At 43.0% G+C, this 144,179-nt stretch overlaps 3 protein-coding genes and 1 long non-coding RNA gene across 7 annotated transcripts; 2 read left to right on the top strand and 2 right to left on the bottom strand.

Annotated features, from left to right (window-relative positions):
- The first annotated feature begins 3,384 nt into the window (after positions 1 to 3,384).
- On the top strand, positions 3,385 to 11,574 carry LOC124005994 (aryl-hydrocarbon-interacting protein-like 1). Its single transcript, XM_046315646.1, has 6 exons — positions 3,385 to 3,503; positions 4,173 to 4,352; positions 7,261 to 7,449; positions 10,186 to 10,362; positions 10,629 to 10,770; positions 10,968 to 11,574. Exons 1-6 carry the CDS (start codon positions 3,396 to 3,398, stop codon positions 11,165 to 11,167), a joined length of 996 nt encoding a protein of 331 aa, XP_046171602.1. The 5' UTR covers positions 3,385 to 3,395; the 3' UTR covers positions 11,168 to 11,574.
- Positions 11,575 to 26,962: 15,388 nt separating this feature from the next.
- On the top strand, positions 26,963 to 41,251 carry LOC124006246. The gene is made up of 3 exons (XR_006833747.1): positions 26,963 to 27,102; positions 38,416 to 38,542; positions 38,870 to 41,251. It is a non-coding gene; the product is annotated as an uncharacterized LOC124006246 (long non-coding RNA).
- Positions 41,252 to 44,015: 2,764 nt separating this feature from the next.
- Positions 44,016 to 92,656, bottom strand: LOC124005559 (Golgi SNAP receptor complex member 1-like). Of its 4 annotated transcripts, none has more exons than XR_006833650.1 (11): positions 92,526 to 92,571; positions 92,035 to 92,082; positions 91,750 to 91,861; positions 91,367 to 91,457; positions 91,151 to 91,258; positions 90,869 to 90,960; positions 83,542 to 83,616; positions 58,435 to 58,464; positions 49,285 to 49,367; positions 44,383 to 44,794; positions 44,016 to 44,263 (listed from the first exon to the last, which is right to left on the bottom strand). XR_006833650.1 is itself a non-coding variant. In XM_046314940.1 (9 exons), exons 1-9 carry the CDS (start codon positions 92,554 to 92,556, stop codon positions 44,670 to 44,672), a joined length of 747 nt encoding a protein of 248 aa, XP_046170896.1. In that variant the 5' UTR covers positions 92,557 to 92,656; the 3' UTR covers positions 44,016 to 44,669. The 4 variants fall into 4 exon arrangements, 1 of the variants encoding a protein (XP_046170896.1); XR_006833651.1 differs by lacking the exon at positions 92,526 to 92,571 and adding an exon at positions 92,468 to 92,486; XR_006833649.1 differs by lacking the exon at positions 92,035 to 92,082 and having other exon boundaries at positions 92,526 to 92,656.
- Positions 92,657 to 93,219: 563 nt separating this feature from the next.
- On the bottom strand, positions 93,220 to 121,971 carry LOC124005178 (carboxypeptidase D-like). Its single transcript, XM_046314177.1, has 21 exons — positions 121,176 to 121,971; positions 119,791 to 120,038; positions 105,036 to 105,178; positions 104,573 to 104,742; positions 103,850 to 104,185; positions 103,608 to 103,720; positions 102,942 to 103,133; positions 100,797 to 100,964; positions 100,601 to 100,710; positions 100,172 to 100,274; positions 99,950 to 100,092; positions 99,591 to 99,760; positions 99,170 to 99,472; positions 98,424 to 98,619; positions 98,023 to 98,158; positions 97,755 to 97,901; positions 97,577 to 97,675; positions 97,380 to 97,444; positions 96,975 to 97,106; positions 96,264 to 96,552; positions 93,220 to 95,810 (listed from the first exon to the last, which is right to left on the bottom strand). The coding sequence occupies exons 1-21, from the start codon at positions 121,832 to 121,834 to the stop codon at positions 95,578 to 95,580; spliced, it is 4,155 nt and encodes a 1,384-aa protein (XP_046170133.1). The 5' UTR covers positions 121,835 to 121,971; the 3' UTR covers positions 93,220 to 95,577.
- Between the last annotated feature and the right edge of the window lie 22,208 nt (positions 121,972 to 144,179).

The following is a 144,179-nucleotide window of genomic DNA, read 5'->3' as shown; positions in this document are numbered from 1 at the left end:
AAGAAACTATCATAGTTTCTGACTTTCATGTCTTAAAGTAATGATGAACTGTCATTTCTCTTTGCTTATACCACTGCTACCGTGTCACAATACAACTGATTGGCTCAAACGCATTAAGAAGGAAAGAAAATCCACAAATGAACTTTTAACAAGGCACACCTATTCATTGAAATGCATTCCAGGTGACTACCTCATGAAGCTGGTTGAGAGAATGCCGAATATTGTGCAAAGCTGTCATCAAGGCAAAGGGTGGCTACTTTGAAGATTCTCAAATATAAAATATATTTTGATTTGGTTAACACTTTTTTGGTAACTACATCATTCCATATGTGTTATTTCATAGTTTTGATGTCTTCACTATTATTCTTCAGTGTAGGAAAGAGTACAAATAAAGAAAAACCCTTGAATGAGTAGCTGTGTCCAAACTTTTGACTGGTAATGTAGGTCCTGGATGGCAGGAATTTGGCCCCAATGATATGCTCGGCTGTACGCACTACCCTCTGTTGCACCTTATTGTTGGATGCCGAGCTGTTGCCATACCAGGTGGTGATGCAACTGGATAGGATGCTCTCGATGGTACAGCTGTAGAACTTTTTGAGGATCTGGGGACCCATGCCAAATCTTTTCAGTCCCCTGAGGGCAAAAAGGTGTTTTCGTGCCTTCTTGATGACTGTCTTGGTGTGTTTGGACCATGATAGTTTGTTGGTGATGTGGACACCAAGGAACTTGAAACTCTCGACCCGCTGCACTACAGCACCCCCCCCAACTGCTCGGGTGGCAGGACCAGCACATTCTGCCCAAAGGTAGATTAAAATATTACAATTGAGAGTGCGTTAATAAGTACAAATTCACAGCGCCGACTCGTCCAAGTAGGAGAGGAAAGGCTGCCAGATTTGATCAAATGTTGATAATTTATTGTTCAGAATATATCTAATTCTTTCTAAGTGTACAGTGTTTGCCAATTCACTGAGCCATAATTTGGTAGAGGGCGCTTCCCTCCTTTTCCAAAACAACAAGATTAGTTTTTTTGCTGAAATGAGACCGTACAAGATTAGTTGTTTTTGGGGGTTGGTTAATCCGTTTAGGGACTCAGATACTCCCAGGATTATCAGAAGCGGATCTGGATCTATTGAAGTCTCCAAAACTTCAGAGAGGATCCCAAAAATTCCACACCAATAACCATGCAAGCTAGAGCATAGGGCAAAGCAGTGGAGTAGTGTACCCTGCGCAGCCTGACATTTATCACATGTAGGGGATGTATCAGGAAATATCCTATGCAGTTTAGTTTTGGAATAGTGTAATCTGTGTAATACCTTGAATTGTATGAGACAATGTCTGGAATTAATGGAGCATGTGTGGATATACTCCAAGCTCTCTTCCCAGTCTGCCACCGAGATGTCAGTCCCTAGTTCTTCCTCCCATTTTGGCTTGATGGCATCTGTAGAAGGTGTGCTGGTTAGGGAGGGTTTGGCCGGTAGGGATGTCCTTGTCTCATTGCGCACCAGCGACTCCTGTGGCGGGCCGGGTGCAGTGCACGCTAACCAGGGTTGCCAGGTGCACAGTGTTTCCTCAGACACATTGGTGCGGCTGGCTCCCGGGTTGGATGCGCACTGTGTTAAGAAGCAGTGCGGCTTGGTTGGGTTGTGTATCGGAGGACGCATGACTTTCAACCTTCGTCTCTCCTGAGCCTGTACGGGAGTTGTAGCGATGAGACAAGATAGTAGCTACTAACAATTGGATACCACAAAATCGGGGAGAAAAATGGGGCAAAATAAAATAGGTGTTCCTTTTGTCCAGGTGGGAAAGGGCAGTATGATTGAGCCTGCATCATCTGTGGATCTGTTGGGGCGGTATGCGAATTGGAGTGGGTTGAGGGTTTCCAGGATGATGGTGTTGATGTGATCCATGACCAGTCTTTCAAAGCACATCATGGCTACCAACGTGAATGCTAAGGGGCAGTAGTAATTTAGGTGGGTTACCTTCACTTTCTTGGGAACAAGGAGTATGGTGGTCTGCTTGAAACATGTAGATATTACAGACCCGGTCAGGGAGAGGTTGAAAATGTCAGTGAAGACACTTGCCAGTTGGTCCGCGCATGCTCTTAGTACACGTCCTGGTAATCCGTCTGGCCCCGTGGCCTTGTGAATGTTGTCCTGTTTAAAGGTCTTGCTCACATCGGCGACGGAGAGTCTGATCACACACGTCTGGAACAGCTGGTTCTCTCATGCATGCTTCAGTGTTGCTTGCCCTGAAGCGAGTATAAAAGGCATTTAGCTAGTCTGGTAGGCTCACGTCACTGGGCAGCTCGTGGCTGGGTATCCCTTTCTAGCCCGTAATATTTTGCAAGCCCTTCCACACCCGCCGAGCGTCAGGGACAGTGTAGTAGGACTCAATCTAAGTCCTGTATTGCCGCTTTGCTTGTTTGATGGTTCATCTGAGGGCATAGCTCGATTCTTATAAGCATCCTGAGTAGTGTCCCACTCCTTGAAAGCGGCAGCTCTAGCCTTCAGCTCATTGTGGTTGTTGCCTTTAATCCATAGCTTCTGGTTGGGATATGTACGTGTGGTCACTGTGGGGACGATGTCCCGCTACATATTCCAGTCTGTCTTATCAAAACAGTCCTGTAGCGTAGCATCTGTGTCACTTGACCACTTCCTTATTGAGTGAGTCACTGGTACTTCCTGCTTTCATTTTTGCTTGTAAGCAAGAATCCGAAGGAAAGAATTATGGTCAGATTTGCCAAATGGAGGGTGAGTGAGAGCTTTGTATGCGTCTCTGTGTATGGAGTGAAGGTGGTCCAGAGTTTAAGTTTGCCTGCATCAAAGTCCCCTGACCACTAGGAGCACCGCTTCTGGATGAGATTTTTTTATGTGCTTATGGCGTTATACAGCTTGTTGAGTGCGGTCTTAGTGCCAGCATCGGTTTGTGGTGGTATATAGAGGGCAATGAAAAATATAGATGGAAACTCTCTTGGTATACGGTGTGGTATACAGCTTATCATGAGGTACTTTAACTCAGGCGAGTAATACCTCGTTATTGACAAAATTATTAAGTGCTTAGTCAATTTTACCCCTATCTCAAAGATTTGTAGCTGTGGGCTTGAAGTAGTGTTTTTCTATCCCGTTCTGGATGTTTCTAATCCAGCAGATGATAGATAGTCATCACGAGAAAGGCTGAGAAGAGCTGATTGAGGGATGGATGAATGGGGAGAGGGGAGGAGGGATTCTTAATCTCATTATCCCTTTCCTAATCATCAAGGAGTAATGTGTGTTCATACCTCTCTATGCCTCACACCTGCTATAAACTACCCTAGCAGAAACACATACAGACAGACACACATTATATACACACACCTATTTATTTATTCCACACAGACAGACAGCCATATAGAAAAAATGTCTTCAGATATGGATGGGACCATGCTCCTGGGGGTGGAAGGCATTAAGAAAACCATCCTGTATGGAGGGACAGCTGAGATGCCCCGGTTCATTACTGGGACCAAGGTAGGCCTCACTCTCCATCTCAATGTATTCCTCTGCTTCAACCTCTCAATCTCTATCCAAATTCATCGATTTCAATCTCTCTACTTAATTTATAATCCTCCATCTTTCTCTCTTTCTATTTCTCTTGATGTGAATCTATCTATTTAAACATAACTCCATCTATTGACTTTTCTATCCTCCATCTATCTCAAATAGTGGAGGTTTTATCTAGGCCACAGACAGTTACTCATCCAGTGCTTTGTCTCCAGTTCCAGACAAATTTGATTACTGTAAAGATGGTTGCAATAGATTCTAGAACATTGTGTAGATTCAGAAAATAAGATGTTTGTCTCACTCACATTAGGCAAATAAAATGGTCTTAGTTATGGAGTCATATGACACTATTCATTCCATTAGTAATGACATGGTACAATATCTTATAATGTCGCATCCTGGCTGTCAACAGGGACCACATACCCACACCAGTATGATCAGTGTGTAAAGGGGTGGCATTTGGTGGAATTGGAGAATCTGGAGGAAAATGACTCTAAATCCAAATGTCTTCCTCCTTTCTCTCCTACACCTCTTCCATACTGTACATCCTCCTCCATTATCCATTTCCCCTTTCACCCCCTCCACTTCATCCCTTCTCCTCCATCCTCTCTTCATCACCCCCCCCCCCCTCCACAGGTGACCTTCCATTTCCGTACCCAGCTGTGTGATGATGATCGTACGGTGATAGACGACAGTAAGGTGACAGGCGTGCCAATGGAGGTGGTGATCGGGAACATGTTCAAGCTGGAGATCTGGGAGACCCTGCTCACCTCCATGAGGATCGGAGAGGTGGCCGAGTTCTGGTGCGATGTCACCGTGAGTAAGACTCATTCTCCCACAATGCAGTTCCACAGTAGCATACTACCTATTCAAACATTAGAGTCTAGATTCTAAATACAACTCCAACACCTCTCCAGAAGTCAACTCTCAATTAAAAAAGGTTTGTCCTAAGTAAACTTTAAGGTAAATCAAACAATTCCTAATTATTTTAACTAGGGAGACAATTAACAAAAGCTAAGGTATCAATCACATCAGATTAAAGTATCTCATGATAGTCGACCTGCATCTTACAAGGAACTAAAAGAGACACCATTACAGTATTGTCAAAAACACAAAAGCTCCTTCTATTCAGGGCATACTGAGTAAACACTTAAATATCTCAATAACTCTCTCAGTAGCATGAGACACAATAAAAAGACACTGGAATATCATACACCTAATATCATACACCTAATACAGGTGCTTTGTTGTTCTGTGTGTGCATTGCCAGTGTTGTGTGTCATAATGATGATAGTTAGAAACAACTTAATCTCAACCCACGATTGAAAGGATGTTTCTGTCAGTTCCCCTTTTTGGTATATGTCCCTTCTCAGGCATCTGTAATAAGCTTTGAAAAGCACACATTTTCTGAAAATATAGGCCCTACTTTCAGTTGTCTGTGTTATCTGTGTTCTTCAACGTATTGTGTCTGCAATTGTAGGCTTTCCAGGGGTTTGGTTATATATTTATATTTGGTAACACCTTATGTGGATAGTCTACAGAATATCAGTAACATTTCAACTAAATATATACTAACCTTAACCCTTACTTACCCTAACCCTAGCTCTAACCCTAAACTTAACCTAATCCTAACCTTAGCTCTTATCTTAACCCTTACTTACCCTAACCCTAGCTCTAATCCTAACCTTAGCCCTTATCTTTACCCTAAACTGAACCCTTACTTACCCTAACCCTAGCTCTAACCTTAACATTAACTGTAATCTTAGGAAGCAGTTGCTTATCAACAGGTAGTTTGTTGATAGTATGACCATTTCTAGAGCATCTACAGATGGGAAATACAGATTATGCAAATAAAGTGTGACCTTACACTGAGTGTACAAAACATTAAGAATACCCTTCTGACCCTACGTCTAAGGCATCCCACAGGGATGCTAGCCCATGTTGACTCCAATGCTTCCCACAGTTGTGTCAAGTAGGCTGGATGTCCTTTGGGTGGTGTACCATTGTTGATACACACAGGAAACTGTTGAGCGTGAAAAGCCAAGCAGCGTTGCAGGGCACCTGGCACCTACTAAGATACCCTGTTCAAAAGCACTTACATATTTGTATTGTCCATTCACCCTCTGAATGGCACACATACACAATCCATGTCTCAATTGTGTCGAGGCTTAAAAATCCTTCTTCAACCTGCCTCCTCCCCTTCATATACACTGATTGCAGGGGATTTAACAAGTGACATCAGCAAGGGATCATATCTTTCACCTGGATTCATCTAGTCAGTCTATGTCATGGAAGGAGCAGGTGTTCATAATGTTTTGTACACTCAATGTGTATTTGTTCAACATAAAACACCTGTTATTGAAGGTAACCTAAGGTTTCTATCTACAACACCTGTTAGTGAGGGTAACCTAAGGTTGCTATCTCCAACACCAGCTAGTGAGGGTAACCTAAGGTTGCTATCTCCAACAACAGCCATTGAGGGTAACCTAAGGTTGCAATCTAAAACACCAGCTAGTGAGGGTGTTGTGTGTGTGTTCCATTTTCATCTTTGGGGGACTTCTTTTCCCTCAGTTATTTGTGTCTGCTAGAGTCTGGCTGTGTTTGTATAACATATATTGTGTGCTTAATTCCGTGTGTGTGTGCGCGCATTTGAGTGCGTATGTGCATTTGTATGTGTATGTTGGTGGAGGAGACAAACAGGTGGAGAGCTTAGAGAGTGTAATTAATCCCCAGCAGCTTCACCTTTCCCTAATCGCCTGTGATTACTGCTGACCATAAAGAAAACCTGGGACGGGCATTAAACCAGCTGGGGCACAGCCATTCATTCATTATCTAGTAACTACAACCTGGGTGCAGTAGGCTACATTTATACAGTAGGCTACATTGAGTGACCCTACTAGCAAAGAGTTTTTTCAAGTAAACCAAGATAACCACAACCTGTCATTTCAAATGTGAACAAATGAGTCATAGTGGGCAGAACAAGGAAGGAGGTGGGCAGAGCCAAGCACGAGCTAGCGAGATCCTATTGAAGCGGTCTGGCGAACATTTGCATATTTCCGTTATGGAACGCCTACTCTGTGAAGTGGGCATGTGCAATAACTCAATTTGCCTTTCCACTCCTTCTAAACAACATTATTTTATTTTGTTTACTTTGGCAAAGGGTAAAGTCTACAAAACTTAGTCCACTCTGTTCGTAACGTATTTTAGTTTTGGGAACAGAATACTGTGTTAAGATCAAATGTTTAATCGCTGAGAAAATTTGCAGAATGTCGGCTAAAATCCATCTAGTTCCATCTTCTCCCACTGCCGGCCACTGGGCTTAGTGAATGGAAACGCCAAGTGGATGCTTCACATTTATACATCCGGTGATATATCTGTCTCTAGTGTGGAAGGTAAAATTAATTGTTTACTCATCCCAACCAGTGGAGGGCAATGTTGTTACATTGGATACATAGTTCATTTGAGGAGAATAGGGTTTCAAAAATATTTGTGTATTCACAAATACAATATTTATCCAGGGTCCTTTCTGGTTTGATTGACCGACTAAGTATGAAAGACAAAGAGCAATGTCATACTCCACCCATTCTAATCGGATCAATTACGTGAAAAAAGGGAAACGCCTATATCAGGAAAATACTAATTCAATGACATGTCTTATATCATATAGCTCTGGTTAACATTTCTTGCCCTGTCTCTCTGTGTCTGTCTCTCTTTCTTTCCCCAGCACACTGGCCTCTACCCCCTGGTGGCCAAGAGCTTGCGGCGCATCGCGGAGGGCAAGGACCCTGTGGACTGGCACATCCATTCGTGTGGCATGGCCAACATGTTTGCCTACCACACCCTGGGCTATGATGACCTGGACCAGCTACAGAAGGAGCCTCAGCCTCTCTACTTTGTACTGGAACTGGTCAAGGTTAGAGGGACTGAAGACACACACAGAGACACATACACACAGATATTGCACACACACACACACACACACAAATACAGACATATTGCGCACACAAGACACACACTGATCTTGCTCATATTCTCTGTTTGTATGTGTGTGTGCGTGTCTGTGTTTTTGATTTATTATGCATGTGGGTACCAAAAGTCCTCACCGGTCTCCAAAAGGAAAAAGCTGTTTTAGGCTTAGGGGTTAGGTTCAAAACAAATAAAACATTTTTGGTCACATACACGTGATTAGCAGATGTTATTGCGGGTGTAGCGAAATGCTTGTGCTTCTAGCTCTGACAGTGCAGTAATATCTAACAAATTGCACAACATATACCCAATACACACAAATCTAAGTAGGAATGAATTAAGACTATATACATATGGACGAGTGATGTCAGAGCGGAACTAAGATACAGTAGAATAGTATAGAAAACAGTATATACCTATGAAATGAGTAATGCAAGATATGTAAACATTATTAAGTGAATGACATATCGTAGAATAGTATAGAAAACAGTATATACCTATGAAATGAGTAATGCAAGATATGTAAACATTATTAAGTGAATGACATATCGTAGAATAGTATAGAAAACAGTATATACCTATGAGTAATGCCAGATATGTAAACATTAAGTGACTAAGATACCGTAGAATAGTATAGAATACTGTATATAGATATGAGATTAATAATGCCAGACATGTAAACATTATTAAAGTGACTAGTGTTCCATTCCTTAAAGTGGCCAGTAGAGGCTGCTGCCTATGCCTATAGGCAGCAGCCTTTAATGTGCTCGTGATGGCTGTTTAACAGTCTGATGGCCTTGAGATAGAAGCTATTTTTCAGTCTCTCGGTCCCAGCTTTGATGCATGTGTACTGGCCTCGCCTTCTGGATGATAGTGGGGTGAACAGGCAGTGGCTCGGGTGGATGATGTTCTTGATAATCTTTTTGGCCTTCCTGTGACATCAGGTGCTGTAGGTGTCCTGGAGGGCAGGTAGTTTGCCCCCGGTAATGCGTTGGGCAGACCCTCTGGAGAGCCTTGCGGTTGCGGGTGGTGCAGTTGCCGTACCAGGTGGCGATACAGCCCGACAGGATGCTTTCAATTGTGCATCTGTAAAAGTTTGTGAGGGTTTTAGGTGACAAGCCAATCTTCTTTAGCCTCCTGAGGTTGAAAAGGTTCTGTTGCACCTTCTTCACCACATTGTCTGTGTGGGTGGTCCATTTCAGTTTGTCAGTGATATGTACGCCAAGGAACTTGAAGTATTCCACCTTCTCCACGGTCCTATCGATGTAGATAGGGGGGTGCACCCTCTGCTGTTTCCTGAAGTCCACAATAATTTCCTTAGTTTTGTTGATGTTGAGTGAGAGGTTGTTTTCCAGGCACCACACTCATAGATTCCTCACCTCCTCCCTATAGTATGTCTCGTCATCATTGGTAATCAAGCCTACTACTGTTGTGTCATCTGCAAACTTGATGATTGTGTTGGAGGTGTGCTTGGCCATGTAGTCATGGGTGAACAGGGAGTACAGGAGAGGGCTGAGCACGCACCCTTGTGGGGCCCCAGAGTTGAGGATCAGCAGAGTGGAGGTGATGTTTCCTACCTTCACCACCTGGGGGCAGCCAGTCAGGAAGTCCAGGACCCGGTTGCACAGGGGAGGTTCAGAACCAGGGCCTCGAGATTAATGATGAGCTTGGAGGGTACTATGGTGTTGAATGCTGAGCTATAGTCAATAAACAGCATTCTTACATAGGTATTCCTCTCGTTCAGATGGGATAGGGCAGTGTGCAGAGTTATTGCAATTGCATGGTCTGTGGATCAATTGGGGCTGTAACCAAATTGATTTGAAGAGTCTAGGGTGGCAGGTAAGGTAGAGGTAATATGATCCGATAGTCATTAAGTTCAGTTACCTTTGCCTTCTTGGGTACGGGAACAATGGTAGACATCTTGAAGCATTAGGGGACAGCAGCCTGCCTATAGGCAGCGATTGAATATGCCCGTAAACACACCAGCCAGCTGGTCTGCGCATGCTCTAAGGATGCGGCTAGGGATGCCATCTGGGCCGGCATCCTTGCGGGGGTTAACACGTTTAAATGTTTTACTCACGTTGGCCACGGTGAAGGAGAGCCCACAGTCCTTGGTAGCGAGCCAAATCGGTGGCACTGTGTTATCATCACATTGTGCGAAGAATGTGTTTAGCCTGTCCGGTAACAAGACGTCGGTCTTGGCGACGTGGCTGGTTTTCCTTTTGTAGTCCGTGATTGTCTGTAGTCCTTGTCACATACGTCTCGTGTATGAGCCGTTGAATTGCGACTCCATTTTATCTCTATACTGACGTTTAGCTTGTTTGATTGCCTTGCGGAGTGAATAACTACACTGTTTATATTCTGTCATATTACCAGTCGCCTTGCCATGTTTAAATGTAGTGGTTCGCGCTTTCAGTTTCGCGCGAATGCTACCATCTAGTCACGGTTTCTGGTTAGGGTAGGTTTTAATAGTCACAGTGGGTAGCACATCTCCTATACACTTCCTTATAAACTCAGTCACCGTATTTGTGTATGCATCTAGATTATGGGTTTATGGGTCAGGGAAAATATTTTGATTAGGAATCAATTGTTTGGTCCCTACAATGATAGTAACACAAATGTGTGTGTGTGTGTGTGTATGTGTGTGTCCGTGCCTGTCTGCCTGTGTGTTTGTGTATCCCAGGTGCAGCAGCCCAGCGAGTATGACAGGGAGTCGTGGGCTCTGAATGATGAGGAGAGACTGAAGGCTGTGCCCTTGCTCCACGGCCAGGGGAACAAGCTCTACAAACTGGGGCGCTACCAGGAAGCCACCAACAAATACAAAGAGGCCATAGTCTGCATCAAGAACATACAGCACAAGGTACTGTAACAACGGATCAGGAATAGCGGTGTGGAATAATGACTTTGGCTTTCGTTTTCAGAGTTCTTGAAATGTGTTTTGTGACAGAGTATAACCATATTTTAATCATGACTTCCATATACAAAGTACACCCTCGATGCTTTGTGTGTTTGAGAATTGTATGTATGTGTGTTTGTACGTGTATGTCAGCGTGTGTGCGGGTGCGTGCGTGCATACATGAATGTATTCATCCATGGTGTGTAACAGTGTGTATCCCCCTCCCCCAGGAGAAAGCATGGGAAGCCCCCTGGCTGAAGCTAGAGAAGATGGGGAACATGCTGACTCTCAACTACTGCCAGTGTCTGCTCCGTATGGAGGAGTATTATGAGGTCATAGAGCACACCAGTGACATCATCAATCAGCACCCAGGTACCTCAGGCACACACAATATATTATGAAACCTTACAAGAAAAGCACTTCAGACAACAACAAATACTCAATGGGCGAAGTGTGTAGAAATGTAAATTAGGGTCTAGCCCAAAGCGAAAAGATGTTTAAAAACATTATCTCTGTATCTGCCTTTGTGTGCTCCTCTATCTGTTTGCATATGCACGTGTTCATCCTAGGTGAAATGAAGGCGTTCTACGTGCGAGGGAAGGCCCACATTGAGGTGTGGAACGAAGCTGAGGCGCGGGCTGACTTTGAGAGGGTTCTAGATCTGGACCCTGGCATGAAGAAGGCTGTTAAGAAGGACCTGGGTGTCCTCAACATGAGGATGGAGGAGAAGAATGAGGAGGATAAAGTCAAGTACAAGGGCATGTTCTGACATGGCCCAGGAGATATGCAGATATGGAGGGGGAGGATCAATGTCAAAGTTAAAGTGGACAGCACAGATGGTGCTTGTGGAGGAAGAGAGGAGAGATGGGCAAAGCAGGAGTGTGTGTGAGAGAGAGAGAGAGAGAGAGAGAGAGAGAGAGAGAGAGAGAGAGAGAGAGAGAGAGAGAGAGAGAGAGAGAGAGAGAGAGAGAGGGTGAGAGAGAGGGTGAGAGAGAGAGAGTATCCTAGATCATTGTTACTTATTTATCTATGTTTTTCCTGGAACATTATTTGGTGGTCAATCCATTTGGGTAGAACATGTATCCATTATGTCTGACTTGAATGGTTGAAGCCCAACAAGTACTGCATCTAGTCATAAAATGCAAATAAATATTGGTGTAGATTATGTACTCATCAGATATTGAACGAATATGTTATTTTGTTCCGTCCTTTAATCCATGGCACACTACATGACCAAAAGTATGTGGACAACTGCTCCTCGAACATCTCATTCCAAAATCATGGGCATTAATATGGAGTTGGTCCCCCCTTTGCTGCTATAACAGCCTCCATTCTTCTGGGAAGGCTTTGCACTAGATGCTGGAACATTGCTGCGGGGACTTGTGAGGTTGGGCACTGATGTCGGGGATTAGGCCTGGCTCACAGTCGGCGTTCCTATTCATCCCAAAGGTGTCGATGGGGCTGAGTTCAGGGCTCTGTGCAGGCCAGTCAAGTTATTTCACACCGATCTTGACAAACCATTTCTGTATGGACCACACGTTGTGCATGGGGGCATTGTCATTCTGAATACTGAAACAGGAAAGGGCCTTGCCCAAACTGTTGCCACAAAGTTGGAAGCACAGAACCGTCTAGAATGTCATTGTATGCTGTAGTGTTAAGATTTCCCTTCACTGGAACTAAGGGGCCTAGCCCGAACCATGAAAAACAGCTCCAGACCATTATTCTTCTTCCACCAGACTTTACATTTGGGCAGATAGTGTTCTGCTGGCATCCGCCAAACCCAGATTCGTCCGTCGGACTGCCAGATGGTGAAGCGTGATTCATCACTCCAGAGAAAGCGTTTCCACTGCTCCAGAGTCCAATGGCAGCGAGCTTTACACCACTCCAGCCGACGCTTGGCATTGCTCATGGTGATCTTAGGCTTGTGTGCGACTGCCTGGCCATGTAAACCCATTTCATGAAGCTCCCAAAGAACAGTTATTGTGCTGACATTGCTTCCAGAGGCAGTTTGGAACTTGGTAGTGAGTGTTGCAACTGAGGACAGACAATTTATACGCGCCACGCTCTTCAGCACTTGGCGGTCCCATTCTGTGAGCTTGTGTGGCCTACCACTTAGCGACTGAGCCATTGTTTCTCTTAGACGTTTCCACTTCACATTAACAGCATTTATAGTTGACTGGGGAAGCTCTAGCAGGGCAGAAACTTGACGAACTGACTTGTTGGAAAGGTGGCATCCTATGACGGTGCCACGTTGAAAGTCCGAGCTCTTCGTTAAAGCCATTCTACTGCCAATGTTTGTCTATGGAAAATGCATGGCGGTGTGCTCGATTTTATACACCTGTCAGCAATGGGTGTGGCTGAAATAGTTGAAGCCACTAATGAAGGGGTGTCCACATACTTCTGTTCATATAGTGTATCTATATTGTTTTAAAGGGATTTTCACACACTGACAAAAATGTATACCGTCAATAAGCTTAGCCAATTCTCTGTATCTTGTTGCCACCATTACATTCCACTAGATGGCATTATTTCTATAGCATACACCTCAGGGCTAAATACTGTACTATAAAAGTTGATATATCAACAACTACTCCAAAAACAAAGAGGAAGTTTGAACTGTGTTGGGTGGGGGGGGGTCTATGATAATTAATTCACCAGTATGGCACAATGGCAGTACAATCTCCAACAGAGGACACTAAAACAGAGGCTTCTAGCTTTTGTTCCAGCCCAGCACTAACACACCTGATTACACTAATCATGGTCGAGACTAAAGGCTCTGATTAGTTGATTATTGGAAACAGGAAGTGTTAGTGCTGGGCTGGGACAAAAGCCTGACTCCGTGCTCTCCAGGAGCATAATTGGGGAACCCTACTCTAGATTTGGAGAACCCTGCTCTAAGTTATTGTGTTGACCTGATATGCCTTCTGATGGCCTGCATGGTAACACGAAGGATCACTTTGCTGTGAAAGGAATGATAGGTAATTGCAGTGTCTGGGTGATAGATAGGGGTCACATACAGGTTAGTGATGGAGACACTCCCACAATAGCATGATAGACAGCACACCCACCCACCCACAGCTGGCTCCAGTAAGTTACGTAATATAATTGGGTAAATGTCTGAGAGCCACATGTATGACAAACCGTCTGAGGTGTGAGAGCCTGACGAACCGTCTGAGGTGTGAGAGCCTGACGAGCCGGCTGAGGTGTGAGAGCCTGACGAGCCGGCTGAGGTGTGAGAGCCTGACGAGCCGGCTGAGGTGTGAGAGCCTGACGAGCCGGCTGAGGTGTGAGAGCCTAACGAGCCGTCTGAGGTGTGAGAGCCTGACGAACCGGCTGAGGTGTGAGAGCCTGACGAGCCGGCTGAGGTGTGAGAGCCTGACGAGCCGGCTGAGGTGTGAGAGCCTGACGAGCCGGCTGAGGTGTGAGAGCCTGACGAGCCGGCTGAGGTGTGAGCCTGACGAGCCGGCTGAGGTGTGAGAGCCTGACGAGCCGGCTGAGGTGTGAGAGCCTGACGAGCCTTCTGAGGTGTGAGAGCCTGACAAGCCGTCTGAGGTGTGAGAGCCTGACGAGCCGTCTGAGGTGTGAGAGCCTGACGAGCCGTCTGAGGTGTGAGAGCCTGACGAGCCGGCTGAGGCCTCCCCGGTAGCTCTAGTACTGACACCAGGACCCAACATACCTTCCAACACAAAAACAAACAAAAAACACTCCCTGATGCTTCCCTTAGGTGAGGTGTTATTCTGTAACAATGTACACTGAGAGTCGGGAAGCAAGTACAGGGAGAGAGTGCTTAATAAATAAACGGTACATAAAACAAGAAACACAAACAACGCACTGACATGAAACAGAGTCAGTAGCACCTGAGGAAAGAACCAAGGGGTTTGACAAATATAGTGAAGGTAATCAAAGGAGGTCATGGAGTCCAGGTGAGTGTCATGAGGTGCTGGTGTGTGTGACGATGGTGACAGGTGTACACAAGAATCAGCAGTCTGGTGACCTAGAGGCCGGAGAGGGCGCACAAGTGACATAATGATGCAGCTTCATGATTTCACCTGGTCAAAAAAATGTCTATTGGACGTCTGACACGTTACGTCTCTATGGCAGGGGGAGATTGAAGTCATATTTTGCAACATTGTTGCAGAGGTCTGAGTGAAAAACAGAAAGGTTCATACAAACCTATGCTGTTGCAAACTAAATGCTAGATAGAAGCAAGAGGAAATAATGTGTTTAATAAAATCATAGTCCCGGTCTGTATAAAATAGAACGTCGCTGCCCTGCCTACATGAGTGGAAAATAACCTGTGGTTACCTAGGTTACAGAAAAAACTTTACCTTTTTCAAATGCAATTTTCTTTTTGTCTGCTTGTTTTAGTAAATTACAAACTACATTTAAGAAAAGTACTACATGTCTAAAGATTACATTTCAACAATGACTGCTCCCGAGCGTTCTCACTACCCTCGTGTCCCTTTTCATGACAGAGGTAGCAGCCATGTGAGTGAGTGAGTGAGTGAGTGAGTGAGTGAGTGAGTGAGTGAGTGAGTGAGTGAGTGAGTGCTACGGACCAGCAACCAACCAGAACATTCATCTAGCCAAGGCCAAAAACACACACAGACGGACTATACAGCTTCAAGTAGTGAGTGGAGTTACAAACAGACTATACAGCTACAAGTAGTGAGTGGAGTTACAAACAGACTATACAGCTTCAAGTAGTGAGTGGAGTTACAAACAGACTATACTAAACAAGTAGTGAGTGGAGTTACAGACTATACTAAACAAGTAGTGAGTGGAGTTACAAACAGACTATACTAAACAAGTAGTGAGTGGAGTTACAAACAGACTATACAGATACAAGTAGTGAGTGCAGTTACAAACAGACTATACAGCTTCAAGTAGTGAGTGGAGTTACAAACAGACTATACAGCTACAAGTAGTGAGTGGAGTTACAAACAGACTATACAGCTTCATGTAGTGAGTGGAGTTACAAACAGACTATACAGCTTCAAGTAGTGAGTGGAGTTACAAACAGACTATACAGCTTCCAGTAGTGAGTGGAGTTACAAACAGACTATACAGATACAAGTAGTGAGTGGAGTTACAAACAGACTATACTAAACAAGTAGTGAGTGGAGTTACAAACAGACTATACAGCTTCAAGTAGTGAGTGGAGTTACAAACAGACTATACTAAACAAGTAGTGAGTGGAGTTACAAACAGACTATACAGATACAAGTAGTGAGTGCAGTTACAAACAGACTATACAGCTTCAAGTAGTGAGTGGAGTTACAAACAGACTATACAGCTACAAGTAGTGAGTGGAGTTACAAACAGACTATACAGCTTCATGTAGTGAGTGGAGTTACAAACAGACTATACAGCTTCAAGTAGTGAGTGGAGTTACAAACAGACTATACAGCTTCAAGTAGTGAGTGGAGTTACAAACAGACTATACAGATACAAGTAGTGAGTGGAGTTACAAACAGACTATACTAAACAAGTAGTGAGTGGAGTTACAAACAGACTATACAGCTTCAAGTAGTGAGTGGAGTTACAAACAGACTATACAGCTTCAAGTAGTGAGTGGAGTTACAAACAGACTATACAGCTTCAAGTAGTGAGTGGAGTTACAAACAGACTATACTAAACAAGTAGTGAGTGGAGTTACAAACAGACTATACTAAACAAGTAGTGAGTGGAGTTACAAACAGACTATACAGCTTCAAGTAGTGAGTGGAGTTACAAACAGACTATACTAAACAAGTAGTGAGAGGAGTGACAAACAGACTATACAGCTTCAAGTAGTGAGTGGAGTTACAGACCATACTAAACAAGTAGTGAGTGGAGTTACAAACAGACTATACTAAACAAGTAGTGAGTGGAGTTACAAACAGACTATACAGATACAAGTAGTGAGTGGAGTTACAAACAGACTATACTAAACAAGTAGTGAGAGGAGTTACAAACAGACTATACAGCTTCAAGTAGTTTACAAACAGACTACTAAACAAGTAGTGAGTGGAGTTACAAACAGACTATACTAAACAAGTAGTGAGTGGAGTTACAAAAAGACTATACAGCTTCAAGTAGTGAGTGGAGTTAAAAAAACAGACTATACTAAACAAGTAGTGAGTGGAGTTACAAACAGACTATACTAAACAAGTAGTGAGTGGAGTTACAAACAGACTATACTAAACAAGTAGTGAGTGGAGTTACAAACAGACTATACTAAACAAGTAGTGAGTGGAGTTACAAACAGACTATACTAAACAAGTAGTGAGTGGAGTTACAAACAGACTATACAGCTTCAAGTAGTGAGTGGAGTTACAAACAGACTATACAGCTACAAGTAGTGAGTGGAGTTACAAACAGACTATACAGATACAAGTAGTGAGTGGAGTTACAAACAGACTATACTAAACAAGTAGTGAGTGGAGTTACAAACAGACTATACAGCTTCAAGTAGTGAGTGGAGTTACAAACAGACTATACAGCTTCAAGTAGTGAGTGGAGTTACAAACAGACTATACTAAACAAGTAGTGAGTGGAGTTACAAACAGACTATACAGCTTCAAGTAGTGAGTGGAGTTACAAACAGACTATACAGCTTCAAGTAGTGAGTGGAGTTACAAACAGACTATACTAAACAAGTAGTGAGTGGAGTTACAAACAGACTATACAGCTTCAAGTAGTGAGTGGAGTTACAAACAGACTATACAGCTTCAAGTAGTGAGTGGAGTTACAAACAGACTATACTAAACAAGTAGTGAGTGGAGTTACAAACAGACTATACTAAACAAGTAGTGAGTGGAGTTACAAACAGACTATACAGCTTCAAGTAGTGAGTGGAGTTACAAACAGACTATACTAAACAAGTAGTGAGTGGAGTTACAAACAGACTATACTAAACAAGTAGTGAGTGGAGTTACAAACAGACTATACAGCTTCAAGTAGTGAGTGGAGTTACAAACAGACTATACAGCTACAAGTAGTGAGTGGAGTTACAAACAGACTATACAGCTTCAAGTAGTGAGTGGAGTTACAAACAGACTATACTAAACAAGTAGTGAGTGGAGTTACAGACTATACTAAACAAGTAGTGAGTGGAGTTACAAACAGACTATACTAAACAAGTAGTGAGTGGAGTTACAAACAGACTATACAGATACAAGTAGTGAGTGCAGTTACAAACAGACTATACAGCTTCAAGTAGTGAGTGGAGTTACAAACAGACTATACAGCTTCAAGTAGTGAGTGGAGTTACAAACAGACTATACAGCTTCATGTAGTGAGTGGAGTTACAAACAGACTATACAGCTTCAAGTAGTGAGTGGAGTTACAAACAGACTATACTAAACAAGTAGTGAGTGGAGTTACAAACAGACTATACAGCTACAAGTAGTGAGTGGAGTTACAAACAGACTATACTAAACAAGTAGTGAGTGGAGTTACAAACAGACTATACTAAACAAGTAGTGAGTGGAGTTACAAACAGACTATACAGCTTCAAGTAGTGAGTGGAGTTACAAACAGACTATACAGCTACAAGTAGTGAGTGGAGTTACAAACAGACTATACAGCTTCAAGTAGTGAGTGGAGTTACAAACAGACTATACAGCTTCAAGTAGTGAGTGGAGTTACAAACAGACTATACAGATACAAGTAGTGAGTGCAGTTACAAACAGACTATACTAAACAAGTAGTGAGTGGAGTAACAAACAGACTATACAGCTTCAAGTAGTGAGTGGAGTTACAAACAGACTATACAGCTTCAAGTAGTGAGTGGAGTTACAAACAGACTATACTAAACAAGTAGTGAGTGGAGTTACAAACAGACTATACAGCTACAAGTAGTGAGTGGAGTTACAAACAGACTATACAGCTTCAAGTAGTGAGTGGAGTTACAAACAGACTATACAGATACAAGTAGTGAGTGGAGTTACAAACAGACTATACTAAACAAGTAGTGAGTGGAGTTAGAGACTATACTAAACAAGTAGTGAGTGGAGTTACAAACAGACTATACTAAACAAGTAGTGAGTGGAGTTACAAACAGACTATACAGATACAAGTAGTGAGTGGAGTTACAAACAGACTATACAGCTACAAGTAGTGAGTGGAGTTACAAACAGACTATACTAAACAAGTAGTGAGTGGAGTTACAAACAGACTATACAGCTTCAAGTAGTGAGTGGAGTTACAAACAGACTATACAGCTTCAAGTAGTGAGTGGAGTTACAAACAGACTATACAGCTACAAGTAGTGAGTGGAGTTACAAACAGACTATACTAAACAAGTAGTGAGTGGAGTTACAAACAGACTATACAGCTTCAAGTAGTGAGTGGAGTTACAAACAGACTATACAGCTTCAAGTAGTGAGTGGAGTTACAAACAGACTATACAGATACAAGTAGTGAGTGGAGTTACAAACAGACTATACAGCTTCAAGTAGTGAGTGGAGTTACAAACAGACTATACAGCTTCAAGTAGTGAGTGGAGTTACAAACAGACTATACTAAACAAGTAGTGAGTGGAGTTACAGACTATACTAAACAAGTAGTGAGTGGAGTTACAAACAGACTATACTAAACAAGTAGTGAGTGGAGTTACAAACAGACTATACAGATACAAGTAGTGAGTGGAGTTACAAACAGACTATACAGCTACAAGTAGTGAGTGGAGTTACAAACAGACTATACAGATACAAGTAGTGAGTGGAGTTACAAACAGACTATACTAAACAAGTAGTGAGTGGAGTTACAAACAGACTATACAGCTTCAAGTAGTGAGTGGAGTTACAAACAGACTATACAGCTTCAAGTAGTGAGTGGAGTTACAAACAGACTATACAGCTACAAGTAGTGAGTGGAGTTACAAACAGACTATACTAAACAAGTAGTGAGTGGAGTTACAAACAGACTATACAGCTTCAAGTAGTGAGTGGAGTTACAAACAGACTATACAGATACAAGTAGTGAGTGGAGTTACAAACAGACTATACAGCTTCAAGTAGTGAGTGGAGTTACAAACAGACTATACAGCTTCAAGTAGTGAGTGGAGTTACAAACAGACTATACTAAACAAGTAGTGAGTGGAGTTACAAACAGACTATACAGCTTCAAGTAGTGAGTGGAGTTACAAACAGACTATACAGCTTCAAGTAGTGAGTGGAGTTACAAACAGACTATACAGCTTCATGTAGTGAGTGGAGTTACAAACAGACTATACAGCTTCAAGTAGTGAGTGGAGTTACAAACAGACTATACTAAACAAGTAGTGAGTGGAGTTACAAACAGACTATACAGCTTCAAGTAGTGAGTGGAGTTACAAACAGACTATACAGCTTCAAGTAGTGTGTGGAGTTACAAACAGACTATACTAAACAAGTGAAATGTCTTACCAGTGATGAAGTGTTTTCCACACACATCTACGTGTAGTGTACTTGGACACCGGGGCTCCACATTTCCCACTCTCCCATGATGAATAGGCTCTTCTCCCAGGCTCTATTTCACTACATGGGAGCATCGCAAACCATAGTTCGGGATGTTTTACCTTGTTAAATGTACATTGAACAACCACAGCTTTTCGGCATGTTTGGTTATTTCTGAAAACAAATGCGATGATGAAGTTGGCAGTTTCACACTGGGGGTCAATGGGAAATAATGTTTGTTCCTTATTATTACCTGCATTTGAACTTGGACTATACACTCTTAGATAAAAAGTGGTTCTATAAAGAACCTTTTGATCAATTCAAAATGTAGCTGCCATTCCCATTCAAAAATCAACTTCCATTCCAGCATGACAACGCAAGAGGACGATGGTTGAAACAATTTGCAAATAGCCCAGTGTTTCCCAACTCTGGTCCTCCAGTACCCCCAACAGTACACAGTTTTGTTGTAGTCCTTGACAAACACACTTCATTCAGCTCATTGTAGACTTGATGATTAGTTGACAAGCTGCTAAGGTGTGCTTTCCAAGGTTACAATATAAATGTGTTATTTTGGGGGTACTCAAGTACCAGAGTTGGGAAACACTGGCCTAGCCTAGCATGTTATTTTTCAATGTATTAACATGGTCCTGTGTAGCTCAGTTGGTAGAGCATGGCAATGCCAGGGTTATTTTTGTATGCACATGACTGTATTAAGAAATAATATTATTATTATTATTATTATTATTATATTATTATTATTATATTATTATTATATTATATTATTATTATTATTATATTATTATTATTATTATTATTATTATTATTATTATTATTATATTATATTATTATTATATTATTATTATTATTATATTATTATTATTATTATTATTATTATTATTATTATTATAAGCAAAGTACATTTTTTTATTCAAATATATGAAGCCAAAGTAATATAATAGGCCAGATTTTAAAAAAAGTTGAAACATTATTAGAATTTGAGCATGTTTGTAAGCTAGCTAACTTAGCTAGCTAAACAGAAACATCTAGCTAGGCTACTTTAATTTACCACTTTACAAGTTAGCCAGTTAACTCTTTTAACTTAACATTATTTGTTATTATGGGACATGCCAAATAGAGCATTGGCAATTATCTAATTGATACTTTTATTTCAGTATTTCAGTATGGAGTCAATTGAGGGGGCCATGTTTCATAAAGCCATTTGAAGACTGTTGCTGACTGAGAGGAGGTATGTATAAATGATTTATAATAAATGATGTATAATAAGTCTTGATGATACAATAGCCTAGTTAATCATTACATGACTTTTAACACACTATCTATGTTTTGCTCAGTCTGTCAGTAACCCAGGACCATCAGAGGCAGAGGATCTCTCTTTCGGCTGCTGCTGACAACAACTGCGTGTATTGGTCTTCTACATCATAGTAATTATATACTGTATGTCTTCCAGTGGCGGTCGGTGCTCTTTAAGATGAGGGAGGACGATTCTTTTTTGGAGCATGGCCTTCTTTGTATTACAACATATTGGATGCCATTCATATTCCATTCACACAGCTCAATAGGTTTAGGCTACTACATGACACTCATAATGTCCTTATACCCATCATGAGGTGGCTACAACTGAGCCTATAAATGAAAGTTTACAGCGTAGGTGCACACAGGTCGAGAGAAATTTGAGTAATCAAGGTGACAGACAGTGATACATTCAATACTGCCTTGCACACTCTTGCCTGCATCTAGCTGATTTAGGGTGTAATCCAACAGTCGCAAACAAGAGTTTCTATTGGACAAATTCAGGTATGTTTGAGCAAGGCCCTTAACCACACAATATGCTCTTCGTCCAGGGGCACTGCAACTTAAACTAGTACACATCTAAACTGTATGTTTGAGCAAGGCCCTTAACCACACAATATGCTCTTCGTCCAGGGGCACTGCAACTTAAACTAGTACACATCTAAACTGTATGTTTGAGCAAGGCCCTTAACCACACAATATGCTCTTTGTCCAGGGGCACTGCAACTTAAACACGTACACATCTAAACTGTATGTTTGTGCAAGGCCCTTAACCACACAATATGCTCTTCGTCCAGGGGCACTGCAACTTAAACACGTACACATCTAAACTGTATGTTTGAGCAAGGCCCTTAACCACACAATATGCTCTTCGTCCAGGGGCACTGCAACTTAAACACGTACACATCTAAACTGTATGTTTGAGCAAGGCCCTTAACCACACAATATGCTCTTCGTCCAGGGGCACTGCAACTTAAACTAGTACACATCTAAACTGTATGTTTGAGCAAGGCCCTTAACCACACAATATGCTCTTCGTCCAGGGGCACTGCAACTTAAACTAGTACACATCTAAACTGTATGTTTGAGCAAGGCCCTTAACCACACAATATGCTCTTCGTCCAGGGGCACTGCAACTTAAACTAGTACACATCTAAACTGTATGTTTGAGCAAGGCCCTTAACCACACAATATGCTCTTCGTCCAGGGGCACTGCAACTTAAACACGTACACATCTAAACTGTATGTTTGAGCAAGGCCCTTAACCACACAATATGCTCTTCGTCCAGGGGCACTGCAACTTAAACTAGTACACATCTAAACTGTATGTTTGAGCAAGGCCCTTAACCACACAATATGCTCTTCGTCCAGGGGCACTGCAACTTAAACACGTACACATCTAAACTGTATGTTTGAGCAAGGCCCTTAACCACACAATATGCTCTTCGTCCAGGGGCACTGCAACTTAAACTAGTACACATCTAAACTGTATGTTTGAGCAAGGCCCTTATCCACACAATATGCTCTTCGTCAAGGGGCACTGCAACTTAAACTAGTACACATCTAAACTGTATGTTTGAGCAAGGCCCTTAACCACACAATATGCTCTTCGTCCAGGGGCACTGCAACTTAAACACATACACATCTAAACTGTATGTTTGAGCAAGGCCCTTAACCACACAATATGCTCTTCGTCCAGGGGCACTGCAACTTAAACACGTACACATCTAAACTGTATGTTTGAGCAAGGCCCTTAACCACACAATATGCTCTTCGTCCAGGGGCACTGCAACTTAAACACGTACACATCTAAACTGTATGTTTGAGCAAGGCCCTTAACCACACAATATGCTCTTCGTCCAGGGGCACTGCAACTTAAACTAGTACACATCTAAACTGTATGTTTGAGCAAGGCCCTTAACCACACAATATGCTCTTCGTCCAGGGGCACTGCAACTTAAACTAGTACACATCTAAACTGTATGTTTGAGCAAGGCCCTTAACCACACAATATGCTCTTCGTCCAGGGGCACTGCAACTTAAACACGTACACATCTAAACTGTATGTTTGAGCAAGGCCCTTAACCACACAATATGCTCTTCGTCCAGGGGCACTGCAACTTAAACTAGTACACATCTAAACTGTATGTTTGAGCAAGGCCCTTAACCACACAATATGCTCTTCGTCCAGGGGCACTGCAACTTAAACACGTACACATCTAAACTGTATGTTTGAGCAAGGCCCTTAACCACACAATATGCTCTTCGTCCAGGGGCACTGCAACTTAAACTAGTACACATCTAAACTGTATGTTTGAGCGAGGCCCTTAACCACACAATATGCTCTTCGTCCAGGGGCACTGCAACTTAAACTAGTACACATCTAAACTGTATGTTTGAGCGAGGCCCTTAACCACACAATATGCTCTTCGTCCAGGGGCACTGCAACTTAAACTAGTACACATCTAAACTGTATGTTTGAGCAAGGCCCTTAACCACACAATATGCTCTTCGTCCAGGGGCACTGCAACTTAAACTAGTACACATCTAAACTGTATGTTTGAGCAAGGCCCTTAACCACACAATATGCTCTTCGTCCAGGGGCACTGCAACTTAAACTAGTACACATCTAAACTGTATGTTTGAGCAAGGCCCTTAACCACACAATATGCTCTTCGTCCAGGGGCACTGCAACTTAAACACGTACACATCTAAACTGTATGTTTGAGGTTTGCCGTTTGGGGGAATGAGAACGGAGCAGAAGACACATTTTAATTGTTCGCTCTAACTGGACAAAATTGCATTGTTTTGCATTATATTGTATTGTAAAGAAGTCAACCAGAGTTGATGTGGGCCATCATTCAAACAAAGTCATGTCTTCCTGCCCACCAATGCATATTTCCAAACTGTTTTTGTTGCATATAATGACAATATATTCTAAAAACGATCCTAGTATTTATTCTATTGTCCATTATTTAATTGTTTATTCAATTATATTGTTAGCAGAAAATATTTATATTTAATAGTAGTAGCCATAATTCATAAATGTCACCATGCAGGGAACAATATGGGACCATTTTGGTTCATTGAAGAAGAACATCTAAGGTTCTGATCCATATATGAAGCAAGCAATATAATAACCCTTTTGGGTCATATAAGGAACCTTTTTTAAGAGTGTAGGACACAAAAACAGAAAACACCCAAATGCCCACACTTGTCATAGGCCCTCACTTGTCATAGGTCCTCACTTGTCATAGGTCCTCACTTGTCATAGGCCCTCACTTGTCATAGGTCCTCACTTGTCATAGGTCCTCACTTGTCATAGGCCCTCACTTGTCATAGGTCCTCACTTGTCATAGGCCCTCACTTGTCATAGGTCCTCACTTGTCATAGGTCCTCACTTGTCATAGGTCCTCACTTGTCATAGGCCCTCACTTGTCATAGGTCCTCACTTGTCATAGGTCCTCACTTGTCATAGGTCCTCACTTGTCATAGGTCCTCACTTGTCATAGGCCCTCACTTGTCATAGGTCCTCACTTGTCATAGGTCCTCACTTGTCATAGGTCCTCACTTGTCATAGGTCCTCACTTGTCATAGGTCCTCACTTGTCATAGGCCCTCACTTGTCATAGGTCCTCACTTGTCATAGGTCCTCACTTGTCATAGGCCCTCACTTGTCATAGGTCCTCACTTGTCATAGGCCCTCACTTGTCATAGGTCCTCACTTGTCATAGGTCCTCACTTGTCATAGGTCCTCACTTGTCATAGGTCCTCACTTGTCATAGGTCCTCACTTGTCATAGGTCCTCACTTGTCATAGGTCCTCACTTGTCATAGGTCCTCACTTGTCATAGGTCCTCACTTGTCATAGGTCCTCACTTGTCATAGGCCCTCACTTGTCATAGGTCCTCACTTGTCATAGGTCCTCACTTGTCATAGGTCCTCACTTGTCATAGGTCCTCACTTGTCATAGGTCCTCACTTGTCATAGGTCCTCACTTGTCATAGGTCCTCACTTTGGACCATAGCAGCAGAAAACACCCAAATGCTCTCACTTGTCATAGGTCCTCACTTGTCATAGGTCCTCACTTGTCATAGGTCCTCACTTTGGACCATAGCAGCAGAAAACACCCAAATGCTCTCACTTGTCATAGGTCCTCACTTGTCATAGGTCCTCACTTGTCATAGGTCCTCACTTTGGACCATAGCAGCAGAAAACACCCAAATCCTCTCACTTGTCATAGGTCCTCACTTTGGACCATAGCAGCAGAAAACATAACATTTATCATTACATTAAGCACTTTAGGGCTCTACATAGTTTCAATCTAGTTACAACTTTAAATGCTGTGTCGATACAGAATGTGGATGGAAGCCTAAATTCAAGGTTGAACTACAAAGTTTCTATGTCAGTATCCACAAATAAAACCAACCCCGTGGTAGGTTATTGATTTGGTATTAATTTACCAGTAGGCTATATAAGGTTCCTGACCTGCTGCGTAAAGGGAGCATAGTGAAAGACAATTAACATTCCTACCACACGGTGTACACATTTTCAATCAAGCGTGTCCTTGGGACATTGAGCAAATCTACACAAACAAACCTAAGATCATCAATGATATATCTATAAATTTGAAAAATTTGAATAGTATAAGTGGCCTATATTAGCCTATATTATAAGAGGCTTTGAGGCGTCCCACGCGGGGATCAAAGCGCCAGAGAGATTCTGCCCTGCCTCTACTGCTCCTGGCGCGATTCCATAGTGGTGCTGATGTTGGGAAGGACGGAAGGAGAGAAAGAAAGGGGAGGAGATGAGTGGTACGGGGAGGGGGCGCCGCACTGCTCTGCTACAAGTTCATCCCAGTGGCTCTCTTGCTGCAGCGTGAGAAACAGTCTTGACACACGACCCGTTGCGGAACAACACACAGGACACAAACTCAGTTTCTCTGTTTCTAGGGGTATATTTGTTTGAAAATAATCTCATTCCGTCATTCTTTATTACTTTGAATGAAAAAGAAAACGTTTATTTAAGTGAGATACAAAGCTGGTAATAATTGTGGATCGCGGTGGGATTGAAAAGGCAGGCGACAGGCGCTTCACTGAGTGATTTGTTCTTTGGGTCTGGCGTTACAGATGGAGAGAGGGAGTGCACATTTCAAATGAGATCGCTTTCCGATAGCGCGTATGGATTGAATGGAAATGCGGAATTGAGGCGGAAGGCATTCTTGATTCTAGTGGAGGAATTATGCGAAAATCCAACGGGAAAATACCACTATATGTTTTATCTCTAATTGAAGGGGGTTGATTTATAACGCATGTGGTTGACATAGCCAACCTAAATGGTGCATTAGTATATATATCAACTTGCCACGCAATTGGTTACAGTGGGTAGTCATAGTCTTAGAGTGTATTGTAAAATCGAAAAATAAATTAAACTATATATTTTTTATCAGGTCAAAGAATGGGAATATAGCACCACTATAACCAGTCTTAGTGCTTTACACGAGTAGGCATTTTTTTCCTCTATTGGAAACTAATTTAAATATTTTGGATTTTGAAGAAATGGCAATCAACATAGACACTGAATTCGAGAAATCTAACCTGGGAGAGAACGGTCGCGCACCCGCCAACGAGTCTCTGGAGACGGAGAAACTTCTCAGCCCCGTGACCACCGAGCCCGCTGGCGGCAACGGTATGAAAATGTCCTCCTCCTTCACAGTCAATGTGGGGAGCGACAAAAACCTGGATGTAGACCAGAACGGCCACAGTTTGCCCTTTAGGTCGGGCTCTGCAGGGCACCTTGCCGCTGCCCCCTTTCCCGTCCCGGGTCAGTTTGAGTCGCAGTTGCACATCTTCCATCGGAAACGCCGCGGTCCAAGAAGCGCAAAAGCCCAAAGACTACCTCATACTGGTCATATTGTCCTGCTTCTGCCCTGTCTGGCCCGTCAGCATTGTTGCTTTGTTATTTTCAATTATGGTAAGTGGATATCTATCGGCTGTCTAGGAAAGTGGGGTCTAAAAACGCCTGTCGTTTCTTGTCAATTCACTGTCCATGCTGTGTTGATATATGAAACATCGGTGGATAAGGGAATCGTTATTTGCAATTTCTTAATAAAATAGACCTAGGATATTACACTGCAGACTGTTTCCACTAAATCGTAGCCCAATAGCCAAGTTGAATTTGAAAGCACCTTTTTATCCATTCGTGATCAAGTGTAGGCCTAAAGGCTCTATTCAATCTGTATCGCTGAAGTTTACAGATGACCTGCTAGAAATGTAAAGGTCATTTCCGATTTTTCCGCCATATGCAGTATTTACCTTGAATGCAGTCTCTGCTAACACGGAACATTATATTTAAATATCAATCATGCTGTAACGCTGAATTTCCGCGATATGGATTGTAGTAGAGGCCTAAATCTACAACTATTCAACAAATAATTGTATGATAAAGGGAAAATGACAGTATATCGATCACATTTATGTTGCCATTATTTTTTCAACTACTTTAGCCTACCTTGTGGGAATGGAGGTGGGAAGGGAGGGGAGGCACTCAATTATAGCCCTCCCTGCTGCTTCATTCAGAAAATATTTGCAGCATACTTGCACTTCCTGTAGTGGGTGCCATGCACATGCCATGATGTCCCAGTTGGGCAATAATATGGCCAGTGTTGGCACATTGATGTAGCCTTTGTTGCAGCAGATTTATCAATGAGGATGCTGACCAGAATGATATTGTTTTTAAGCAAAAGTCTGCTTACATTTGGAGGGATCGCAAAAACTGGGATCACATGACATATCCATCACCCGTAACAAACTAACGTTAGCCACATAGCTAGCCTAGCTAATGTTAGCCACAACAAAGTGGAGTTCGTGTAATGTACACGAATGAGTGATAAAGACATAAAATTGTGTAATACACACAAAATGCATTGTGATTAAAAGCGTATATTATTGAGTTGGATTGATTCGTTTGAAGATAGAAGTTTCAACAACAGGTTGAAACTGTGTGGAACACATTGTCGATGTGGATGTTGTTTCAAAGCCTAACACAACGAAATGGACAGTAGCTGTTTTCGATTGACATTCATTTGGATACATCCATAACAATGTCTGCCTTCTCGTCAGGACACTTGACAGTGTTCATTACGAGGAGATCGCACTGCAAATCCAAAATTAGGCTAGAAGTTAGCTAAATAGTTTGTTGCTCGCAAACCTGCCAATATGACAACCAAATAAAAAAAATATCAGTTGCTGAAAACAGCTGGTCAACCTAGAAACGTGATTTGACAGCATAGCGCCACTTGCGTCATGACTGCAACACTGCAGTAGGGACCAGAGAAATTAATGTTCATCACTCACTACGTTAGGTCATCAGTCTCTGCAAAAACAAATCAATGCTAGCTACATAGCTAAGTCTGTCCTAAGTGTTTACAATGAATTAAATGTCGGTTTGTGTGGTTCTGTAACTTTGTAGTAAGTAGCAAGTGTGTAGGCGCTTACTGCGTCATGATTGCAAGCTGTCCCAAAATCTTTGCCAACTGTCCCTTTATCTGGTTTTAATGTCCACTCTAGATTGCCCTTCTAGCCAATCAGAAACGAGTATTCAACAATGCTGTGGTATAATATAAAATAATGGCACAGGACTTATAAGCATATCTTGTCTGCTAAATGAACAAGCTACAGCCTATGGCAAGGCGCATACCCAGATAACATACAGTAGGCCAACTCATATTTTGTTCTTCTGAAATAAATGTCCTTCATATTATGTTTCTTTAGACCTGCGTAAAATAAATAATGGATTTATTGTTATGGTTTATATTCAATTTATTTATTAGACTTTTTAAAAATGTAGATGTTCCAAAGGCACGCATCAGCAGCTTGTATGTGCCGTGTATTTGTGGAGTCCTGGAGATGCTCAACTTGTTTATGTTAGTTAACGGCACTTTACCGTGAGACCGGCAGTCTTTTGCATGACAATGACCATCCGGACAAAATATCATGATTTCCATAGCCCTAAGAGAGGCACAGTGTATGTAGGCTATAGTGTTAAGCCTCGTGCACACTGGTTGTGTCAAACCGTATGCGTTCTGGCGGAAGTCCATTCATTTCAATGGGAGGAAGTCCACACTGCTGTGACTCATCTGCCAGATTGCCAGATTTACGGTGTGTGGTACTGCGTGCAGTGTGCCGCATGCATTGGATTTTTCCATCTGTGTGCGTTGCTTTGAAGTGTGGTATCAGACACGGAAGTAGATAAACCACCAAAGAAGTTGCTAATGTGTAGCGTGATTCTTTTTGTTGTGATGCCGCGCATGGATTGTGAAGACTACGTAAAATATACCAATGTAGTGATGCAACCTGTGTACACGCTTATGGTAGCCCACCTCTTATGCTGGACACAATCAATGTTGTAGTCGTGTGGTAAAAATTCTAAGCTTTTAAAATCGATACTTAGAGTTCATAGAGACCTTTGAGAACGGAAATAATAACAAACATCATAAGCAATAGAATGACAAAAGTCTTACCAGACCTTATATATAGCAATCAAACAGGGTTTATTCAAAATAGACACTTCCAAACAAATACAAGAACATGTTTCAGTTTAATTCAATATGCTAAAACCAAGATGTAGATTTATCAATAATGGCTGTTGATGCCAAAGAGTCTTTCGACCGTTTTGAATGGCCTTTTCTATTCAAAACTTTGAAATCTTTCAACTTTCCAGCTGAAATAATACATTTAATAAAAATCATACATAAATGCCCTCAAGCTAAAATATACACAAATAATTCATGATCTAATGAAATTGCTTTAGACAAGGATGTCTTCTCTTCCCACTCCTGTTTGCACTGGCAATTGAACCTGCTTGCAGAAAGAATTAGGCAGGACCCAAACATAACAGGTATCAGTATTGGTAAACAGAAATACAAACAACGTTTATTTGCAGAGGATCACCTGATATACCTGACCAATATTAAAAACTCAATGTCCTCTTACTAAAAATATTTTCAGAATAGTCTAAAATCTCAGGATATAAAATGTACATGGGGAAAAAAGTAAATAATGGCAATAGGAAAATAAAAATAAAAGACCTAGAGAAATCACTTTGCAAGCCAGCATAATGTGACTTGCAGGCCCGATGTGGCCTGTAAACTCAAGAGTTTTCTAACACCATTGTGTTAGAGTATAACTAGGCCCTCAAAAAAAGGCCTGGAACCCTTCATAGAGCCAGATAGGTTGAATCATTTACATGGGGTTCTTTGAAGCACCAAAAAATGCACCAAAAAATGCTCCCCTCCTATGTGGACAAACAGAATGTATGGTTCTCCTTAGCACTTTTTTTCTAAGAGTGTAATAGCTAGAGAAGTTTTGGAGAGGGTTGTGTTGAAACTACTGAGATGTTTCAGATGTTTTTTATAGATCTCATTACACTGCGGTTATGATGCTGAAACCTCCGCAGAGTTTGTGTCTGACTTAAGTTGTGACTGGCCTACATGTTGGCGTCTGCCCTTGCTGCAGGCTACATTTTCTATGCTAGTGTTCTAATAAGATAAGTTTGGTCCAGGTATAAATGGCTCTAGCCAGTTTAGAAGAACACAATTTGGCGCATGTGTCTTCTATCTTTGGGCTTGCAGGATGACTCAAAGACAAGGACAGCACACAAAAATAAAACATTCAGTTTATAAAACATGGCAGTTCTGACAACAACAGTTCTCTCCTAATGGACCCAGCATCGTAGCTGACAGAGGGAGGGAGAGAAAGAGAGAGAAGAAGGGGTAGAAACCAGAGATGCCCACTAACTCAATAGAAGGCGATAGAAGTCAATTGAACCTTTCTGCAGAGGGCAAATTGCAACAGTTAGCCAGCTACGTAGCTTTGATAAACATCTTTACAGTCCTGAGGGGAGCAAGACAATCTCTCTCTCTCTCTCTCTCTCTCTCACACACACACACACACACACACACACACACACACACAGACACACACCACACACACACACACACACACACACACACACACACACACACACACACACACACACACACACACACACACACACACACACACACACACACACACACACACACACACACACACACACACACACACACACAGGGAATACAGGGCTAGCATCAGGATAGGAAATTACAATATTACAGATTGGCTAGAACACATTTTTTTAACACTGAAACAGATAGGAGGGAAAAATATAATAAATCCTAAAATCTTTATTTAAAAAGGGGAAAATTACTTTTGCCTACATTCTTTATCTACACGTGTGGATAAATTCATTCCATAATTTCATAACACTGAATACCAAACAACTGGTTAATAATACAGTATATTGCTCAATCACCTAAGGCATAAAAAAACGTAATAGTATATATATTATATATTGTACAGTATATCTTGTTCAACCACCAATGGCCAACTCATGCTGATCTGTAAGTAGAAAAGCAAGTTAGGCTTAACAGATGTAAGACTGATGTACTGATGACTATTGGTATTGAGGTTGCTGCTGGCAGACGCAGAAGACGTGGAGTCAATTCTGTGGCGTGGAGAGGCAGAGAGAGACAGGGTCATGGGCTTTTATTGGCTGTGCAGGCCCTTCCAGGTAATGGGACTGACTGCTAGGCCCAAACTGCTACTGCACGCTTGGCACGTTCACTGGTGAAATATGAGCTTCAAGCTTCAGCCCAATGGATATTTTTCTCTTTCTTTTAAGGTGTGGGAAGGGGGAGCCGTGTGTGTGTGTGTGTGTGTGTGTGTGTGTGTGTGTGTGTGTGTGTGTGTGTGTGTGTGTGTGTGTGTGTGTGTGTGTGTGTGTGTGTGTGTGTGTGTGTGTGTGTGTGTGTGTGTGTGTGTGTGTGTGTGTGTGTGTAAATGGCTTATTAGTAATCTTGTGCAGCTGTTACGTTGGGTAGTTTTGAAATCAGCATTCCCTCTGAAAACTTGGAAAGGACAATGGTGGAATAGTTATCCAATTGTCATACTTGAGTAAAAGTAATGATACCTTAATAGAAAGTTACTCAAGTAAAAGTGAAAGTCACCCAGTAAAATACTACTTAGGTAAAAGTCTAAAAGCATTTGTAGCAGCAATTGAGCTACTACTGAAGTAGCTCTGCTTATATAGTACTACACCCTACTACATTTAACCTGGACTAAAAAACATTTTCAATGGCGATTTTCCATTGAGCTTGCTTTTTACTCCCGAACTAGGCTTAATCTGTGCCCTGGAAACAGCCTCTTAATGTTGTATGGATAAAACAATGCACCATTGTCATAATTTGTAAGTCGCTCTGGATAAGAGCGTCTGCTAAATGACTTAAATGTAAATGTAATTGTTTCCTTGAATACATGACAGTGGATTAAACTATGTGAATCATCAGTCTACCTCTGGAATATAATTCTCCAGCCTTTCTCTTCCTTAGAGATACAGACTTGCCTCATTCAAGCCTTCTACGCACAATCCAATTTACTGTCCACATGTACCAACCACCCAGCTCTTTGACTGTTTGCCCTGGGGGAAAATGACCATTAATGAGGACTCATGATGCCTTATGTGGATACTTCAAAGCCGTATCTGTCCATCCTTGAGGAGATACAGTGGGGCAAAAACGTATTTAGTCAGCCACCAATTGTGCAAGTTCTCCCACTTAAAAAGATGAGAGAGAGGCCTGTAATTTTCATCATAGGTACACATCAACTATGGCAGACAAAATGAGAAAAGAAAATCCAGAAAATCACATTGTAGGATTTTCAATGAATTTATTTGCAAATTATGGTGGAAAATAAGTATTTGGTCAATAACAAAAGTTTATCTCAATACTTTGTAATATACCCTTTGTTGGCAATGACAGAGGTCAAACGTTTTCTGTAAGTCTTCACAAGATTTTCACACACTGTTGCTGGTATTTTGGCCCATTCCTCCATGCAGATCTCCTCTAGAGCAGTGATGTTTTGGGGCTGTTGCTGGGCAACACAGACTTTCAACTCCCTCCAAAGATTTTCTATGGGGTTGAGATCTGGAGACTGGCTAGGCCACTCCAGGACCTTGAAATGCTTCTTACGAAGCCACTCCTTCTTTGCCCGGGCGGTGTTTTTGGGATCATTGTCATGCTGAAAGACCCAGCCACGTTTCATCTTCAATGCCCTTGCTGATGGAAGGAGGTTTTCACTCAAAATCTCACGATACATGGCCCCATTCATTCTTTCCTTTACACGGATCAGTCGTCCTGGTCCCTTTGCAGAAAAACAGCCCCAAAGCATGATGTTTCCACCCCCATGCTTCACAGTAGGTATGGTGTTCTTTGGATGCAACTCAGCATTCTTTGTCCTCCAAACACGATGAGGTGAGTTTTTACCAAAAAGTTATATTTTGGTTTCATCTGACCATATGACATTCTCCCAATCTTCTTCTGGATCATCCAAATGCTCTCTAACAAACTTCAGAAGGGCCTGGACATGTACTGGCTTAAGCAGGGGGACACGTCTGGCACTGCAGGATTTGAGTCCCTGGCGGCGTAGTGTGTTACTGATGGTAGGCTTTGTTACTTTGGTCCCAGCTCTCTGCAGGTCAATCACTAGGTCCCCCCGTGTGGTTCTGGGATTTTTGCTCACCGTTCTTGTGATCATTTTGACCCCACGGGGTGAGATCTTGCGTGGAGCCCCAGATCAAGGGAGATTATTAGTGGTCTTGTATGTCTTCCATTTCCTAATAATTGCTCCCACAGTTGATTTATTCAAACCAAGCTGCTTACCTATTGCAGATTCAGTCTTCCCAGCCTGGTGCAGGTCTACAATTTTGGTTCTGGTGTCCTTTGACAGCTCTTTGGTCTTGGCCATAGTGGAGTTTGGAGTGTGACTGTTTGAGGTTGTGGACAGGTGTCTTTTATGCTGATAACAAGTTCAAACAGTTGCCATAAATACAGGTAACGAGTGGAGGACAGAGGAGCCTCTTAAAGAAAAAGTTACAGGTCTGTGAGAGCCAGAAATCTTGCTTGTTTGTAGGTGACCAAATACTTATTTTCCACCATAATTTGCTAATAAATTCATAAAAATCCTACAATGTGATTTTCTGGATTTTTTTTCTCATTTTGTCTGTCATAGTTGAAGTTTACCTATGATGAAAATTACAGGCCTCTCTCATATTTTTAAGAGGGAGAACTTGCACAATTGGTGGCTGACTAAATACTTTTTTGCCCCACTGTATCTGATTTGACATAAGGAGGTTGTTGTAAGCAGAAGGGTAGAAACATTGTTTTCACCGATCCAACTCGGTCATATAAGTGATCTCTTAACATGGCATCCTATAAGTTAAGGTACCAATCACAATGGGAATACAAAACAAAACATTATGTGATTGGTAAATTAACTCTCAAAATCTACCCAATTGTTTTTAGACATAGACTGACCGATTGAATGTGGTTAAGATCAGTGGTCTGTTTAGGGACGTAACATCCAACTGATAAAGTTGTGGAGTTGTTGAATTAGGTGTTTCAGTGGACTCTTACACACCAGGGTTTTCTAACCCTGCCCAGCCCTTGGGCTCCGTTCCAATACTGTAGAAATGTGTCCTACTGTCATTCCTCCCTTAGAGTGGTCACTGATCTGACGTGACTGGATTGGTAGAAGCTAGGTCGTAGTGGAACTCTTGATCTCGCCTATCAAATCAAGTTAGATCAGCGATTACTTCAAAGAGGGAGAGAAGGAAAGGAGTCATTCTAGAGTTATCTGAATACACACGGGCATACACACACACGCCAGGGTTGGGCACAATTCTCTCTCTCTCTCTCTCTCTCTCTCTCTCTCTCTCTCTCTCTCTCTCTCTCTCTCTCTCTCTCTCTCTCTCTCTCTCTCTCTCTCTCTCTCTCTCTCTCTCTCTCTCTCTCTCTCTCTCTCTCTCTCTCTCTCTCTCTCTCTCTCTCTCTCTCTCTCTCTCTCTCTCTCTCTGTGTGTGTGTGTGGTGTGTACAGTACAATTCCTGTCCTCCAGGCTGCTCCCATCCCTGGGACCACACTCTTCATTATTAATGACAGCAGCAGCAGGGAGGTAGAGCACTTTCTTAGAGACTCATAGCTCTCCATGTTCTACTTCTTTCTCTCTCCATCTTTCTCTGTCTCTACTGTCATCTTCCTCTCCATCTCTGATTCTCTCTCTGTCTTTCTCCCGCCACCTCTCTCCAGCCTCGACTGCAGTGGGAACAACCACAGGGGGATGTGTGTGTTTGTTGTGTGGGCTTGCCTGGTTGTACTGCAGGTGGGATGAGAGGCCAGGTTTTTGCTGAATTTCACATTCATAAGAAAAATATGAGCAGGTCTCCCTCTTCCTGTAAATCAATACAACCATGTATTACCTAGTATGAATGCTCCCTTCCACCTACCCCTGCTACTAACACACACACACACATACTTACTTTACTCTTTCTGAGAATACAGCTGGAGGTCTTTGACCCAGGCTTATCTGACTTCCAGTGCACTGTGTGAGTTCCTGCCTCACTAGAGACAGCGAGGCTCATGGGTAGAGGGAGAGGGAGGAAGGACAGGGGAAGGGTAGGGGGAAGAGGGAGGGAGAGGGATGAAGAGGGATGGAGATGGAGAGCAAGTGAGGGAGGGAGGGACAGAGTGTTGCTCTCTGCAGTGATAAAAGGGTCATCTCATTCGTGTTTGAGTTGCTTTGTTTATCAGCAAAGTTACTTGAGATGACGTCGTTTGCAACCTGCAACAAAAATTGCTTACAAAATGTTTTGTGTTACACGGGCTTTGAATGACAATATCTACAGGAAACTGCCAAAATAAAGGAAACAATTGAATAAATGAGGGATACAAAGTATAAAAAGCAGGGGTTTCCACCCCAGGTGAGGCTCCTGAGTTCATTAAGCAATGAAGAAGAGGAAACAGGAGTCTCAAAGGAGATGGTTTAAAGTGTGTGTGTGTGTGTGTGTGTGTGTGTGTGTGTGTGTGTGTGTGTGTGTGTGTGTGTGTGTGTGTGTGTGTGTGTGTGTGTGTGTGTGTGTGTGTGTGTGTGTGTGTGTGTGTGTGTGTGTGTGTGTGTGTGTCACCAGATCTTAACACTTAAGGGAGATTCTGGAGTGGCGCCTGACACAGCATTTTCCACCATCAAAAGAACACCAAGTGATGGGATTTCTCATGGAAGAATGATGCCACATCCCTCCAAAAGAGTTCCAGACACATGTAGAATCTATACCAAGGTGCATTGAAGCTGTTCTGGCTCGTGGTGCCCCAATGCCCTATTAAGACACTTTATGTTGGTGTTTCCTTTATTTTGGCAGTTACCTATATATTTTAGGCATTTACATTTGGGGTGTGCTATTTGCACATGTACTGTTGTCTTCTGGATTTATTTGTCAACCCTTAACAGTTTTGGTACTCATACCAAACAGCATATTGAAAAAGTATCAGACAGTAAATATAGCATCACCGGTCTAAGCAGAAATAATGTATTCAATTGAAGGATTCTGTCCCGGATCAGTCCTTAAGAAGACCTAAAGCATCAGAGGACATTTAAAGAATGCATGACTGTGTTCTGTTTAAGATTATGATTTGCATTCCTCCCTGCCTGCTCAAAAACATAACTATCACCCCCAGTTCTGAATTTGAATGAGGCTGCCATTATGCACACAGCATTATGCATAGCTAGTAGCTGCTCTAAACAGGAAGTATTGAACCACATCTGGATGTCCTGCCAGACACACAAATGCACATAAGTGCACACACACATGCACTCAAGTGCGGGCATCGCACACACACACAACAGCAAACGGTGAAGCCCGCCTTGCTTAGACATACACACACATTCATGCAAATTCACATCCTGTACACACACGCATCCCTAGCTAATAGAGAATTACTGTATTCTGCCAATGCAATATCATTTTCATCATCAAAAGAGAAAAATGGAGGGGTATTATGAAGGAGATGGGGAAGAAAGTGCTCTAGAAGTGGGATCACCATTACAGCAGAGCCTCCAGTCATCTCCATAGATGTCATGGTTTAATAAAGGCTAATTGAATTCAGAGTTATGTCATTTCCCCCCAGTTACAATACCTTGAAAGTGTTTCCTTCTTTCATTCCTCCATTATGTGGTTAAAACTGATCTGACTTTGATATAAATTAAAACATATACCCTCATAGAGGCCAGTCCAGCACCATGGACAGCACCCACATGCTTCTTGAAGTGCTTTTGGTTCATGCCCAGATAGTACTGTATATCTGTGGTTAGCATTTTGTTGTTTTCCTATATCTTTTTTGAGATGATTGGTTAGATTCTGGTTTACAATCTGTTAGATGTGGTGATGACAGAAACAGATAATACACCACTGTACCCCAGTCAAGAGGCTGAGGTCATGGGGGGGGATTTCTACTGCTCATCCAAAGAGAAAAGCAGTGTCGGATTAATGGGTGAATGTGGCATTCTAGGAACAGGGTAATTGCAATCCGGTGCCATAATCAGAGGTATTTGTATTTTGTGTCTCTCAATCACCTCCTGTGGTCCCGTCTTAGACACACACACACACACCACTCCAGTCTGTCAACCTGTCTATTGTCTGCAACAGATATACGTATAGTACAGTATAAAGCTGCCTTGTGTGATTTACAGTAAGGCCCACACTACACTGTTCATCAACTTCTACCAATAGCAACCTAAAGACTCTGCAGACAAAGTTTGATAATCAATCAATCAATCAATAGGCCTCACTGTGGTTTCCAAATATTGGAAATACTTTATACAACAAGGATAACCTCTTGGTCAAGTCGTTATTGTAAAATATTCAATAAAGAACCTGGCAAAAGTGTAAATAAATAAAAGGTCTGCAATGAAATGGTCCCAAATTTTGTCGAGCTGTAGGAAATCTCTCAGCGTTCATGTTCATTCCACTTTAAAGTCATTTCTCTGTGCATTAATGGACTAGCAACTGATAAATATTTCAGTGACTGAGTGAAACTGCCAAATGAAATCATGTCCAGGTATGTTTGAGAACAAGTTTTCCCATGAATCTCTGTATGGATTTAAGAGTTTCAGTTGTAAGATTCAGGTTTCCCACAAGAGCACAAGTCATACAGACAGGAAGTAAGACGTTAGACAGTTTGACTATAAGATAACTAAAAGATGACATGAGAAAGGTTTAGTTCAAGATCTGGCTAAGATTGTATGCTAAATGACCAAAATGTAAAACGTAACAACTCAAATTGTGTTGTGACTGTTGTGTCTCTGTGGGGGTGTAAATGCATCTGGTCTTGTGTTGTGCCTCCTCTCCTCTCCTCTCCAGTCAAGAAACAGCCTGCAGTCGGGAGACATGGACGGCGCTAAGAGACTGGGTAAACTGGCTCGACTCCTCAGTGTCGTTTCCATATTCCTGGGTGTGCTCATCATAGTCGTCTCTGTAACGGTCTCTGGTAAGTAACACACACACCGCTACAATGCATAAACACATGCACATACTGCATAACAATTTCAAGGTAATATATGAACATACATAAACATACACCAGTCTGTCATCAATCACATTGATGCCTGGAAAGTGTGTGTGTCTGTGTGTCAGCTCAGCAGATTTCTGAGCTCTGTGTGGATTGATTAAAGACTGCAGCTATAGCAGGCTGGCTTTGTGGCAAGGAGAGTATCCTTTCTGCTGTTTCAGCTACAGACCAGCCTGTCATACTGTAGGAATGACTGGACCTTAACCTTTCTGTCTCTCACCTCCCCCGCTCTCTCCTCCCTAACAGTAACCAAGTGACCAGTGTATATACTATGAAACAAGAGCACTGCTGCAAGCCAAGCAGAGGATGCAGCATGGAAAAAATATATAAATTCCATTGATTCCTGAGATGAAAAAAAATATCATCACCTGCTCAACACTGTAATCAAGATCAAGGCAAAACATTTAAAAGTAGGAAATGCAGTAGGAAATACACTAGCAAATGAATAAACCAAAGCAAAAATATCCAGATATGCATGAATTAGATTACAGTAACATTTGCTTGATGAATAAGAAAATCCTTAACATAAAAAGGGTTTCAAAAGAACGTTGGACGATTGACTTTTGGTTTGAAGGACTTGCTACTCTCATTCGATTCTCTGTGGAGTAAAAATAGTCTTAAGATGAAGAAGAGAGGGATGAACAGAGGAATGAAGTGATACAAACTTTTCTGTATCAAGAAAGGAAGGAGACCTTGAAAATGGACTCCAAACATCAAGACAGCTGAATAATAACCTAAATATATACCTAGTTGGCCTGACCGCCTGCATTGAAAGCATATACAACTATACAGATATATTTGCAATATAAGTATATACAGATTAATATATCAATTCACATTTGATAAAAGTTGTGTGTGTTGGGCTACGATGATTGAGACTCAAGTTAAGATGGCTACCTGGCCGGCAGTGGCTGTCGCCTACTATGGTTTGCCGAAGGATGTAATATTTGATCAGGGAACACAATTCAGAGAAGATGTTTTTGAATTTATGTTGGTTTTTTTTGTAGGTTTTTGACAAAAATAAGAGACCACTTGCATGCATGTCTTGACTTGTAGATAGCCAACCTTTTTAATTTAGTTTGTGAATTCATACTTGTTTGTCTGTGTTTTTACCTTGGGATATAACGAGCCAGTTGCTTAGAGCCTTTGGAGAGTGAATTGAACATACTGTAAGTGTTTCGGCTCCATGTGGGTTGACTGTGGGTAAGGACAGAAACAGAATACCCCCCCCCCCTTCAACCCTCTTCTCCCCTGCCTTGCTGTGGGAGGGGTCTGACTATATTAATGCACATGCCTACCCACCCCATCCCCTCCAAACATCCATGCCAGAACATGGGCATAAGTCTGAGAATATTCAATTTGTCAGAACCATCACTGTCCCCTTCCCCACTGCCCCACTGCCCCCCTCCAATTCCAACCCACCCTACACCAGTACCTGGTCTCATTACCTGGACTGTTAATGTAACTTGTTTCACTGAATGTATTTTGTAGTACTACAGAGACCAACACCAATCCTTAACCTATTGCCACCGTGCTGTATCGGTATGACATGTATTTATATGAAGAATATATATGCAATATTATATAGGCATGCTTTGGGCTAAACGATACCCAGGTTTTTGTATGTCATTGTAAGGACCGACTGTAACGTTAAAGGAACATTGTTTTGAGGTTTGATCGATTGATTTGCAGCAGTTCTCTCTGTACCTGTAACACACTCATTTGTCTGTATTCAAATGTGTCACCATGCCATCTGGAATAAGTCACACAGTTGGTTCTAATTCTACTGCGGTAACACAACAAAGGACTGTTATATTGACACACTTCAGATGTTTACTGGAAGGTCATAACACCTCTTATAAAACCTTCAGTACCACTACATGATGCTTCGTAACAACCTTGTTTGGACTTACGTTCATGTTCGTATTACTCTCGTAACTGATACTCTTCAACTCCCATTTGATTTCAATACTGTAAGTTGACATTAGAGATTATTAATATTTTCTTGATTCAACTGCTTGTCTTATCAAGGGCTAATGTAGGTGTTAGCTACACATGAGATCAAAGAGAAATAATTCTATGATAATTTGATTGAATTGATCTGGCCTGAATTTAAAATGTTCAAAGAGATATAAAATGATTGAAAAAGCACCTGTAATTTGTGAAAAAGGTCACCATATTAACATCTAAGGTCTCCTTTGAATCCTCTAAACTATGAACACACATTGGTTAATTCCTTGATGAATAAAAAACAATTCTGCCCCTGTCTAAGCATGCAAAGCACTAGATAAAACCAGGAAACTCTCAACAATATAATGAGAACACTTTTGGCATCTGTACTGTATTTCTAGAAACAACAAATAGAAATAGGACCACAGCTGTTGAATGACTCAACATGGTCACGATGTTAAAAAGCACTGAACTCAAGACAGCCTGACAGCACATCTTTGGGTATGATAACAAAAATGGCAGCAAGTTGATGTTGCTATACAAGTTATATTGTACAATAGCACGCTCGTACAGCCACAGTGTGCTTCACTTGACAGGTGGGCTGAAGAGACATCCCTGTCGAAAGAGCTCTAATTTTTATCTCTGGGCAACAGGCATGTACAAACTAACTTCCCACACACACCTAAAGGGGGGGGGGGGGGGGGGGGGGGGGGTAGACGACTGCTTTTGTCATACAGTAAGAGTAAATGGCAGAGGAGAGAGGGGGGGACCCCAATCCAGCAGGATAGACTCAGTCTGTCATTGAAAATCCAAAATTCAACATGATTCCTAAGACAAATGTGTCTGGTAATTTAACTGTTAGCACATGGAATTCCACTTTTACAACACATACTTCCCTGACCATCTTTCTGCTGCGAGATGCATACATGCTGTTCTGTGTCAGTAAAACAGTCACTTTCAATTCATGTCTATTTTTTTATGTCCTTATTTCTTCCCCCCTTTGATAGCATATGTATATGCTGGTTTCCATCTCTGTTGTGAACATTCTGCATGTCTGGAATAAACATTACCATGCATGGTCTCCGGTGAGTTGGATTGATTTATGTGGGTTTGGATAGCATTGATCTGTGTGTTTGTGCTTGTGTATGGACAGAGTATGTCATAGAGGAATGGTCTAGGGGTAGTGTGAGAGAGGGGGTGTAAGGGGTAGTGTGAGAGAGGGGTGTAAGGGGTAGTGTGAGAGAGGGGGTGTAAGGGGTAGTGTGAGAGAGGGGTGTAAGGGGTAGTGTGAGAGAGGGGGTGTAAAGGGTAGTGGGAGAGGGGGTGTAAAGGGTAGTGTGAGAGAGGGGGTGTAAAGGGTAGTGTGAGAGGGGGTGTAAAGGGTAGTGTGAGAGAGGGGGTGTAAAGGGTAGTGTGAGAGAGGGGGTGTAAAGGGTAGTGTGAGAGAGGGGGTGTAAAGGGTCAGACAACCTGCCTTTTAAAGTGGCATCTGGAGTAAAGCAACAGTAGCTTCACTGACAATGATCAAAGCGGATGTTCCCGTCTAGAACACTAGAACAGGGAAAGCTGTGGAGCTAAACCCTCATGTTAGATTGGATCTCTTTAGCTACAGCAGTAGCCCCTTGGTATATCCTGTTGCTCTGAAAAATGGGATGAACCCATCAATAGAACTAGCCTCGCAAGTCGTGTGCTTGAAAGGTCTATGGACCCACAAAAACAAAATGTTTCTTTGATTTCTCAAATAGTCGTGTTTTTTGGTGACGCCACCTTTACTTGTTTGTGGTTCTACACGTCATTAGACACCCTCACGTGAGCTGCATCTGTGAGCTGTGCTAGAATCAGCCTTTTAAACTCACTTTATACTTCTTTGTGGAGGAACTTGAGTCACAGTGAAAGTACACAATACTTAGTTCTGCTCCAGTGATCTTCAAACCAGACAAAAGGATATGAAATATGCAGACTCTATACTGTAGCACCAGAGTAGGCTAGCTGTGTTTACTGTAAGGATGTTTGTTGAACCAGTTATAGACCAATAGCAGTACTGCACTCAGGTGCCAAAATACAGTCCCCATTTACCCTCAGAGAAGAAACCTGAAAATAGAGATAAAGAATGAAAGGAATAAAGGAGTGACATCACATGAGAAAGGAGAAAATTGGTGTACTTCGAATGGTTATCGATAATCCCACTTCATGTAGCTATACAAATATAACAAACTTCAATATTTCACAGTAAACTAAGACTAAAACATCCTTGTCTCGTTACCAGATGATAAATGGTGAGATGTAAAACAGAGACAGAAAGACGAGGTAATTCATTTAAAACTCAGTAATTGACTATGGAGATGACAGGGGAGACATGACAGGTTCCTGTAGAGTCCTGGGGGGGAAGCCGTCACCCCCCACAGACTGCAGTAACATCTCCCCTGCAGTGTGGCTGTCACGACACACACATGCTCACAAGCGGGCAGGTGCACACAGTTTTACAAAACAGAGGTCTGAGGGAGTGTGTGCGGGTGACTCAGACTCTGTCAGAGTGAATTAATGTGAGAGCACCTCATTCCTCCAACAGTAATCTAGCTGCTGCAGCTTTGTTTACTGTAACATCTCCAGCCACTTCCACTAAAACCACTTAAAATGCCACTGACAATTTCAAGCGAAAGAAACTAAACTTCTTAGAACTGTAGCATCTTTCAAATCAACGTTCATATTAGTGATGTTAAATGTTAGTCGAATAAGCAATTATTCAGCCTAGATCTGGGGGAAATTTTCAGTTGACATCAATGTATGACCTAAAGTTTGTTGACTTTTGCCTATCTCAAGGTAGGCCTTATCAGTATACGATCCTAGATCATGAAGAAGGACAGAGGCCTGAATGCTGATCACTCTTCCAGATCTCTGGATTTCAAGTGATCTTGTGTGGCTCAGTTGGTGAAAGCATGGTGCTAGCAACACCAAGGTTGTGGGTTCCATCACCACAGGGGAGCACATACACATGAAAAAAGTATGGATGCACTCACTGTCCTGTAGATAAATGTCTGCTAAGTGGCATATTAAGCTAAATAGATTCATCTTAGAATGTAGCCCAGGGCTGCCCTCTTCCTGGAGATCTGTAAGTTTTCAGTCCAACCCTAATTCAGCATATCAGATTCAGCTAGTTAAGGTCTTGTTGAGCAGCTAATTAGTAGAATCAGGTGTGTTAAATTAGGGTTGGACTAAAACACACAGGACAGTAGATCTCCAGGAAGAGGGTTGGGCAGCCCTGATGTAGAGGTTGTGAGTTGAAGGAAACATGTAATGAAAGAAGTCTGAGAGTTTCAGTTTAACCATACACCTGTATGTGGTCTTTGTTTAAAGAATAACTACTTGCAGCACTGGAGTTCCATCAATGAAAAATACAATTTATCAACACATGTCGAAGTAAAAAAAAAAATAGACAAATAAGTGCCTAGTATCACATACTGTAAATGAATAATTTATTAATAATGCAATGTACAGCCCATGATGAATACGAACCTCCTGAATATCCCATCACGAAAAATAACCATTCAACTAAAAATCCTTCCATCACAGAAATCAACAGACAGATGGTGGAAACGAAAGAGAGGGACTGTCTTCAGAGCATTAAACTCCTTAAAGCAAGTGTTCTTTTTAATTTTCTTTCATATATAATTCTTTCAAATATATTAGTACCTTGCGATAGGCGAAAGTCATATGACTTTCGCCTGTCTCAAGGTACTAATATATTTGAAATAATAAATATATATATATATATATATATATAATTCTTTCAAATCTAGTCATATCAGTACATTTGGTCTCTGTTCCCTTAACCAGCGTTGAACAGCAAACTTTTGATAGAAAAAAAAAAAAAAAAAAAAGTGCTACTCCCATCTCACATATCCTTCTCCTCCTTCCCTCCCACTGCTAAATACAAAATCAGGTAGTCCATGCTGCCTTCGATCAATCTTGTTAAGCGATTGGGCCAAGAGGGTGTCTGTCTGTCCAGTAGCCTCCAATCACTAAAGCCCATTCTCCAGAGTTCTGATTCCGATGTTACAAACGCAGAGTAACGATTGTTCGACCGGTCTGTTCGTCATCAGTGGAAGGCGTAGAGCAACAGGAGGATGGTGCAAACGCCGATGACTCCGCCCAGGATTAGGGAGTCTCGTCTCTTCCGCAGGTTGAGTCGCTGGACGAGGTTGTTGATGGCTGGGAAACGATCTGGAGGAGGAAGTTAAGGCAAACAGAAACAAGTGCCAACCACCTCTTATTACAAGTACTGTTCAAATAATCATTACATTGTAAATATAAACTGGGTGGTTCGAGCCCTGAATGCTGATTGGCTGACAGCCGGGGTATATTCAAGCAATAAGACCCGAGGTGGTATGATATATGGCCAATATACCACGGCTAAGGGCTGTTCTTAGACAACACGTCGCTGAGTGCCTGGATACAGCCCTTAGCAGTGGTATATTGGCCATATATCACAACCCCCTGAGGTGCCTTATTGCTATTATAAACTGGTTATCAGCGTAATTAGAGCAGTCTGAACCCCGTCCTGCGTAACTGGGTCCTGAACTTCCTGACGGGTCACACCTAGCTGGTGAAAGTAGGCTTGATTACCAATGATGAGACGGCCTACAAGGAGGTGTTGAGGGCTCGGAGGGTGGTGCCAGGAAAACAACGTCTCACTCAACATCAACAAAACTAAGGAGATGACCGTGGACTTCAGGAAACAGCAGAGGGAGCACCCCCCCCCCCCTAAACTGTACTCTATACTATTATACTGTATTTTAGTCACTTTAATTGTTTGTAAATATTGCATCACCCATCTCATATGTATATACTGTACTCTATACTATGTGACTGTCTCAGTCCAATGCTGCTCTGACATGTGTATATACACTGCTCAAAAAAATAAAGGGAACACTAAAATAACACATCCTAGATCTGAATGAATGAAATATTCTTAAATACTTTTTTCTTTACATAGTTGAATGTGCTGACAACAAAATCACACAAAAATGATCAAATGGAAATCACATTTATCAACCCATGGAGGTCTGGATTTGGAGTCACACTCAAAATTGAAGTGGAAAACCACACTACAGGCTGATCCAACTTTGATGTAATGTCCTTAAAACAAGTCAAAATGAGGCTCAGTAGTGTGTGTTGCCTCCACGTGCCTGTATGACCTCCCTACAACGCCTGGGCATGCTCCTGATGAGGTGGCGGATGGGCTCCCCTCCCAGACCTGGACTAAAGCATCCGCCAACTCCTGGACAGTCTGTGGTGCAACGTGGCGTTGGTGGATGGAGCGAGACATGATGTCCCAGATGTGCTCAATTGGATTCAGGTCTGGGGAACGGGCGGGCCAGTCCATAGCATCAATGCCTTCCTCTTGCAGGAACTGCTGACACACTCCAGCCACATGAGGTCTAGCATTGACTTGCATTAGGAGGACCCCAGGGCCAACCGCACCAGCATATGGTCTCACAAGGGGTCTGAGGATCTCATCTCGGTACCTAATGGCAGTCAGGCTACCTCTGGCGAGCACATGGAGGGCTGTGCGGCCCCCCAAAGAAATGCCACCCCACACCATGACTGACCCACCGCCAAACCGGTCATGCTGGTGGATGTTGCAGGCAGCAGAACGTTCTCCACGGCGTCTCCAGACTCTGTCACATGTGCTCAGTGTGAACCTGCTTTCATCTGTGAAGAGCACAGGTTGCCAGTGGCGAATTTGCCAATCTCGGTGTTCTCTGGCAAATGCCAAACGTCCTGCACGGTGTTGGGCTGTAAGCACAACCCCCACCTGTGGACGTCGGGCCCTCATGGAGTCGGTTTCTGACCGTTTGAGCAGACACATGCACATTTATGGCCTGCTGGAGGTCATTTTGCAGGGCTCTGGCAGTGCTCCTCCTGCTCCTCCTTGCACAAAGGCGGAGGTAGCGGTCCTGCTTCTGGGTTGTTGCCCTCCTACGGCCTCCACATCTCCTGCTGTACTGGCCTGTCTCCTGGTAGTGCCTCCATGCTCCGGACACTACGCTGACAGACACAGCAAACCTTCTTGCCACAGCTCGCATTGATGTCCCATCCTGGATGAGCTGCACTACCTGAGCCACTTGTGTGGGTTGGAGATTCAGTCTCATGCTACCACTAGTGAAAGCACCGCCAGCATTCAAAAGTGACCAAAACATAAGCCAGGAAGCATAGGAACTGAGAAATGGTCTGTGATACCACATGCAGAACCACTCCTTTATTGGGGGTGTCTTGCTAATTGCCCATAATTTCCACCTGTTGTCTATTCCATTTGCACAACAGCATGTGAAATTTATTGTCAATCAGTGTTGCTTCCTAGGTGGACAGTTTGATTTCACAGAAGTGTGATTGACTTGGAGTTACATTGTGTTGTTTAAGTGTTCCCTTTATTTTTTTGAGCAATGTATATTCTTAATCCATTCCTTACTTAGATTATACTTAGTCTTCTTGGCTATGACGCTACAAGCTTGGCACACCTGTATTTGGGGAGTTTCTCCTCTGTAGAGCCTCTCGAGCTCTGTCAAGTTGGATGGGGAGCATTGCTGCAAGTCTCCCCAGAGATGTTCCATCAGGTTTAAGTCAGGGCTCTGGCTGGGCCACTCAAGGACATTCAGAGACTTGTCCTGAAGCCACTCCTGCATCGCCTTGGCTGTGTTTAGGGTCATTGTCCTGTTGGAAGGTGTACCTTCGCCCCAGTGAGAACCTGCTCCAGAGCGCTCAGGACTTCATCAAGGATCTCTCTATATTTTGCTCCGTTCGTCTTTGCCTCGATCCAGACTCCCCACAGCATGATTCTGCCACCACCATACTTCACCATAGGGATGGTGCCAGGTTTCCTCCAGAAGTGACGCTTGGCATTCAGGCCAAAGAGTTTCATCTTGGTTTCAGCAGACCAGAGAATCTTGTTTCTCATGGTCAGAGTCCTTTAGGTGACTTTTGGCAAACCCCAAGTGGGCTGTCATGTGCCTTTTACTGAGTGGCTTCCGTCTGGCGCCTCTACCATAAAGGCCTGATTGGTGGAGTGCTGCAGAGATGGTTGTCCTTCTGGAAGGTTCTCCCATCTTCACAGAGGAACTCTGGAGCTTTGTCAGTGTGACTACTGTGTTCTCGGTCACCTCCCTGACAAAGGCCCTTCTCCCCGATTGCTCAGTTTGGCCGGACGACCAATTCTAGGAAGAGTCTAGTAGTTTCAAACTTCTTCCATTTAAGAAGGATGCAGGCCAGTGTGTCCTTTGGGACCTTCAATGCTACATAATTTATTTTCTACCCTTCCCCAGATCTGTGCCTCAACACAATCCTGTCTCTAATTACAATTAATTCAACCTCATTGCTTGGTTTTTGCTCTGACATGCACTGTCAGCTGTGGGACCTTATATAGACAGGTGTGTGCTTTTCCAAATCATGTCCAATCAATTGAATTTACCACAGGTGGACTCCAATCAAGTTGTAGAAACATCTCAAGGATGATCAATGTAAACAGAATGCACCTGAGCTCAATTACATGTCTCATAGCAAAGGGTCAGAATACTTACAGAAAAAATGTATATTAAAAAAAAAATCAAAGGCTGTAATGTAACAAAATTTGGAAAAGGTCAAGGGGTCTGAATACTTTCCGAAGGAACGGTGTTGTTCACACCCCACCCCCACAGTTAATATGGACCAGATTGCCCAGATATTTCCTTAGATAAGAGTTTCTCTCTCCAGAGGCTGGTGTCCCATGTGCGGAAACAATGGAATCGCCGGCCAGAAGGCCTGATAACAATGCTCTCTGAGAAAAGACCAGACAGAATCAGGCACCCATTAGTGGTGCTCCAGTCTCCTTTTCACCTCATTTAACACCTGATTTACTTAACAAAAGGCACATCTCAATAGGTGGTCCAGGTATGTCATGACATAGCAAAAGTAGGGGGGTGGACTTTCCTCTTTTTTTCCCTCAATTGTTCCTCAAGCAAGGTGGGAGGCAGATGACATCACAAATTCCCATCAGACCAACTCATTGAATACCATACTCCTTGAAGTTTGCAGTTATGTGTACAAATAACACATTTTGCTCAAAACATTTTTTTTTACCACTTTAGTACATGTACTTTACTGTATTTATACTTGGGATATCACTTTTCAACAGGAAAAGTTTGAAGACCACTGGAGGATGTCTCTGGGGCCTCAGACTGAGATAAAGCATTCTAATTGAAACATGCTCAGTGTGCCTTTCAAACAGTTAGGATGCGTAATGTGAACCGACAGGCACTCTGGCTTTCATTGTTTATGGGACTCTATAGCTGTATTGTGTCTGGTTGCAGCTCACAGGAGGTAATAGTACAGTCAAATAAGAAGCCTAATGAGTAAGAGTGTTGCGCTAACAATGCCAAGGTCGTGGGTTCAGGTCTTGCAGGAATCAGATAACATGCACTCACTTCTGTAAATTGCTTTGGATAAACGTGTCTACTAGGTGGCCTTAAAAGACAACTATGATCTAATAAAAGTTAACCTCCAGAAGTTCTTGTCTGATTAAAAGGAGAAATATGGCATATTTGTGAATTTGTTCTCTCTCACACAGACATGAACATAGGGTTGCCTTCCCAGACAAAGATTAAGCCTAGGACAAAAACGTGATTTTTAATGGAGAATCTCCAATGTTCATAAGGTTTGCTTGGTATTGTAAAGGATACTGGCCAGAGTGTTGACTCTGCTTTGTATGGACTTCAATAGCCCTCTCTGGGATGTCATGTTCTCCTTGGTCGCCATGGCAATACTGCAGGGAGAGAAGAAGACAGTGACATACACTACTGTTCAACTGTTTGGGGTCACTTAGAAATGTCCTTGTTTTTGAAAGAAAAACCATTTTTTTGTCCAGTAAAATATCAAATTAATCAGAAATACAGTGTAGACATTGTTAACGTCTTATGGCTAGGGACAGTATTGAGTAGTTTGGATGAATAAGGTGCCCAGAGTAAACTGCCTGCTACTCAGGCCCAGTTGCTAATATATGTATATTATTAGTAGATTTGGACAAGTTTCTAAAACTGTTTGAATGATGTCTGAGTATAACTGAACTCATAAGGCAGGTAAAAACCTGAGAAATAATCCAACCAGGAAGTGGGAAATCTGAGGTTTGTCATTTTTAACTCATTGCCTATCGAATACAGTGTCTATGGGGTCCAATTGCACTTCCTAAGGCTTCCACTAGAGGTCAACAGTCTTTAGAACCTTGTTTGATGCTTCTACTGTGAAGAAGGGGGGAATGGGAGCTGAATGAGTCAGTGGTCTGCCAGAGTGGCATGAGCTGGTCATGCGCGTTCACGTGGAGTCAACAGAAGTCAGAAATAGCATTATAAGTATTAACTTACCTTTGATCGTCATCAGAATGCACTCCCAGGAATCAGAGTTCCACAATAAATGTTTGTTTTGTTTGATAAAGTCCATAATTTATGTCCAAATACCTTCTTGTTGTTTGTGCATTTAGTTCACATATCTAAATTCATGAGGCGCGATCACTAGGTTCAGACGAAAAGTCAAAAAGTTCAGTTATCAATCTTTAGGATGTTTTTAACATAAATCTTCAATAATATTCCAACTGGAGAATTCCTTTGTCTTTAGAAATGAAAAGGAACGGAGCTACCTCTCACTGGAGTGAGCATTATCAGCTCATGGCAGACACCTGATTGAAAGAGCTCTCATTCCCTCCTCCTTCATAGTAGAAGCCTGAAACAAGGTTCTAAAGACTTGACATCTAGTGGAAGCCTTAGGAAGTGCAATATGACCCCATAGACACTATTCGATAGGCAATGAGTTGAAAAACTACAACCTCAGATTTCCCACTTCCTGGTTGGATTTTTTTCCTCAGGTTTTTGCCTGCCATATGAATTCTGTTATACTCACAAACATCATTCGAACAGTTTTGGAAACTTCAGAGTGTTTTCTATCAAAATCTACTAATAATATACATATATTAGCAACTGGGCCTGAGTAGCAGGCAGTTTACTCTGGGCATCTTATTCATCCAAGCTACTCAATACTGCCCCCCAGCCATAAGAAGTTAAATCAGAAAAAGTTTTCAGCTGTGCTAACATGATGGCAAAGGGTTTTCTAATGATCCATTTAAAATTATGAACTTGGATTAGCTAACACAACGTGCCATTGGAACACAGGAGTGATGGTTGCTGATAATGGGCGTCTGTACGCCTATGTAGATATTCCATTAAAAATCTGCCGTTTCGAGCTACAATGGTCATTTACAATGTCTACACCGTATTTCGAAACAATGTGATGTTATTTTAATGGACAATATTGTTTTGTTGCTTTTCTTTAAAAAACAAAGACATTTCTAAAATGACCCCAAACTTTTGAACGGTAGTTTACATAGGTTAAATAAGAGAGGTGACCCACCCTACAATATCAACCCTGTAAGACTTCTGCTATGTTATAAACAGCTTTTTTCTAGCAGAGTATGAGCCACAATTGTGTGTGTAGGTCCCCCAGGTGCAACTACCTTGACAGACAGGTGTGTGGAGGAGAAATCCATTGGGGGGGGGCTTTCACATTAACTAAAAATGCAGAGAGCATTACAGGGGGAGCTGAGTCACTGAGGACCGGTGGATATTAGCACACAGGAACACTGAGGCATGTACTGCTAGCACACACACACACACACAGTGTTTCCCCTAGGTAATTTTTCAGGAGTGGTGGCAAGGGTAGGTGCACACAACATTGTAGAATAATAGTGAAGACACCAAAACTATGAAATAACACATCTGGAATCATGTAGTAACCAAAAAGTGTTAAGAAAAATGATATGAGAGTCACCCATTGCCTTGACAGCTTTGCACACTCTTGGCATTTTCTCAACCAGCTTCACCTGGAATGAGTTTCCAACAGTCATGAAGAAGTTCCCACATATGCTGAGCACTTGTTGGCTGCTTTTCCTTCACTCATCCCAAACCATCTCAATTGGGTTGAGGTCAGGTGATTGTAGAGGCCATGTCATCTGATGCTTCACTCCATCACTCTCCTTCGTGGTCAAATAACCCTTACACAGCCTGGAGGTTGGTTGGCTCATTGTCCTGTTGAAAAACAAATGACAGTCGCACTAAGCGCAAACCAGATGGGATGGCATATCACTGCAGAATGCTGTGGTAGCCATGCTGGTTAAGTGAGCCTTGAATTCTAAATAAATCAGACTGTCACCAGCAAAGCACCATAACACCACCTCCTCCATGCTTCATGGTGGGGACCACACATGCGGAGATAATCCGTTCACCTACTCTGCATCTCACAAAGACACGGCGGTTGGAACCAAAAACCTCAAATTTGGAATCATCAAACCAAAAAGGACAGAATTCCACCGGTCTAATGTCCATTGCTCGTGTTTCTTGGCCCAAGTAAGTCTCTTCTTATTGGTGTTCTGTAGTAGTGGTTTCCTTGCAGCAATTCAACCATGAAGCCCTGCTTCACACAGTCTCCTCTGAATAGTTGATGTTGAGATGTGTCTTGTCACTTGAACTCTGAAGCATTCATTTGGGCTGCAATTTCTGAGGCTGATAACTCTAAATAACTTGTCCTTTGAAGCAGAGGTAACTCTGGGTCTTCCTTTCCTGTGGCGGTCCTCATGAGAGAGTTTTATCATTGCGCTAGATGGTTTTTGCGACTGCACTTGAAGAAACTATCAAAGTTTTTGAAATCTTCCAGATTGACTGACCTTCATGACGTAAAGTAATGTATTTGCTTATTTGAGCTGTCCTTGCCATAATATGGACTTGGTATTTTACCAAATAGGTCTGTCTTCTGTATACCACCCCTACCTTGTCACAACACAACTGATTGGCTCAAACGCATTGAGGAAAGAAATTACATACAAATTAACTTGCAAAGGCACACCTATTAATTGAAATGCATTCCAGGTGACTACCTTATGAAGCTGGTTGAGAGAATCCAGTTAGTTAAATATATTTTGGCAGTTAACACTCAACTCCTTTTAGCCCCGCAATGGCATATGATGTAGTTAACCCGGCACCTTAATCCACAGCCCAAAACCCCTCTCCCAATGACTTCCCTTATAATGTGCTAAGACCTCAAATAAGACAGTATTTGGCAACATACTGATAGTTGTTTTTAAGTGGAATTCCTGGATTTAAATACAGGTGTATTCAAATGTATTCACTGGCGTTGTGCTCTGGATACAGGCAGACTCTTTTTGGGGGGCAGCGAAAGAGAAAAAAGGTTGGGATCAAACAGATGTAAACTATTTATCTCTGGTTACAAATATGGGAACAAATCTGTTGTCGCTAATTGCCAAGCTGCAGGGACAGGTAGGATTACGCAACAGTCTGCCCTGGCCTCAGAGACTAACAAGGTGACAACAGTAAAACACGAAAGGGTGTCCTGGGGGCCCCCTAGGCCAGGTATGGCCCTTGGTGAGCAGAACCCATGGGGGGGGGGTCAACCAGACTTGTTTACATGGCTGTCAGAACCTAGTATACTGAGCCTGGTTGTCAGATTAGTGACTTGGTCAGGTGAGTGAGCATGTGTGCGTGTTTGGTGTTTTGAGTGAGTTTGACCAAGCAAGGATGTGAGTGCACTGTGTGTTTCAGTGTGTATGCATGGGTGCGAATGTGTTTGATTGAGAAAGTGTGGTTGTTTAAAATTTGTACTCTGTTTTCTTTGTAAGTACAATGTGAGTCTGAGTAAATACAGTAAGCGTGTGCAACACCTCTAGCAGGGTATTGCTGACGGGACAAGCTCTCTCTATGCCAAGGGTCTAGCTCATATATCATGTTCTCCAGAGTCAGAGGGGAAGACTGATCGCCTCTCTTCCCAAAGCCCAACACTGCTGACGGACTGTAACACTGGGCCAGCGTTAGCGCTACGCTAATGTGATACTGGCAATCAGAGCTGCTATCTGATAGGGGCTAGTCTAATGCTAACTCATACACACACCGACTCAACCTGGCTGAACACCAGCTCAATGCTAAACTAGATTAGCTCATCACCGTTCACATCTCAAGGAAAATGACCTGAAGTAAACTCGCTGTGGGGCTTCTAGATATGTTTATTGAGACCAATTCTCACCAGTCTAACTGCAATTTGAAAGACCTAAATATGGAGATGTTAATGTAACTACCACAAACAGCATTTTTGTGCTGTAAGAATCTCACCCTTTCCTTTCTGCTTCGGGGTACTCACTGGAGTACCTGATCAACTGTTACTCTCAAAACATTGCAGGTGCCCTCCTCGTCCCCACAGGACATACAGTGCCTTGCGAAAGTATTCGGCCCCCTTGAACTTTGCGACCTTGCCACATTTCAGGCTTCAAAACATAAAGATATAAAACTGTATTTTTTTGTGAAGAATCAACAACAAGTGGGACACAATCATGAAGTGGAACGACATTTATTGGATATTTCAAACGTTTTTAACAAATCAAAAACTGAAAAATTGGGCGTGCAAAATTATTCAGCCCCCTTAAGTTAATACTTTGTAGCGCCACCTTTTGCTGCGATTACAGCTATAAGTCGCTTGGGGTATGTCTCTATCAGTTTTGCACATAGAGAGACTGACATTTTTTCCCATTCCTCGTTGCAAAACAGCTCGAGCTCAGTGAGGTTGGATGGAGAGCATTTGTGAACAGCAGTTTTCAGTTCTTTCCACAGGTTCTCAATTGGATTCAGGTCTAGACTTGGCCATTCTAACACCTGGATATGTTTATTTTTTAACCATTCCATTGTAGATTTCTTTATATTTTGGATCATTGTCTTGTTGGAAGACACATCTCCGTCCCAGTCTCAGGTCTTTTGCAGACTCCATCAGGTTTTCTTCCAGAATGGTCCTGTATTTGGCTCCATCCATCTTCCCATCAATTTTAACCATCTTCCCTGTCCCTGCTGAAGAAAAGCAGGCCCAAACCATGATGCTGCCACCACCATGTTTGACAGTGGGGATGGTGTGTTCAGGGTGATGAGCTGTGTTGCTTTTACGCAAAACATAACGTTTTGCATTGTTGCCAAAAAGTTCCATTTTGGTTTCATCTGACCAGAGCACCTTCTTCCACATGTTTGGTGTGTCTCCCAGGTGGCTTGTGGCAAACTTTAAACGACACCTTTTATGGATATCTTTAAGAAATGACTTTCTTCTTGCCACTCTTCCATAAAGGCCAGATTTGTGCAATATACGACTGATTGTTGTCCTATGGACAGAGTCTCCCACCTCAGCTGTAGATCTCTGCAGTTCATCCAGAGTGATCATGGGCCTCTTGGCTGCATCTCTGATCAGTCTTCTTGTATGAGCTGAAAGTTTAGAGGGACGGCCAGGTCTTGGTAGATTTGCAGTGGTCTGATACTCCTTCCTTCCATTTCAATATTATCGCTTGCACAGTGCTCCTTGGGATGTTTACAGCTTGGGAAATCTTTTTGTATCCAAATCCGGCTTTAAACTTCTTCACAACAGTATCTCGGACCTGCCTGGTGTGTTCCTTGTTCTTCATGATGCTCTCTGCGCTTTTAACGGACCTCTGAGACTATCACAGTGCAGGTGCATTTATACGGAGACTTGATTACACACAGGTGGATTGTATTTATCATCATTACTCATTTAGGTCAACATTGGATCATTCAGTGATCCTCACTGAACTTCTGGAGAGAGTTTGCTGCACTGAAAGTAAAGGGGCTGAATAATTTTGCACGCCCAATTTTTCAGTTTTTGATATGTTAAAAAAGTTTGAAATATCCAATAAATGTCGTTCCACTTCATGATAGTGTCCCACTTGTTGTTGATTCTTCACAAAAAAATACAGTTTTATATCTTTATGTTTGAAGCCTGAAATGTGGCAAAAGGTCGCAATGTTCAAGGGGGCCGAATACTTTCGCAAGGCACTGTAATAACACAAATAATCAAGAGAACAAAGAAATAAGCTTCATTATCTTTTCTCTGTGTGCGTGTGTCTTGTTAGGCGTGTTCAAGACTTCCGAGAGAACCGGTAATGATGGTGACTTTCTCATCCAGTGTAATTTTCTGCTTCACTTAAACAAGAGGAAGGAGAGTGGGAGAGGGAGGCTGGGGTGGCTGGACGGGAAGAGGCGCTGCATGGCTCACCAGTCCACTTAATGAAGCACCTGCGCCAGTAGCCTCCCCTATGGGCAGCAATCTGTGGGTGGACTGCGGCAAGGAGAGAAATGGATAGGAGGGGGAGGGAGGGAAGGATGGATAGATTGAGGGTGGGTGGGTGGAGGAGGTTGGGCTGGTTGGCCACACATGACTGGGGACACCCCTTATGGCATATGAGGCAGAGGCAACAGGGAGGCTGAGATGGTGGGAGGGATAGCGGCATAGTCCACTTCCACTCTCCTCAAACTGTGCTTGACATTATCAGCCTACTTAGGCCTGAAAGCTGATCTTGTTCTTGTATCCATCTCTGGGCTAATGGTGTAATCTCTTCATCTAATGGTGTCACAGTGGATGTTAAGAGGTGGGGTCAGAGGCAAAGCGCTCCACACAGGTCACCATCTGATTTGTCAGGATCACTAATGTCTCTGTACTCGACTCTTTAGACTTCACCTCATGCCCATGGAGATGTCTAACATCCACTGTAGCTATGTGGAGGACATTAATATTCACTACATACTATGCTGTTTTTTTCTTAAATATTGTACGTTGTCATATGGGAGTATTGTTTACTGATACAAACTTGTCTTGTGTGACACCGCAGTGTGAGCTTCTGTGTTTAAGATCGGCAAGAATTTAGCTACGTGGGAATTGCAGGGAAAAAAGAGAATTCAGCTAACTGTCACATGACAAGAAAATGTACTTTCTATAAAAGGAGAAAGCCAACTCTGTTCGTTGGGCTTTAACTGTGTAAGGTGAGTGGATTGTTAAACTGCTCCATTTTTGCATATCTTATAATAAAGTTGTTTGAAAGAATCTTCAGTCCCTCTTCCTATAGAATTTTTACCACACCAACCCCTGTGGTAGCAATTCTATAGGTTGTGGTAGAAATTATATATATATCAGTAACAGTCAAAAGTTTGGAAACACCTTGTCATTCAAGGGTTTTCCTTTATTTTTACTATTGTCTACATTGTAGAATAGTAGTGAATACATCAAAACTATGAAATAACACATACGGAATCATGTAGTAACCCAAAAGTTTTCAAACAAATCCAAATAAACATACATTTACATATATATATTAGATTCTTCAAAGTAGCCACCCTTTGCCTTGACAGCTTTGCACACTCTCGGCACTCTCAACCAGCTTCACCTGGAATGCTTTCCCAACAGTCTTGAAGAAGTTCCCACATATGATGAACACTTGTTGGCTGCTTTTCCTTCACTCTGCAGTCCAACTCATCCCAAACCATCTCAACTGGGTTGAAGCACTCCATCACTCTCCTTGGTCAAATAGCACTTACACAGCCTGGAGGTGTGTTGGGTCATTGTCTTGTTGAAAAAAAATTCTAGCACTTACACAGCCTGGATGTGTGTTGGGTCATTGTCTTGTTGAAAAAAAATTCTAGTCCCACTAAGCGCAAACCACATGGGATGGCGTATCGCTGCAGAATGCTATGGTAGCTATGCTATGCTGGTTAAGTGTGCTTGAAATCTAAATAAATCACTGACCGTGTCACCAGCAAAGCACCCTCACACCTCCATGCTTCACGGTGGGAACCACATATGCGGAGATCATCCGTTCACCTACTCTGCATCTCACAAAGACAAGGCAGTTGGAACCAAAAATCTCAGATTTGGACTAATCAAACCAAAGGACAGATTTCCACTGGACTAATGTCCATTCCTCATGTTGCTTGGCCCAAGCAAGTCATCTTACTGGTGTCCCAATTTGACCATGAAGCCCTGATTCAAGCAGTTTCCTCTTAACAGTTGAAGTTGATATGTGTGTTACTTGAACTCTGAAGCATTAATTTTGGCTGCAATTTCTGAGGCTGGTAACTAACGAACTTATCCTCTGCAGCAGAGGTAACTCTGGGTCTTTCTTTCCTGTGGCAGTCCTCATGAGAGAGTTTTATCATTGCGCTAGATGGTTTTTGCAACTGCATTTGAAGAACCTTTCAAAGTTCTTGACATTTTCAGTATTGACTGACCATGTCTTAAAGTAATGTCTTTGCTTATTTGAGCGGTCCTTGCCATAATATAGACTTGGTCTTTTACCAAATAGGGCCGTCTTCTATATACCACCCCTACCTGTCACAACTCAACTGATTGGCTCAAACGCATTGAGGAAAGAAATTCCACACAAATTAACATGCACAAAGGCACACCTGTTAATTGAAATGCATTCCAGGTGACTACCTCATGAAGCTGGCTGAGAGAATCCCAAGAGTGTGCAAAGCTGTCATCAAGGCAAAGGGTGGCTACTTCGAAGAATCTCAAATATATTTTGATTTGTTTAACACTTTTCTGCTTACTAAATCATTCCTTACGTTATTTCATAGTTTTGATGTCGTCACTATTATTCTACAATGTAGAAAATAGTAAAAATAAAGAGAAACCCTTGCATGAGTAGGTTTGTCCAAAATTTGACTGGTACTGTATATGTGTGAGTGTGAGAGTGTGTGAGTGCCTATACTCGTGGGTACCGAAGAAGAAAAAAAAATCCCAACAAGGATAGTAAAATAAGAAATTCTCCCTCGTGGGGATATTTCCCAGTTATTTTAGGCTTAGAGGTTAGGTTTAGGGTTACAATTAGGGGTAATGGTTAGGTTTAAGGGTCCGGGAAAATTGGATTTTGAATGGAAATACATTTTAGGTCCCCACAATGATAGTAAAACATATACTGTGTGAGAGAGAATGTCTGTCTGCATTAGGCTTACCTTATTGTGTCATCCATCAGGCGGTCAGAGCTGCAAGGAGAGAGAGGAGAAAAGAGAAGGAGATGGTTAGTTTCTGAGGTGAGACAGCAGCAGTATGGTGATATGGGGAGACTGAGACTGACTGACTGACTATCTCCACATCTCTCTGGGAGTCAGGATCAGGGAAGAAGCAATCGATGCCAAGCTATCCAGAGTTCTGATCAGGTCCATGGGCTCGCTGCGCTTGGCCGGGAACCCCCTTTCCTCCCTCCCCAGCAGCACCCAGCCTAACAGAGCCGATGAGCTGAAATACTCAACTTTGATTTATGTTGTGGGCCTTCATTCCAATTTCTCATAGACTTCAATGCATGATCTCCAAAAGAAAATACAGAGTTGCTTTTGTGCATCTTGAGTTAGGATGAGGAACCACTGAATGTATCACAGGGCACAGATGGGGTCATAAATACCAAATGATTTGATGGGATTGCTTATGACAGCTGTTGTGTCACCTTTATGACAGCTCTATGGCATTGCATTCACTGAGGTGAAAGGTCACATGAAACATTCATAACAGGAGTCATGTCCTGTCCACACACATCAGCCTGCAGTCAGGGATAGCATTGTCAACATAGTATGGTACTACTATGGCTTTCTCTATAGCCGACAGAGTTGACTTTATTGGCTACAGCAGCATTGCGGTTATCTTCACAAATCAAATATTTCTTGAATCAAAAAACATATTCCCAACAGATATAAAATGTCATCTTGTCCATTTTTTCCAACTAAAACAACCCCTCTCAGAGGCGAATAAAACAGTGTTAAATAAATCTTTGGCCTAATTCTTTAGAATGTCATGTCATTGTCAGGTGGTTTCAGGGGAGGTGTGGAAAACATATCTATACTGTGATCTGTCCATCCATCTCTACATCTCATAAAAAGGAGGAATGACTGTCTAACAGGTTTCAGCTCCATCACATGTATAATACGTAGAAGCGAGAGAAAGGCCGCACTAAGCTCCTAAAGTGCTTTCCTTCACTCTCTCCCTCCAACCCCCGCTCTGAGCTAGCCTAGCACTAACACCACAGCTAACACTTTGCATGATAATGCTGCATGACCAGACAGGAGGGGGTCGAAGGAGAGAGGTGGTGAGAAACCCTCTCCTGAATGTACAGTTGAAGTCGGAGGTTTACATACACTTAGGTTGGAGTCATTAAAACTTGTTTTTCAAACCAGGCCACAAATGTCTTGTTAAATAATATATGCCATTTAGCAGATGCTTTTATCCAAAGCGACTTACAGTCATGTGTGCATGCATTCTACGTATGGGTGGTCCCGGGATCGAACCCACTACCCTGGCGTTACAAGCACCATGCTCTACCAACTGAGCTACTATAGTTTTGGCAAGTCGGTTAGGACATCTACTTTGTGCATGACAAGTAATTATTCCAACAATTGTTTACAGACAGATTATTTCACTGTATCACAATTCCAGTGGGTCTGAAGTTTACATACATTTACATTACATTTAAGTCATTTAGCAGACGCTCTTATCCAGAGCGACTTTGATTGTGCCTTTAAACAACTTGGAAAATTCCAGAAAATTATGGACATGGCTTTAGAAGCTTCTGATTGACTAAAATTATGTCAATTAGCCTATTGGAGGTGTACCTGTAGATGTATTTCATGGCCTACCTTCAAACTCAGTGCCTCTTTGCTTGACATCATGGGAAAATCTAAATAAAATCAGCCAAGACCTCAGATAAAAAATTATAGATCTCCACAAGTCTGGTTTATCCTTGGGAGCAATTTCCAAAATGCCTGAAGGTACCACATTCATCTGTACAAACAATAGTAAACAAGTATAAACAACATGGGACCACGCAGCTGTCATTACCGCTCAGGAAGGAGACGTGTTCTGTCTCCTAGAGATGAACGTACTTGTGTGAAAATTTCAAATCAATTCCAGAACAGCAGCAAAGGACCTTGTGAAGATGCTGGAGGAAACAGGTACAAATGTATCTATATCCACAGTAAGACAAGTCCTATATCGACATAACCTGAAAGGCCGCTCAGCAAGGAAAAAGCCACTGCTCCAAAACCGCTATAAAAAAGCCAGACTACACTTTGCAACTGCACATGGGGACAAAGATTGTACTTTTTGGAGAAATGTCCTCCGGTCTGATGAAACAAATATATAATTGTTTGGCCATAATGACTATCGTTATGTTTGGAAGAAAAGGGGGAGGCTTGTAAGCCGAAGAACACCATCCCAACCATGAAACATTGTGGTGACAGCATCATGTTGTGGGGGTGCTTTGCTGCAGGAGGGACTGGTACACTTCACAAAATAGATGGCATCATGAGGGAGGAAAATTGTGTGGATATATTGAAGCAACATCTCAAGACATCAGTCAGGAAGTTAAAGCTTGGTCGCAAATGGGTCTTCCAAATGGGCAATGACCCCGAGCATACTTCCAAAGTTGTGACAAAATGGCTTAAGGACAACAAAGTCAAGGTATTGGAGTGGCCATCACAAAGCCCTGACCTCAACCCTATAGTAAATTTGTGGGCAGAACTGAAAAAGCGTGTGCGAGCAAGGAGGCCTACAAACCTGACTCAGTTACACCAGCTCTGTCAGGAGGAATGGGCCAAAATGCACTGAACTTATTGTGGGAAGCTTGTGGAAGGCTACCTGAAACATTTGACCCAAGCTAAACAATTTAAAGGCAATGCTACCAAATTCTAATTGAGTGTATGTAAACTTCTGACCCACTGGGAATGTGATGAAAGAAATAAAAGCTTAAATAAATCACTCTACTATTATTCTGACCTTTCACATTCTTAAAATAAAAAAGTGGTGATCCTACTTCAACTGTATGCATGTATACCACTCCTGACTTCCTACTACCCATGGTACCTCATCCTATCCCAGTCTTTTTGTGTATGTGGGGTGTCACCTCATACAGTGTCAGCCAACCCATTGAAGACAAAGCCTGTGAGATTAGCACTGTTAGCACTGTGCTGCTAATTGTTATTAATGGCCCCAGTTGCTGCTGACGAGGCACTTTACTAGATCTCTTCTCTCAAGCTATAGTCTCTCTCCCTGTCCTATATTGTTACAAAGCTCTCTTTAGGCAGCAGCATGGAATTGGCTAACTCTCTAATTTCCCATAACATCATCTCTCCCTTCATCCCTCTCTCTTTCAGCTAGCCTAGCGTTAACACCCCAGGTAACACTTTGCATGCTAATGCTGCATAACCAGACAGGAGGGAAGGAGGGAGGGATGGAAGGGGATGAGGGACCCTCTCCTGAATGTATATCTGAGAGGTGTGCTATATCATTTTCACTGTCAGTCAAAGTCAGGCTTACATCATATCTTCCACCTAAATTCACCTGGTCAGTCTAGGTCATTGAAAGAGCAGGTGTTCGTAACGTTTTGTAAACTCAGTGTATACCGGACTTGAATATGAACACAGCCAAAATAGTACCACTCCTAACCTCTTACTGCCCACAGTTCACAATCCTATCCTTCAAACAAAAAGCTTTGCTATCATCCCTAGCCCCCATCACTGTGACACAGTACCAATCACCTCAGAGCTCATCTTCAGACACAGCTAATAGCCTGTTTAGCTGGTGTCACCTCATACAGTGTCATTCATCTGCAGCCAACCCGTTGATGACATATTAAGCCTGTGAGCACTGTTAGCAATGTGCTGCTAATTGTTATAAATGGTCCGTTGCTGCTGACGAGGCCCTTTATTCAGTCTCTCTTCCTGTCCTTCAGCAATTGTCTCAGTGACATTGGACTCCCCATTTTGTGGTTGTACAGAGAGCCTCACACACAGGTTATCCAAAAACGTATGGAGCTCAAAAACAGGTAAATTACTACTATCTTACCCTAGACTCATTCATCTACATTAAGTCAAATGAATAAAAGTGTAGGCTGCCTTTCACCTAGGGTGGGAGTTCTGTAACTAAGTATTTATTGATGAACCAAACACAAACAAGTCTTTATTGCTATTATCCCAAATTGTTGTTACAGAGCTCTCTTTAGGCAACAGCATGGAACTTACCAACTCCCTCATTTCCCCTAAGATCACAGAAAATTCCAAAATGAAGTTGATCTTCCCTTCTCCCTCCCCCAGTTTAACTTGAACACATTTGTCGGATGGCTGTCCTTTGTAAGTGTGACGAGATAATGGCTAACGTCGTGAAGTGGCTCAACAGACAGAAATAATGTTGTGAATCTGAACTACAGTGAATGCAACACAGCCAGCTGCACACAGAGACCAGGCACTGCTTTACAGTGTCTCAAATGGCACCCTATTCCCTATATTAGACAGTGAACTACTTTTGACGGGCCCTGGTCAAAAGTAGTGCACTATATAGGGAATAAGGTGCCATTTCTTCACAGTGGAAGACAGAGGAGCCAGGAAGCATTGCACTTCCTGTATATATTACAGCATTATGGATGCTAACCAATTAGAATGGAGCTAATGGTGGTGGGATGGGATGACTGTTACAGTATATGGGCAATGGGCAGCATCTTACAATAAATAATGCTGTAATGGAAATACTGTACACATACTAAAGACAAGGCAATCTGCTGCACCTGTAGCTCTGTGTGGCTTTTAAAAAGGAGCACCCCCGCCCCACCCTTTTCCTGAACCGACCGACCGAGAGTGAGTGTGTGGGGACAGGTTAATTAATCCCGAGGTATATTGTTGTGATGTTGATGGAACCAGGCAGTAACATCTAAGCTAGAGATAATGAGGTTTAGCTGGAGCCAGTCAGAATAAATAATTTGTTTGGTCTTCCAGGCCCTGAATGACTAAGAGGGATGGGCTCAGGAGAACCAGGATCTTGCTCCCCTGAGTAGGAGAGTCCCCAGAGTCTTCTTCCCTACCCTGGAGGAAGAGGGCATGGCGAGAACTCTCCTCCATCTAGTTCCACATACCCTAATAACCTCTGAGCAGGCACACATATTCTTCTAGTGTCACAGTCCCCCCCTTGCAGCTCAAGTTGCTCAACAAAAACAATTGTCACAGCACTTTATTTCCTAATTTAAATCAATACTGGTAATGTCTCAGAGAAAAGAGGATAAACAAAAACAAAGTAGCAGTCAGTAGTGAGTTTAGTTCTCCCTTCACGGGAACAGGACACCAGAGAGTATTGCTTGGTCATTGGTGTACAAACCTCAATTATTGGTCGGAACCATTATGATTTTATATTCTGCTAGACAGGATGCGATTGTGATAGTCAAAGCAATTGTGATCATGTTGTATACAATAGTACTACACAATGTCTCGGCTTTGCGAAAACACACACACTTCATCCCATATCACCCCCCCCCCCCAGTGATTCATGTCCTCCGGGGGCAGTAGGGGATGCGGGCTTGGCCATCCTTCCATCCTGTGCCACCTGGCTTTACTGAGAGAGACAGATCTGACTGGCAAGGCCCCCTTTTTACTAATGGGCTGACCCCTGCCTGACAACCACATCTTTTATGGTTAGGACAGGAAGGAACAGCACAACTCGAGGAAGGGGAGAAAGAGAGTAGGGGGGGCAGCACGACAGAGGGAGGACAGCGAGAGGGAAGGGCAGCAGGACTAGGAGAGGAGGGAGAGAAAGGAGGGCGAGGCGAGAATAGAGCTAAGTTGGTCTGGCTCGTGTCCAAGGGGAAGAAATAGGTAGTCAAATCAGGGCAGAGATCTTGATCATCAGGGCGGAGTTCTTGATTATCAGGGTGTAGAGAGTGTAGACAATAGAGTAGGAGGGGAAACAATATTAGGGTTATTTAGTGAGATGTTTGAACATCATGTCTCACTTCCAACAAATACACAAGTTGTGTGTTCCTACACAAAACTGTTGTAGTTTCTTATCAAACTATTATGGGTACAGCTGCATTTAGTGAGATGGTTTAACTAAACAAGGTTTTGTCATTTCATTGCTCCGAAAATAACATGTCCGTTATGTCTCGATTCCTGCTTTAAAACTTACTGGAACATAAAAAGGGGGTTGTTATGGGATATTGGCTGCGTTAGGATTATCTACCCTTCCTGAAGAGTGTACTTTCAAATTTCTGATCCACCTCTACGCAGACGACACCATTCTGTATACTTCTGGCCCTTCTTTGGACACTGTGTTAACAACCCTCCAGGCAAGCTTCAATGCCATACAACTCTCCTTCCTTGGCCTCCAATTGCTCTTAAATACAAGTAAAACTAAATGCATGCTCTTCAACCGATCGCTGCCTGTACCTGCCGCTGCCTGTACCTGCCCGCCTGTCCAACATCACTACTCTGGACGGCTCTGACTTAGGTATTTGTCCACATATTCTAGGTGTCTGGTTAGACTGTAAACTCTCCTTCCAGACCCACATCAAACATCTCCAATCCAAAGTTAAATCTAGAATTGGCTCCCTATTTCGCAACAAAGCATCCTTCACTCATGCTGCCAAACATACCCTTGTAAAACTGACCATCCTACCAATCCTTGACTTTGGCAATGTCATTTACAAAATAGCCTCCAATACCCTACTCAACAAATTGGATGCAGTCTATCACAGTGCAATCCATTTTGTCACCAAAGCCCCATATACTACCCACCATTGCGACCTGTACGCTCTCGTTGGCTGGCCCTCACTTCATACTCGTCACCAAACCCACTGGCTCCATGTCATCTACAAGACCCTGCTAGGTAATATACCTCCTTATCTCAGCTCGCTGGTCACCATAGCATCTCCCACATGTAGCACACGCTCCAGCAGGTATATCTCTCTAGTCACCCCCAAAACCAATTCTTTCTTTGGCCGCCTCTCCTTCCAGTTCTCTGCTGCCAATGACTGGAACGAACAACAAACATCTCTGAAACTGGAAACATTTATTTCCCTCACTAGCTTTAAGCACCAACTGTCAGAGCAGCTCACAGATTACTGCACCTGTACATAGCCCACCTATAATTTAGCCCAAACAACTACCTCTTTCCCTACTGTATTTAATTAATTTTGCACCCCATTATTTTTATTTCTACTCTGCACATTCTTCCATTGCAAATCTACCATTCCAGTGTTTTACTTGCTATATTGTATTTACCTTGCCACCATGGCCTTTCTTTGCCTTTACCTCCCTTATCTCACCTCATTTGCTCACATCTTATATAGACTTGTTTATACTGTATGTTTGTTTTACTCCATGTGTAACTCTGTGTCGTTGTATGTGTCGAACTGCTTTGCTTCATCTTGGCCAGGTCGCAATTGTAAATGAGAACTTGTTCTCAACTTGCCTACCTGGTTAAATAAAGATGAGGAAAAAAGGGTGAGGGGGGGGGGGGGTATAAGGAATGGACTGGTGTGAGGAATATGGTGGAAACTCCTTCCAGCCAGGCTTGCACCAATCCAACGCATGATTGTTAGTGAACGAGTGCACACCCCGCAAACGGTAGAGAACTGGAACAAAAGCAGGTTGTCCATATGAAGGGACCATCTGGACTATAGGTGTCAGGACAGGAGGACCAATAGGAATGCAGCAAATGACCATGAGGAGATGGAGTATAGGGGTTTAAAATAATTACTCTGCAAAGTCGCTGGTGGAGGGACACCATAGCCAAAAGGCCGTGTTCTCATATGGTACCTGACCAGTCAGACCTCTGAAGGCCAGATGGGACACACATATAAAACCGGTGTTCCATTCCAATATAAACGGTCTTAACATCGCACAATTACATCAGCCACAGCATCACACATGTACCACCAAAACATAGCCAATGGTAAAAAAAATACAAAATAAAGGCTGGATACTGCATTATGAATAACCATATAAGGTATTTACCCCTTTGTTGCACAGTTTTCCCATTTTGTCAAGAATAGATAAATGTTGCCCCAAGAGGAGATAAAACATTCAGTTTTAAAGCTGTTTTGGTAAAATTCTGAGGGATGGGGCTGGAGAACTACTCTTACATTCATAGATAGCTCTGGACGTAAAGACTGTCCATCCACGGAATGAAAATTATAGTTTACCATGTTTTGAATGGTTCTGATTGGGTAAGAAAGTTGCACTAAGCTCATGTGGCATAATTTATATTCAAGAATCAATGGCTAGATCTCAGAAAAGTCCCAAAAAAGGATGTATTGATCTCACAGTAGCTTTAAAAAAGTTGCTAAGACCAAATGTTTCCAGGGTCTAAGGCAACAAAATTGTGAACACTGTGCAAATCCACCTACATTCATAGATTATCAAATTGTAAAGCTGTTTTTGTCAAACTTAGCATGCACGCACATATTGGTTCAGGAAAATACACAGGCGTCTGATTCTCAACATGGCTTGTTAGTCAAGAACCAAAAAGCAGTACTGGTACCTTGACGTCAATGAACACACAGCAACAACATTTCCACCCAGTCAGCAGATAAGGTCTATTGGACAGTTAACTCCATACAAATCTGTAATGTTGATCATGTTATTTTGGGCTCATCACAGGCATAAGAGTCCGAATCAATCAGACAAACCATCAAGACAGAAAACGAGATGACACAAATCAACGTGAAAAACTCTCCATCCGGTAGAAAGGTAATGTTGCTCCTGGCTCTATTGGCTCCTGTAGCCGTCCACTCTCAGTAAACCCTGCCTTTATACTGTGCTGACATCTACAACCATGACAACAGCCAACCCAGCAGCATCTACAGCTTCTACCTACTTGGCCCAACGTCCGGCGTGCAGGTGTACTGGCCACTGACGGCAGGATGGACGGCACAGGCGATGGGATCACTACAAGAGAGGGTTTGGCAACGCAGATGGAGAGTATTGGCTGGGGCTGGAGGACATATTCCATCTCACCCGGAGGAGGAAGTATGAGGACGGACATGAGCTAGGGAAGGACATGGAGGACTTTGAGGGGAAACGAGAGAGTTTGCCAAGTACTCCTCCTCTGTGGGTCCAGGAGCCTACGACGACGACACACTGCACATCGCTGGATTCACCAACGGGGAAGCAGGTGATTCAATGTCCTACCACAGCGGTCAAAAGTTGACAGAGATCAAGACGTGATATTGATTTAAACTGCACTTGAGAGTTAATGAGGGCGTTTTGGTATAATGTGTGTGCTCTGACAAGCCCTAATGGTGTGTATGTATGGGGAGTTGATGATTACTTCCTTCCTGTTGGTGTTAACTAGCGTTCCCGGAAAGATGACCTCTCTTAAGTCTATTAGCATGAGACCTGCAGTCTCTCTGGCCACTCTAGAGGAGTAGTGTGACAGTGTCTTCCCATCGGTCTTACAGCTGTTGATGACCTAAAGCCTCATTTATACCCCACGCAAGTATCCAATGCAAGACTACAATTAGCTACTCATTGGAGCTTGAGTCAAGATCCAAATCAAATGAGCTTGTAAACTTTTTAGGACTAACTATTTGGCTAGAGACAAAGACTTAGGATGTAAGCCATATAAAAAGGTGCCAAAATCAATATAAAAAGTGTCTTAACAGGGCGTTGGGCCACAACGAGCCGCTTCAATGCACATAGATTCTACAAGTGTCTGGAACTCTATTGTAGGGATGGAGAAAAAAAAAGTACAAAATCAGAAAAATGACATTGTAGTGCAACATGCGTCAAATTAATGAGCCAATGAAATGGTCCAATGCTGCCGTTTTTGGATCAATATGAAATCATTTCTGGGTAACAATTAAGTACCCTGCTGTAATAGATTTCCATTCAAAAAGGAAAAAGTTTGGGCAAAAATAATTCAAGCAAGAATTGTTCTAGGACAGTCTGGGAGTGGTCTGAGCAGGAAGGGGAAGCTGAAAACTAGCTGTTGTTGGCAGAAAGGTTTACATTCTTTGTTATTGGTCTATTAATCATGGTGACAGCTGGGTGAGGATAGTGGTGAGGGGGGGTAAGGAGGACAGCCGGGTGAGAGTGAGGGGTTGACACCCACCTGACAAAGCTGTTATTAGAGGTTGGTTGAATTAATAAAAGGCAAGGTGGCCAATGGAAGGAAGAAAGGATGACCGGTAAAAGTCTGGACCTTCACCATCAGTCTGCTGTGGTGCTCAGCTAGTAAATCATTAGGTGCAGAAGGGGGGGGGCTGTTGAGAGCTGCGGTGGAAGCTGATTCATGGCATTTTTATAAGCGCCAATGAGACTGGGGACGAATGTGTGTGTTGCGCACTCGCTCTCAGGCTTTATGGTTCAGTTGTAGAGGGGAGGTAGGACAAGATAGGGATATGTGTATCCTCGCGGTGGGCACAGCTACAACCAGGGTATTCTCCATCCTGCCTCTTAGCTCAGTGCTCTGTTGTTGCGGTCATTAAAATCAGCCATTAGAACAAAGCGAATTCTCTGTGGCATTGCAATTTATCCTCTAGAAACCTACCTTTTCTAGGAGCAAAACTTCCCAGCAAGTGCAGAGATCAATGACTTGCATTGCGGAAGGTATCCACACACTACTGCATTCTGTCACACACAGTCCACAATGCCTCCTAAATCAGAAAGAAACTACTTAGATTAACCTTCATAACTTTTTCAGATAGAAACTTCTGTACTGTCTTGATAACTTTTATGAGACAAAAGGGGTGAGTGAGCAGATCGATGCCAGATTAGGAAATCAAATGGCTAATTAAATAGGCATGGCTCCAAGGCTCAGTGGTGCTGTCAATCATCCAGTGAGGAAAATTGACCCTGTTATGTGATCAATCAAACTGGACCTCATGTGATTCTTCAACCATGATCAATCAGCCTCAGCTCTGCTAGGAGTATGTCCGTTTCATTGATGGATCAAACAAGACAGATATTGGAGAAAGGTACTTTTTAAACAAAAATAAAAACCACAGTCTTGTTACAGCTTCTCATTGAGACTGTGTGTGAGAGAGATTTATGTCCACACTACTGAGAACTGACAAACTGAGGGAGGGAGAAATGGTGTGTGTGAGATAGTACTGGCACGAGAGGTGATGGGGAGACACCATGAGGAAGAAAAGGAGGTAGAGGAAATCACGTGAGTGTGAATAAGACTGGAAAAACACCGAGTGTACAAAACATTAAGAACATCTTCCTGGTATTGAGTTGCACCCCCCCTTTGGTGTCTAAAACCTTCCACAGGGATGCAGGCCCATGTTGACTCCAATGCTTCCCATAGTTGTGTCAAGTTGGCTGGATGTCCTTTGAGTGGTGGACCGTTCTTGATACACACGCAAAACTGTTGAGTATGAAAATCTGAGCAATGTGCCTACCACCATACCCCGTTCAAACACACTTAAATCTTTTGACTTGCCCATTCACCCACTGAATGGCACACACACACAATCCATTCCTCAATTGTCTCAAGGCTAAAAAAAAAATCCTTCATTAAACCGGTCTCCTCCCCTTCATCTATACTCATTGAAGTGGATTTAACAAGTCACATGAATAAGGGATCATAGCTTTCACCTGGTGTCTATTCACAGGGATGCAGGCCCATGTGGCTCCCAGTCAAGTTGGCTGGATGTTAATGGAAAACTGTTGAGTATGAAAATCCCAGCAACGTGTCCACCATACCCCGTTCAAACACACTTAAATCTTTTGACTTGCCCATTCACCCACTGAATGGCACACACACACACAATCCATTCCTCAATTGTCTCAAGGCTAAAAAAAATCCTTCAAAACCTGTCTCCTCCCCTTCATCTATACTCATTGAAGTGATTCACCTGGTCAGTCTATTTAATGGAAAGAGCAGGTGTCCTTAATGTTTTGAACATTCAGTGTACATGTACAGGACTGTAGATTCCTTCACTTTTTATGCCAATAAAGTTTCTTGAATTGAAAGGAGTGCATGAGAAAGAGCTCTCTCATTCCACCACTGTGGCCCATCTCACATCTGCTACTACTGAGGCAGTACAGAACTACGTGAAACCATAGTGGCACTTACAGGTCTCTCAGCTTCTGGGATGGAGATATATATATATATATATTTTTTTTTTAAAGAGTACAAGGCACAAAGACAAGCCATCACACCACTGAGCCTGTACCCACTGAGAAGGGGGACTGATGAAAGTGGTGTTCTATAAATTGATCCATCATCAAGTACGCAATCATTTTGCCGTGCCTAGGTCCATATAGCCTTCACTTAGTTATGAGGTTAAATTAAAATCACACAACAATGTGTGATACAGTGCATTCAAAGTATTCAGACCCCTTAACTGTTTGGACATTTTGTTACGTTACTGCCTTATTCTTTTTTGGGGTCAATCTACACACAACACCCCATAATGACAAAGCAAAAACAGGTTTTTAGAAAACATTTAAAAAATAACATTTACATAAAGTATTCAGACCCTTTATTCAGTAATTTGGCAGCGATTACAGCATCAATTATTCTTGGGAATGACGCTACAAGCTTGGCACACCTGTATTTGGGGAGTTTCTCCATTCTTCTCTGCGGTTCCATAAGCTCTGTCAGTTTGGATCGGGAGTGTCGCTGCACAGCTATTTTCAGTTCTCTCCAGAGATGTACAATCGGGTTCAAGCCCAGGAGTCAAGGATATTGAGACTTTTCCCGAAGCCACTCCTGCATTGTCTTGGCTGTGTGCTTAGGGATTTTGTCCTGTTGGATGGTGAACCCTCACCCCGGTCTAAGGTCCTGAACGCTGTGGAGCAGGTTTCCATCAAGGGTCTCTGTACTTTCCTCTGTTCATCTTTGCTTCGATCCTGACTAGTCTCCCAGTCCCTGTCACTGAAAAACATCCCCACAGCATGATGCTGCCACCAACGTGATTCGGCGTAGGAATGGTATTGGCCAGGTGATGAGCGGTGCCTGGTTTCCTCCAGACGTGACGCTTGGCTTTCAGGCCAAAGAGTTCAATCTTGGTTTTATCAGACTCTTTCTCATTGTCTGAGAGTCCTTTGGGTGCCTTTTGGCAAACTCAAAGCGGGCCGTCATGTGCCTTTTACTGAAGAGTGGCTTCCGTCTTGCCACTCTACCATAAAGGCCTGATTGGTGGAGTGCTGCAGAGATGGGTTGGCCTTCTGGAAGGTTCTGCCATCTCCAGAGGAACTCTGGAGCTGTCAGAGTGACCATCGGGTACTTGGTCACCTCCCTGACCAAGGCACTTCTTACAATTCCTCAGGTTTGGACGGGCAGCCAGCTCTAGGAAGTCTTGGTGGTTCCAAACTTCTACCATGTAAGAATGATGACGTCGCTGTGTTCTTGGGGATCTTCAATGCTGCAGAAATGTTTTGTTACACTACTCCAGACCTGTGACTCGACACAATCCTGTCTCGGAGCTCTAAGGACAACTCCAACCTCGGCCTGGTTTTTGCTCTGACATGCTGTCATCAGTGGGACCTTATATAGAGAAGTGTGTGCCTACCCAAATAATGTCCAATCCACTGAATTTACCGACGGACTCCAAACAAGTTTAAGAAACATCAAGGATAATCAATGGAAACTAGATGCACCTGAGCTCAAGTGGGTCTTATAGCAAAGGGTCTGAATACTTAAATAAGGTATCTGTTAATTAATAAAAATTTGCTAACATTTCTGAAAACCTGTTGTTGCTTTGTCATTATGGGGTAATGTGTGTAGATTGATGAGGAATTAAAAAACATGTTTTAATCCATTTTAGTATAAGGCTGTAATGTAAGAAAATGTTGAAGTGAAGGGGTCTGAATACTTTCCGAATGCACGTTTGTCTGTGTGTCTCATAGTCACAAAGAAACTCATGCATGGCGAAAGACTACTCCAAACACGACACCAACATGATTCTCCAAAGTTGTTCTGTCTTTCTGCTGTGTCGTGAGAGGAATCCAAGGTCATTTTGATTCTCCTCTATACAACGGAGTGGATTGCTAAAGGGCCTGTGGATCTGCAGTTGTTTAGTGGTTTTATCTCTACGGCCACAGATATTGCCTCTAGACTACAGTCCTACTGAAATATCCCTGACAAATGTGCGCCTTATGTAGAGACATATGGCTCTGTCTGAATGTGTCCAGATGTTTTCTGCTACACAAGACAAAGGCAGAACGACGACAGATGCACACACACATCCTTTACCATCTAGAAATGAATCACCACATGTAGTAAGAGTACTAACAAATATAATGTTAGCAGTTATATTATAAGCCAAAAGCTTCAGCAAAAAAACATGTGCTCTGCTATGAAAGGCAAGGTGGGTTTACGTCAATATCAACATTATATCTGGAGCGACACTGTGGAAGTGTTTGTACAGTGTTCATAAAGGCCATCATGTAAACACATACAAGGACACCTTACCCTTCCCTCCCACATACACCTACACTTCCACACCCAACACACATTTAAAACAGTCACCCATAAGCACAAGGAAACCACCGATGCAGTGCAATAAAATGCATTATGAATTGGATTTACAGAATTATAAAGTGTGCTTTTAATGCATTATGAAGAGAGTATCCAGACTTAAAACAATGAATTTGGAACATCACCCCATAGTGGCAGGTAGATACTCAGCACAGACTGGGTAACAATGATGCTATTGCTACCTCCAGTACAGGGTGGGACTGGCCCTACCCACTCATGAGCAGTTCCTGGGCAGAGAGGAGGAGCAGGCGCGACTCCCTCTCTGGTTCCCCAGGGCTTTCCCCACTCATGCAGAGTATATTAACATATCTGGAGCTAGCATGATATGCACCAGGCCAGCCACAGGAAGTGCAGTGGTTGGAGAGAGCGAGATGAGGCAATATAAATGGAGAGAGAGCACCAGTGGGAGACAGCGTGTATGCGAGTGAGACACACAGAGATAGTGGGTGAGGGAGAGAGAGAGAGCAGACAGAAGATAACATAGCTGAGAGAGTGGAGGGAGATACAGAAAGAGTTAGAAGCGGGAGGGGAAAATGGAGCGAGAGGGGGGGAGAAAGAGCATGAAGACGAGGTAAATTCACAGAAACAGGATAGATAAACATAATGAGAGATGGGAAAGGTTGACAGAGAGCGGAAGGGAGGGGAAGAAACAGATGAAGAGATTGAGGACTAGGGCTGTTACCATGACCGTATTACCGCCACACCCGCGGTCACGAGTCTTAATGCCAGTAAAATTCCACGTGACAGTTTAGTCATGGTAATTAGGTTTCTATAAGCTCTGGTGGTCATTAGTAGCCTACCAAACTTGCTAACTGCGTGGTATTCAGAATTCTATTGTAATTCTAATCACTCTGACATCAATGCAAATGTAATCGAAAATCTAAATCAAAAACACTACATTAGAGCCCATGAGCTCATGTTGCTCAACATCTCTACAGGCTATGCATTTGCGTGAGAAAACAGAGTTTTGATGGACTCTAAAAAGAGTAGGGTCCCATTAGATTGTATTTAGACTAGGCCTACTATTTATAAATTTTCCTAATAGTAAGCACATTGCTTCGCCTTAAATAGGTGTATAGCCTACCAATCTGGCATGAAAATGTGACTTGTTTCAGGAAACTAGGAGTATGTCACAAGTCACTTCTTCACAGGAGCATCATTTGAACGTAAACATTTAATTTATCAAAATTTGTTTTCCACAAATACAAATAAAAGTTAAATTACGAGCCTAGTTGGTTGAGCCACGGAAAAAGGATGGAACCTTCCCGCTTGCCATGATTGGCTGAGATAATGGATGGGCTGGACATGCCGGGAGATGAGTGAGGTGCTGACCTGTTGCACCCTCTACAACCAGTGATTATTATTATTATTTGACCATGCTGGTCATCTATGAACATCTTGGCCATGTACTGTTATAATCGCCACCCGGCATAGCCAGAAGAGGACTGGCCACCCATCAGAGCACGGTTCCTCTAGGTTTCTTCCTAGGTTCCTGCCTTTCTAGGGAGTTTTTCCTAGCCACCATGCTTCTACATCGGTGTTACGTTCCCCAGTTTCTGTGTTGTTGTGGGTTTGTATGTGTGTGTATTTCAGGAAATGGCTTCCTGAAGCAGCAAATTGGTCGGCCCCATCACTGTTTGGAGTTCTGACCCCTCCCTCTCGTCAGGGGATACAGCCTTCTCTTCCTTACCCAGCCAGTACTCCTTAGTCAGGGAAGAGAATTTTTTATGTCCTGTGTTGATTGTTGTGGTGGTCTGAAAGTTTTTGATATTTTGTAGCCACTCCTTCAGAGTTGTGTATGACAATAGGATTTAGTGTTTTTGGTTATTTAAATTTTTCACTTAAAGAACCGGCAAATTATTCTGTTTCATGTGTTCCCAGGGGGGGGGGCAATACATAACCCGTAGTATTTAATCAGTCTATGCACACTAGGAAAGACCTGGGCGGACCACCCCGTATTTTGGTTAGCAAGCCAGGTGGTGCTTAAGGTTAGGTAAGGAGTGGGAAGGCAGGTAAGGTAGGAGGGGATTCCTTAACTTTTACCATCTTTGCTTTGGTTCCGTCCAACTCCTTCTCCCCACATTACCGTGTTAAGGAATAATAAATTCCCTGTAAACGGTAATTCTCTCTGCCTCTGCCGTCCTTCCCCGCACCTACGATCACATACTTTTTTCACTCCACAGGGAGTTGATGTAGTGGGGTGTTGAGTTCTCCCCTCCAAGAGGTGTACGTAACAATCTGCATTGCTTGCGGTTTGGGGTTTTAGGCTGGGTTTCTGTATAGCACTGTGACCGGCTGATGTTAAAAGGGCTTTATAAATACACTTGATTGATTTGGATTGGTCTGCCATGTAGCATGCGTTTGTCTATAACGTGAGCTGTTCAGTATGTGTTGACAGTTCTTTCTACCGCGCCATCTTTTAAAGATATAACTGTAGCCATCGAGAACTACAAAAGTTGCTGCTTTTTTCAACATTGACGCCCTGAACTTAGCATGCGCTATCAACAGATCAGTTGGAAAGTGATGGGCTACTTTCTGCACACGCCACGGTCAGTATGAACTGGATTGACTTGACAACGCTGGCCAAACAAGACAAACAAAATGGAGTTAAATGGTTCCAGTCTGCCGTAAAGCGTTCGTCCATGTATACATACGGGTAAGGGTCTAGCCACATTTACAGAAGTTCATATTTTTCAGAAAGTTGTTTTTGTTGCTAGTTAAAGCATACTGTTAGTTAGCTAGCAAACGTTAGCTTGTTTGCTCGCTAGCTAACGTTACAGTTATGATCTGTGTAGTAATATATGAATCAGAACTATTTGCATTGCTAGTTATAGCCTAATGTTAGCTAGCTAACATTAAATCTAGTTGGTTAGCTTTAGCTACCTGCAGATTCCTACTACTGGAATGACAATGTTTGTATTGGTAGTAGTATGACTTGAGATTATGCCGGTTCCTTGTCCAAAAATACATTATTTTTTTAAACTCAGACTCCATTTCGGACGGATATTTACATAACCTATCAAATTAGCCAGGTGTGTCTGCGGGTGATTACGGCCATCTATTGTGTGTACATGGGTCACTGTTGTCGAGGCATCCTCTGAGCTATATGTGGCTGGTTATAGCATTTCTTTCACATGACCCATCAATTTGGACAAGTGTGTCGGGTAAGCATCATCTAATCATGATCAAATATTTTCTCTGTACACTTGTTTTTGGTACCACTTCACTACCATTTACATGTTCTGTATCCTGTGCATGAGAAAATATCCTGTGTTTTATTAAGCTACCGTCAATTGTATTGTTCATACTATAAAATAAAGAATTAAGCAAATAGTCTGCTAAATGAACTAGTGTAGCCCACAGCCATGTGGCATATTTCTTCATATTGTTTCTTTAGACTTGTCTAAAACAAATAATGGATTTATTGTGATGGTGTATGCTATATTACATGGATTTAGACTTTTTTAAATGTCAAATGTTTGTTCCAAAAGGTCTGTATCAGTGACTTGTAGGCTATGCGTGGAAGCCAGGAGATGCTAAACGTGTTTATGCTAATTAACGCTCAATTACCCTGAGACCGGCAGTTATTTTCTTGACAATCACTGGCTGACAAAATGGACACAGCTCTAAAGAGGATGAGAGAAACATCTAAGCCATATGTCTGTTTAGCCTCGAGTTGATACTGAAGACATTCACTCACCAGTGAGAAAGAGAGAATCAATTATAGAAAGAAAACAAAATAACGAGCAGAGAATCTCTCACTGATATTCTCTGAAACGGAGTGCCGAGTCACTGGCCTGCAGGCCTCCAGCCACGTTTGTTTCTTCTGTCCACGAGAGACTACAGATTGACAGACACTGATTTAGTGTGGAAATTCTATTTTCCAGCCCTGAAAAGGTATTTCCCAATAGAAAAGAGAGGACTGGATCCCTTGCCCCTTTCCTGTCTCAAACAGAACATAAATAATAGGAATATGTTTTGCCTTTAAGCAGTACAGGATTCTACTGGAGGCTAGACTGAAATGGCCAGGGATGGATGATTACCAGGCTGGAAACAGAATGAGAGAACAGCAGAGAAAGAGAAAAGCAAGAAAAGGAGTGGCGTGAGAGTGACCAAGGGAAATATTTGTAAGGGAGCTGCAATCAGCAGAGCCACAACCAACATCAGTTCGTCACTGGACTGATTGGTCCTGCAGCCTGCTCCTCCCTTCCCCTCATTTAAATCATGACCAGACCTCTCTTTACAGATAGAAAGAGCGAAAGGAAGAGGCTGTGTAATGGAAAGTGCGCATGAGTGGGAGACAGTACGAGGGTGTGTGTCTGAATGCATGCGAGAGAGAGAAAGACATGGGCCTAAACACTACAGCACAACACACTTCAAGGCCCCGGCCATACATGACAAGACAAGTGTTCTCTTTGGGGAAAACAAACTAACGCTCTCCTCTTCTTCTGAGAGAGGGGGAACTAGGGAGTAACGTAGGACAAAAACACACACAGGAGTTCCCCTAGCCATTTTGGTACACAGTGAAAAGTCTTAAACTTCACACTACCAGTCACTACCAGTCACCTTCCACCCAAATCTGATTGCAACATGGATAGGTTTTAATAGATATTACATGTACTGTACTCTGATTTTCACATTTGTGTATAGGGCTATAGTGTTTTCAGATCCCCTTTCAATCAATGAGTATCCACATCCAAATACTATGGCTTCAGATGGGACAGTGGAGAATTATGTTTATAATATCTCACAGTGACACCATACTAGGATTGTGGCGATCATGAAATTGTCAGCCGGTGATTGTCAAGCAAATAAACTGTTGGCCTGACAGTAATTGACCGTTAATGAACATGAACACATTTAGCATCTCCAGTCTTCCACACAGCCTACAAGCCACCGATGCAGACTTTTGGAACACCTACATCTTAAAAGGTCTAATAACGCCATGTAATATAGCCTACAAATTCATTATTTTAGACAGGTCTAAAGAAGCATGATATGAAGAAAATGTAGTCTATTTCAGAAGAACAGAACAGCCTACTCTGCGTTGTTCTTATGCCGATGACAACAGTGGTAGGCCTGATCACCGACAATGACGAGACAGCCTATAGGGAGGAGGTCAGACCTGGCCGTGTGGTGTCAGGACAACCTCCTCTCCCTCAACGTGATGAAGGCAAAAGGAGATGATTGTGGACTACAGGAAAAAGAAGACCGAGCACGCCCCGATTCACATCGACGAGACTGCAGTGGAGCAGGTTGAGAGCTTCAAGTTCCTTGGTGTCCACATCACCAACAAACTAACATTGTCCAAGCACACCAAGACCATCTTGAAGAGGGCACGACCAAACCTTTTCCCCTCAGGAGACTGAAAAGATTTGGCATGGGTCCTCAAAAGGTTCTACAGCTGCACCATCGAGAGCATCCCGATTGGTTGCATCACTGCCTGGTATGGCAACTGCTCGGCCTCCGACCGCAAGGAACTAGAGGGTAGGGCTGGGCGATACGGCCAAATTCTCATATCCCGATATAGGTAATTTCATATCACAAAATAGCACATTCTGTAAATGCAATGAATAAATCATTTATAAAAAGTGACCACATGTAAAGGCTTATTTCTTATTACATTGAATTATACTCAACAAATAAAAAAGATACTTAATCAAATGAGTATTTCTCCTTTTATTTAGAACCTTTGCGCACATTTTCAATTAAGCAATGAATGTATAAAATACAAAAAGGTAAATAGAAAACACTTTAACTAGTTGCAAACACAATAAATGTAGGCCTAAAATATAGATTTGTAGGGGCTTGCCTGTTTTGAATGTTATTTTGGCATTAATGTGTGTCACATATCAATTTGCATTTGTTACCTTGGGTCAAGTGTTAGCGCCAACACACGAAACCCCCGTTTCTCGACTGTGTAAATTGGGGCCATGTCTTTGCAAATCTAAGTTGTAACAGCAGCTGTTCTCCTTCCGTCTTCGTGATTGTTTGCCATATGGTGTGCCGCGGGCAAAAGCCTCTTGCAACATTTGAGTCGGGGGTTTGTTTTGAGCACTGTACCTTTCTGGGTCTCATCCGTAGACTCTCTCCGTACTGTTTCACATGATTCTTGCGTAGGTGGTAAGAGGTTAGTGGTGTTTGAGCCGGTTGTCGGGACCGGCCTGCGGCATATTTAGCAGAGGACGGTTTCCTGGTCCGTGTCAGACTTTTCATACCCAAACCACGTCCATGCGACCGAAGTAGCACCTCTTTTAGGTACGACCTCCGTGTCTCCATGCTCTGCATCACATTCACTCTCCTCCGTATTGGTTTGTGTTGCAAATTTTGTAAGAAAGCAAGGCATCGACCAATTGACTAAATATATTGCCGTAAAGAGCGATTTGCGACAACAAAATAAACGATAGACTGTTTTCTATCGTCACACGACATATATCACCCAGCACTACTAGAGGCTAGTGCGAACGGCCCAGTACGTCACTGGGGCCAAGCTTCCTGCCATCCAGGACCTCTATACCAGGCAGTGTCAGAGGAAGGCCCTAAAAATGGTCAAAGACTCCAGTCACCCTAGTTGTAGATTGTTCTCTCTGCTACCTCACGGAAAGCGGTACCGGAGTGCAAAGTCTAGGTCCAAGAGGCTTCTAAACAGCTTCTACCCTCAAGCAATAAGACTCCTGAACATTTAATCAAATGGCCACCCAGACTATTTTCAAATGGCCACCCAGACTATTTTCAAATGGCCACCCAGACTATTTTCAAATGGCTACCCAGACTATTTTCAAATGGCTACCCAGACTATTTTCAAATGGCTACCCAGACTATTTTCAAATGGCTACCAAGACTATTTTTATTACTTTGTCAGCTAACATGATGAGTAGGCCTAACAAACAGCAAAAGGACTAGCCTATGTCAATTTACTATCCCCCATAGTACAAAAGTTGACCTATTCTATTCTTTGCAAGAAATTAATATTCAAAACAGTCTGGGACAGTTGTGGGATGCGATAGATCCCAAATTATTACCAAAACTAGCATCAAAAAAACCTTTAGCTTAAAATGTTGATGAAATAGCCAAACAGTTTCACATTATAAGCTCATAAATGAGCACATGGCAGTAGGCGTGAATGTTCCATTAGAGGAAAACACCATTATCAAAAGTCACCGCAAAACCAATTATAAAAATGTGCATTTGAATGGTGAAAATTATATTCCCCAAACTTTAAACTCATGTGCTGCTTATGTACGCAGGTTAGGCTCTACACCAATTATAAAGCGGATTAATTTGTTTCATTTTACATATACATGTGAAATTAGTTGATTTAGAATGGACCATTATCATGCACCTGTCTCGAAACAGGGGCAGCGGGGGAAGAAAATGTCATCTATGCACTTAAATAACGAAGACGCTTTTGCCGTGGTTCATTTTCATGCCAGCCAGGTAGGCTATTCTCCTGTTGAAAAGATTAACAATGTGCTTAATATTAGGAAGGTTGAGAAATACAGTAGACCTAGCCTATTGACAACTGATGGGATCCTCATTTTAGAGGCCTTCACTCTGTTCTCACGCAAAAGCATAGCCTATAGAAATGTTGCACAACATGAGCTCTCATTAAGTGTTTGATTAGATTTGCGATTACTTTTGCATTGATGACAGAATGATTAGAGGGACAATAGTGTGCTGAGTACCAGGCAGTTAGCAAGTTTGGTAGGCTACTAATGACCATCAGCAGCATCAGAGCTTGGCAAAGCCTAATTATCGTGATTAAACAGTCACGTGGAAATTGACTGCCTTTATGACCGCCGGTGTGGCGGTAATACAGTCACCACAACAGCCCTACAGACTGCACCAGGCAGGGGTCTCAGGAAGTCTTATGTTCTGTGTGGTTTCATATGGTGCCCATTCATTTAGTCTGTTCCTCAATGAAACATTGTGTGTCCTTCAGGTCAACCAGTGAATATAGAAATTGGAGTTGGTAATAAATAAATACAACTCCTGCAGGGACAGTGCCTCTGCATTTCTGGCCTGGGCATTCGGTGTATATCCTGACAGCCTATCATTTTCATCTGCCAAGGTAAGGTTCACCTCCTGTAGAGTAATGTACTTAGGGCAAGGAGTTTTTCCTGACCATGGGAAACTGGGCACGCACACCCAACCTCAAACATTTCCACTGCTTTACGGAGCAGAGCTGAAAATCTTGATAGGGGCCGAAGGAAGAAATACTTCCCATTTGTTTGTGTCTAAACCTCTTTAGGCCATTACCACAGCAGCCAGTAACATATTTCATCTCTTCTTTCCTCCATCCCATCTCTCTCTTTAATACAATAAATAGCTAAGGTAATAGAATCACGCACACTAAGCTACAGCTCTCTCTCCTCCTTATCCATCATTGGTGCAGTAAGGGAAAGTCCTCCCTGTTATCTCCTGTGGTTAACATGGTATTATCCCTAAATCACATCAAAATATCATGTGTTGCTCCCAGCTTTGTACCGGTACCGCGACAGCAAATATTAACACATTTTCCTAGATCGTATTGAATGTTTGATTATATGTCCGAGCTGGCACAGAGCTCAGATACTACTAATGACATAGATGGCCTCAGCTCTTAGACAGGCTCTGGGGACTGGGGTCTAGGATCAGGTTTCGAAACAAACCAAGGTTCTCTACCACAGCATCGTGACACAGAACTTTACCCAGATCTGCGCCACGTGCCATCTTTTCTCAATGTAATGAGGGCAACAACAATATGCGCACTATGCAGCTGTGACATTAACAATGGATATTAGAAATGATAAACTAGGTGGTCTGAGCCCCGAATGCCGATTGGCTCAAAGCTGTGGTATATCAGACCGTATACCACGGATATGACAACAAAAAACACACTTGTTTCTGTTCTAATTACGTTGGTAACTAGTTTATAATAGCAATAAGGCACCTCAGGGGTTTGTGGATAATGGCAAATATACCACGGCTAAGGGCTGTATCCAGGCACTCTGCGTTGCGTCCTGCAAAGGAACAGCCCTTTGCCATGGTATAATGGCCATATACCACATCCCCCTCGAGCCTTATTGCTTAATTATATTGCGCATCTGCAGCATTTGAAATAATTGCTACTTCAAGTGCAGCTTTTCTGCTTTATATATGTTAACCTGAGACTCAAGACAGATTCAGCAGCTGTCCCCATGCCCTTCTTATTGTCATGTAGTTAAATCACATTACAACAGGATAATGTGTTTGTAGAGGTTTGTTTGATTTTACTTTATTTAATGTTCTGCACCGGCAGTTCTGTTCATGGGCCATCTCTTTCATTCACAGAGGGAAACTGGCTGCTTCACAAACAAAAGCTGCATCAGCAGCACCCAGTTAAATACCCAGTCAAACAGGTCTTCCACCACAGTGTTTTGTAAGGATTCCTTTGGTACTAAAGTAAACGGCACACAGGTTGTAAAGCTGGTGATAACAATGCTGAGAAGTGGACCCTGCCATCCAAGGCAACTGCTGAGACAGTCACACACACAAAAACCATGGGTCCCCTTACACTACCGTTACTATCAAATTACACACAGAAAGATACAGTACTTGAATGAGCACATTCAGTGCAGTGACTGGAAAAATACTATTCAGCAATTGTGACAGAATAGTCAGACAGGTTCTTTAATGAATGGAGGTATCTGGAGAAACTGCTATTTGGGGACAATCCTTCAGTTTAGGCAGGAAACACCAGGGTTAGAAGAGAGCAGACCCAATCAGAGATCTTTATAGTTCTCCGTTATGCCTAAATTGTCCCCTCAGTCAGATCAGATGAAGGTTTGCAAGGCCTCCCTCCTGACACTGTCCATGACACATGCAACTCTGTAGTTAATGTATGTGTGTGTGTCCCACGCTGATAGCAAATTGACTACACAGAGGTAAACAAAGAATTAACCATTGAATCCAAATGCTCCATGTCAGGCCATTAAAGTTGAGATATGATAAAATGATAGTTCTATTGCTGTGTTGCACTGTGTGGTGCTTATGGTCTGACCTACAGTATGTCCACACTGACTGGGAGTAACCTTCCTGAAATCAAATGTATAGTTGTACTATAAAGACATGACCGTGTGTGTTTGGTCGGGTGTGAGTGATTTGACCTTCAGGAGTTAGTGCCTTGCTATATTTATGGGAAAATAATACATAGCATTAATTATTTTTCATTAATTAGTCTGAATTAATTGACTTGCGTGCAAAAGCCAATTAGGCCTAAATGTCCCTTTACCTTAAATCTCTTTTTTCCTCTTACATTTCCTTAAAACAGATCGTTAACTTCAGCAGCCAAGTTGCTGTCTAATAAAAAAAATAAAAAAAGACAGAAATGCCCATGAATCAAGAGGACACTCACTGATTTATACACCAAAATTACCTTACCCGAGCTCAACCTTTAAAATGAAAAACCCAAACAGTATTTTTGGGATCAGAACTGCTTAAGCAGTGGTTAGCAAGCAAACCGCAAGAGCAGGGAGATCATTTCAGAGTTATTCAAAATGGCTGACTTCACCCATCAACATGAGTTATCCCAGCACTGTGCTGCTCTATTGGCTTCTGGGAAGTAGCATCTCCTCTTGAGAACTGATACAGTTCTGAGAACTGCTCTGGGAACAGCAGAGACACTGGACTTGTTTATAAGAACTTCAGAAAAAGCTTGTGAGAATAATTGTGAGATGATAGTATGGGTACTTGGAGAATACTGCAAGATGAGATTGCGAGGTAATCTGGTAATTTAGGGCCACAAAAAGTCAGGAGCAGTGTGTGTGTGTGTGTGTGTGTGTGTTCGTTCAGGATCCTACTTTCTCAGGTGTTCATGCTCCTTCAGAAACAGTTCTGTTCTTCTGTTGTTCACTCCTGAGCCACTCTTGTATGTCCTGTTGGACAGAAAGAGAGAGAATGGGTTAAATTCATAGAATACTGTGCATATAAATTAGTCAGACAAACAACTCAAGATGACGTCACTGCTATGACCATCTGAAATATTTACTGACAAATTGACCCTGATTCATCTAAGGTATTAACAAAATTCAGCCACAGTTGTATTAAACACTTCATCATTGTGACCATTTGAAACAATCTGAATCAACCATCTGAATAAAGGTTAGTCTATGCAGCTACAGTCCAAGCAGACAGGCAGTGTGGTAAAAAGGACTACTTCATGTATAATAGGAGTACAGCAATGCTGAGGTGGTTGTTTAAAGAGCCAGCCTGGCCTGAATGGAAAACACGGAGGGTTTCCCCTGTTGTCAACATCACCAATGGGTAGGGTCATGCAGCTCGACCTCTCTCCCTACCACTACTGCTTGGGGGGGGGGGGGGGGGGGGGCAAAAGAGAGTAATTAGAGAGAAAAACAGCATGGGAAAAGTACAATGGAAATAGATGTGAAAAGATGGTAATGGAATGGTCCACATCTCAGAGGGATTGGCTCATCATTGCTACAGTAACAACCTTAGTGGTCCTGCTGGTCATTACGCTAACACTTGCTAGCATTGGCTCGTGAAACTACCTCTAACTTCCTCCATACTGGACACAAATGCTTAAAATGAGATCCAAAAGTACAACTGACTCTTTGGAATTAGATACCATTGCCAAAACCCCGAAGTGTCCCTTTAAGATGTCTGGAGCCATGTGTGTGCGGTATTGTTAACAGACAGAGAGAGCCCTCGTCTCCTGACCACTTAACCAGCCACATACACCCAGTCAGGTCTGTGAATGCAGATGGGTCTACTGCCACCTAGTGGGTAACAGGGGAATGTGCGCTGTATTTCCATATGCTTATATAACAATGTTTATAGTTACACAAGACAGACACCACTCAACCCCACATGTCAGGTTTTCTAGAACCATTTCAATGATAGTTAATTAAGTTTGAGCTGAATGGTAAAACATCACAAAATATGCAAAGACGCTATCAAAATCCCATCAGTTTTACAGGATTGGCTTTCACAAACCACACACTGTTATAAACTGGGTGGTTCGAGCCCTGAATGCTGATTGGCTGATAGCTGTGGTATAGCAGACAGTATACCATGGGTAAGACAACATTTTTTTACTGCTCTAATTACGTTGGTAACCAGTTTATAATAGCAATAAGACACCTTGGGGGTTTGTGGTATACGGCCAATATACCATGACTAAGAGCTGTATCCAGGCCTTCTGCATTGCGCATAAGAACAGCCCTTAGCCGTGGTATATTGGCCATATACCACACCCCCTCGGGCCTTATTGCTTAAAAATAAACTAGGGGGTCTTAACACGGAATGCTGATAGGCTGAGTGCCCTATACCATAGGGTTGAAAAAAAATACATTTTTACTGTTCTAATTATGTTGGTAACAAGTTTACGCTAGCAATAAGGCACCTCAGTGTTTTGTGGTATATGGCAATATACTACGGCTAATTCATTGTCATCACATAGCGTCATGCCTAAGAAGAGCCCTTAGCCGTGATATACTAGAAATATACCACACCTCCTCGTGCCTTATTGCTTAAGTCTTACACTGTTCGCCAAGTAGCCTATACAACGGCAGACTGTTGTTTAGGCCACTCACAGAGTGGATATGAGCACCCAGCAAACCATGCCGAAAGCTCCTTAGCACTACTCTCAAATCCCACTGCAGTGGCTGCTATAGGAAATGGATGCTGGACTAGCTATAGGCTGTAAGCCCATAAGCACTTTAGTGCTGCTCTCTTTCCTCTCCACTGACCTGGGGAAAGGAGAAGCAGGCATTGTTTCAATTCTTGATCCAGGAGGGGATGAATGCATAGAATTAGGAGTTAGAATAAGAAATGTAATTTAAATAGATCGAATGTCTCTGCTGTAACCAAGAAGCTTGATCTTGAAATCTAGCCACTTTGCTAGCAAGTTAGCAAACCAAATGCATAGCTGGAGCCCTGAGCTGGATATAATTCAAATTTGACACATCTTAGATTTCTTATTAGTTATAATTAACTTCTAGTTAAAAGCAGCGATGCATCCCCCATTTTGTTTTTATAGTATTGAAAATCCTAGTTTGTATTTCAAAATATACTGTTTATACCATATATCGGGGTCTCTCTCAAGCCTACTAGAGAGGGAACATCCATGGTGGATAATGTGTTATTATACAATGGGTGGGTCTAATCCTGAATGCTGATCAGTTAAAAGTGCATTCCAGACAGTTTCTATTCCACAAGCTACCACTGGCTAAATCTATGACGTTAAAATGCCTATTTACTCAGTTCCATCTGACTGCACAATCCACCGTCTCATCAGCCCAGGCAGGGAAGTAAACTTGATCACTATAAAAAAGCATTTAGACATGATCTCACATTTCTTTTAGACTAACATTTAGTTTAACAGTGGAGATTTGTATAAACCTTGTTGTCTGTCTCGCTGACATTTGCAACATAGAATTTGAGTATTGAAATAGAAACCATCTCCAACTGTCCCATAGTAATGAATGTGGCCGAAGTTGGGACAAGACAGACAAGCAGCATTTCTCAGCCTGCCAGTCAAAATCATGAATTTGCTGGCATCATTTTTATGGATATATACAAAGAAATATATTTTTAAAGTCTAACAAAATGAAGTGCAACGATTTTGCAGTGTTTCCAGCTTCAGTTTGAAGTTAGTGTTAGCTGTGTTGTTGGCTAGCTCCTCTGAACAACAGTGTCCTAACGAGAGAGCACTGTCTATGCCAGGCGAAATCATGGTTCATTAGCTCATTGTTATGGATGTATCCAAATAAATGTAACTAGAAAACAGCTTAAACAAATGCACCTACTGTTATTCTGTCTGCACTGTTTGACGTGACTAAGTTAGCCATAGTTGCCTAGCTAGCATTGTACAATAAATGGGTAGAAAGAACAAGAGAATACAACAGTTCTTTAACTAGAAGAGATGCTGAATTCTCCTTTATAGCAAGGTCAGCAAAAGTAGCAGAGTGAAGACAAACTCACTATAAGTTTATTTCATACTCTATAGTATCATGTATAGCTGTATCAGAGAAACTGAACTTGTGGACCTTGACAAAATGGACAACTTAAAGAATAGTGGTGAAGCATCCCAGTGGTGCCCTAACAGACTACCACCTCCCCCTGTCTCTCTCCATATCTATCCCTCTTCCTTCCCTCACTGTCTCAATTTCCCCATCTCTCAGGGTTTCCTGGAAATGGAAGCTCTGAGTCTCCGTATCTGCATGACTGCCTGCATCTCTTCTCCAGTGGTGCTGTGTGGGACCATGACTGCAGCTAGAACCACGAGCTGTCAGACCAGCCTAATGTCATCACTCCAGTCTAGTGCGCATGGCTCACTGCAGCGCTCTAGCGTCTAGACATCCATCCACCTCACTGCCCTCCCCACTCCCAGTAGGAGTTCCACCATGATGCCAACTCAATGCCTGATAGTATACAATACAATAGGGGCTGTTGTTAGCCTAGTGTTGTAGTGATTATTAGCACTGCTGTTAGCGTCAGTAGCTTGGCTATTAGTGTGTGTTCGTTCAGCGTTCGCACGCCACAAGACTAAAGCACGTGGGCTTTGAAAGCATTACAACACCAGTCTAAATCCTTGAGGAACAGCATGTATGTAGTTTGAGAAATGACAATGTGTACATTAATGCTGACAGTACATCATACACCATGTAGGCTACATGTATCAGAATGCACACAATAATTAAAAACAAAATGGTCCTTTGGGGACTTTATTTTTTTTTGAAAACCGTGATGACTCAGACAGGACTACCCCTAAAATAAAGCTCATATTTCCCATCACATTGTGTGGGTGGGCAGTAATGTCATCTTCCCAAGCTGAACAATTATAAATTCAGTCCACAGCCAACAGAACAGTGAAAGGTTCATTCCCAGGCACTATGATGTATGGTTAATGTGGAGCACATGGAAAACAGACATGAGTGCATGGAACAGTGACCACTGATGAATAAGGCCATCTGCACATAAAAGGAGGGTAGTTTGCCGTGTGTGTGTTTGCTCAATAGGAATCCTGCAGTGGTCTCGAGGTGCGACCTGCTGCATCTTAGATAGATCAATAAGCCATTAAAAACACAGACAAGAGTCATAGTCTGGTTGCCCAGCCCTCATTTACTACCAAGCCAATCAGTGGAGCACCTTCTCTCGCTCTCATTACAGAGGCCCATGGAGGTAGGGCGGGGCAGTAAACCATAAAAACGATATCGGTATCAGTGGCGGTCAGTGCCATTTGTGATGACAGAAGACCTTATTTTTTAAATCATGAGCATGGCCTTATTACTATTACAGCATGTTGGATGACTTTCACATTCCATTCACCCAGTTCAATGTAACATAACTAATTTGCTACAATCTAGCCTACGAATGAAAGTGTACAAGATGCTAGACAACGACACATTCAATACAGCCTTGCACACTCTTGCCTGCATCTAGCTTATCTAGGGTAGAATCATTAGTCCAACAGTTGCAAACGAGTTTCGCGTCAACATTTTTGAAAAAGATTTGTTGAAAACTGTTAAACTATTGTATTTCTCTTTGAGCCCACTACTCACCACATTTTATGCACTGCAGTGCTAGCTAACTGTAGCTTATGCTTTCAGTACTAGATTCATTCTCTGATCCTTTGATTGGATGGACGACGCTCGTCGGATGTGGCAGGGCTTGCAAACTATTAGACTACAAAAGGGAAGCACAGCTGCGAGCTGCCCAGTGACATGAGCCTAACAGACTAGCTAAATTACCTCTATGCTCACATCAGGGCAAGCAACTCTGAAGCATGCGTTAGAGCATTGGCTGTTCCGGACAACTGTGTGATCACGCTCTCCGCAGCCGATGTGAGTAAGATCTTTAAACAGGTCAACATCCACAAGGCCAGACGGATTACCAGGACGTGGACACCGAGCATGTGCTGGCCAACTGGCAAGTGTCTTCAATGACATTTTCAACCTGTTCCTGACGGAGTCTGTAATACCAACATGTTTCAAGCAGACCACCATAGTCCCTATGCCCAAGAACACTAAGGTAACCTGCCTAAATGACTATCGACCCATAGCACTCACATCTGTAGCCATGAAGTGCTTTGAAAGGCTGGACATGGCTCACAACAACATTACCCCAGAAACCCTAGACCCACTCCAATGTGCACAACTCCCCAACATATCCACAGATGATGCCATCTCTACTGCACTCCACACTGCCCTTTCCCACCTGGACAAAAGGAACACCTACGCGAGAACGCTATTCATTGACTACAGATTATTCACTACAGCATTAAACACCATTGTGCCCTCAAAGCTGATCACTAAGCTGAGGACCCTGTGACTAAAGTCCTCCCTCTGCAACTGGATCCTGGACTTCCTGACGGGCCAGGGTAGGTAACAACACATCTGTCATGCTGATCCTCAACACGTGGGCCCTTTAGGGTTGCGTGCTCAGTCTCCTCCTGCACTCCCTGTTCAACCTCCCCCTCAAGAGACTGAAAAGATTTGGCATGGGTCCTCAGATCCTCAAAAGGTTCTACAGCATAGCAACTGCTCGGCCTCTCGACCGCAAGGGCACTACAGAGGGTAGTACATATGGCCCAGTACAACACTTGGCCCCAAGCTTCCTGCCATCCAGGACCTCTATACCAGGCAGTGTCAGAGAAAGGCCCTAGAAATGGTCAAAGACTCCAGTCACCCTAGTCATAGACCGTTCTCTCTGCTACTACATGGTATGCTGTACCGGAGTGCCAAGTCTAGATCCAAAAGGCTTCTTAACAGCTTCTACCCCCAAGCCATAAGACTCCTGAACAGATGATCAAATGGCTACCCAGACTATTTGCAATGTACCCCCCCCCCTCTTTTACACTGCTGCTACTCTTATCTATGCATAGTCACTTTAACTCTACCTTCATATTACCTAAATTACCTCAACTAACCTGTGCCCACGCACATCGACTCTGCACTGGTACCCCCTGTATATAGCCTTGCTACTGTTATTTTACTGCTGCTCTTTAATTATTTTCCATTTACATATTTTACTTAACACTTAATTTTCTTAAAAGTGCATTGTTGGTTAAGGGCTTGTATGTAAGCATTTCACTGTAAGGTCTACACCTGTTGTATTCAGCGCATGTGACAAATACAATTGGATTTGCAGCAAGAGCTCTGATAGAACGTCCAACCTACAGACGTTGTCATAATTACTGTGTAAGTCTATGGAAGGGGGGGTGAGAACCAAGAGCCTCCTAGGTTTTTGTATGCAAGCCAACGTACCAAGAGGAGGACGGAAACTAGCTGCTCTCCGGCTACACCATGGTGCTACCCTACACAGTGCGGTTGAGGCTACTGTAGACATTCACTGCAAAACACAGTTTTAATCAATTATTTGGAATATATTTCTTATAGTTTTTTGGGGAATTCACTGAGGATGGTCCACCCCTACCTCCTCTAAGGAGCCTCCACTGATTGGTATTCATTCACAAACCCGTATGGATTTTTACTTTACAATCAAAAAAAGTTATTTTAAGCATTTGATTTTTAAAATATTAAATAATGACTGTGACTACTAGCATATTTAGAAGTTGTATTATTCAGAAATATCAAATACTGTAAAATAATTGAAAAACTACAGTAATATGATCATTTTGGCCATGTCGCCCAGTCCAACACGGAGGACATGATTCCTGAAGGTTTCACAGGTCTGAATAACATGGCTATATATAGGGAGTACCAGTAGTGTCGACGTGCAGGGGGTACGATGTAATTGAGGTAGCTATGTACATATAGGTTGGGGTAAAGTTACTAAGCAACAGCATAGATAATAGGCAGTAGCTGCAAATGTGGTGAGTATGAAAGTGCCTATAAAGAAAGGTTCAATGTATATATGCTTGTGTCATCCCACCCAAAGTGGGTGAAATGTCACTAAAACCTTTATTTTATATAAACTTCAGCATCTAAATAGTATATTTTGTTTTTACTGACATCGATTTGGAATTTGAGACAAATGAGGGAGTGTTCTTACATACAGATACATAATAAATCAATATAAATCATATGCTTTATCAATCACCCTTTTCAGTTTAAATAAAATCAACAACCTGTTGTTTCAAGTCAGTAAAACATTTTATGGTAAGAAAGGATCTATGGAGGGATGGCTGGAGGGAGAGATACTCACTCAATGTCTTTGCGGACGGACCCCAGCAAATCTTCTCTCTCCCGGATGGCAAGGAAGTTGGCTTTGGTTTTGTGGAATTCGTGAGTGTAGTCCTTGGGTACAGCAACAACAAACAGGAGTTAAGGGGATGCAAAACTATTAACCCCATGGGAGTTAAGTGACAATGTAAATGATGCATGCAGATCTCAAGTTAAAAGACTAAGAGATGAGAGACAAGGGGAGAGAAACAAAGAAAGAGGGAGAGAGAGAAAAAGGTAGAAAGAGTAAGAGACAGGCACAGACTTGCAAGATGTCTCTGTGTCTCTGGAGCGTGTGCATCAGGGCTGCGTTAAGGGACGTCACCCCCGGGGTGCTGGTGTACTCAGCCATCTTGTCATTTACACCTGTGAGCTGAGAGACACAGCACCATCAGTACACATACACACAATGTAAGATTCAACTATGTTGACATGCCTATGATAGTGAAGCTGAATACAATTATTTGGTGTTTAGTCTTACTTTGGCCAGAAGCTGTTCAATCTCCCCAGACATGGTCTCAAACATTCTGTCCTGCGTTGAGTTGTTGAGGAGGGGAGCAGTATCTGAGTTGCTATAGCACGGAGAGGAAGACAAGGAGGCCATTAGGACTCTCAATATGTGGGCTTGGTGGAGGTACTGTATCACCATATTTGAAACACCCATCAGTCCAATCAGATAGATGAACACCAAGAAAAAGCATGTTTAAAAGAGAATCTCCATTGAAAGTGCTTTATAGTCCAGGAAAAGGATTAATCTCTGTTTGGGAAACTGTCCCCGATGGTGTAGGCTAGGACCTAGAGGAAGGGGCTAGAAACTTGAATGGGACTGGGCACTCGTCTAAATGGAACTGGTTTTAGTCTTACCTGTCTCCTCGACGGCCATCTCTGGAGCTGCTGTAGCTTGTACACAGTTTACTGAAAGACACCAGCTTCAGGTCCAACTCATTCTCCAGCTGCCTGGCCTGCTTTCGCAAATCTGGAATGTGCAACACACACACACAGTTTGGAATTGAGAAACAGGGTTGGCATCAACAGTAATCTAAGCCTACAGAAAGACTAATCCACATAGCTAATGAGTCATATTAATAATATGTTGTCTTTTTCAGATAAACGTTAGTTAAATATCCAACTTTTTCTGAACATAAGTACCTTATTCAATTAGCCATCTATACAATAGTGGTAGGTAGTTAACGTCAGCTAAGTGGAGACAAAAAAAACAAACAATCAGGCAGCACTTCTCTAATCATCCTGCTGCTGTTGACAAAATAACTTGGCTGGCTAACCAACTAACGTTAGCACACAAACAGAATTTGGCTAACGTTGGCTGCACATATTGATAACTAAATAACTAGCTAGGTGAAATTGAAATCACAATTTAACTACCTACATTTTTATTTCGTTAGCTAGGGAACTATACAACGAATCTAAAACAGCTAGCTAGCTACAAGATATTTGAAGGTAACTCGCTAGGCTAACCAACATTAGCTAGCTGAGCTCGTGGACAGGCCACCCGACCCAACGGCGTGTAGATTTGCTCCAAATTTGACAACACTTTTGGCATGTAAACCCCGTTCAAATTTACCAAACATCGTTGCAAATGTATCAAATAGCTGTCTGGTTGTGCCAGTTTGCCACCTCACCTTCCCAGTAGTTGCTGCTTCCTCCTGCCATTTTTTGTTGTCCAACGTCATCAGCTGACGCACCGCCCACCTACAGGACATGGAACTTGAAAACTCCTACCACACTATAAATGCGTCTCCGGGTGCGGTTATCGAGTCAAGTGCGGCATCTTGGGAACAAACTGGTCAGCATCTTGGGAACAAAAAACGGTGTATATATAGCCCCGTAGACAGTAATTGATAGCGGAATGATTGTGTGAGAAAGACAGCTACAGACCACACCTGCCAGTAGAAGATATGTTGTCTTGAATGCCTTCTTTCAGATAAACTGTGTCCACAGAAGCAATGAGGAATGCTGTGAAACTGGTCCAATTCTCTCAACATTCCGATTCCCCTTCCCATAAAAATAAAATGGCAAATGCTTAGTAGTCTGCACACAAACAACAGCATTTTGACCTCAAAATCCAGTCTATTAAATTGGCTAAACCTAATCTGCAGTAACACATTTTTCACCTCACAGCAGCCACCATGCAAATTGTCTTCAAACAAAACATTAATTCATTGGTTGTCCCCTAATGGCAATGGTGGGTCAATAGAAAATGCTACAATTGCTACAATTCAGCTTTAACATTTTGCTGCTGAATGACATATACAGTATAATCTGGTTGATAAAAGATGAGAACAGTGTCAAAGCAACAAATTAGGACATAATTCATTTTCTTTCCATATTGTTTAATTCATCAATGTCTTGAAGTGTTCATGTTAGCATGTCTGTCATATCACCACATACAACGTAACAGGTTGGTGGTCTGTTATGAAATGTGTGTTGTAGTCAGGGTTAACATGAATTGCACTTATTTTTCTCATTCAAATAAATTTGGCAACAGTTCATTATCTACAATCAATTCAGTTTCATATAAAAAGAAACAAAAATATCCATTTACATCAAAACCCCAACATCCATTCAGATAACACTCTCCATCCCTCTCAAACACACAATGTAAAACAAATAGAAAAATAACTTACTTTCTCCCCCTAAGATTACCTGGCGTTGCTACAATATTGATTATGTGCAACTGAGATGATAGGAGTCAGACACCCCTGTAAACTAGTGGTCCTTCACCCTGCTCCTGGAAAACTAAAGCGTACAGGGTTTTGTTCCAGCCCAGCACTAACATAACTGATTCGACTAACCAGCTACTCAAAAAGACCTTGATGAGAGTAGAATTGGGAGGGTTAGTGTTGGACTGGAACAAAAGTCTGCACACCTTATACTCCTCATGACCAGGGTTGGTGACCACTATTGTAGAGGAAGATGCCCTCCTCTCTAAACACTCTCCCACAACTGCTGGATGGTTCTAGAGCAGACGTTCTGCACCTATTCAGTAATGTAGGGTTGACATCTAGCACAAGGATTTGATAGAATTATTATTTGTACAAGTAAATCATGAATGCATGAAAAAAAATACAAGTAAATTACAACAAAATATACATCTATATGTTGCAGCTGATTATTAAATCATGGCTAAGTAATTTGCCATCTTAAGGGTCATTTTGAGATATGAAACATGTGTAGAAAGAAAAAGCATAGATTCTCTTTCAAATGGAAAAACATTAAGAAAACCATCCATTTGTGATTTACAGTATTTGCATCAATTTCAAACTGCTTTCCCTGAACAATTAAATGGGGAATATTGTATTTGTATTTAACATACAGTGCTTGTAGTAAAATGCAGAGGGCCTTGTGCTGTATGTCCAAGAGGGCACATGAATAAGCAGAGGGCAATAGAAGTGAAAACACATGCAGCCTGTGAACCCAGCCCATTGTAAGTCTTCTGCTCTGAAAGAGTGCATCTCTTAAAATACTCCAGACCCCTGGATGAATCCTGGATGACTAATGTCTTCCATATCACCTGAGTATATGATGGATCACAGATCATAATCTGTACTAGACCATAATCTGGACAAGATTCTAGTATATCTAGTACCCACACCACCACGCTTCTGTACTGTAGCCCTAAAAGAGAGTGGCGTGTCTAACTCTACATCAGCCAAGGCACTGTGTTTAATGCTCCCTCTGAAAGACTGGCTAACTGGACTGTGACAACACGGACAAAAACCTTGAGAAACAGACATTTCTTTAATAATTTCAAATGACTGCAATTGGTATATTAATTGGTACTAGTTCCACGTTTAGGTATCAAATAAATATATGGACAGGTTGATGAGTGGCTAACTGCAAAAGTGTGCATGTGTGTGTTGCGTGCATGAAGAAATAAAAAGGTTGCCCAGCTCCACTAGACCTTTAGTGTGCATCTGTAAACAGAGCAAAGCAGGTGTTAATTTGGACGATTCGGCTTGGACACCAGCCATAGAGGACTGTTGTGGTCTCTGAAACAGCGCTCTCTGGTGGGCGGGAGGAGGACAGGCAAATGGAGAATCTTATAGGGACGGACAAGAACAAGCCCTCCCTGCTCCACCTCGTCCTCTCCAGTAGAGCAGAGCACCACAACGGCCAACTCAACAGTCACAGGGAGGGGCAGTAGTAGTAGCGTAATTCCACAGTAACAGGGTGAGACTCAGATTTTTCACTTTAAAATGTATTTCAAACAAAAACTATACAACTCTATGCACTCTAACTCTACTATAATTTCCACAGAACATAATACAAAAATGGAAACAGAATGATGGCCCCAACAGCACAAACTGTAATTCTGCTACTAAACTTTGTATCTGCACTGTTCTTCAAGTAAATGTGTCATTGTCAAATGTTCTATGGAAATGGTTAAAAGTAGTCCTTGTGCATCGAGTTTTACAGTGTGTTCCACTTTGCAATCATTGGTTTTTGTTTTAAAGTGTTAAATCGGAGTCTCAGCATCACTCTGTTAATGTGGAATTGCCCAGTACTAATAATAGGGTCGTATTCATTTGGGCACACTGTAGCAAAATGTTTTCGAACAACAAAGTAAAAACAAGCGTTTCTGTTTCCGTCTGTTTTAATCTGTTTGGTGCCTAATGAATAGGACCCAGGTTGGCCATGTATGTATGTCTATAGTATATATGTATGTGGGTCTCAGATTTTGTTGGCGTTGGCGTAGAGCGTGTCCTCATCGCTTTCGCTTTCATCCTGGAACTCGTTGGAGAGCAGGGACTTCTTGGAGCCCATGGAGGTAAGGCGAATCTCGTCCTCGTAATCGTCACGGTGCTGCCGCAGCCGGTGGAAACCATCCTTCTGCTGGTTGGATTTAGCAGAGCACACACACCAGATGATACAGGCTGTCACCACCAGGGCCGTCATGGAGGCCGCTGCAGGGAAGGAGATAAGAGAGACAAGCATATATAAACATGAGGCAGAGGCACAAAACAAACATATGTCCTAAAAACCTACAAAATGTAACTTATTCACCTTGTTTTACTCCCTACAATAATCCCCGGGCCGACTACATGAAAAATCTCTTGATATGCCCTTGAGCAAGACACTTAACCCTAATTGCTCTGGATAAGGGCATCTGCTAAAATTATATATATATATATATATTTTTTTTTTTATATATATTTTTTAACTTAAAATTTTTTATTTTATTTTGTACTTTTATTTAACTAGGCAAGTCAGTTAAGAACCAATAATTCGCTCTAAACTCTAGTCTACCTGCCGGATCCAATGACTAAAATGTTTTTTAAATTTTAATTCTCTGCAATCATCTGGCAAAATTACACAAAAGGTAACATCTCCAAAAAAACAGTTCTCCCCATGCTTACCTGCAGTAGCCACAACAAACTCTCGAGGCAGACCAAAAATGCGGTTGTCCATATCAAACTCTATGATGATGGAGCTGGCAGCCTCATATGACGACACAACCACCTCCTGCCGTTGTTGCTGGTAGCCATCAGCCACAGCCTCTATGTTGTGGTTCCCTGGTGCCAGAAGAGCATGGAAGTAGCCTCCCTCTGCAGTGAACACCCTCACACCTCCGTTCAACACTATCATGGCCCCCACGATGGGCTTCCCACTCTTATCCTTCACCATGCCACGCACACCTTTATGGACCTGAGAGAGAGACAGAAACACAGATTGAATGTAAAGTACACAGAACAAAAATTATGTAGCCTTGTCCAAGCCAGAACAGCCAATAGGGCAGGAGCCTATATCCTGTTACTGCAGCTTGATGTACAGAACAAGTATACCCCCTAAACAGGATGCTAGTCTATCGCAGGAAGATAATGTAATATTGTAATAGACTAAGTAATATTATGTTAATTTCATCTTCTGTGGCAATACCTGCACATGTATGCTATAAATGCATTCAATAATGTATTGAACAAACGCGTTTGATTAGTAACCAATTGGAGCTCCGAAATGCATTAATTATTATTATCAAACACACTCAATAACTCATCAAAGCATTTGTAAACTTAATGAATGCATTTGTATTACATGACCCCAGGTCAGAGGTCAAGGGTATTACTGACCTCCACCAGCATGCTGAGCAGTGCCTTCCTATTCTCAGCCCACAGCGTGGCCAGCTGTTTGGCCGGGGGAAACAGACAGCAGCCTGTATACACCGTGATCTCTGGACAGTGGCCAAAGTCCACACTGAAGTCCTAAAATGAAAGGATAGGACAGGACAGACACATCAGAATAGCCATATTGACGACCAGTAAAGCTTAGTCCAGAATGGCTACTGTACTTTAAAATCAAACAATGGATCAGGCTCTAACACAGTTGGTTGAAGTTAAATACAGACTTAGCAGTGGAAGTTGTGTTGTTCCAGGACTCAACAAGCAGATGTCTCTTTGGGCCGGGTGACAGAACAACCTTTCTCTTGTGAGAGATATGGCATTAGATAGCATTAGGAAGTAGGGTATGAAACATACCTTCATACTGCCCATGTGACTTTGTCTCTCTGCTGCCCTGAGTACTCCATCTGGGATGTTACCCACTGGGGAGAGAGGAGAAGAGAAGGATGAAACATATGAGTCAATAGATGTATATAAGCAATCTTCTCCAATTCACCACTTGGAATGCAGTCTTTAGGTCACAGTGGTCTATTTGTGGTGCTGTTGGTACATACTAGGGCCATTGCTTGGACATCCCGTATCCCCCAGGTGCATCTTGGGATGGTTGCTGGCATACACATTGGCCAAGTACTTCAGAGTTTCCTCATTTTCAACTGAAAGAAAGTACACTATTAGTTAACTATTTGATAGATTTCTAGTATTCTATATTTGGAGCCTTCTATATGTTCCTACCTGGCTGTACAGGCTTGTCGTAGGGGTAAGTAGCCAACAGGGAGCCTCCATCCAGGGCTACAGAGAGTGTGAAGCCCCTCTCTAAGATCAGGTCCATCACTGCCCTGGTCTCTGGCTGAGCCTCCACCACCCGCTGGGAGGCGTTACCTACAACAGCAGCACACACAGCAGCACACACAGACAGGACACCATCAAACATGTAAGGGCATGCAAGTACACACACAACACAAACATCTCCGTCTATACACCAACCACAGCAGGTACTGACCAAAGAAGTCCGTGTCCAGATCTTTCCCGTGTGTGTTGGTCATGCCCACAGTAGAGGTGCACTGTTTCTCTCTGGCCAGCTCTCGTCCATCTGGGTTGATGGAGGGAAGGATGACGATCCGCGTCTCGTTAATCAACTGTGGAGAGAAGAGGGAGAGGGATAAAGAGGAATGAGGGGTAGAACAACAGGACATCAGTTATATTTAAAGGGAGCTTTTTTATTTTAGAGCATTAAACTTTTTTGCAAGTTCTTTCCTTTTTAAAGCGTGGTCGATAAAAATATCAAAATTGTATGAATATTTAGTAATTTTAAGGCAACACAACTGTGCAAGGGTGTGAATAATTTCACTAGGCACTATAGTTATGATTGGTGTAGTAAAAACATCAGATAAATCATCTCACCCTGGTGATGGTGGGGTTCTTGTCGTAGTTGATGCAGAGGAAGGCAGCGAACTCCAGCAGGAGCTCTGTGCCAACGGGGGCGTTGCCATGGATACCTCCCACCAAGCGTATCTTGGGCTTGGCCGTTTCAGGCTCGTCTGGTTTGTTGGAAATCTCCAAGGCCCAGATGGTCCTGTACTCCACACTCTGGCCCAAACTAGACAGAAGAATGCATGTTATTATCAATTCCACTGTAGATTATTACCTAGCAGACTCTTCTGCAATGACACGTAGACTCCAACCATTTGGAGGAGAGGTTTTGAGGTTAGCCATTAGGGGTACAGGTGGGCAGGTAGCCTACCGGTTAGAGTGTTGGGCCAGTAACCGAAAGGTCGCTGGTTCGAATACCCATGCCGACAAGGTGAATCTGTCGATGTGCCCTTGAGCAAGGCACTTAACCCTAATTTGTTCCTTGGGCACCTTACAACCATGGCAGACCTTGTAAAACAACACATTTCACTACACCTATCTGGTGTATGTGATAATACATATATGTTTTTGCATGACAAGCTAAATTATTTTGATTAAGGGCAGTTACACTAGGGGTTAGAGGTCAGGGTTAACCTGTGCAGAGAGGTGACATTTGATGACGAGGTCAGAGGTCATAACTCGGGCCAGCCTACCTTTGCAGGGAGGTCCTCTTAGGGAAATTAAGGTCTAGATGTTAGACATCAGGTTAGGGTTTAGAGGTCATAACTCAGGCCTACCTATGCAGGGAGGTGATCTTGGGGAAGTTGAGCGTCAAACCCCTCAGGAACTCTGACAGCTCTTTGTAGCGTCTGTATCTGAAGCTGCTGTCTGTGATGGTACTCTGAACCAGCTGCTCCAGCCCCTGGCCCAGAGACAGGTCCTTAATGAAGCTCTGGAACACCACCTCTGCAGGGTCCTGGGTGGCTCCAGGATCCTTGGGGGCCTGGCCATTGGGCTCCAAACGCACCCGCGTCAGCCGGAAGTCTACCAGCTCCACCCCCTCCTCTGGCACTGTCGCGTAGATCTTTACTGAGTTGTACCTGAGAAGAAGGGGAGGGAGGGTTAGGGCATAGAAGGTTGTTCATTCTAGTTCTGTTTCTATGGGTTAGGGTGGGGTTAACCCTCTAATTGATCTCAGTTACTTCTACGGTCTCTCACCCCCGTGCAGAGGCGGTGAGGTGATACGTCCCAGGGACCAGAAGTCTCCAGTAGTCTCCAGCTAGGTTGGTTGTGATTGGATGATCGATCTCCTCCACCATGATGGTGGCATTAGGGATGCCTGTACCATCTTTAATATCTATCACCATGCCCTTTACTCCTCTGTGGACCTGCAGAGGGACACACACACACACACAGAGGATGAATACCTAAAATTCAAGTTGGTGCATTTGAGACAAAGTAAATGGGCAAAGGGAAAGAGAGAAATTATACATTTACATGTCCTTTTTTTTGAGAGAGAGAGATGAATAAATGAGCGAATGATAGCATAGTGAAGGGCAGTATGTAAATATGCTGACCTGGTGGATGTACTGCAGTAAGGCTCTGTGGTTCTGGTCCCAGTACAAAGGCAGGTGCTGGGCCTTAGGGTACTTCACACAGCCCAACTCTATGGTCACCTCAAAACAGTTAGTGTTCAGGTAGTTCCAGTCCTGCATCCCACCTGGCGAGAGAATACAAAGAGAAGTCAGATAGACACATTGTTCCTCTTAGTGTGTGTATTGGCATGGGAAGGAACGTACCGGCAACATTGTACCAGTTGGCGCCGTTGGTGATGCCGTCCTCAAAGAACTCCGAAGGGTAAAGGTCCTCACAAGGGTGTCCTTTGTGCATCAGAGCATTTTCCTACACACACACACACACACACACACACACACACACACACACACACACACACACACACACACACACACACACACACACACACACACACACACACACACACACACACACACACACACACACACACACACACACACACACACACACACACACACACACACAAAAGGGAAAAGGTGACAACGCAATACAAACAGCAGAATTGAAACAGTAAACTTATCAACAACTGTCCAATGTTTTTATTAACTTAATAAACAACTTCACAACTGCTTGAATATATTTAGTAAATGGGGTGATATAAGGATCCAAATTGTGTGTTGAAGTCCACTGACCTGAGAGTAGGATCTGGCCACCTGTTTAAAGACCTTGTCATCAGGACACTTGCTGTACTCCGTACGCCCCTGCTTGTCATCATCATATGGGTAATTGACCACCAATGACCCTGTAGTGGGCAGAGAGGAATTACCCAATGAGAATACAATATAATTTTTTTTATAAACATTGAAAAATGGGGAGCTTAGGGCTTACCTCCATGTAGGTTGGCTGAGAGTACAAAGGGATAACTCTTGAGCCAGTTCATCACAGCGATGGTCTCTGGCTGCCTGGGTTCAGTGATTGTAGTAAACTGGTCCGGGAAGTTACGGTTCAGGTCAAAGTTGTTACTGTTGTTGCGTCCCGTGTACCCTCTGACATCACCTGCAAGAGCAAAAGAACAACAAAATCTTAGCTAGCAAGCTAGACAAGCAGTCATCATCGTGAATCAAGTCGACAATCTACTGGCAAATTATTTTCAATCCTTATGAAGAGAAATTATAGACTAAATATATCGGTGCTCAATTGAACATCAACATTACACGACAAGTTGGAAATCGAAAATTCAACAATGACTGGTTTGGAATGAATCAGTGGCTAACTGCAAGCGTTGCAAAGCAATCACTAGCCTGCTAGTCAGTGTGTGGTCCAAGTCTGGGTTTAAGGGTCTCTTTTCCAAGTTTAAAAGGATAAACATTCACATGCAACACCACGGGCCAGAGAAGGTTGAAAACATTGGCCATGCTGTCAATCCAGCATGACTTCTGCCGCGTTCAAGACAACTGGGAACTCTGGGGGAGAAAAAAACAAGCACCGACTGCGAAAATACCTTTTGGTCATCCAACTCAGAATTCCAAGTCGTGAACTCGGGCCTCTTAATAATTAGGTCCCTTTCCACCTCGTAACTTAGGACTACTGTTGTGACTTGGTGGTGTACATGTAGTTTATAACCTGTGTTAGAGAAATGTAGTCATTGAATATTGTAAGAGCTTTCATTGTCTGCTTATATGCCCCCTTTATTTATCCTATGGTTCTGACTTGTTGTACAGGGAGAGCGCTGTAAGAATGGCCCATGTTCTAAATTCTGTCATTTTATATTTCAAAAGTGCTGAACAAATGGTTAGATTGACTATGTCCATCCTAGCTCACTCATTAATGTGATAATTTAAATTACAGATTGCCTCTTATCCACTCGTCGTCCCCTTATGTCATAGCTTGTACATATCAATTGTCAGTAGAAACAGCATTTGTTTAAGCAAGTCAGCCATAGGTTTTTTCAAAAGTCAGTAAATTAGGCTGAATGAACTGTTTTGCTGCCAGACAAGGCTCCGCTGTAGCAGTGGTAAGGATTCACTCAAAGGTGCTGAAAAGAAAGCTCTGCTGTTGGGACAGCTTTATGTCTGACACTTGTTTTTGTTTACAGCCAGACAGTAACTTAGGCCAAGTGTTCCCAAACATTTTCACTCAGGCCCCCTTTCCAGCACTTGGGAACATCCTGCCTATACATTTTGCCTTGTCTAATGTGTATTCCTGTGATATTTGAGTGACTCAAGCATTACAACTGTTGGGTTCGACATTTTGAACATTGAGATATTAAATAAATTATCGAGAAAGAAGCATAGAATCAAAGGAGAAAGTGAAGGGTTCTCTGTGGAATGTGTTGGGGGATGGGAGCAGAGCATTGTGTTGATATAGGGAAGACAGATGGATATCTGTGGATCAGGAGGTGAGGGGTAAGGTCAGTTCCCCTTAAGGGAGTAATCAGGATTAGTATCTGGTTACCTTCTTTCTCTTGGGCATAAACTAAGGATTGGAGAGAAGGGGTGTCTTATGTAGGATGTATATAACCAATGGAGAGAAATGTTTTGCTGTCTGATTACAGCTGTACAGAACCTTTGGGAAGAATTAAACTTGGTTAAAGCTTCTCTAGTGTCCGTGGGTTTTTTACTCTGAAAAATAAAACACTAACACAACAAATCTATGGGCTAAAAAAACCTAGCTAAAAAACTGACATGGGCTAGTTGATCAACTGGACATTTCTTCCAAATTATAAATAGCTCTCTAAGGTATGCAATGACTGACATGAGAAGAGGCAAACTGATGATGCACTTCCCAATTTCTAAATTGCTCCTTGTGCGGATACTATTACAACTTTCAAGAGTACGTTGAAAGCCGGACTGAGATCCTTCAAAAATAAAATAAAACAAATATATATATTATTTTTATTGGGGGGGGGGGGACCACTGACTTTATGCTACTGGTAATCATGTTTAATGTCTTAATTTAGGGGTACACTGTATTTTTATTGTGGACAGGCAACATCTTTCACAAATAGACCCCACACACACATTCCTCTCTTACCCTCCCTGGCGATCTCATAACCATCTGGGTTCATGGAAGGCATGATGTGTATCCGGGTCGTGTTGACCAGCTGGGTGACCTCAGGATCGCTGCCATAGTTATGACACAGGTACTCAATGAGGTTGAGGAGCAACTCGCGTCCCACCACCTCGTTTCCATGCATGTTAGCTATATACTTGAACTCTGGTTCACCTAAAGGGGAGAAAATAGTGGGAAAATACATTTGTTAAAGTGTTAGCGCTATTAAAGGAGAAGTAGAGCAGAGTTGGCTGGGAGAGAATGAGGGTGGAAGTCTCCTGAACAAATTCACACTCAATTAAACTAAAGCACACCATTCATTTGAAAACCCTCCTTATCCTTGCACTGTACTTTCTAGGCCACCCACTATTGAAAAAATACAATGCTGTAATGGGCCTGCAGATAAGAGTGAGTACCCCCACATTCAAAAGGATATGAAGATACGAGATCATTGAGCTGAAGCAATAATATCAGGATCTTTTACAGGAAAAACTGCTATTTGTTTTAGACTATGAATTTCTGTGTATGAACACAATCCAGTTACTCTAAGAAGTTAGATCAACATAAACCACAGCCGTAGATTGAAGGCATTGCTTTAGAGTTAATGGTCTCTTCTGGAGCTCCAGTGTCACCAAAACACATCCATACCTGGCTCGTGGACGGTGGGGTTGTCTGATATCACCATGACGTAGAGCTCACGGTCCTCTGCGGACTTCCCAATGGAGTAGAGATGAGCGATGGAATGGAACCTGTTGCTGTACCTGTTGTGTTAAAAGAACAAGGCTTTTTCACATTTTATTAAAAGCTCTCACATCTTAACATTACTTGCTAGCATAACATTTGAAATGCTTAATTACAAAGGCAAGCCTATAAAGCAAACATAACAGTACATGCGCAGGAACAGCTCCATGTCATTGTAATGGTGGTGGCGGAAGTCCTGTGGTTGGATGGGCTGGTGTTCAGGCTGGGCTGGGGGCCAAGCCTCCTGGGGAGTGGAGCTCTCGTTGGCCCCAGAGGTCCCCATCTCAGAGGTGGTGCTGGAGGTTTCGATGGTGGTGGAGTCAGGGGTTGTGGTAGGGACAGAGGTTGTGGTAGGGACAGTGGTAGTGGTAAAGGGTACGGTTATGCCACCTGTGGGTTCATTTCCCAGGGGTGCCAGGGTGAAGTTGAGCTCGGTGGCCTTGCCCTCCACCACTTGAACCCCAACTACTGTCATGGGCATGTACCTATGAAGACAGAAATATTGAATATGTGTATTTTGTTGCAGTTGAAATAAAACATATTATAAATGCAAAAGAACGAAGTAAAAACCCTGTGCACAGCAGTGTGTCTAAATCCAGGTGATATCTTTTAAATGTATTTCACCAGGACGTTTCAGGTATAATGGGAAAGTACCAGAACAGGGAAATATCTTAGAGGAAATTAAGCTCTAAGATGGTGTTTACTTACATGAAGTAAATGCACATGCACTAATCAGTTCAAAGGAAAACAGACAGGAACTAAAAATCAGGAGTAGAGTATGCTTCTTTTGTTAAAGACTTTATTTTCTGTACCCTGTGCCTGCAAGTTAGTATAGCGGCAGGAGAGGAGTTCATTCCTCCAGCAGTACTCACCCTGTGGCTATAGCTGAGACATTGTATGTCCCAGGAAGCAGCAAGCGGTAGAAGTCACCAAACTTGGCCGTGGCCAGGTTATGGTTGATGCCTGCCACCACAATGCTGACATCAGGCAGAGCTGTCCCATTGGCAGCCTCATTCACATAGCCTCGAACTCCAATGTGAACCTGGGAGATCAACAGGATAACGTCAGAAGAGATCGCAAACACTGTTTCTATTGCCTCAGTAGCTGGGAACAAATGAAGCTCAAATAACTGAAGTGCTGCCTAGAAGTAAGTAACTACTGCAAATAGATGTCAAGATGGAACAATCTCTTAAATTCAAATAAATAAATAGATTGAGTACAGTAGTAAGAACCAGAGAGTAGTTAGGAAAACTACAGCTAGTCATATGTGCAATGAAAGTGTGTGTGTGATAGTTTAAAAGTTTGAGTGTGACACTGTGTCTTGTGAAAGCCAACCTGCTCCAGGTAGGCAATGAGTGACTCCCTGTTATAGTCCCACTCTTTCTTTAACTCGGAGGCCGGTGGAAATTTACAGCAGCTCAGTTCCATGGTGATCTCCAGGCAGTTTCCATTCAGGTAGTTATAGTCCTGCATGCCTCCTGAACAGGGATGACAAATTGTACCTTATGTCAAAATGTTTTCCTGCAAACATTTCAAGATCTCTCTGCTTGAAAACCACTCACGAGGACATCAGTATTAATTTTAGAGGCACAACCTAAAGAAAGTGGACAAGCATACAAAATAAACTGTCAAAAGAAAGTGTGTTGACTTCTGCTGAGGTCATGAAAGCAACAGCATGAACACAGGCCTAATGCTTTGAGTCAGGAACATCCTTAAATCTACACCAAACCCAGGATGTAGGCTAAAGGTGTTATCAATGCAAAGTGCCTCTGGCAGAGCAGAGTAGGCTGTGCCAAGACACCAGCCTTTCCTCCAGTCCAGGGCTGCCTGGTGGAGGACTGTGTTTGCTGTGGCCTGGTGCCACCTGCCACTCAGGCAACATTCCCAGGTTGTTTTCAGCACAAAGCCTGACAGCAGGCAGGCAGGCAGTAGGCCTCGGGAAGGTTGCCATGACTGGGTTTGACCGGCAGCATTTTAATTGATCAGACCCATATGTATTCGGTGCTTAATCTGACTAGGGCGTCCATCCATGGTGCTCAGAAAGACAGAAATCAACCAGTGTAATCCATGTTGAAAGAACATGCAAGACGAGGATGCAACGATGCGTGGTCCTTATTGAAATAGAATGTCCACTTTGAAGATGTTAGAATAAACTGCCCACAGGTACTTTTCCTCTGCCAACAAGCCAAGCAAGGAACAGCTAGACACTAGCCTGTCAATATACCATAGTCCCCATAGAAGAAACGTTTACCCAGACCTATTCTATTGGTCAGCTTGTCAATAAAAAAAATAGCCTATTCCAAACAGACTCTGGGACAACAGATACCAAATTCATACAACCAGTAGGCATAAACAACATTAAAAAGTAATGAGTCTGATGCAACAGATCAGAACGTTTAACTTAAAATATTGATAAACTATTATTTCTTCAGATTATAAACGCAGCAACGTGCACAAGACAGTAGGCTAAGTGTAAATATTTGTTCCATAACGCAATTAGCAGGAAAATTGTCAAAAGCACAGCGCACATGCTAGCAGTTTCATGTGACAGAGATTAAAATATTATTTAAAAATTTAGAAAGAGGGGAGATCTAATATGCCACAACTAGCATGGGTCGCTAATATGACTAGGATTGAGCATTTAACTACTGGATAATGAAAGAAATTTGATATAAAATAATTTGTATGATTTCAAAATGCATACTGCTCATTGCAAAGTGGTGTGTGACGTGCTGTTTGAGACGTTGTAGTAGCAGCTCGTGCTGTCTGACAGATTTTACACTCAAAGGTTTTGTATCTCTCCATGCTTTACACGTGTGATAAATAAGATGCATAACACGTGTGATAAATAAGATGCATAACAAACGCACACGCCAATGTAATTCCACTAAATTATGCAAAGTAACCTATAGACTATAGACCGATAAGCATTTTGTAAATGTTATTAAAATCATCCAAAAGCTGGATATTACCAGCTAACGGAAATCCTGAACCCAATAGAAGTAGGATACTCAACCCTCTTCCTCATTCACACAAACAAGGCCACCTCACTCTGTCATCCTTAAACAGACACAATCCAGGGTACAAATGCACACACCCACACACTAATTCACAGGAGACAAACAGCACAAACAATGCCAATGCAATGCTTTCATCTGAATGTGTGAGGCCTACCAGCCTCAGGTTAGAAATGCTGCTGTGTGCATATGATATTAGACAGCATGATGTGGGCAAGATACAACACAGCAGATTCAGCATTTACATAATCAAATGACACACACAGCAGAGACAGCTAACGTGACTGCTTGTGATTTAGCCAACTACAGGATGTGGCCCTAATACAGGAATCTTCAGAAGCTATTTGACACAGAGAGGGAAAGGAAGGGAACAGGAGGAGGAGAAACAGGGGGAGAGGAAGTGAGTGTCCATCCAACCATCAGTAGTTTGTGACTAATAATTTACCAGGGACTAGTTAATAAAAAAGTAATATCCAGAATGGCGGCTGTTTAATCCACACACATCAGGGTTGAATGTGTGTGTGTTAGGCAACTTCTCATTGAGAGGAAAGGTATCAGAAAGCACAGAGTAAGCCCTTACTAACACCATACTGAGTCAGCCCAGGACAAGCTAGAATACAAGACAGAGTGGTACACAGAGTGGTACAGCTGTTGAACATCCTCTCAAATGGCTGCATCACTGTGACTGCCTGGCCTGCAGATTCATTCTGGGTACTGTGGTTTTGGTTGACTGGTAAACTGTTGTAAAATGGCACAGTAAGAAATGGCAGCAGTTTTACGGGCGCCCAACCAATTGTGCTATCCAGAGCTTCTGGATATCAGGACAGCGATCACTCACAAGACGCACAAGACATTCTCCAAACACCCCACAGGGCCGACATCCCCATTATTTGCAAGAGGAAGCGACGCAGGTACAGAGGACAAAGAGCCGGATGCCTGGTCAGGACCCGGCGAGGGCGACTGGGAAAGCTGCCGTTACAGTCAATACTACTCGCCAACGTAGCGGGATATACGCTGCATATTTGTAAACATCAGCTGGTGCAGGAAATCTAAGGAAGTCTCTAGATTTTGCTCACCTGAAGTAGAGTATATTGTGCTAAATTGCAGGTCACACTATTTGCCTAGAGTTTTCAGCCATACTTTTCGTGGCTGTTTATTTACCACCACAGACAGATACTGGCACTAAGACCACACTCAGTCAGCTGTATAAGGAAATAAGCAAACAGGAAACCACTCACCCAGAGGCGGCCTCTGTTTGCTTATTTCCTTATACAGCTGACCGAGTGCAGTCTTAGTGCAAGTATCGGTCTGTGGTGGTAAATAAACAGCCACAAAAAGTACGTCCCCACAGTGACTGTACATACATACCCCAACCATAAGCCATGGATTACAGGCAACATTCGCACTGAGCTAAAGGGTAGAGCTGCCGCTTTCAAGGTGCGGGACTCTAACCCGGAAGCTTACAAGAAATCCTGCTATGCCCTGCGACGAACCATCAAACAGGCAAAGCGTCCATACGGGGCTAAGATTGAATGATACTACACCGGCTCCGACGCTCGTCTTATGTGGCAGGGCAAACTATTACAGACTGCAAAGGGAAGCACAGCCGCGAGCCGCCCAGTGACACGAGTCTACCAGACAAGCTATATAACTTCTATGCTCGCTTCGAGGCAAGCAACACTGAGGCATGTATGAGAGTATCAGCTGTTCCGGACGACTGTGTGATCACGCTCTCTGTAACCGACGTGAGTAAGACCTTTAAACAAGTCAACATACACAAGGCTGCGGGGCCAGACAGATTACCACCACGTGTGCTCTGGGCATGTGCTGACCAACTGGCAGGTTTCTTCACTAACATTTTCAACATGTCCCTGATTGAGTATGTAATACCAACATGTCTCAAGCAGACCATCATAGTCCCTGTGCCCAAGAACACAAAGGCAACCTGCCTAAATGACTACAGACCTGTAGATCTCACATCTGTAGCCATGAAGTGCTTTGAAAGGTTGGTAATGGCTCACATCAACACCATTATCCCAGAAACCATAGACCCACTCCAATTTGCATACCACTCAAACAGATCCACAGATGATGCAATCTCTATTGCACTCCACACTGCCCTTTCCCACCTGGACAAAAGGAACACTTATGTGAGAATGCTATTCATTGACTACAGCTCAGCATTCAACACCATAGTACCCTCAATGCTCATCACTAGGCTAAGGATCCTGAGACTAAACACCTCCCTCTACAACTGGATCCTGGACTTCCTGACGGGCCGCCCCCAGGTGGTGAGGGTAGGTAGCAACACAAATAATCGGTTCCCTCTGCCACGCTGATCCTCAACACTGGAGCTCCACAGGGGTGCGTGCTCAGTCCCCTCCTGTACTCCCTGTTCCCCCACAACTGTATGGCCAGGCATGACTCCAACACCATCATTATGTTTGCAGACGACACAGCAGTGGTAGGCTTGATCACCGACAACGACGAGACAGCCTATAGGGAGGAGGTCAGAGACCTGGCCGGGTGGTGCCAGAATAACAACCTATCCCTCAACGTAACCAAGACTAAGGAGATGATTGTGGACTACAGGAAAAGGAGGACTGAGCACACCCCCATTCTCGTCAACGGGGCTGTAGTGGAGCAGGTTGAGAGCTTCAAGTTCCTTGCTGTCCACATCAACAACAAACTAGAATGGTCCAAACACACCAAGACAGTCGTGAAGAGGGCACGACAAAGCTTATTCCCCCTCAGGAAACTAAAAAGATTTGGCATGGGTCCTGAGATCCTCAAAAGGTTCTACAGCTGCAACATCGAAAGCATCCTGAGTGGTTGCATCACTGCCTGGTACGGTAATTGCTCTGCCTCCGACTGACAAAAAGGCACTACAGAGGGTAGTACGTACGGCCCAGTACATCACTGGGGCTAAGCTGCCTGCCATCCATGACCTCTACACCAGGTGGTGTCTGAGGAAGCCCCTAAAAACTGTCAAAGACACCAGCAACCCCAGTCGTAGACTGTTGTCTCTACTACCGCATGGCAAGCGGGACCGGAGTGCCAAGTCTAGGACAAAAAGGCTTCTCAACAGTTTTTACTCCCAAGCCATAAGACTCCTGAACAGATAATCAAATGGCTACCTGGACTATTTGCATTGTGTGCCCCCCCAACCCCTCTTTTTACGCTGCTGCTACTCTTTGTTTATCATATATGCATAGTAATTTTATTTATGTACATACTACCTCAATTGGGCCGACCAACCAGTGCCCCCGCACAGTGGCTAACCGGGCTATCTGCATTGTGTCCCGCCACGCACCAACCCCTCTTTTAAGCTACTGCTTCTCTCTGTTCATCATATATGCATAGTCACTTTAACCATAACTACATGTACATACTACCTCAATCAGCCTGACTAACCGGTGTCTGTATGTAGCCTCGCTACTTCTATTGCCTCACTACTGTATATAGCCTGTCTTTTTACTGTTGTTTTATTTCTTTACTTACCCATTGTTCACCTAACACCCTTTTTTGAACTATTGGTTAGAGCCTGTAAGTAAACATTTCACTTTAAGGTCCACACCTGTTGTATTCGGCGCACATGACAAATAAATTTTGATTTGAAGAGTTTAGATATAAAACCACAAGACAGTTGTTTGGTGTTGGGTCCCCCAAGGGACCCAACATGCAAGGAAAACATTCCCCATGCCATAACACCACTGCCACCAGCCTGTACCATTGACACCTGGCAGGATGAAGCCATGGACTCCCTCTCCCGGCTCTTACACCTACCCATGAGCCCCCTCTTTTTCCATTTACTGTAATCAGCATCCTCATCCACTGAGCACCGACCAACACGGAAGGCCATGGACATTGAAATGTAGTTTAAATTTAGTCAGTCTGCCCTGGCCTTGATTTCAACGTCCACAGACATTGTTTTTTGGTCTGGTCCCAACCAGCCTTGATTTAAAATGTCCACAGACATTGTTTTTTGGTCTGGTCCCAACCAGCCTTGATTTAAAATATGCACAGACGTCTAAACCAGCCTTAATTTGGCCCAAACATATAATTCCATTTGGTCCGGACCAAATCTGAACTAATCATAGATGTCCATGTTTCACAAGTTTGGACGGAACAGTACAGTACAGTGGAGCACAGTACAGTACAGAGCGGTCGAGTATAGTTCAGTACATTCCTGTACTGTACAGTAGAGGAGTACAGTACACAGTTGAGCACACTAGAGTACACTATAATGTTCTGAAGTATACTCTACTATACTGAACTCTACTGCACTGTGCTGTACTTTGATGTTTGTTTCACGGGTTTGGACATTATGATTGATTCAGATGTGGTCCAACCAAATTAGGTCTTGTTTGGTGGCGGAGCTCATTAAAATAATAAAATCAAATAAAAATATTATTTGTCACATGCGCCGAATACAACAAGTGTAGACCTTATAGTGAAATGCTTACTTAATAGCCAGTGTATAAAATAATACCCAAATATGCAATTTATCAATGAATATGTTTTTGTAAAATGTTCTGTTTAAATTGTTAAGAGTAGTCCTTATGTATAGAGCTTGAAATCAATGCTTTTTGTTTGGCATACATTTTAAGTGAAAAATCTGAGTCTCAGCACAATTCCATTAGAGTGGAATTGCCCAACATTAACCTCACATCCCAAGACAAGTAGATAATTGACTGACTTTGATAATCATAAGAGGACAGACCATCGACAAGACAAGTCTTATCGCAATTGACTTCTAAAAGAGAGAAATTCCCCAGAACTAACTTTGTCATCACTACAAACACCATACGTCTGTTCTGTTTGCAGTGATGAATGTTTGTAGCATTAGGCCACCAACCCTGCAATACTGTTTGTATTGGCTTCCTACCCAAACCACAGTGGCCTACTACCTTGCTCAACCAGCCCTGTTCTCAATCGCCAGTAAATAAATTATTCATTCCAGAATCCAGACAAAAGCTACAAACACATAAAGCTGCAAAGCCTATGAATACAGGGTACCTAATCCAGCTAGTAGGGAAACAACCTTGTTTGAATAACATTCAGTGCAAAACTGGAGCAAATCGGCTTTCAGTATTGTAACCGTAAATGAGGCCACATATGTTCTTCAATATAGTTCTGTACTACAGCATAAGGATTTGTCCCGATGGCTGTTAACAGGTTAGCTGTGATGTCAGTGAGCTAGAAAACAACAGCCCATCTATGAGATAACTATTAATTATGAAAAACAAATCGCAGACCTATAGGGCTCCTGAGTGGCACAGCGGTCTAAGGCACCGCATCTCAGTGCGAGAGGTGTGACTACAATTGACACAATTGGCCAAGTGTCGCCCGGGTTAGGGTTTGGCCGTCATTGTAAATAAGAAGTTGTTATTAACTGACTTGCCTAGTTAAATAAAGGTTAAATAGTAGGTAGGGATGTGCATCTTTCAAGACGATTTGTACATACAATGGCACCGATTCAATGCAGGAACAACACGCTTTATTTTGAAATGATTTGAAGCGATGTGGTATGATTAGACAAACAAATCAATGAGATTCGGTTCAATGTATTAACATTTGGTGAATAAACATTAATTTACCAGACTAAATTAAAATCTGCTTCTGATGGAGCTCATAAGCGGGATCTGTTTGAGCTGACGTCTATCTGCCTGTGGTAGTGGGCATCTACCACCCCACTATTAGATTAGGGGGAGGCAATGAATGCTTTAAACCATCACCCACTTAAAAGTGAGCTAGTAATGTATCAATATGTATCTTTACAAATTAGCCATGACATAGCCAATGAATATATAGCACAACTTCGGATTTCACCCAGTCTCAAAATGAAATGGTTTTGACCGTTTGGAAGTTTCTATGGAGTGAGCGCCTCCCGTTTCGACAATGCAGTGCCGCTTCCCTCGCAAAAGATTATCAACTTTACCCTGTATATCTAAAAATGACCATATACACTGATTGCATAAAGCAAAACTGCCAAAACTATTACTGATGATGAACCTGATCCAAATCAAATCTGATGTAAACCCTGTTCAGCATTTGGGCTATTAGCCAGAGGAGTTGTGTCTCTGGTACCTTACTTATATTCCGGTAAAACACCACTTTCAAAAGCGCATTTGATATCAATAACCTATCAAATAAATTGGCCGTCACTCAATAATAAAGCCTAATATTGCGCAATCCATTTAACAAGCATTTGAATGCTGAAGGTGCCGCGCAGATGTGCAAGATCAGGAATAAATTGGTCAGCGCATGAAGCAGAGCACAGTGCGCAGTGTGACTAGGCTGGTGATATTGAAGTTGTCACAAAATAAGTTATTTTTAGAAGGTAGAAAAAAAAGTAATACGAGCAAAAACAAATTGGGAACCAACGATTCGTGACGTTTTTCTGACAAAGTATATAGATTTGGATCGGTTAACCTGTTAATCTTACCCCCTACTTTTTCGAACATTCTGTTAAAAATCGCGCAACATTTCAGCGCCCTGCTACTTATGCCAGGAATATAGTATATGCATATGATTATTATGTCTTGATAGAAAACACTCAGACGTTTATAAATCTGGTTAAATCACGGCTGTGACTATAACAGAACGTGCGTTTCATCGAAAAGCTCAGGAAAATCTGATCACTGAAAATGGAAATATATATCCATGCGCGACTTGAACCCATTGAAAAAGGTGAACCACATTTAATGGGGCTGAGGTTGCAATACCTACAGCTTCCACACGTTGTCTAGAGTCTTGTCATTTGCCTAGGCTTTGTTTCTTGGTCAAACAGCTAAAGAATATACTTCGCCTCGTGATCAATTTGATCGCTTATTAACGTTTAATAATACCTAAAGTTGCATTACAAAAGTATTTCGAAGTGTTTTGTTAAAGTTTATCGTCAACGTTTTTAATTTTAAAAAATGACGTTACGTTATAAGACGCTATTTTTTTCCGTTTATCACACAGTCTTCATAGATCGATATCTAGGCTATATATGGACCGATTTAATCGGAAAAAAAAGACCCAATAGTGATTATGGGACATCTAGGAGTGCCAACAAAGAAGATGGTCAAAGGTAATGAATGTTTTATATTTTATTTGTGCGGTTTGTGTAGCGACGACTATGCTAATTATTTTGTTTACGTCCCCTGCGGGTCTTTTGGGGTGTTACATGCTATCAGATAATAGCTTCTCATGCTTTCTTGGTCCTACCTGCGTGCCAGGTAGGACCAAGAGGTTAAGGGTTCCACGGACCGATGCATCTTAAAAGGTCCTTAACTGTTGTTCTGAGATTGACTTGCACTTTTCGCACCAAAGTACATTCATCTCTAGGAGACAGAACGCGTCTCCTTCCTGAGCGGTATGACCGCTGCGTGGTCCTATGGTGTTTATACCTGCATACTATTGTTTGTACAGATGAACGTGGTACCTTCAGGCGTTGTGGAAATTGCTCCCAAGGATGAACCAGACTTGTGGAGGTCTACAATTTGTTTTCTGAGGTCTTGGCTGATTTCTTTTGATTTTCCCATGATGTCAAGTAAATAGGCACTGAGTTTGAAGGTAGGCCTTGAAATACATCCATAGGTACACCTCCAATTGACTCAATTATCCTATCAGAAGCCTCTAAAGCCATGACATAATTTTCTGGAATTTTCCAAGGCACATTCAACTTCTGATCCACTGGAATTGTGATACAGTGAATTATAAGTGAAATAATCTGTCTGTAAACAATTGTAGGAGAAATGACTTGTCATGCAGAAAGTATATGTCCTAACTGCCAAAACTATAGTTTGTTAACAAGAAATTTATGGAGTGGTTAAAAAACAAGTTAATGACTCCAACCTAAGTGTATGTAAACTTCCGACTTCAACTGTATATGTATGCAGCCTCCTGTCTTACAGAGACTGGACTCTGTTTATCATGCATCCTTGCACTTTATTTATTTTATTTTTTCAATTTTACCCCCTTTTTCTCCCCAATTTCGTGGTATCCAATTGTTAGTAGTTACTATCTTCTCTCATCGCTACGACTCCTGTACGGGCTCGGTAGAGACGAAGGACAAAAGCCATGCATCCTCCGAAACATAACCCAGCCAAGCCGCACTGCTTGTTAAACCTCTTATGGCTGCAGGGGCAGTATTGAGTAGCTTGGATGAAAGGTGCCCAGAGTAGAGGTCGACCGATTATGATTTTTCAACGCCGATACCGATTATTGGAGGACCAAAAAACCTCGATGCCGATTATTGGAGGACCAAAAAAGCCGATACCGATTAAATCGGACGATTTTAATTTTAATAATGACAATTACAACAATACTGAATGAACACTTATTTTAACTTAATATAACACATCAATAAAATCAATTTAGCCTCAAATAAATCATGTTCAATTTGGTTTAAATAATGCTAAAACAAAGTGTTGGAGAAGAAAGTAAAAGTAAACGTTTAAGTTCCTTGCTCAGAACATGAGAACACATGAAAGCTGGTGGTACCTTTTAACATGAGTCTTCAATATTCCCAGGTAAGAAGTTTTAGGTTGTAGTTATTATAGGAATTATAGGACTACTTATCTCGATACCATTTGTATTTCATATACCTTTGACTATTGGATGTTCTTATAGGCACTTTAGTATTGCCAGAGTAACAGTATAGCTTCCGTCCCTCTCCTCGCCGCTACCTGGGCTCGAACCAGGAACACATCGACAACAGCCACCCTCGAAGCATGGTTACCCATGCAGAGCAAGGGGAACAATTACTCCAAGTCTCAGAGCGAGTGACGTTTGAAACGCTATTAGCGCGCACACCCCGCTAACTAGCTAGCCATTTCACATCGGTTACACCAGCCTAATCTCGGGAGTTGATAGGGTTGAAGTCATAAACAGCTTGAAGCACAGCGAAGAACTGTTGGCAAAACGCACAAATGTGCTGTTTGAATGAATGCTTACGAGCCTGCTGGTGCTTACCATCGCTCAGTCAGACTGCTCTATCAAATCATAGACTTAATTATAACAGAATAACACACAGAAATATGAGCCTTAGGTCATTAACTTCTTGCGTCGAGCCAACCCGGATCCGGGATCATGACTACAGCCTCAAGCCCATTACCATAACGCAACGTTAACTATTCATGAAAATCGCAAATGAAATCAATATGCTAGCTCTCATGCTTAGTCTTTTGTTAACAACACTGTCATCTCAGATTTTCAAAAATATGCTTCTCTACCATAGCAAACTAGCATTTAGCATTTAGCATTAGCATTTAGCATTTAGCGTTAGCATTAGCAGGCCACATTTTCACAAAAACCAGCAAAAACATTCAATAAATCATTTACCTTTGAAGAACTTCGGATGTTTTCAATGAGGAGACTCTCAGTTAGATAGCAAATGTTCAGTTTTTCCTGAAAGATTTTTTGTGCAGGAGAAATCGGTCCGTTTGGTGCGTCACGTTTGGCTACCAAAAAAAAAACGAAAATTCAGTTATCCAAACGCCGAACTTTTTTCCAAATTAACTCCATAATATCGACTGAAACATGGCAAACGTTGTTTAGAACCAATCCTCAAGGTGTTTTTCACATATCTCTTCAATGATGTATCGTTCCTGGAAGTATGAGTCTCCTTCTGTAACGCAAGGTACAATGGTTGCCACTGGGAATTACGCACCGATTTAGACAAAGGGCACCGGACGGCCCCCTGGCAAATGTAGTCTCTTATGGCCAATCTTCCAATGATATGCCTACAAATACGCCACAATGCTGCAGACATCTTGGATGAATGGCAGAGCGCATAAGCTCGTTCACAGCATATTCACAGCCATATAAGGAGACGTTAGTAAACACAGCGTCAAAAATCCTGTTCATTTCCTGTTTGAAGTTTCATCTTGGTTTCGCCTGTAGCATTAGTTCTGGGGCACTCACAGATAATATCTTTGCAGTTTTGGAAACGTCAGAGTTTTGGTCTTTATAAGGCTGTCAATTCCATGCATAGTCGAGCATCTTTTCGTGACAAAATATTGCGCTTAAAACGGGCATGTCTTTTTATCCAATAATGACATAGCGCCCCCATAGGTTGAAGAGGTTAATATGGTCGAATACGGAAACTATCAATTCGAAAACAAAACCTTTATTCTTTCAGTGAAATACGGAACTGTTCTGTATTTAATCTAACGGATGGCATCCCTAAGTCTAACTAGGCATGTCAGTTAAGAACACATTCTTATTTTCAATGACGGCCTAGGAACGGTGGGTTAACTTCCTTGTTCAGGGGCAGAACGACAGATTTTCACCTTGTCAGCTCGGGGGACACTATATAAAGGTATAATAAATAATAATAATATGAACGTTCAGAAAGACAGCAGTGGGTATTGCTGGTTAGTAAAAGGACTAGGCTACTTAAAATTATTTAGGCTATAGGCCCAAGTAGTTTATAAACTGTTCATTAATTAATATTGAGTTGAAAGGAAAAAGAAGGAGACACAAGGCCAGGGTTTCCTAAACTCGGTCCTTAGGACCAATAGGGATTCACGTTTTGGTATTTGCCCTAGCACTGCACAGCTGATTCAAATAATCAACAAATTATCAAGCTTTGATAATCGGAATCAGTTGTGTAGTGTTCGGGGAAAAACAAAAACATGCACCCTTGGGGTCCCGGGGACCGAGTTTGGGAGATGCTGCACTAGGCCCTCCATGGAATGAGTTTGACACCCCTGGCATACAGGAAAGAGATAAACTAGCTATAAAATGGGTCTACAAAAAAAGCTTGTCAAAAGGTTATCGGACATCTATTGCAATTATCAAAGTCAACCCACACCACCAAGTACCTAAACTTCCCTCCCTCCCTCTCCCTTTTACTATTTCTCAACAGTCACCTCCCAGAAGGTCATAATGACAATTATCTAGATTCTAAACTCACATTCGTAATGCTCTAATAAGATCCTACGATATCATTGGGTACATTTCAGTCCTGTCATTTCCTCATTGAGCATTGTGTAAGTCTATTCTCAAAATTCATCAGAGAATGGATTCATATTTCATTAGATGACACCATTCTGTATACATCTGGCCCTTCTTTGGACACTGTGCGAACACACCTCCAAACGAGCTTCAACGCCCAACAACACTCCTTCCGTGGCCTCCAACTGCTTTTAAATGCTAGTAAAACTAAGTGAATGCTCTTCAAACGATTACAGCCCTGTCTGAGCAGCTTACTGATCACTGTACACTCATCTGTAAATAGCACACCCAACTACCTCATCCCCATATTATTACTCACCCTCTTGCACACCAGTATCTCTACTTGCACATCATCTGTACATCTATCACTCCAGTATTAATGCTAAATTGTAATTATTTTTGCCTCTATGGTCTATTTATTGCCTCCCTACATTTGCACACACTGTACATAGATTTTCTATTTTTCGTTTCCTTTGTGTTATTTGTGTACAGTCTCCATTAACCACATAGGCAGTCAATTTAGATTCAGGTAAGTAATGATGAAGAAACCAGAATTAGTCTTCTGCCGAGTCATAATTTACAACTGAAGCATAGGCAGTCTGTTAGAGCAGATTCAGGGATTATTGAAGAATGTCTGTGAATATACATGGAACTCACAACTCCCTATTGGACTCACACAGACACATGATAAACAGTCTCACTGTAAATACGCACGCGCACACACACACACACACACACAGTGATGACCGCACATGTCTTTACAGGAAAAGCCATGACGGTCATCTTAAACCTTCAGACTCAGATTACAGTATCATCTCATCGTCCCTCGTCTGGCTTTCTTCCCAACCCCCTGACCTGACAGCAGCCACACAGAGACTGGGGTCCAGTTACTGCCTGTGGACCACAGACACTGGTATTCCTGAACATGAAGGGGGGAAGTGGGGGGACAGCAAGCTGCATGGACAGGTTGTGTCCCACACACACACACACACACACACACACACACTCACACACACACACACACCTCGTAAGACAGATAGGATAACCTGAGACCAGTCAGGCTTTCTGTGAGGAGAGAACAGAGAGCAGGTCTGTCCAGCAGGGGTGAATAAAACAATACTAGCTAGCTGGGTCTGTTGTCCTCTGCCACAGCTGCTTTGCTAGATAGTGAAGTCAGTGCAATGGAACACTTGTAATGAATGAATTCATGACCTTCATGACCTGTCAAATCGCCAGTTGGCAACCCATCCCTTATGGCATTAATTGACACAAACAAACATTACAATAAATCACTGTGAAAATTCAGTGCTAATTCTTCTGTAATGGTCAAAGCCATACTCTGATTAAATTGCCTAATTAGTGGGATTTTAAATTAATACTAGACAGACAATCCCAGCTGTGGATCTGCTGGATTGGTTCTCAAATAGACCCAAAATGAGTGGGGGGGGATATTCTGTGAAAATTGGGCCATGGAAAATGACAGAGGAAACCATCACACCCCTTTTCATGGCAACACATAGCCTATACATCACACATCAGGCTTTGTCCCAATGACAAAAAGTAGGCCTGTACCATGGTAGTGAAAGCCCACACTATACATGTTATCAAATACCCTTTATTATCCTACTATAAGTCTACAGTACATGTCATTCGATATTCATTTCAAGGTGTCGCCATGAACTCATACAACACTGAGCTGAGTAAAACCTGATCTCCAACTGATTATGAACGCCGGAAAAGTAAAATTACCACATAATTTTGTCAGTCCCTGAGAAGAGACAAAGTCAAAATAGACACCAATCTATGACTTCATCTATGACTTAATCGTCATGGCAACCCAGCACTCAGCTCTCTGTCTCAACAATGTGCAATTATTCTGAGAGTGATGAGGGATAATGAGTTAAACAATAAAAAAAGCTTTTCTCAAGAAATGGAAAGCCAAGGAAACAACTTACGAAGAAGAGAAGAAAATATATTAGAAATCTATAAAGGAAGATATTGGAGCTGGTCTAGGCTACTTTGTGTGTGAACCATCACCTCTTTTCAACAAATGAAGGAAAAAGAACATGACCTGCCTAAAAAGAGCATCAGTGGTCTGACAGTTAAGAAGGAAAAAGTCTTACCGGGTACATCGTACCACTTTGCCCCGTTGACGATGCCATCCTCAAAAGTTTCATCAGGGGTATCTGGGCACTTGGGTTCCCCGGTCCTCATGACGGGGTGGTTCTTGGCGTAGGTCAGCGCCAGGTGTTTAAACAGGTTGTCGTCCACAGAGCGGCTGTAGTAACCCTGCATCTTGTGGGAGGCCGAGTCATCAAAGGGGTAGCTGGCCACCACAGTGCCACCATGCAGGTTCCCTGACAGGACAAACCTGGAGGGACATAACAACAACACAATGTTATCAGGAGGCTGGGGATATATAGTAAGCCTGGTATCTACTGTCTGCAGTCTACATACTATTGTCAAGGCCAAGGGGGGAAACCTTTCCAAGGCTGATCTGAAGTACACACACAGGCACACCCCCATTCACACCGATGGGGCTGTAGTGGAGCAGGTCGAGAGATTCAAGTTCCTTGGTGTCCACATCACTAAGGACCTATCAAGGTCCAAACACACCAACACAGTCGTGAGGAGGGCACAACAACGCCAATTCCCCCTCAGGAGGCTGAAAAGATCTGGCATGGGACCTCAGATGCTCAAAAAGTTCTACAGCTGCACCATCGAGAGCATGACTGGTTGCGTTACCGCTTGGTATGGCAACTGCTCAGCATCCGACCGCAAGGCACTACAGAGGATACTGCGTACGGCCCAGTAAATCACCAGGGTCGAGCTCCCTGCCATCCAGGACCTCTATACTAGGCGGTGTCAGAGAAAGGCCCTTGAAATTGGCAAAGACTCCAGCCAACATCATTAGATGTTTTTCAACAGCTGTTTGTTTAGTGACAGCTGGAAGGTATAGTGCTTGTTTTGACAGGTCTTTAGACAAAGGTGGCCGGCCTAGAGTTGTATGGCAGGCTACTTATGTTGGCCTATTGGAGTCTGTTGATCAAGGGCATTCCCAACAGTTAGCTGGCAACAGTGGACCCTTAGGTAAATGGAGAGATCATTCGCGGGGGAGGTGGTATTTGGGGTCCATGAGGAGGTGCGTAAGAATAGGAACAACGACAGATGCAGGCTGCCAGTAAATTCCTTGGGTGCAGCAGTTACCATTTGCAGTAAGCGATGTCTGTGAAGCCCAGGGTCCTGGAGTTCCGCAGTCACTTCATATTTTTTACTTAACCGACCTGGAAGAACAGGTGTGTGATGTGTTGAATTTAGGCAATCAATCACCTCAGTTTGTCAGGTGTGGTGCCTATGTCGGAACAAAACTCTGCAGTACCTGCGCCACTCCAGGAAAAGGGTTGCCTACCCCTGGTGTAGCCCATACATTTGAGCCATCTGAATTAGGTTATAAACAATGTGAGCTAAACAAGGTCTATGTAAATAGATGAGAGAAATAAATACATACTTTTTCTCCAGGATCCATTTAATGACAGCTGTAACCTCTGGAACATCCTCTTGCTGGACGTTGATTTTGTCAAACTGGTCAGGAAAACTTCTATTGAGGTCCATGTTCTTGGCGTTGGAACGACCCCCAGCGTCGCCACTACAGTCCCCCTCTCTGGACCTTTCGAACCCGTCTGGGTTCATACTGGGCATAATGTAAATATCCGTGCTCGTCAACAACTCCGTGATACGCGGGTCCTCTCCATACCTCGTCAGTAGGTAGTTCACAAGGTACACCAACACCTGCCTCGAGATAGTTTCGTCCCCGTGCATGTTCCCCACGTATTTACATTTGGGTTTTCCCGGTACGTCAGCGTTGGGGTCCTTTGTGATTCGCATAACCCACAACTCCCTGCCCTGCACCGACTGGCCTATACTGGACAGGTTGGAGATATAAGGGTATTTCATGGCCATGAACTTCAGTAGCCGGGTCATTTCGACATAATTGTAGTATTTTGTATATTCTTCTACCTCCACTTCCGCGAAGGTGTTGCTTCTGACAAGCCTCGTCTCGCCGACGCTGAGAGCCGTGATGGGGCCAACAACAAAAAGGAGGAAGACGAAAAGTAAGACGCATAGTTTCGGCGCTGTATGCCGATGCTCAAGCAAATATGTTGCCATGTTTCCTACTCTCCTACCTCTTGACTATCCAGTCTTGAGAAATAAAAAGGTCAACGATTAGAACATTGCTATCTAGCTAACCTAGAGTATTGTCTCTCCGGTCAGCCTGCCAGTATGCATTCAACTTCCCGTTAAGCTTTCATAGGGGCGGGGCTTTGGTTTGATGTCACTCTTCTTTTATTTTTAAATAATATATTTATTACAAAAAAAAATCAAATAAAAAAGACAGCAATACTAACGATGACATTCATTGTACTGTTGAATGGGATGGCCAATTTAGAGGACAAAACAAAACTTAACTCACACATACACAAAATAAAACAAAATCCTATTAGGTGGTACATGTATAAGAAGACAGCATATCGTCATTACAAGCAGTGTAGTTAAGCCAAAAATAAATATTGCGTGGAGTACAGCACAGAGTAGCAGCATATCGTCAACCCAGTTATGAAGCGGGACTAGACCATTTATCCAGTATCGGCTGCCATATTTTGTAAAACATTGAACTTCTATTGGAGGTATTGTATCAAATCTTTTCCATATGTATTACATTCCCTAAATCCCGTAACCACATTTCAAAGGTAGGTACAGTATCCAGTTTCCAAAATTGCAATATGAGCCTTTTGGCTAATTGAGTACAGCTTTCCCTTCGTGGTTATTCCCATCAACTGTACCAAACAGAGTGGTCAATGGGTCTGGGGCTAGAACTCTATCAAAGGCTCTAGATAAGTAATCAAAAATGCCCAGTAAGCATGTAACTTAGGACATGTCCAGAATAAGTGGGTCAACGTCCCCTCATCCTGCTTGCACCTCTCACACAGTGGTGAGGTGTCCGGGAATATTTATGCAGTTTCACTTTTGAGTAATGTAACCTATGTATCACCTTAAACTGTACAAGGTTGTGTCTGGCATTCACTGAACTGTGGTTTATATTCCTGAGAGCTTCTACCCAGTCCTCATCTGAGATTTCTGACCCATGTTCTTGTTCCCAAGCCCTTTTAATGGAGTCTGTGGATACCTCTATGTGGGCTTGTAGCACATCATACAGTCTAGAGACCGACACTTTTGAATGGGGTTTGACAAGGATCAAGCTATCTAATGTAGGACTATTTGGCTTCATGCCACACTGTGGGATATGTGTCCTTACGAAATTCCTGATTTGGAGGTATCTGAAAAAATGTGTTGTTGGCATGTTGAACTTTCCCTGTAATTGTTGAAATGAAGCTAACTGACCATCTATGTATAGATTACCAATTGTTGTGAGCCCCTTCTCCCTCCCCTGTGAAAACACCACATCATCCAATGCAGGGTGGAAAGCATGATTCAGGCAAATCGGGCTGTCAATGTATACAGTGGGTATGTTAAGGAAATACCTCATCTGTTTCCAGATCCTAAGCGTATGACAAATAAATGACTGGGTTAGAGTCATAAGTGGATTTTTTCACATATGATGGGCTATTAACAAGTGCAGGGAGTAAGGAACGTTGACAGGAGGCCTGCTCAATCAAAAGCCATGCAGGCATATCCTTCTGTCTCATTGCAGGTGAACTTTCCCTCCAGAAAGACACAATGTTCAGATTAGCAGCCCAATAATACAGTTTAAAGTGAGGAAGGCCAAAGCCCCCCTCTATCTTGTACTGGAATAAATGCTTCTTTGAAATTCTGGCTGCTTTGTTATCCCATAAAAATGGAGTTACTATTGAATCCAGTTTCTTAAAATAGCTTTGTGGTATGAAATTGGGTAGACATTGGAAGAGGTAAAGAAACTGGTTAAATAAAGGTGAAATAAAATAAAAATATCCCTGCATCGAGTGCAGAAGCTGCCCCCCTGTCTAGTTTAGGAAGTTCACATTCAGCGAGAAAGCGTTCCATAGTTTGTGGATCAGCAGCATCGCATTTTGATTGGTATAGCTCTGAGTAAAACTGTGCAAAGCATTTATTAATATCCTGCGGATCTGTTACTATTTTACCCTTCTTGTCTTTTATTTTGTGAATAGCTCTAGATGCCTGTACATGCCTTAGCTGTCTTGCTAATAATTTATGTGTTTTGTCACCCAGTTTAAATTAACTTTGTTGCGTTCTAGCAAGTAAAGAGCCCACCCGTTTTGAAAGGATGGTATTGTATTCATATTTTAACTTTGTGATCTTCTCAAGGAATGTATACGAGGAATTCATCCTAAAAACGTTCTCCTGTTCCCCTAACTCTCTTTCAATTTCTCTCAGCCTAGTATTGGCACGTTTCTTCCTCTCTGATGTATAAGAAATAATGTAACCTCTAATCACAGCCTTTAGAGATTCCCAAAGGGTGGAGTCGTCAACATCTCCCCTGTCGTTAGTTCCGAGGAAAAAGGCAATCTGCTCCTTCAAATACTGACAAAAAGCCTCATCTTTCAACAGGTATGTGTCTAAGCACCACGGTCGCCGACCTGTCGACATATTGATGAGTTTCAGCACCATGGACAGAGGAGAGTGGTCTGTAATTAGAATAGGGTGATAGGTAACCGACTCAGCTGCTGAAATTAGTTTGTGGAGTTTCAGCACCATGGACAGAGGAGAGTGGTCCGTAATTAGAATAGGGTGATAGGTAACCGACTCAGCTGCTGAAATTAGTTTGGAGTCCAACAAAAAATAGTCTATTCTGGAATATGATCTATGAACTGATGAAAAGAAAGAGTAATCCCTGTCTGTTGGGTGCTTCAGTCTCCAAATATCGACAATGTTAAGGTTTGTCATCAATGTATTTAGACAGACACTGGCATTTGATTGTTGAAGTGACCTTGATAGCTGTTTATATAAAAGAGGATCTAACATACAGTTAAAGTCCCCTCCAACAATAACACTTGTATCCGAGATATTTGGTATGTCCTTAAATACCCTTTGAAAAAATAATGGATCATCGAAGTTGGGTCCATATAAATTGACCAAGGTTACTGGTTTTGAATTCAGTGTACCAGCCACAATACTATACCGACCATTAGGATCTGAAATTTAAAAAAATATATATATATTATTTCACCTTTATTTAACCAGGTAGGCTAGTTGAGAACAAGTTCTCATTTGCAACTGCGACCTGGCCAAGATAAAGCATAGCAGTGTGAACAGACAACAGAGTTACACATGGAGTAAACAATTAACAAGTCAATAACACAGTAGAAAAAAAGGGGAGTCTATATACAATGTGTGAAAAAGGCATGAGGAGGTAGGCGAATAATTACAATATTGCAGATTAACACTGGAGTGATAAATGATCAGATGATCATGTACAGGTAGAGATATTGGTGTGCAAAAGAGCAGAAAAGTAAATAAGTAAAAACTGCTCAGATAGCTGATGTTTGAAGCTGGTGAGGGAGATAAAAGTCTCCAACTTCAGTGATTTTTGTTCCAGTCACAGGCAGCAGAGTACTGGAACGAAAGGCGGCCGAATGAGGTGTTGGCTTTAGGGATGATCAGTGAGATACACCTGCTGGAGCGCGTGCTACGGATGGGTGTTGCCATCGTGACCAGTGAACTGAGATAAGGCGGAGCTTTACCTAGCATGGCCTTGTAGATGACCTGGAGCCAGTGGGTCTGGCGACGAATATGTAGCGAGGGCCAGCCGACTAGAGCATACAAGTCGCAGTGGTGGGTAGTATAAGGTGCTTTAGTGACAAAACGGATGGCACTGTGATAAACTGCATCCAGTTTGCTGAGTAGAGTGTTGGAAGCGATTTTGTAGATGACATCGCCGAAGTCGGGGATCGGTAGGATAGTCAGTTTTACTAGGGTAAGCTTGGCAGCGTGAGTGAAGGAGGCTTTGTTGCGGAATAGAAAGCAGTTCCTTGATTTGATTTTCGATTGGAGATGCTTGATATGGGTCTGGAAGGAGAGTTTGCAGTCTAGCCAGACACCTAGGTACTTATAGGTGTCCACATATTCAAGGTCGGAACCATCCAGTGTGGTGATGCTAGTCGGGCATGCGGGTCTAGGCAGCGATCGGTTGAAAAGCATGCATTTGGTTTTACTAGCGTTTAAGAGCAGTTGGAGGCCACGGAAGGAGTGTTGTATGGCATTGAAGCTCGTTTGGAGGTTAGATAGCACAGTGTCCAATGACGGGCCGAAAGTATATAGAATGGTGTCTTCTGCGTAGAGGTGGATCAGGGAATCGCCCGCAGCAAGACCAACATCATCGATACATACAGAGAAAAGAGTTGGCCCGAGAATTGAACCCTGTGGCACCCCCGTAGAGTCTGCCAGAGGTCCACATAACAGGCCATCCGATTTGACACACAACTCTATCTGAGAAGTAGTTGGTGAACCAAGCGAGGCAGTCATTTGAGAAGCACTGTCTGAAGTACTGTCTTTTATCGATGGCGGCTATGATATAATTTAGGACCTTGAGCGTGGCTGAGGTGCACTCATGACCAGCTCGGAAACCAGATTGCATAGTGGAGAAGGTATAGTGGGATTCGAAATGGTCGGTGATCTGTTTGTTAACTTGGCTTTCGAAGGGCAGGATGGATTCAGGTCTATAACAGTTTATGTCTAGAGTGTCTCCCCCTTTGAAGAGGCGGATGACCGCCGGCAGCTTTCCAATCTTTGGGGATCTCAGACAATACGAAAGAGAGGTTGAATAGGTTAGTGATGGGGTTGCAACAATTTCAGTGACAAATTTTCATTGTCTCAATATCCCAAACATAATCCTCATACAATATAGACTATTAGCTACCAAATTGCATTGGATAAGCCTGACAGATACCATGCATTTAAGCACGATTTGTCCTATGCTCAATATTTCAGAAGGAGAAGTCACGTTCTGACCTTTATTTCCTGTTTTGTCTTTATTTAGTATGGTCAGGGCATGAGTTGGGGTGGGCAGACTGTTTGTTTTTCTATGTTGGTTTTTGTGTTCAGCCAAGTATGGTTCTCAATCAGAGGCAGGTGTCGTTAGTTGTCTCTGATTGAGAATCACACTTAGGTAGCCTGGGTTTCACTGTTGGTTTGTGGGTGTTTGTTTACGTGTGAGTGTTTGTCGCCACCCTGTACTGTTTCGGTTTTTCGTTTTCATCACATCGCTTATTGTTTTGTATTTCAGTGTTCAGTTTGTTTTTAATAAATCGTCATGAACACTTACCACGCTGCATCTTGGTGCAATCCTTACTCCTCTTCAGATGAAGAGGAAATCTGCCGTTACAGAAACACCGACCATAAAAGGACCAAGCGGCGTGGTAACGGGCAGCAGCAGCAGCAGCGAACACAAAACTCCTGAACTTGGGAGAAGATTATGGACGGTAAAGGAACCTGGGCACAGCCAGGGGAATATCGCTGTCCCAAGGCAGAGCTGGAGGCAGCGAAGGCAGAGAGGCGCTGGTATGAGGAGGTAGCACGGCAGCGCGGCTGGAAGCCCGAGAGGCAGACCCCAACATTTCTTGGGGGGGGCACAGGGGAGTGTGGTGAAGCCAGGTAGGAAACCTGCGCCAACTTCCCATGCTTACCGGAGAGAGAGAGGGACCGGGCAGGCACCGTGTTATGCGGTGGAGCGCACAGTCTCCCCAGTGCGTGTGCATAGCCCGGTACAGTACATTCCAGCTCCTCGTATCGGCCAGGCAAGAGTGGGCATCGAGCCAGGTGCCGTGAAGCGGGCTTTACGCATCTGGTCTCCAGTGCGTCTCCAGCTAGAGTCTCCCGTCTGTGCTGAGCTGCTAGAGTCTCCCGTCTGTGCTGAGCTGCTAGAGCCGCCAGTCTGTCCTGAGCTGTCAGAGCCGCCAGTCTGTCCTGAGCCGTCAGAGCCGCCAGGAGCAGCCAGAGCCGTCAGTCAGCCAGCCAGGAGCTGCCAGAGCCGTCAGTCAGCCAGGCGCTGCCAGAGCCGTCTGTCACGTCGGCTATGCCTGGAATCGCCCTTCACTTCGGAGCTGCCGGAGTCTCCCGCCTGTCCGGAGTCTCCCACCTGTCCGGCGCTGCCGGAGTCTCCCGTCCTTTCGGGACCCGTGGCGTGGGTCTCCAGTCCAAGGTCGGCAGTGAGGGTCACCGCTCTAAAGAGGCCACGGAGGCGGGCTAAGAGGCGCACTAAAACTATGGTGAAGCGGAGTCCACGTCCCGCGCCAGAGCCCCCACCGCAGACAGACGCCCACTCAGGCCCTCCCCTATAGGTTCAGGTTTTGCGGCCGGAGTCCGCACCTTTGGGGGGGTACTGTCACGTTCTGACCTTTATTTCCTTTGTTTTGTCTTTATTTAGTATGGTTAGGGTGTGAGTTGGGGTGTGCAGTCTGTTTGTTTTTCTATGTTGGTTTTTGTGTTCAGCCTAGTATGGTTCTCAATCAGAGGCAGGTGTCGTTAGTTGTCTCTGATTGAGAATCATACTTAGGTAGCCTGGGTTTCACTGTTGGTTTGTGGGTGTTTGTTTCCGTGTGAGTGTTTGTCGCTTCATGGTACTGTTTCGTTTTTCCATTTTCATCACATCGTTTATTGTTTTGTATTTCAGTGTTCAGTTCATTTTTAATAAATCATCATGAACACTTACCACGTTGCATCTTGGTCCAATCCTTACTCCTTTTCAGACGAAGAGGAAATCTGCCGTTACAGGAGAATGGTACTGAATGGTACTGAATTGAGACAGATTGGGGTTTTTAGTGTTTGCTGAGAGGGGCAGTGTTGGATAAACACTTCATGACATCTCAATAGAGCTGGGTTAAATTGAAACATTTTACCTTACACAAAGTATTTCATTGGACTCATGATTGAAGCTTTGTATTTTCTTTTGCATTATGGCTAAAATGTTTTATATTTCTGGGGTTTGTAATTGTGTGCTATAGGGTGTAATATAGTTTGATATTTATATTTCCTGTATTTTTTATAACCAATGGTGGAAATGGTTTGTTCAAAGAGATGGGACTACTGAGAACTGCTGAAACATATACTAGTAGAGAGTAGAGAGAAACAACTGTTAAAACAAGTAAAGACAATTGACACCAGAGCAGGTTAATAGCACTCTTATAGCACTGTTTATTTTTGTTGCTCATTCTCTCTTTATTGATCACTGTTGCTATGAATTCCCCATGACAACACTGAAGAACAGCATCAAAGTCTGGTTTGTACCACCACACCACCCGAGACCCTCATCTCCACTTGCTGTGGGTTGGTTCAGTCACTTTTATTTTCTTTCTTCTGCTCTTGTTCTCTCTTTTTTTTTCAACGATGGAACAAAACAAAAGTGCAGGTAAACATGGTTGTCACTGTGGAGCACTAGAAGTGTCAGGAGACGTTGGTATTGGTCTGACGAGACTACTGGCCAAGCTTGGAATGATAGGGTGAAGGATAAGAGGAGGAGGCGAGGAGGATGAGGAGGCGGCTGTGGATGCGCTCACTGTTGGATGCGGCGCAGAGACTGGACCTGGAAAGTCGGAGCCCCACTCCCTGTAGTTTTTGTACTATCCGCCATGACAGTCGCACTCCATGATGTACTGGTAGCTGCAGTAACCAGGGAACTGGTAACACAGCCAGCTAAAAGAGGAGAGGGGAGAAAATATCCCAAAACAAGCCCCAGCCCTTAATCTAGGCACTTGTAGATCAGAAAGAGTTAGCCTCTACAGTGCATGTTAGTCCTCTGTATAATATCCAGGGACACCATATAATAGCTCATTGTTTCAAATGTTTCACCATAGTGTCCCTTTAACACATTTGAAAGAGGGAGGTCAGTAAGGTCACAGGACACTCATTTAGATAATTCATCATTTTAGGGCTGAAATAGTTTTTTGCTTAGTTCTATTATGATCAATGACAGAAAGGATTATCCTGTCACAGTTTATCTAGTAGATCAGACTCACCACCAGCCAGAACACTGTTGAAGGGGAAAGGACCGAAAAGTAATGAAGTTGCTTTATATACATTTCACAGACTTTATATAGACTTTGTAGCTTTACAATAGTGGCTTGTGGTATATTTTATATTGAACTATTCTGTGCTATTCTTACTGCATACTGCACTTTTTTGCAGTTTGTCCAAGTTTTGCGACCACTAGACTCAATTGATTCTTCTATTTCTGATTGTTATGAGCATAATCTTCTGTGTGAAAAAGGAAGCCAGGACTTTTACTCATTTTACTTACACTCTGTTCTGGACCTGCATGGATCCAATCTCGTTGTTGCCCCAGCCCATGGACTGCAAGATGGGTAGACATCGTTCACTGTTTGCCAATTAAATTCTCCCTTTCCAACACCACAATATTGGACTCATAGTTCTGTGCAGTTCAGACAGAGGAGTGGTCAATTTCAGGGCACATTCAACCTGTTTCAGCCCTATTTACCATAGATATACTGTGTAGAATTATGATGGAATGTACGAGATCTTTATAATTATGTGTTTGCTTTCCATGATGTCCTACATCTTTAATTCATTTAGTCATTCGATGCTTTCAATAACACTGGTAGAGGCTACCAAGGATAGCTACTTGTATCTGTTAAATGTAATGATGACAGTGTCAGTAACAGTGAGTAGAGCCAGACTCTGTCAGTGTCAGTCACAAGAGCCAAAGACATGGACTGAGGCCAGAACCTGGTGCTTCTGTTCCACTATTGGGCCTCTGTTCCAATATCAGTACTAGCATACTATGTGAATGAAGAAATGTATTGGCTATTCTAAGTGGAATGCTAGACTGGCTATTGGAACGTAGCCCACATAGTGCCTGTCTGGCAGGAACAGGAAGTTGGCTTCAGGTAGTTATAGTCCTGCATGCCTCCCGAACAGAGATGACAAAAAATTGCCTATGTCAAACATTTTACCTGTAACCACGTCATTGTCTTCAAAACCACTCACTTTTGGAAGCACAAACCAAAGAAAGTGGCAAGCATACAGTGGGCAAGCATACAAAATAAACTTGACTGTCACAAGCAAGTGTGTTGTATCAATCGTTCTGTTTAGGTCATGAAAGCAACAGCATGGATACAGGCCTAACAGTTTGAATCAGAAACCTTAAATCCTCACATAACCCAGGATGAAGGCTACAAGGAAAAGAGGAAACAAGTGTCAGTCCATCCATCTATCCATCCTCAGTGAGTGACTGTAATCACTTACCAGGCACCAGATAAAAAGCCATCTCTAGTAAGGCTGTTTAATCCACACACATCAGGGTTGAATGTGTGTGTGTTAGGCAACTTCTCACTGAGAGAGGAAAGGTATCAGAAAGCACAGAGTAAGCCCTTACTAACACAATACTGAGTCAGCCCAGGACAAGCTAGAGTGGTACATCCTCTCAAATGGCTGCATCACTGTGACTGTGTAATGATCATCGTCTGTTGTTTGTAGAAAGTCAGACCGAAATGCAGCGTGTAGGTTACTCATGACTTTTAATGAAGCTAATACGGTACATGAAATAACGGAAGAAGAAAACAACAAACGAATGAAACTAATACAGCCTATCTGGTGACTAACACTAAGACAGGTACAATCACCCACGAAATACAACGCGCACTCAGGCTACCTAAATACGGTTCCCAATCCGAGACAACTAGAATCAGCTGACTCCAATTAGGAATCGCCTCAGGCAGCCAAGCCTAACTAGACACACCCCTAATAATACAAACCCTAATACGAAATACAACATATAAACCCATGTCACACCCTGGCCTACCCAAACATATAACAAAAACACAAGATACAATGACCAAGGCGTGACAGACTGCCTGGCCTGCAGATTCATTCTGTGTTCTGTTGTTTTCATTGACTAGTAAAGAGTTTAGATATAAAACCACAAGACAGTTATTTGGTGGGTTATAATACATCTATTTGATGCAAGCTTTATGGTGGCAGCATAACATATAGTATTTCTTGAGTATTTTGCTTGAGTCATGGTAGGGGAAATATTACTAAATATGTTGGACTGCCTTTCATGGCTGTTAAATGTCAGGGTGTGTGCAAGCCCCAGTCTAGTTATGCTAAGATGACAGCTGTGGTGAAACAGATCAACAGGGCAGTGCCCCATGTGAGCCTGTCAGAGAGTACTTTAGAGATGTTAGTTAGAATAGTTCCCAAGGGCTTAGTCCCCTATGGTGACACCAGCATGGTGCAACAGACCTAGGCTATGTCTCTGACAGTGCCTCTATGGACACTGGCTAATAACCTTAGCATGAAAAAGACTGTACAGTGTGCATTGTAACAATGCTCGTAAAAATACCAATCTTATACTGACTTTTCGTGTTTAACAAAATTTGCCTGTGAGCAGCTGTGATGTCTATCATATTTCAACATGTTATGTTAGACCATATCTGAGAGTAAACATTTTTATTTTTTATTTCACCTTTATTTAACCAGGTAGGCTAGTTGAGAACAAGTTCTCATTTGCAACTGTGACCTGGCCAAGATAAAGCATAGCAGTGTGAACAGACAACACAGAGTTACACATGGAGTAAACAATTAACAAGTCAATAACACAGCAGAAAAAAGGGGAGTCTATATACAATGTGTGCAAAAGGCATGAGGAGGTAGGCGAATAATTACAATTTTGCAGATTAACACTGGAGTGATAAATGATCAGATGGTCATGTACAGGTAGAGATATTGGTGTGCAAAAGAGCAGAAAAGTAAATAAATAAAAACAGTACGGGGATGAGGTAGGTAAAAATGGGTGGGCTATTTACCGATAGACTATGTACAGCTGCAGCGATCTGTTAGCTGCTCAGATAGCAGATGTTTGAAGTTGGTGAGGGAGATAAAAGTCTCCAACTTCAGCGATTTTTGCAATTCGTTCCAGTCACAGGCAGCAGAGAACTGTAACGAAAGGCGGCCAAATGAGGTGTTGGCTTTAGGGATGATCAGTGAGATACACCTGCTGGAGCGCGTGCTACGGATGGGTGTTGCCATCATGACCAGTGAACTGAGATAAGGGGGAGCTTTACCTAGCATGGACTTGTAGATGACCTGGAGCCAGTGGGTCTGGCGACGAATATGTAGCGAGGGCCAGCCGACTAGAGCATACAGGTCGCAGTGGTGGGTGGTATAAGGTGCTTTAGTGACAAAACGGATGGCACTGTGATAAACTGCATCCAGTTTGCTGAGTAGAGTGTTGGAAGCAATTTTGTAGATGACATCGCGGAAGTCGAGGATCGGTAGGATAGTCAGTTTTACTAGGGTAAGTTTGGCGGCGTGAGTGAAGGAGGCTTTGTTGCGGAATAGAAAGCCGACTCTAGATTTGATTTTCGATTGGAGATGTTTGATATGAGTCTGACACACTGAACTCTGTCTGCAAAGTAGTTAGTGAACCAGGCAAGGCAGTCATCTGAAAAACCGATGCTACTGAGTCTGCCAATAAGAATATGGTGATTGACAGAGTCGAAAGCCTTGGCAAGGTCAATGAAGACGGCTGCACAGTACTGTCTTTTATCGATGGCGGATATGATATCGTTTAGTACCTTGAGCGTGGCTGAGGTGCACCCGTGACCGGCTCGGAAACCAGATTGCACAGCGGAGAAGGTACTGTGGGATTCGAGATGGTCAGTGACCTGTTTGTTGACTTGGCTTTCGAAGACCTTAGATAGGTAGGGCAGGATGGATATAGGTCTGTAGCAGTTTGGGTCCAGGGTGTCTCCCCTTTGAAGAGGGGGATGACTGTGGCAGCTTTCCAATCCTTGGGGATCTCAGACGATATGAAAGAGAGGTTGAACAGGCTGGTAATAGGGGTTGCGATGACAATGATAGTTTCAGAAATAGAGGGTCCAGATTGTCAAGCCTTTCAGAACATCTGCTATCTGGATTTGGGTAAAGGAGAACCTGGAGAGGCTTGGGCGAGTAGCTGCGGGGGGGGCGGAGCTGTTGGCCGAGGTTGGAGTAGCCAGGCGGAAGGCATGGCCAGCCGTTGAGAAATGCTTGTTGTGTCTTCGATAATCATGGATTTATCGGTGGTGACCGTGTTACCTAGCCTCAGTGCAGTGGGCAGCTGGGAGGAGGTGCTCTTGTTCTCCATGGACTTCACAGTGTCCCAGAACTTTTTGGAGTTTGAGCTACAGGATGCAAATTTCTGCCTGAAGAAGCTGGCCTTAGCTTTCCTGACTGACTTTGTGTATTGGTTCCTGACTTCCCTGAACAGTTGCATATCACGGGGACTATTCGATGCTATTGCAGTCCGCCACAGGATGTTTTTGTGCTGGTCGAGGGCAATCAGGTCTGGAGTGAACCAAGGGCTATATCTGTTCTTAGTTCTGCATTTTCTGAACGGAGCATGCTTATCTAAAATGGTGAGGAAGTTACTTTTAAAGAATGACCAGGCATCCTCAACTAACGGGATGAGGTCAATGTCCTTCCAGGATACCCGGGCCAGGTCGATTAGAAAGGCCTGCTCACAGAAGTGTTTTAGGGAGCGTTTGACAGTGATGAGGGGTGGTCGTTTGCCTGTATCCGCTACGGAGCCACAGTCAATGAGGCAGTGATCGCTGAGATCCTGGTTGAAGACAGCGGAGGTGTATTTGGAGGGCCAGTTGGTCAGGATGACGTCTATGAGGGTGCCCTTGTTTACAGATTTAGGCTAGAGGTCCTGTCATGAGCTCAATTATCCCCACCCTCCACATTCTCCCTCCCGGCAGGATACACACAGAGTGATAGCGACACACACTCATCTCACTGTGAGGTAACCATTGGGTCTATATCTATCACCTGACCCATGCCCTGGCCAAAGCCCCCAGCTTTCACAGATGACAACGATACATAATATAAGAAGGAATGGCGTTGAAGAGGCTACGTGGGGTTACATGTAAATACACTAGGCCTGTTAGTTACTCCCTCTTTACTTTACTCTGAAGTGGTAGAGGACAAAGAGAACGGTGAACAGGAATTAATGTACCACTACTGTTATCAGCCCTTGTTGTGGTTTGTGGGTTTTCTGACATGTGTGAAAACCAGACCTAGGTTAAAATAGTAAGGCAATGAGGCCTCCCGGGTGGCGCAGTGGTTAAGGGCGTTGTACTGCAGCGCCAGCTGTGCCACTAGGCTCTGTCGTAACCGGCCGCGACCGGGGGGGTCAGTGGGGCGACGTACAATTGGCCTTGGGATATCCTTCACTCATCGCGCACCAGCGACTCCTGTGGTGGGCCGGGCGCAGTGCGCGCTAACCAAGGTTGCCAGGTGCACGGTGTTTCCCCCGACACATTGGTTCGGCTGGCTTCCAGGTTGGATGCGCACTGTGTTAAGAAGCAGTGCGGCTTGGTTGGGTTGTGTATCAGAGGACGCATGACTTTCAACCTTCGTCTCTCCCGTTCCTGTACGGGAGTTGTAGCGATGAGACAAAATAGTAGCTACTAAAAAACAATTGGATACCATGAAATTGAGGAGAAAAAGGGGTAAAATTCACACACAAAAAAAAACAAAAAATATTAAGGCTTTACTTTCAAATATATAGTTATATATTGTAGTAGATGAATTTGATTTAATTTCAAATGATATATTTTCCAACACAATGTCACAAAACACATCCTTAATGTAACACATTATTGTCCAAGAGTCTCCCAGGGAGTTGTTGTGAGTTGTTGTACATTAACCTCACATCCCAAGACAAGAGGATCATTGACTGACTTTGATAATCATTAGAGGACAGACCTTCGACAAGATTCACTTCAAGACATGTGATTGTGTTATGGCAATAAACTTTTAAAAAGAGAAATCCCCAATAACTACACTTGTCATCACTACAATCACCATCATGTCTGTAGTTCTCTCTGTTTGCAGTGATGAATGTTTGTAGCATTAGGCTACCAAGCCTGCAATACTGTTTGTATTGACTTCCTACCCAAACCACAGTGACCTATTTATTGCCTTGCTCAACCAGCCCTGTTCTCATTCGCCAGTAAAGAATTGATTCATTCCAGAATCCAGACAAAAGCTGCAAACACAAATCTGCAAGGCCTATGAATACACGGTACCTAATCCGGCTAGCAGGAAAACAAACTTGTTTGAATAACATTCAGCGCAGAGCTGGAGCAAATCGGCTTTCAGTATTGTAACCGTAAATGAGGCCACATATGTTCTTCAATATAGTTCTCTACTACAGCATAATGATTTGTCCAGATTTCTGTTCACAGGTTAGCTGTGATGTCAGTGAGCTAGAAAACAGCAGCCTATGAGATAACCATCAGTTATGAAAAACATATATAACCAGAAAAACAGACCTACAGTAGGCCTAGCAGTTCTCATTTCAGCCTCATGCTAAATCATGTTAAACTAGACACAAGAGAGACCACAGGGTACCAAGATCAACAGAACTGACTGTTGTTGTCATCCAACTATGACAACATTTGTTTCTAGTGAATACACCCCTGAAATAAACCTTTTGTCTGTCTCAGACTGTAGACTCCCAGTCATAAATAACACGTCATACCATTCCTACTTACTAACTGTATCAGGTAAGACCCAAGTGCAGACTGTGTTGAAGTAACAATGTTTATTGCAACAAAAGGGGCAGGAAAACGACAGGTCAAGGCAGGCAGGAGTCGATAATCCAAGGTACAGGACGACAGGCAGGCCCAGGGTCAGGTCAGGTTGGTAATCCAGAGTAGGGGCCAAGGCACAGGACGGCAGGCAGGCTCAGAGTCAGGACAGGCAAGAGTCAAAACCAGGAGGCCGAGAAAAGAGAGACTGGGGAAAAGCAAGTGCTGAGACAAACCGCTAGTTGACTTGAACAAACAAAACGCACTGCCACAGACAGACAGAAAACACAGGTATAAATAACCAGGGTATAAGTGTGGAAGATGGGCGACACCTGGATGGGGGTGGAGACAAGCACAAGGACAGGTGAAACTGATCAAGGTGTGACAAACTGGGGGCTTTGGCTGAGTTTCCTTTTGCGAGGGTGGAGACTTGACAAACCGGAACTCAACATTTCTAATGCGTATAGACCCAGAACTTCACGCAGCTGACCAAATCATGCAAGATTTTAGTTCTGGGTTAACTGCGATTACCGCTAAAATAACGCTTAAGGCTTAATCTGTGTCCGGGAAACCCGCCTCAGTGTCTAATTCTAATTTATTGTTGAAGGTTTGTTAGGTTATAATGTTAGGTTAAAATGTTCAATTCGTTCTCTCATTTAAAAACATCTGCAATAGGCAAATTAGTATACGTGACCATATACACAGTCAACGCCAGCGATGATGATATAGTTAGGGCAGCTAGCAAGGCTGTCCGCTAGATGAAAATTGACAACCTGATCCCCATCCTCAGAACACTGGGAGCCACATTGAGTTTCAGCAGGGTAGGCCCACCTAATGACCCCTTTGCCTGCCCGATCCTTTGCCACGAAACAATGGACTGACTGTGGGTTAGCCAGCCAAGCTTCCTGTCTCAGGATCTGTCTGCCTTTCATACGCTTTACCAACCCAACCCAATCTGGTAGACATCTGTAGGGGGCTTTACCTTGTCATTAAGGATAGACCACCCGCTCAGGCACCACCATGGCTAACGCTGGTAACTTTCCCTTAGCCCGAGAGGGGGTTATGTATCCCGTCTCTGGCCGTCCAGGAGGCGCGGCCCATCGTTATCTAGGTGGGTGGATCAGTGTGGGTATCTCTCTCAGGAGCTTCTGGTTATCTCTTGTTTTTTAGTATAGGGGAACAAAAAGCTTGTGGAAAGTGTGGAGAGACAGGTGCCGTAGTGAGCTTAGTTAATGTAGCATGGTAGGTCACCCCTGTAACAGAGCTTTAAAGGTTGGCTTGGAGTGACCTAGGGTGGTAGAGTTGTCTAAACCAATGCCTCCCGATCAAATATACCTCTGCAGCATGGGTTTGAATCCAGCCCACTGCTATTTCAGCACACTCACTGCTCTATATTTCCTCTATATGTAATTTCTATCTGTAAAGGACGTCACACTGCTTTCTTAGCAAGTACCACTTCCTCCCGATTCGGGCCAGTACCCGGCGCAAACTTGGGACCTCTGGCTTGCTAGCACACGTGACCGCCCTCCTGAAGCCTCCTACTAGTCGGCAATACGCGAAAAGCTACCTATTCACTGACACAAGTTGGGACACTTCAGGCTAAGAAGTTTCACACATCCCCATGTGCTAAATTCACCCCTCAAACTTACTCAACAGCGACCCCTGCATTGAGCTGTGCAGCTAGGAATGGGCGGGTAATTACATTTTGTCAGCTGTTGATTGTCAAGCAAATAACTGCCGGTCTCTGCTGGACTTTTGGAACATCTACATTTTAAAGTCTAATAAATAAAGATATTTTCTCCAAGATGTTTGAGGTAGTGCACAGCTATTCTGTGATGAGCGGTTAACAAAGACACATGTACTCCTACAGTATATGCTTAAATTATTGTTATTTATGTAACTTTAGTTGTGATACAAATGTTGGGCTATATGTTTTGATATTTAAGGCTGCATGATGCGACTAATGATTTGAAAAAAGTAGCATGAAAGGCACGAGTTCTGCTTAGTTTTTTTGCGCACGGTGTACACACTTCATCAGTCTCTCATTCACAATTTCACAAGCACTTAATAATGCCTCGAATTTCCCGGCAGCATCTCCTTTGTGTGGCCCTAATCCCCCTAAAAATCCATGCCTTTTGCGGCCAGTGGCCCTTCTCCCTGCTGTGTTCCAAAGCACCTCTCATTCACATGGCTCTCAGTCACGTGATCAAATCTTTCTCACATCCGGGACACAACTGTGTGCATCCTTATCCAATTCCAAGGCGCATATTGAATCTATTGGAAGAACTGTCCACATTTACTTTTCGTCAGCCAACAAGATGAATAGACCTAACGAACAGCAAAAGCACTAGCCTATGTCAATCTACTATCCCCCATAGTACAAAAGTTGACCTATTCTATTCTGTGCGAAAAATAAATATTCCAAACATAGTCTGGGACAGATGTGGGATAAGATAGATCTCAAATTAATACAACCTCCAGCATCAAAATACCTGTTTTAAGCAATGAGCCTGACGCAGCAGATGAGAAAGTTTAGCTTAATATGTTGATAAACTATTAGGCTATTTCTTCATATTATAAGCGCAGCAATGTGCACACAGCAGTATTACCAGGAAACACCATTCTCAAAAGGAACCACAAATGAGATTATCCATGTAATGCTTTTATTATAAGATGTTAGGCTCTACACCCATTGTAAAGCAGATTAAAGCTGATTAATTGGCTTCATTTTAAGATGTTATTTGGCCACTTTAGTTGTGATATAAACCTTGTCAAAAGGTTACATTTGAAGTCGGAAGTTTACATACAAAAAAATCAAAAGAAATCAGCCAAGACCTCAGAAAAAAGAATTGTAGACCTCCACAAGTCTGGTTCATCCTTGGGAGCAATTTCCAAACGCCTGAATGTACCATGTTCATCTGTACAAACAATAGTACGCAAGTATAAACACCATGGGACCACTCAGCCATCATACCATTCAGGAAGGAGACGCGTTCTGCCTACTAGAGATGAACGTACTTTGGTGTGAAAAGTGCAAATCAATCCCAGAACAATAGCAAAGGACCTTGTGAAGATACTGGAGGAAACAGGTACAAAAGTATATTTATCCACAGTAAAACGAGTCCTATATTGACATAACCTGAAAGGCCGTGCAGCAAGGAAGAAGCCACTGCTCAAAAACTGCCATAAAAAATACAGACTACGGTTTGCAACTGCACATGGGGACAAAGATCGTACATTTTGGATAAATGTGCTCTGGTCTGATGAAACCAAAATAGAACTGTTTGGCCATAATGACCATCGTTATGTTTGAAGGAAAAAGGGGGAGTCTTGCAAGCCGAAGAAAACACACCCCCAACCATGAAGCACGGGGGTGGCAGCATCATGTTGTGGGGGTGCTTTGCTGCAGGAGGGACTGGTGCACTTCGCAAAAAAAGATGGCTTCATGAGGCAAGAAAATTATGTGGATTATGTGCAACATCTCAAGATGCCCATCAGGAAGTTAAAGCTTGGTCGCCAATGGGTCTTCCAAATGGTCAATGACCCCAAGCATACTTCCAAAGTTGTGACAAAATGGCTTAAGGACAACAAAGTCAAGGTATTGGAGTGGCCATCACAAAGCCCTGACCTCAACCCTATAGAACATTTGTGGGCAGAACTGAAAAAGTGTGTGCGAGTAAGGAGGCCTACAAACCTGACTCAGTTACACCAGATCTGTCAGGAGGAATGGGCCAAAATTCACCCAACTTATTGTGGGAAGCTTGTGGAAGGCTACCCAAAATGTTTGACCCAAGTTAAACAATTTAAAGGCAACCAAATACTAATTGAGTGTATGTAAACTTCTGACCTTGAAAAACTGAGTTGAAATGTATTTGGCTAAGGTTTATATAAACTTCCGACTTCAACTGTACATATATATATATATATATATATATATATATATATATATATATATACACTGTTCAAAAAAATAAAGGGAACACTAAAATAACACATCCTAGATCTGAATGAATGAAATATTCTTAGTAAATACTTTTTTCTTTACATAGTTGAATGTGCTTGGAACAAAATCACGCAAAAATTATCAATGGAAATCACATTTATCAACCCATGGAGGTCTGGATTTGGAGTCACACTCAACATTGAAGTGGAAAACCACACTACAGGCTGATCCAACTTTGATGTAATGTCCTTAAAACAAGTCAAAATGAGGCTTAGTAGTGTGTGTTGCCTCCACGTGCCTGTATGACCTCCCTACAACGCCTGGGCATACTCCTGATGAGGTGGCGGATGGGCTCCCCTCCCAGACCTGGACTAAAGCATCCGCCAACTCCTGGACAGTCTGTGGTGCAACGTGGCGTTGGTAGATGGAGCGAGACATGATGTCCCAGATGTGCTCAATTGGATTCAGGTCTGGGGAACGGGCGGGCCAGTCCATAGCATCAATGCCTTCCTCTTGCAGGAACTGCTGACACACTCCAGCCACATGAGGTCTAGCATTGACTTGCATTAGGAGGAACCCAGGGCCAACCGCACCAGTATATGGTCTCACAAGGCGTCTGAGGATCTCATCTCGGTACATAATGGCAGTCAGGCTACCTCTGGCGAGCACATGGAGGGCCGTTGCGGCCCCCCAAAGAAATGCCACCCCACACCATGACTGACCCACCACCAAACCGGAGATGCTGGAGGATGTTGCAGGCAGCAGAACGTTCTCCACGGCGTCTCCAGACTGTCACGTCTGTCACATGTGCTCAGTGTGAACCTGCTTTCATCTGTGAGGAGCACAGGGCGCCAGTGGCGAATTTGCCAATCTTGGTGTTCTTTGGCAAATGCCAAACATCCTGCACGGTGTTGGGCTGTAAGCCCAACCCCCACCTGTGGATGTCGGGCCCTCATACCACCCTCATGGAGTCTGTTTCTGACCGTTTGAGCAGACACATGCACATTTGTGGCCTGCTAGAGGTCATTTTGCAGGGCTCTGGCAGTGCTCCTCCTGCTCCTCCTTGCACAAAGGCGGAGGTAGCGGTCCTGCTGCTGGGTTGTTGCCCTCCTAAGGGCTCCTCCACGTCTCCTGATGTACTGGCCTGTCTCCTGGTAGTGCCTCCATGCTCTGGACACTGACAGACACAGCAAACCTTCTTGCCACAGCTCGCATTGATGTGCCATCCAGGATGAGCTGCACTACCTGAGCCACTTGTGTGGGTTGTAGACTCTGTCTCATGCTACCACTAGAGTGAAAGCACCGCCAGCATTCAAAAGTGACCAAAACATCAGCCAGGAAGCATAGGAACTGAGAAGTGAGCTGAGTTCAGTCCGCCATCTTGGTTTTCCACAAACTGTTGCCACAAAGTTGGAAGCATAGAATCGGAGCATAGAGGTTGGTAATGTTCTCTAGTTGCGCCGTGATTGGCTCAGTGGTCTGTCACTCATGGGGACACTACATCACCGCAAAATCTACAGGGAGAGCTCGAAAACTCAAGCCCCTTGGGTGCTGCCGTAGAGTTACATTAGAAGTGCCCATCCAAGAAGGCTCAAGGTCATTGGCCACAGATAAAACGACGTTAAATCACATTATATCTACAGTAGCTTTGATTGGACTGATCATGTCAACATCATACTTTCAAAATCTTAGCTAGCAAGCTCGCTGTCATCATCATAAATCAAGTCAACAATCTACTGGTAAAGAGAAATTATGAAGAGAAATGATAGATAAACGTATCGTGCTCATCAGCAATTGAACATAAACATTACACAACAAGTTGGAAATCGCAAATTCTACAATGAGTGGTTTGGAAGGAATCAGTGGCTAACTACAAGCATTGCAAAGCAATCACTAGCCTGCTATTCAGTGGAGTGGATGTGTGGTCCATGTCTGGGTTTAAGGGTCTCTTTTCCAAGCGTAAAATGATAAACATTCAACATTGGCCATGCTGTCATTCCAACATGACTTCTGCTGCTTTCAAAGCAACTGGAAACTTGGGACTGGGAAATCTCAGACTTCAGAGAGACAACCAGGAACTCTGAAAAAAAACAGCTCCAACTGGGAAAATACATTTAGAATAGTCATCCAACTTGGAATTCAAAGTCGGGAACTCTAGCCTCTTTTTTGAGCTCCAACCTGAAGATCAATAACATCATGATTCATCCTTGTTTTTTTCCGAGTTCCCAGTTGTCTTGAAAGCATCTTAAATCCAAAGGATGCCAGACATTGATGACAACGTTTGATGAGAACATTTGCCCATAGAGGGACTGGGCACAGCACAAGGTGAGTCCAAAAATGTCTTGTATGCTGCTGCACAAATAATGTAATATGCCAGGGAGATATGTATACTGTAGCTAACAAAGTAATAGTAAGTGGATGAAGTGTCATAAGCTGTTAGTAGCCCACGTGCCTCACCCTAATAATTTGGTCCCTTTCCCCCTCATAATTTAGCCTACTGTTCTGACTCGGTGGTGCACATGTAGCCTATAGCCTGTTTTGGAGAAATTCCATGGTCTAATATTATAAGAGCTTTCATTGCTTATATGCCTCCTTTATTTATCCTATGAATCTGACTTGGTGTACAGGAAGAATACTGTAAGAACGGCCCATGTTCTGAATTCTGTCGCTGTACATTTCAAAAGTGCTGAACAGATGGTTATATTGACTACGTTCGTCCTAGCTCTCTCATTAATGGCTTAATCGAAATTAAAGATTGCCTCTTATCTGCTCATCATCCCCTTATGCCATAGTTTGTACATCTCAATTGTCAGTAAAAAACAAATTTGTTAAAGCATGTCAGCTATGTTTTTTAAAAGGCAGTAAATGAGTGAACTGTTTTGCTGCCAGACAAGACTTCGCTGATAGCCAGGTGTGGAGTGACCCCTGACTGGGGACCCTTACAGCGGGCCCCGAATGGGAGGGAGACTCCGGCAGCGTCGCCCTCCTGTCGGCGCCGCTGGAGTGGCGGTGAGGGTCGCCACTCCAGAGGCACCACAGAAGTGGGCCAAGTGTCATGTTTTGTCATTGGTTATCATGTCTTGTCTCTGTGCTTCCCTTCTATTCGTTTCCCTCTGCTGGTCTTATTAGGTTCTTTCCCTCTTTCTATCCCTCTCTCCCCCTCCCTCTCTCCCTCTCTCGCTCTCTCTCTCTATCGTTCCGTTCCTGCTCCCAGCTGTTCCTCATTCTCCTAACTACCTCATTTACTCTTTTCACACCTGTCCCCTATTTTGCCCTCTGATTAGAGCCCCTATTTCTCCCTCTGTTTTCCGCTTCTGTCCTTGTCGGATCCTTGTATGATGTTCGCTGTTCTGTGTCCTTGTTTCGCCCTGTCGTGATTTACCTTCTTCAGATGCTGCGCGGGAGCAGGTGTCAGTGTCAGCTACGGCCGGTGCCTTCCCGAAGCGACCTGCAGTCTGTGGTCGAGTCTCCAGTCTTTCCTCTCTACTGACAAGTGGATTTCAGTTTTCCTGTTTTGCTTTCACCTAGATATATCCAGGATTATCACCTTTGTCTATAACTGGAATAAAGACTCTGTTTTCGTTAAGTCGCTTTTGGGTCCTCATTCACCTGCATAACACCAAGCCTAAGGTGGAGTGGGGTCTGCACCAGAGCCGACACCGACACAACGGTGAAATGCCCACCCAGACCCTCCCCTATAGGATCATGTTTTGGGGTACTGTCACGTCCTGACCTTAGTTCCTTTTTTAGGTCTCTATGTTGGATTGGTCAAGGCGTGAGTTGGGGTGGGCATTCTATGTTTTGTTCTATGTTTTGCATTTCTGTGTTTGGCCTGGTATGGTCCCAATCAGAGGCAGCTGTCATTCGTTGTCTCTGATTGAGAACCATACTTAGGTAGCCTGTTCCCACCTGGTATTTGTGGGTAGTTGTTTCCTGTCTTGTGTTTTGTCACCTGATAGGACTGTTTCAATTTTCGTTGTTTCACTTTGGTTATTTTGTATTCAGTGTTCAGTTATGTTTC

The sequence above is a fragment of the Oncorhynchus gorbuscha genome, linkage group LG19 (genome assembly GCF_021184085.1).
Source record: "Oncorhynchus gorbuscha isolate QuinsamMale2020 ecotype Even-year linkage group LG19, OgorEven_v1.0, whole genome shotgun sequence".
In the NCBI taxonomy this organism is placed as follows: Eukaryota; Metazoa; Chordata; class Actinopteri; order Salmoniformes; family Salmonidae; genus Oncorhynchus; species Oncorhynchus gorbuscha.
The sequence above is the reverse complement of the archived record's forward strand: the minus strand, read 5'-3'. Positions and strand labels throughout refer to the sequence as shown.

What these genes read in the sequence shown, in the direction of transcription:
- LOC124005994 (XM_046315646.1), top strand. Translation starts at nt 3,396, where the DNA reads ATGTCTTCAGATATGGATGGGACCATGCTCCTGGGGGTGGAAGGCATT. An exon ending in GGTTCATTACTGGGACCAAG is followed by an intron (nt 3,504 to 4,172) that starts GTAGGCCTCACT and finishes CCCCCTCCACAG; the next exon opens with GTGACCTTCCATTTCCGTAC. An exon ending in CATCATCAATCAGCACCCAG is followed by an intron (nt 10,771 to 10,967) that starts GTACCTCAGGCA and finishes TGTTCATCCTAG; the next exon opens with GTGAAATGAAGGCGTTCTAC.
- LOC124005559 (XM_046314940.1), bottom strand. Translation starts at nt 92,556, where the DNA reads ATGGCAGGAGGAAGCAGCAACTACTGGGAAG. An exon ending in GACACAGAGACATCTTGCAA is followed by an intron (nt 90,961 to 91,150) that starts GTCTGTGCCTGT and finishes GCTGTACCCAAG; the next exon opens with GACTACACTCACGAATTCCA. An exon ending in CTGATGGATGACACAATAAG is followed by an intron (nt 49,368 to 58,434) that starts GTAAGCCTAATG and finishes CTCTCCCTGCAG; the next exon opens with TATTGCCATGGCGACCAAGG.
- LOC124005178 (XM_046314177.1), bottom strand. Translation starts at nt 121,834, where the DNA reads ATGGCAACATATTTGCTTGAGCATCGGCATACAGCGCCGAAACTATGC. An exon ending in ATGTCCAAGCAATGGCCCTA is followed by an intron (nt 97,445 to 97,576) that starts GTATGTACCAAC and finishes CTCTCTCCCCAG; the next exon opens with TGGGTAACATCCCAGATGGA. An exon ending in GTCACATGGGCAGTATGAAG is followed by an intron (nt 97,107 to 97,379) that starts GTATGTTTCATA and finishes CTTTCATTTTAG; the next exon opens with GACTTCAGTGTGGACTTTGG.